Source organism: Coffea eugenioides, chromosome 4 (assembly GCF_003713205.1).
Source record: "Coffea eugenioides isolate CCC68of chromosome 4, Ceug_1.0, whole genome shotgun sequence".
Taxonomy (NCBI): domain Eukaryota; kingdom Viridiplantae; phylum Streptophyta; class Magnoliopsida; order Gentianales; family Rubiaceae; genus Coffea; species Coffea eugenioides.
This window is the reverse complement of record NC_040038.1, coordinates 3,872,999-3,989,938: the sequence shown is the minus strand read 5'-3', so window position 1 is coordinate 3,989,938 and position 116,940 is coordinate 3,872,999. Positions and strand designations below refer to the sequence as shown.

At 35.7% G+C, this 116,940-nt stretch overlaps 15 protein-coding genes across 17 annotated transcripts; 8 read left to right on the top strand and 7 right to left on the bottom strand.

The window, feature by feature from the left end:
* The first annotated feature begins 4,088 nt into the window (after nt 1-4,088).
* Nucleotides 4,089-6,270, top strand: LOC113768031 (chaperone protein dnaJ 8, chloroplastic). Its single transcript, XM_027312253.1, has 3 exons — nt 4,089-4,806; nt 5,187-5,255; nt 5,862-6,270. The coding sequence occupies exons 1-3, from the start codon at nt 4,594-4,596 to the stop codon at nt 6,039-6,041; spliced, it is 462 nt and encodes a 153-aa protein (XP_027168054.1). The 5' UTR covers nt 4,089-4,593; the 3' UTR covers nt 6,042-6,270.
* A 2,596-nt stretch (nt 6,271-8,866) lies between these two features.
* LOC113767619 (magnesium transporter MRS2-1) lies at nt 8,867-12,686 on the top strand. Of its 2 annotated transcripts, XM_027311772.1 has the most exons (7): nt 8,867-9,016; nt 9,115-9,161; nt 10,240-10,833; nt 11,003-11,131; nt 11,228-11,563; nt 11,659-11,706; nt 12,341-12,686. In XM_027311772.1, exons 3-7 carry the CDS (start codon nt 10,249-10,251, stop codon nt 12,569-12,571), a joined length of 1,329 nt encoding a protein of 442 aa, XP_027167573.1. In that variant the 5' UTR covers nt 8,867-9,016; nt 9,115-9,161; nt 10,240-10,248; the 3' UTR covers nt 12,572-12,686. The 2 variants fall into 2 exon arrangements, with proteins under 2 accessions (XP_027167573.1, XP_027167572.1); XM_027311771.1 differs by having other exon boundaries at nt 8,867-9,161.
* Nucleotides 12,687-12,987: 301 nt separating this feature from the next.
* On the bottom strand, nt 12,988-15,575 carry LOC113767621. Its single transcript, XM_027311774.1, has 3 exons — nt 15,557-15,575; nt 14,753-15,031; nt 12,988-13,384 (listed from the first exon to the last, which is right to left on the bottom strand). The coding sequence occupies exons 2-3, from the start codon at nt 14,922-14,924 to the stop codon at nt 13,287-13,289; spliced, it is 270 nt and encodes an 89-aa protein (XP_027167575.1). The 5' UTR covers nt 14,925-15,031; nt 15,557-15,575; the 3' UTR covers nt 12,988-13,286.
* On the top strand, nt 15,370-18,329 carry LOC113767618 (pentatricopeptide repeat-containing protein At1g80880, mitochondrial). Its single transcript, XM_027311770.1, has 2 exons — nt 15,370-16,123; nt 16,731-18,329. The coding sequence occupies exons 1-2, from the start codon at nt 15,510-15,512 to the stop codon at nt 17,809-17,811; spliced, it is 1,695 nt and encodes a 564-aa protein (XP_027167571.1). The 5' UTR covers nt 15,370-15,509; the 3' UTR covers nt 17,812-18,329.
* Nucleotides 18,330-20,003: 1,674 nt separating this feature from the next.
* Nucleotides 20,004-21,010, top strand: LOC113767620 (lamin-like protein). The gene is made up of 2 exons (XM_027311773.1): nt 20,004-20,350; nt 20,469-21,010. Exons 1-2 carry the CDS (start codon nt 20,164-20,166, stop codon nt 20,801-20,803), a joined length of 522 nt encoding a protein of 173 aa, XP_027167574.1. The 5' UTR covers nt 20,004-20,163; the 3' UTR covers nt 20,804-21,010.
* Nucleotides 21,011-25,636: 4,626 nt separating this feature from the next.
* LOC113769548 (putative receptor-like protein kinase At1g80870) lies at nt 25,637-28,173 on the bottom strand. Its single transcript, XM_027314024.1, has one exon. It carries the CDS (start codon nt 28,067-28,069, stop codon nt 25,883-25,885), a length of 2,187 nt encoding a protein of 728 aa, XP_027169825.1. The 5' UTR covers nt 28,070-28,173; the 3' UTR covers nt 25,637-25,882.
* Nucleotides 28,174-47,452: 19,279 nt separating this feature from the next.
* Nucleotides 47,453-54,458, top strand: LOC113768476 (putative cyclic nucleotide-gated ion channel 8). The gene is made up of 8 exons (XM_027312855.1): nt 47,453-47,707; nt 48,231-48,403; nt 49,508-50,093; nt 50,703-50,915; nt 51,262-51,569; nt 52,153-52,264; nt 52,905-53,141; nt 53,544-54,458. The coding sequence occupies exons 2-8, from the start codon at nt 48,348-48,350 to the stop codon at nt 54,216-54,218; spliced, it is 2,187 nt and encodes a 728-aa protein (XP_027168656.1). The 5' UTR covers nt 47,453-47,707; nt 48,231-48,347; the 3' UTR covers nt 54,219-54,458.
* A 152-nt stretch (nt 54,459-54,610) lies between these two features.
* On the bottom strand, nt 54,611-59,946 carry LOC113768410 (protein LOW PSII ACCUMULATION 3, chloroplastic). The gene is made up of 12 exons (XM_027312750.1): nt 59,538-59,946; nt 58,913-58,943; nt 58,641-58,733; nt 58,477-58,539; nt 57,533-57,644; nt 57,140-57,225; nt 56,347-56,405; nt 56,154-56,256; nt 56,011-56,071; nt 55,458-55,540; nt 55,298-55,378; nt 54,611-55,089 (listed from the first exon to the last, which is right to left on the bottom strand). Exons 1-12 carry the CDS (start codon nt 59,873-59,875, stop codon nt 55,030-55,032), a joined length of 1,170 nt encoding a protein of 389 aa, XP_027168551.1. The 5' UTR covers nt 59,876-59,946; the 3' UTR covers nt 54,611-55,029.
* A 1,155-nt stretch (nt 59,947-61,101) lies between these two features.
* On the top strand, nt 61,102-77,763 carry LOC113769534 (ABC transporter C family member 13). 2 transcript variants are annotated; one of them, XM_027314005.1, is made up of 36 exons: nt 61,102-61,304; nt 61,798-61,838; nt 61,945-62,032; nt 62,629-62,784; nt 62,887-63,015; nt 64,061-64,161; nt 64,926-64,995; nt 66,201-66,452; nt 66,748-66,817; nt 67,338-67,398; nt 67,740-67,827; nt 68,182-68,300; nt 68,878-68,975; nt 69,443-69,509; nt 69,821-69,938; nt 70,027-70,143; nt 70,240-70,320; nt 70,409-70,627; nt 71,345-71,446; nt 71,528-71,595; nt 71,798-71,929; nt 72,033-72,180; nt 72,671-72,945; nt 73,134-73,290; nt 73,931-74,013; nt 74,088-74,199; nt 74,318-74,371; nt 74,959-75,081; nt 75,357-75,455; nt 75,677-75,769; nt 75,915-76,025; nt 76,105-76,263; nt 76,523-76,710; nt 76,898-77,087; nt 77,154-77,321; nt 77,407-77,763. In XM_027314005.1, exons 1-36 carry the CDS (start codon nt 61,266-61,268, stop codon nt 77,485-77,487), a joined length of 4,257 nt encoding a protein of 1,418 aa, XP_027169806.1. In that variant the 5' UTR covers nt 61,102-61,265; the 3' UTR covers nt 77,488-77,763. The 2 variants fall into 2 exon arrangements, with proteins under 2 accessions (XP_027169806.1, XP_027169805.1); XM_027314004.1 differs by having other exon boundaries at nt 73,838-74,013.
* A 1,345-nt stretch (nt 77,764-79,108) lies between these two features.
* LOC113767931 (probable N-acetyltransferase HLS1) lies at nt 79,109-81,612 on the bottom strand. The gene is made up of 3 exons (XM_027312135.1): nt 81,391-81,612; nt 80,920-81,068; nt 79,109-79,982 (listed from the first exon to the last, which is right to left on the bottom strand). The coding sequence occupies exons 1-3, from the start codon at nt 81,610-81,612 to the stop codon at nt 79,109-79,111; spliced, it is 1,245 nt and encodes a 414-aa protein (XP_027167936.1).
* Nucleotides 81,613-85,523: 3,911 nt separating this feature from the next.
* Nucleotides 85,524-88,071, top strand: LOC113768387 (phosphatidyl-N-methylethanolamine N-methyltransferase). The gene is made up of 2 exons (XM_027312723.1): nt 85,524-85,907; nt 87,520-88,071. The coding sequence occupies exons 1-2, from the start codon at nt 85,663-85,665 to the stop codon at nt 87,767-87,769; spliced, it is 495 nt and encodes a 164-aa protein (XP_027168524.1). The 5' UTR covers nt 85,524-85,662; the 3' UTR covers nt 87,770-88,071.
* A 1,068-nt stretch (nt 88,072-89,139) lies between these two features.
* Nucleotides 89,140-92,465, bottom strand: LOC113767729. The gene is made up of 4 exons (XM_027311908.1): nt 92,298-92,465; nt 91,350-91,677; nt 90,289-90,534; nt 89,140-89,609 (listed from the first exon to the last, which is right to left on the bottom strand). The coding sequence occupies exons 2-4, from the start codon at nt 91,635-91,637 to the stop codon at nt 89,340-89,342; spliced, it is 804 nt and encodes a 267-aa protein (XP_027167709.1). The 5' UTR covers nt 91,638-91,677; nt 92,298-92,465; the 3' UTR covers nt 89,140-89,339.
* A 495-nt stretch (nt 92,466-92,960) lies between these two features.
* On the bottom strand, nt 92,961-96,048 carry LOC113768191 (photosynthetic NDH subunit of subcomplex B 1, chloroplastic). The gene is made up of 6 exons (XM_027312452.1): nt 95,394-96,048; nt 94,736-94,926; nt 94,307-94,564; nt 94,030-94,135; nt 93,499-93,584; nt 92,961-93,283 (listed from the first exon to the last, which is right to left on the bottom strand). The coding sequence occupies exons 1-6, from the start codon at nt 95,976-95,978 to the stop codon at nt 93,112-93,114; spliced, it is 1,398 nt and encodes a 465-aa protein (XP_027168253.1). The 5' UTR covers nt 95,979-96,048; the 3' UTR covers nt 92,961-93,111.
* Nucleotides 96,049-99,962: 3,914 nt separating this feature from the next.
* LOC113768105 lies at nt 99,963-104,029 on the top strand. The gene is made up of 5 exons (XM_027312347.1): nt 99,963-100,861; nt 101,663-101,720; nt 101,830-101,913; nt 102,214-102,355; nt 103,022-104,029. Exons 1-5 carry the CDS (start codon nt 100,318-100,320, stop codon nt 103,391-103,393), a joined length of 1,200 nt encoding a protein of 399 aa, XP_027168148.1. The 5' UTR covers nt 99,963-100,317; the 3' UTR covers nt 103,394-104,029.
* A 1,375-nt stretch (nt 104,030-105,404) lies between these two features.
* Nucleotides 105,405-107,813, bottom strand: LOC113767517 (probable WRKY transcription factor 40). The gene is made up of 5 exons (XM_027311634.1): nt 107,484-107,813; nt 107,301-107,357; nt 106,742-107,083; nt 106,439-106,555; nt 105,405-105,893 (listed from the first exon to the last, which is right to left on the bottom strand). Exons 1-5 carry the CDS (start codon nt 107,556-107,558, stop codon nt 105,528-105,530), a joined length of 957 nt encoding a protein of 318 aa, XP_027167435.1. The 5' UTR covers nt 107,559-107,813; the 3' UTR covers nt 105,405-105,527.
* Between the last annotated feature and the right edge of the window lie 9,127 nt (nt 107,814-116,940).

The window sequence follows — 116,940 nt, the reverse complement described above, 5'->3', positions numbered from 1 at the left end:
TGGGAGCTAAGCTTTTGCTGCGAAGAAAGTATTATAGATGTGGATGTTTAAAGGGTGAACGGAGAGATGCAGAACCTAAGGGACCAAATCCGCTTCAAGGGCAAGATAAAAGGGAAAAAAGTTGCTGGCTTTTCACGCTTTGGGACAAAAAGAATTCTTGGACATAATCTTGATGAATTACATACATCAAAAACCGAATTTCATAATAAACTATTCAAATAACAGATTAGAATATGGTACAATAGGATGCACAAAGTATTAGTGCACTATACATAAGTATAGCAAGAACGAGATGAAGCTTTTTTCTTTTTCTTTTTTCTAGAATTAAGAATTTTCAATCTTTTACCAGCAGATTAGCTGTAACTAGCCTTTCCCTCTAACTATCGTAACCATCTGTAGTTTATGACGCCAAATTTGGAAAACATATAACCTAATTTTCAACACATTGTAAAATTTCCCCTTGAAATCCTTGACCATTTCTCACACTAAACTACATACAAACCATTGGAGAGCAGAAAAAGACTAAAATCTCGTTTGAAGCATACAAGCTATGAATTTGGAGCACTCACTAATAAAAAAATGTCCTTGCGCACGTTTATAACCAAGAATGGAATCCTGCTTCTAATTCAGAGGTTCTCCATTGCTATACATAGAGAGGAAATGTTAGCAAAACCCAATTCCATCATAAAGCTAAGGTACAAAGACTGAAACACGAGTGCAGAAAACATTATTTAGATTTAACCTGATCATAATCCATGTATTGAAAGCCAATCCGATGGAATTTTGTCGTAGCATCAACTACCAGGAAAAGGAAGAGTCCTCTCTAACATATAAATCCGCTCAAAAGTCAAAAAGCTACCCACCTCACACAATTAAGAACATCTACCATGAATGCACAAAACACTACTACCTACCTCTGCCGACTAGGTGATGGAAGAAATATCTTAGCGTTTTATTGGTAAATTGTACCACTTGCAATTTGCGTTTTGTTCTACTATAAAAGTTCCTTAGTTTCTCTAGTCCTAGGACTTTGTTTTGCATGATATTAACATGGAGTTTGGACCATCATAACTCAGCATAACCAAAATACAGTAGGAAGCAATTGATAGTCTTTTTTTTTTTTTTTGAATTGAATTGAATTGATTGATAGTCAAATTCGACGCATTTTTTAGACCATATTGTACTTTGTTTTGTATGCCATTTTTTTCCTCTCAACTTCCTAACGGTGGTTCCTTGAGATCTAAGTATTTATATTACCTAACTTTCATACTTTTTTTTTTTGGCAGAATATCAATTCCTAAGACCTAATTTTCATACTTGCTGCGTTGAAAATGTAGGTGGATATCTACTTTGAGCACAAATGATTAATTCTAAACTTGATGCTTTCCTAATTCTGTTGCAATAGCTTGTGAGTATGAAAACTTTTCTTCTTTTTCTTGTTTTTGCTTCATTCTTCGAAAGTTCCTTGTAGTTTTGCTTAATTCTTCTTTGTGAGAATGACTTTTTTTTTAATTATATTATTAAAAAAATGATCAATAGTGGTCCCCACTCATTCTCTTGATGAGTTACGTTAAAATGTTTTCAGGACTTCGTAAAATACACGTGAAAATTATTTTTGTTTGGACGAGACAAGGAGACATGCATGGGTTTTTGTGTTCACTTCTGCAGTTCGGACCACGCGGTCTACACAAGAGCTGGCTTTTAGTTTACGGAACGCTTTTGTGGTCCACGCTCCTTTATCGAATTCAATGTGGTCTTACGAAAACGTTGAAATAATAAAAATATGAAATTTGCCCTTATTAAAGGCTAATAACTTAAACAACAAAAAAAAAAAAGGCTAATAACTTATAACAAACTCGAGAAGAGAGATAAAAGTCAATTCGAATTATTGAAGTCATTATGCATAAAGAGACATCCATGGAAAAGTAAGAACCCATGTACAGTATATCCTAAGGGTAGATTCATATTGTAGGCTTGCAGCTACTGTAGTAAAAAAAAATTTCTTCTCATCATATTGAGTAAAAAAAAAAGGTAAAAGTAAAAGATTTTCTCTGATCTCAGATGAAAGCCACAATTTAAGAGAAAGGACCGGATCAAGTAATTGTTACCGATTACTTTTTTTTTTTTTTTTTTTTGTGACAAGGAAACTCAAATTGGTTATCCAAAAATGCACACCGGATAAATCCCATCTCATGCAATAACCTATCAATCACACGGATGGATAAAACGCATTATACAGGTCCTGTGCAATGGACAAATGTTCCAGGAGAGGTTTGAACCTAAGTTGGTAAAAAAGCATGATGCCTGATACGTAAACTTCAGCTTAAAAATGTGAATTTCAAATATTTACCACCTGAATTATGTAAACTTCAGCTTAAAAATGGAAACTTTTGCAAACAACTTAGAGGTTGTTGAATACGCTCTTTGTCTTTGGGAAACAAAATAGAAGAACCCACTTTTTAATATTGTACTACAATTTAACATGTCAATTACAACTTTACTTGATCAGTTTAACTACTATTAATTGATTCGTTTACCTTTCCTTTCGTTTTCTCTTCTGCTGTTGACTATTGCGACTGAGTAATCAAAAAATTGATTTTTCAATTTCAGAACTTCAAAGGGCTGCACAGCTTTTGAAAAAAAGTCGAATTTTCCCGGAAATGGGGCTTCAAGTGTGTGGAATGTGGATCCTAGATCATCAAGGACTGATGCAGCGGTGCATGATAGACACGTGTTCAGAGTACCAGAGAATCCTTATCCACCATCTTCAAATGACAGTTACAGAAAATTAGCTTGATGACGTCAAATCCAGACCGCGCCCACCGGCAGCGGATGAGAAGCCACAGGGTATTTGCCTCGACCTCGAGCTCCTTTGCTTTTTTTTTTTTTTTTTTTTTTTTTTGTAATTAATTCATTTATTGGATAGACACTGTTTGTTTTACTGGATGACAAAACTACACGTCACCAAATTCTTCCACATCAGCACTTTTGTTTCACTCGATTTTGATTTCGCCCTCTGATTTTACGTTTTCTACCTTTAACCCCAATTGTTTTTTAACTGCTGCTCTTCGTCTCGATCATTTCAAATAATTTCTACCCTAGTTGATGGCTTTTTCTTTTTTGTTCTTTCATTGGATTGAATTCATTAAGGTGAAAAATTTTTATGTACAACAATGAAACACTAGCGAGCAATTCTTATGTAATACGTTAAAAATCCAGCAAAAACACTTGGAAAATTACCAAAAAATGGTAGCATTTTACGTTTATTATTTTTTAATGATAATATGATATTTTTACATGCATAATAACTTTTCAGGATATTTGGCGGCATCACAAAACATCCAGTCAGGTCAAATATGTAGAAAAAAAAATACAAAAATCTCACTCTATGTAGTAGTAATCCCTCATGAGAAAAAATAGTTAAATCTAACCATAGAGGTAAATAATATGATATGGTTGGGAGACGTAAATAAGAGATAAAAGGCTTGTCTGTGAAGATTAATTTTTTTTTAAATTTTCTCCTATTATTTTGGATAGAATTCACTTGTAATAATTATAAGTTAACTGATCCAATTTTGCAAAAAAATGTGGTAAAAGAAAGTAAGGGAATATAGCTACATCTAAGTTTGCTATTGAAACGATCGTACACTTTTGTGACCAAGTAATCGAAACCCTGTTATAGAGAGAAAAAAGATTCAACGTACTTCTTTTTATATAAGCGCACAATAAAATAACAGAATTCATATACAATAATGTAAATCCTAGTGGAAATTACTTAGGACATAAGTTTTCTAACTCATCTATTTAAGTGATTTTCAAGATAAATTCATGTAACAACCTAATCTAAATATAGATAAGGAGTAGCATGTTGAAATTCATAGTTTGAGGACAATTTGGAATAGTATAACTTAAAACTAGGCCTCAAGTGAATAACAGGAAAGACGAGGCATATCCTTTGAAAATCTTAAAAGATTCTCTGCGAGAAAAGGCTTGGACAGAGTCACCAACCCAACTCCCAAGGGTCGGATAACTCTCCAAATCTCTCCCTTTCTATTGTCCACACCTCAAAAGGACTTGGCTCCTAGAGAAATCAAAAATTGCCAGGTGACACTTCGCCTCCAAAATTCACCACCATGGATAAGGACTGCATTTCCTACGTCAGCTTGACACATAGATCATTCCCTTTTGCCCTTCCGCTCTCTTCTTGATCTTTATATATGCCCATTTTCTTCTTTCCCAGTTGAACAGATTCATTATATCCTATCCATTTCAACCCATTATTGCATTCAAAGAAAAGTACCCTCCCCATACTATTCTTCATTGGCAATTGACTTGTTCTTTGAATTTTGCCCTTTTAAAATATTCACATAGCTTTCACATTCACCAAACCTTGCCTTCTCTAACCCGTTTCCATATTCATTTACCTGTTCCTTTCAGACCCTTCGATAGATGATCTTATACCCATAATCTATATATATCTTTGAAGCTGGTTTTGCTAAATCGCATCCGGGTTTGCTCATTTCTATTGGAAAAAAAGAAAACAGGATCCAATTTTTATTGATCCAAGAGTAGCTTTTGACTTTTTCAGAAACAATGGCGACTTTTGTAGGCTCTGCCTCTTCATCGTCTTCTTGGATTCAGATGAAGAACTCAGCAAAGAAGGGAAAGAACAATGGCAAGGACAATACCAAGTTCAGGGTATCGTGCGTTTCTTCTTCTATCGCAGATCCATATAAGACCCTAAGGATTCACCCTAGTGCTTCTGAATCTGAGGTCAGGAAGGCTTTCAGACAGCTCGCTCTTCAGGTATTTTTATTTTTAACCTCCAATTTTCCATTTTATTTGTGTTATTGTCACTAAAAATTTGATCTTTACAAACATTTCCATTTGCTAGACGCCAGCTTTGGGATAAAAATCTTTTCTTTAAATTGATTGCTCATTTGGAAAGTTCTTAACTTTTCACTTTTCTGGTTCTGTATTCAATCCGGGCCATGTAATAATGTGAAGGAGAATTTCTTAGTTCTGATCCTTCAAGTTTGATTTTTTTTGGTTGCCAATTGTTGCCTGTTAATGTTTCAAATTGCCCTATTTTTTTTTTTTTTTTTTTATAAAAAAATTGGCGCTAAGATTATATCATAACTAATGCTGGTTTATTGATGTATTATCTATCCGTGATCCAATTTCAGTATCATCCTGATGTCTGCAAAGGGAGCAACTGTGGCGTGCAATTTCACGAAATTAATGAAGCTTATGATGTAAGTCATCATGTTGATCTCTGTTCTCGTTAACAAATTAGGTTCAGCTGATCTTGAGGTTACAGATAACATATATATGATAATGAAGTGATATCTCAGACATCATCCTGTAGCACTCTTTTTTGGGCATGATTACTTTATGGTCTAAGTGGGAGCCTCGGATGTATGGTTGACCTTAAGTTGGAATATAATATCATGTTACAACTGAAAAGGATATGCCAAGCATTTTAGCTATTCCCAATCGTATTCAATTATTATACGCGACAACTTTCCAAAAAATTATTATACGTGACAATAAATAATGGAGAACAAGTCCTTTTCATTGTCAATCAAAGTGATGCCAATTGCATCACGCAATGTTTCTCAACCTGTCCCAAGACGTTGCATCTGTTCCAGCCATGTTAAAAATTAGGATGAAAGCCACATCAGGTGTAGGTTGCTCAAGTTGCTGATCTTATCCGAAAGAAGCAATTCAAGAATTTTGGATAAAACTTCGTTATTAAAGTATCATAGTCATCAGTTCATCGGTTCTTGATTGATGCAAGTTTCTAGTAGAGGTGGGCTGTACTGTTATTGAGCTTTTTCCTTTCCATGGTTTGTTTGCAGATTGTGATGAGTAATCTCAGAGGGGAATCAACTCAATCACAAATGGAGGCTTATGATGACGGTATAGATGATTCATTCAGGGGGATGAATGATCCTGATTGGGACATGTGGGAAGAATGGATGGGATGGGAAGGAGCGGGGATTCGTGACTACACATCCCATATCAATCCATACATTTAATCAAATCTTATTGCTTGGTTGTTTAAACAGTACAGGGCCGTAAAAAAAAACCCACATCTTCAACCTAAGAAACAGATGAAGATGGTTGAGGTTGATGTACAAATTGTCGGATTTATGTAAATATTCTGGGGGTACTTCTAATTAGTTGTATCATGTCGGAACCTTTTCTTGATGTGAATTCAATACACTGCATGTGCTCATCTATCAATGAACTGAAAATTTGCTCAAAGCTTAAAGATTTCACTTTCGCTTCTGTACTGTTCTTATGCTATCTGTCCAACTTGGTTCCTTGGCCCTGAGTACATTTGTTTCCTTCTGCCTCTGGGGCATTATGGAATCATAGGAAAAAATCTACATTGGGCCTGTCAAAGCACTGAGCTCACCCCTCACCACTTTCAAATGCCAGGAACTTGGTTTCTAATTACTCCTTCCTATGATTTCATCGGTAAATTCCAAGCTTAGTACTGAATTAATTCCTCCTGAGCCTAACATCCGGAAGCTTAATATAGATGGAACATCAAAGGGCAATCAGGGGCCTGCAGGTGCAGGGGAGTAATCAAGGAAATTTTTTTTTTTTCAAAACAGGAAATTGGTTTGCCCAGTAATACTAGCTCGAAGCCATGGGATTGACAGAATGGGACTTGGGAGTGATGCTGCTGAATCTAAAAGCTGCTTTAATCTTGAAGCAGATGCTGGTGATGAAATTGAGCCCATCAATCTTGAAGTTACAGATAAAAGGAGTGGTTAATCAGAAGACACTGATTTAAATTGTTCATTAAAAAATAACAGATTGAAGTATCAAGAAGATTCGACCATTAGGATCACAAGATTGCCCTGTTCTTGCTCTCTTTTCACTGTTCACCCGTTCCTGTTTAAAATGTAACTTGGAAAAGAAAATGGATCACGAAAGTCATTAACTTATACTATGAAGTTACTGTAACATCATGAAGGAGAAGAGGATTCCAGGATGGAGAATTGCAAATCAGCTGTCATATAATTGGTGGGGCGGCCACCTCAATAATCAATAATGGGGACGTCACAATCGGAGAGGCAGGTAATCTATGAGGAACGTGATTTTTTTTTTTTTTTTTTTGTCGACACAGGGGTGTTCGGGTCAATTTTTACGGGACCCGACTAATCCCCTGCGGCCCGAGCCCGGCGCCCCAACTCGGCCCGAACACGTTAAGTCGGGAGGAATAGGTACGTGATTTCAAGGACGTCAATGATCAATAATGTGATGCTCCAGCAACCAACAAGCCCCTTGGCCCGGGGTACGCCCCGATTGGGAGAAGTCGTGGTTTCCGGTGAACGCTTTCGAGGTCAATGAACTCGTAGACGGTTGAAGTCGTGTTGTTTTCTGCAGGGCATTGTATATCACGTTCTTGCCCTTTTGGGCAGATTGAACTCTGAATTGTCTACTCCTTGCCATTTGAAGATGACGTAGTAAGGAGTAGTTACTGGGTAATTTGGATTGAAAAGTTTGATTCGTTATCCATGAATCAAAAAGAAAAAGGAAAAAGGAAAAGATGACGAGGAGAAGGAGGAGGAAAAAAGCCATAAATAGTAGTAATAGTAAGAAGAGGATCTAAGGAGGAGCTAAGTCGATAAATGTGATTATTATTTATTAGCAACGAGAAGTTTTATCTCGATCCAGATTAATTACTTGACAAGTTTAGAAATTGATATTTAACCAATCAAAATACTTTAAGTAAGATCGTGATCCCCGTGAATTTTATCATCGACCATTTATTGTGATTTGGCACGTGTGACCCTCGTTTATTCACTTAGAGATAAAAGAATTGATTAAAAACCAACTCTTGAGTTTGCGTGAAGTTAGTCCAGACGGAAGGTTAAGGATATAATAATAATTCGTCTTGTTGTCGTAATACAATAATCAACAAGTGGAAAAGGAAGGAAAAAAGAAATCTAAACCACCAGATTCAATGAAAATCAAAAGCTAAAGCTTAAAAGTAGGAATTGCTTATTTATATTTTTTGGCCTGTATCTACCAATACCATATGATTACATCTATATTTAATCATGCCTCATACGTCATGGATTAAGACATTATTCACTAGGGAAAAAAAATAAACAATGGATTCATGCTCAAAGATTCCTCAATTGGAATTTATACGTGCAATAAAAATCCAAATCCATTCGAAAATTATAGAATCTCATAAAAACACCATAATTCTAACTCCTTCGGCTTAAGATGGTCATTTTTTGTAACTGCTTATTGAAAAGAAAGGAAAGTAATACAGAACGCCTTCCACATTTTGCCAAATGATTTTTTTTCCTTTCATTTTTAAAATATTAACTTTACATCCTATATAAATTTAAATTAATAAAATTTGGTTTTAATCTAAATTTTTGACTACGTTTTAGACTAAAAATCATCACATGACCAATATATACTCATTTTTTTAATGTAAAAAAGGTCAGATTTCACTTTTTTAGTAACAAAAAATTGTATGAATTAGGTCAAATTATTTTTTTTTTTTTGGCTAAAATGAATATAATTTGAGTCATCTCTTACTTTTAAAGGGTCGAAAATGAATATGGACCAAATCATTTGTTTAACTACCAAAGGGATCTAATCGTTTTTCTTTTAAAAAATGATCATATATCAATCACAAAATGAATTTAGGATAAAAAGCGGTAGAAAACAGCGGACGCCAAAACACTTCACTACCAAGAAAATGGGGAAAAAAAATCCATTGTTATACATTAATTACTGCAATAGTCTCCAAAAAAAAAAAATTACTATAATAGTAACAATAACAAGCTTATGATTGCTTCGGTAAGTAGTAGCTGTAGCTCCGGCTTTATGAAAGGCTGACGTCAATCAAAGGGACCAAGTTACGAGGTCGTTTTACTGAGAAGTTCCTTCCTTTCTCTCCGAGGAGGGCAATCAAGATTCTTGTACCTTTCCTGACGAGAATGATGATTCAGATAATATAAGCCCACGAGTCCAGGTGGGATTTTTTTTTTCTGTTCTTTTGTTTCTCGAGTTGCCGATGCAACAGTGTAAAGAATTTTATAATTGTCTTACGTAATATTACGGTGGAGGCAGCTACGGCGGCATTTTGGCCCAAACCCTAGCTTCTTCCTCTTCTGGAGGTATGTTGCAGAGTTCGTAGCTTTCTGTGAATTCAATTGATTGAGCTAAGTTGGCAGAGTTTGTTCGAATTTCTCTTTCGCGGATTTGGGAGGAATTTTTGGATTTGATCGCATTTCTGACAATAATACACTGTTTTTCTAATTTACTTGTCCCCATTTGAGATGGATGTTGTGATTGAATCTATTTGTCTGTGTTGTTTTCATTTTGAACTGTCCATATTATTACGTATAATTGAATTGTGGAAAGAAAAAAGTGAAGGGCTATGGGGGTTGAAGCTGTTTTGTTGGAAAGAGTATGATTGTCAATTGGAAAATAGCATCTATTTCAGTTATCGGTTTTTTCTTTTGATTTCTGGGATTCTGGGAATGTGATTTGGCATTTCCTTTAAACAGTGAAGGGAATGTTATTTTCGTTAATGCCTTTTTGGGGATTGTGGGACCCTTATGGGTGGAAGAGAAATGAGGGCGGGAATGGTGCTTGGATTGTTGCTGGTGTCATGTTGAAAATGTAGCTCTGCTGAATGAATTAGTTTAGCCCTTTGATCATCTTTGCGTTTAGGCATTGGAAAAGTAAAGGGATTAATATTTCCTACACTGACAGTGTGTATACTGTCAGCGTTGGATGAATGACAACTATGCAAAATTTTTAGCCGGAGTTAGGACAATTCAAAGGTCATTGATATCTGCATTCGAGCATTTTGTCCTTACTGTGGAATAAAATGTATATTTTCCTCGTAAGCTGAACAAGAGATATGATGTCATGACTTTTTTTTTCTTTTTTCCTGAAGGAATTTCATCATTCGAGCTCAACCATACAGCATTTTACTTTTAGTGAAAGTACTTAGTTATGTGATGAAGTTTTTCAGTAATAATGCTTCCAATAGAGCATCATGCACTGCCAAATAGATCCAGTGTTCCCTAATTCTTACATGATGCATGGGGTAGATAGTGAATGGATGAGTTTTACTTGAAATCATGAAATATTTGGCATTTTGTACGTTGTGACATTCTTCTGTTCGTTTTTGCATTCATTATGCAAAGTAATGGTTTGATTTCTGTTTCTTCTCTCACATCTCAGAATTAGAAAATGGCTGATCTTAAAGAACGCCTTCTACCCCCAAAACCTGCATCAGCTGCAAATCTTCGAGATGTATCTTATAGGCCCTCTGCATCTGGCCGTCCACCATTTCCAGGTGTTGACGTTCTAGGCCTCAAAAAGCGTGGCCAAGGCCTTCGTTCATGGATTCGTGTCGATTCCTTTGGGAATTCGCAAGTTATTGAGGTTGACAAATTCAGTATGATGCGTCGTTGTGATCTTCCTGCCCGTGATTTGCGCCTGTTAGATCCATTATTTGTTTACCCATCCACAATTCTTGGAAGAGAGAAGGCAATAGTTGTAAACCTGGAGCAGATTCGATGTATTATAACAGCAGATGAGGTGCTGCTTTTGAACTCTCTAGATAACTATGTAGTGCAGTATGTGGTGGAGCTGCAACGGCGGCTGCACGCTGCTGGAGTCAGTGATGTTTGGCAGACAGAAGGTAGTGATTCGAGCAGGAGGGGAAGGAACTTTGACAATATGTTTGGAAATACTTCACCAGATTATTTGCCCTTCGAGTTTCGGGCTCTTGAAGTTGCTCTGGAGGCTGCTTGCACATTTTTGGATTCTCAGGTGCATAAGAGAAACCATGACCAAATAGTTAAACTATATAATAGTAAGACTTTGCTGGAAACGTGAATTGATTGAGCTCTTAATGAAGAGTGCTAGGAAATTTTATCCATGCCTTCTTTAGCAGTATATGGTTATAATTAGCTGTTGGAAAATTGATTATTACATTCAGGCAGCAGAATTGGAGATTGAAGCATACCCACTGCTGGATGAGCTTACATCAAAGATTAGTACCTTAAACTTGGAGCGTGTTCGTCGATTAAAAAGCCGACTTGTTGCTTTGACCCGGAGAGTTCAGAAGGTATCGTGCTTATTATATTTTTGCTATCTTATTGAAACCCATTCTTCCCATTTCTGATGTTTTCTCTGTCTTTCTTTTATACCACCGTTCATCTAGGTTAGGGATGAGATAGAGCAGCTAATGGACGATGATGGAGATATGGCTGAAATGTACCTTACTGAGAAGAAAAGACGAATGGAATCATCCTTTTATGGTGATCAATCTCTTCTTGGATATCGGTCAAGTGATGGTGTACAATCTATTTCTGCTCCAGTCTCGCCTGTTGCGTCACCTCCTGATTCCAGAAAGCTGGAGAAAACTTTAAGTATTGCAAGGAGCAGACATGAGAGTGTCAGGAGTTCAGAAAGTGCAAATGAGAGTATAGAAGAGCTCGAAATGTTGTTGGAAGCTTATTTTGTTGTTATTGACAGCACCTTGAACAAGTTGACATCGGTATATTCTGTTGTCAAAAGTACCTATGCTGGCTTTTTATTGTCTGTTGGTTTAAGGCAAAAGGTTGATGAATAACTTTCTTTGTCTGATTTCAGCTGAAGGAGTACATAGATGACACAGAAGATTTCATCAACATTCAGCTGGTATGCATTCCTTTCTCTGGCTAAGTTGTGAAAAGAGTCTTTTAGCTACAGGTTGCACACTGATATGCATGTATCTTGGATTGATATGGAACCTATACCTCTTCTATGATCTCTAATATTACCCGTACGGTAAAACTATGGACACACTGCTCAAAGGGTCTGTCAACATTAATTTGTTAAGTTTTTAAAGTTGAAGTTGAACATTTTAGTCAATATTGATTATATATTCTTGGAACACACCACAGGTCATCTTTGTTAAAATTATATAGATGGTTTTGTTTGTATACTTTTGATATATCTGACTGTATGCTTATAGTTGACTTATCGATTATTTTCTTTGGATACGCTTGAGATATCTGACTGTAAGCTAATCGTTGCACAGCAAGTCAAACATAGTTTCCGAGGTTTGGTCATAATTGCTTTACCCAGTTTGAATTTTTTGTTTACTTGTATCACGTACGTAGGACATCGAAGTGTCTATCAATGTAAACAATTGCAAGGATTTTTCGTCAACCACACGTCCTGCGTTATAAAGAGTGTATTGTGAATTCACATGACTCGTTATTGTTTCTCAACGTTAGCTCTTAAATAAGCATGACCCAGTTGTGACAACTAATTTTATTTCTTTCTGCAGGATAATGTCCGAAACCAGCTTATACAATTTGAGTTGTTACTTACAACAGCAACATTTGTCGTTGCCATCTTTGGTGTGGTAGCTGGAATATTTGGCATGAATTTTACAGTACCATTGTTCGATAATCCAAATGCGTTCAAGTGGGTCCTCATAATTACAGCAGTATGTGGAATTATCATATTCTGTTCATTTTTGTGGTTTTTCAAATACAAAAGGCTGATGCCGCTGTAAGGAAATTTAGGAGCATTATTGCTAGTCATGCAAACCTTTAGCATCAAATTTTTGTAAGAGTGTCTAATCTATGCCAAGAAATATAGCAAAAGAGCAAGCTGCCTCAATTCTTTTATAGGCCCTGCTCCCTGCTCTGTTTCATACTTTCCCTTTTTTAACTTTTCGATCAATATACTTTGAACCCCCAGCAACGCCATGGTGATAACGAAAAGCACTGGAATGCTCCCAAAAGAAGAAACATAGATCGGGTATGCAGAAAATATACACGTCTGCGAATTTCTAACCATAACAAATTTCGGTTTTCGGGATACATTCAAACTTCAATCCATCCTTTTGCCGGATGCAGAGTATGAGATGGTGATATTCTAAACCAACACCATCCTGGCCGTATTTCTGATGACAATAAGGCACATCAATTGACTCCCCAACCGTCTGATTTTCATTATTAATGCAGAAGTTTCCTGCTTTCCAATTTCTTGAAATAGAAATGCTCTTCTTGAACATGATGGTCAAATCAAATGTAAAAGGGAGCCTACGCCTTAACAATTCACATATAAACAACCGTGCAGCAACATTATAACATCTGAAAAATCCTAATGAAGCTTCCATTACTCTCTGTTGAGCACAAAAAATAGAACGGACTAGGGTGGTATAAAGGAAACAGCAAGTCCGATGAACCATGATCAGACAATCATCGAGCTAGCTTTTCCCCACACTAAGATGTTGAAGCTGCTGATGAACCTTTTGAAAGTCTCTCACTTCGTGCTTTATCAGCTCTTTCCATATAGTCCTGATGAGATTGCTGTTTTGAGCCTGAAAGTGGAAAAATTTTTGTTAAGATCAGGTATAAATAGAAAATTCAGTTTTCCATGCTTGATCAGTAAGTGAAAGAAAGCAACCAATGCAGAGCGTGAGATACAGCTTTCGTGCTAGTTTCTCAACATTAACAGACGACAAATGAGACAGAGATCCACAATTACATGTTTGAAATCTATCATGTTCATTACAATCTTGTTAGACCAGTGGACTATCAGCTCCATTACATCTGGATCACACAAAGAAACGCACAGACATAGAATTCCAACAAGAACTATCCTAGCATATCTGATAAAGGAAGACAAGTGACGAAATGCAGATTTATTTTTTCTTTCCATGCATGGGCAAATAGGGAGAGGATAGAGCAACCTGATACACAATCTAATAAAAGAAAAATCTTATAGCGCTGGTGCAATCAACCTGAAACACAATGCTTGGAACAGCTATACAATTACTCAACGGTTCAGGGTCAACTCAATTTTAATCCACAAGGCTTTCACGCAAGATTCACTGCATTTTAGTACATTCAAACACATAGATTTGCCACATGATAAGACCCTTGAGAAGGCATTCTGTATGCATGTCTCCCAGAGAGAAATCTGACGAACTTGAAAAAGAGCTTGTGGGTAATCCATTCCAGTTAATCCAAACTTCGACTAGGTGAAGCAGAAGTTACTACTACAATCACATTGTTGCCTACTTCGTAATATGTGTAACCACTCTGGAAAAGAACTTCTGCACGAGGGTTGAGGTTGCTCTCGCAACAAGAACGGATATGTCTTCCATATGGTTAAAACTTGTTGAAGTCCAAGAAAGTTCAAGCATTTTTCGCTAGTCATACTTCGAAATCCAATGACCGCTATACTGGCTTTCTCATGTCAAATTATTCAACTGAACCATAAGAACATTCTCCCAGGTCACTGATCATAAGAACATGTTCTATCCTTGAATTGAGTAAAATAATGCCTGATCTTTCAGGCAAAATCTCACCTTTCTAAAGCTAAGGATTTCTACATTTCCACCCAAAAACAATTTGTTTCCCGTAAACCAATAATTGGCAAATACTAAATTAAAAAAAAAAAGCCCGAATTTCAAAACCATCTTAATCACTTGAATTGTCTCCAAAACACGGGACACCCCAAACAAAAAAGGGAAGGAAAAGACGACGACAACAACAGTCCTCTCTAGTAACCAAATAAATTCACAAAAAGGAGTTGGGGACGCGAAAATCTTTACAATTGGATAATAAAAACGTAATCTTTCCAAAACCAACCACAACTTGCACCAAGTAAAATCCTCAAATTTAAAAGGATCAGAGAGAAATTGTTTTGAAAAAAAAAAGGGAAAAATGTGAAAAGATGATACCTTTGTTCATGAGGTACCAAGGAACCCCAAAGAGGACGCCAATTATGGCTATGCCTGCGATGACATGCTTCTTTTCCCCACTATACAGGTAATGATCCAATTTAGCCCTGAAACCACCATTGCCTCCTCCACTCTTCCTGCTTCCACTTGTCTTGTTAGTTTCACTAGCCATCTTTAGCTCGGTCTCTTTCTTTCTCTTCTTATCTGAAAAGCCTTAAACCCTCCCCCTCAATTTTGTTGCTCTTTCGTTTCTTGATTCTGAGCTTAAATCCTTAAACCCTACGAAGAAAGAAAGAAATAGTGAATAGCCTTGACTCTAGAGGCCATCTGGGCCTAGTAGTGGCGGCACGTGTTGGCTCTGGGGGGACACTGTGCTTTGTTTGATCTAGCCACGTGACACTTTTTGGAGATTATTTTTCGTCGCGAAGGGATTGATAATTTGATATCACACTTACCAACTGCTTTATTATTTCCTCCATAAAAGAAAAGCAGAACTTATTTTTTTTGCCGTTTTATTGTTTTCTCCCTTCATAAAAGAAAAGCAGAATTTTTTTTTTTGGGCAAAAGAATTTTTTTTCCTGCTTTGCCAAAAAGAAAAATATGTATTTGTCTCTAAATTTGGTTGGCGAAAGACTCAATGTAATAATCTGCATCTATTTTGCAGGCAAAAAGAGGGCATGTGGGTAGTATCATTTTGTGTGCTCTCCTAAAAAGTGTTCTTAGGTCTCTCGTCCTAAAAAATGCTTCAGTTCTGAAAATGATAGGACTACTTATCCATGTTAGAAGACTCCATAGAGCACATACCTCACTCTTCTTGGCTCAACTCCTGAACCCACTAGCTCATCAAAAACTTTCATCTTGCTATACAGGTGCTTCTCCGTCGCATCATTCCATTGGGGCATTTCAGCAAACGCTTATCAACCCTTGTCACTCCAGTCTACAGAGCCTCCATTTCTCCGCATCCCATAGTTCTGACCAACGACACGTCTATGATGTCATCAACTTCCGTGAGTGTGTAAAAGAAACCCGTGAAAATGCTCAAGTGAGTCTCAGTGAATTGACTGAGTTAATCCAAAAAGCTAAGAACTTTGATTCCGGAGATGAAGCATTGGATTTTCTTGATAAGGGAGGCGTTAAACCCAATAAAGATTTGATTTTTTCCTCTATCTTTGCTTTGAGGAAAGAATGGAAGCTGGCATTCTTGTTATATAAATGGGGTGAAAGATGGGATTGTGTGGATGAAATGGTTCGGTGTTTGATGATATGGGTTCTGGGGAACCATACAAAGTTTGGTACTGCTTGGTCCTTGATTCATGACCTTTATAAAAATTCAGTGGATACCAAAGAAGCATTGCTCATCATGATTGATAGGTAAATGCAGAGTCTTGATGGTTGTATCTCCTTGATTAATGTAGATCGTCCGTAAGAAAGAGCAGGTATTCCAACTAGGAGATGTGATTCACTCACTACCTGTCAAACTTCAAATGATATCTTTCAGCTAATGTTGAATTTGGTAGCATATAAATTCCATTTGCAATATTAATTTGGAGTACAAGTCTGATGTCCCTAATTGTGAAAACCGGTTCCATCGTCCTCCCGTCGCTCCCTGTAGTGCTTGAAGAAATTCATTGCGGAAGAAACTCCCAACATAGATCTTGTTTAGCTACTAGCATGTTCATGCCGATTGCCAGTGGCGCAGTGCATTCCTTTTTGCTTGTGTGATTACAGATTTTACTGACGGATTTTGTCACTCTGTTTCTGTCGCACTTGTTTTGTTCAAAAGATTTAGTAGACATGTTCCTTCTAGAGTTTATTGAGAATCAAAATCCATCTGTTGTACAATAGTAATCCAGTCACTGAAGGCCAAAGCTGCCTGTATCTAACAGTCAAACGACTTCTTTTAGAGTCTTTTACAGTATCAGTATAATTGATTTTAACTTTTTTATTTTGGTGTTGTTCTTGTATTACAATTCACCAGGTATGTAGCAACAAATCAATTTGACAAGGCTGTGAAAACATTTGAAACTATGGAGAAGTTCTGCTTGTTGCCTGATCAGGATGCATTCTTCACATTTCTTAACATTCTCTGCAAGCATGGAAACATCGAGGAGGCTGAAGAATTTATGTTTCTCAACAAAAAGTTCTTTCCTCTGGTGACTGAGGGCTTTAACATAATTCTCAATGGATGGTGCAATATAGCAGTTGATATAGTCGAAGCCAAGAGAGTGTGGAGAGAAATGTCAAAATGCTGTATTTTGCCCAATGGGATGTCCTATGCGCACTTGATTTCCTGTTTTGCGAAAGTTAGAAATCTATTTGACTCACTCAGACTGTGTGACGAGATGAAGAAAAGGGGTTTTCAACCTGGCATTGAGGTGTATAATTCTTTAGCATATGTTCTGGCTTCTGAGAACTGCTTGAAGGAATCTCTCACCATTCTCAATAAAATGAAAGAAGCAGGTCTATGTCCTGATTCTACCACATACAACAACATCATAAGCCCTCTTTGTGGAGATATGAAACTCGAGGAGGCAAGAATGGTACTGGCTATGATGATAGAGGACAATGTCAGTCCAACTATTGATACATGCCATGCATTTCTTACTGGTGCAAGTTTAGAAAGAGCTTTTGAAGTTCTTAATCATATGAGTAAAGCCGGTCTTGGTCCAAACGGGAATACCTTTCTCCAAATTCTGGGAAAATTCTTTGAATTGAAGCAACCTGAAAGTGCCCTGAAGGTATGGCTGGAAATGAGGCACTATGAGATATTGCCTGATTTAGCACATTACAGAGTTCTGGTTGAAGGGTTAGCTAAATGCGGATTATTGGTCAAGGCTAGAGAATTTTACAATGAGATGAGATCTAAAGGATTTGCTAGGGATCCTAAGCTTGAGAAACTTTTCAAAGAACCAAGGAAGGATAGGCATCTTGAAGGAGACCGAAAGAGAACCATAAAACACAATGAGGAAGGCAAATCCTCATTTCATGGGAGAAATATTGCTATGCAAAATAGAAGAGGTACTAAAACTTCAAGCAAGAATAAAATAACTCGAAGTTGAGATTCTTCTGCTCTTTCTTGTGGCTTGGTAAATGCATATTTTTTGGCGATCAATGACTCATTGGGTCAGCCCGTGGATTTTAGCGTGGAAAATTTATATTTGATGTCTGCATTTGGGTGGTCTGCTGAAAGCATATTATTGATTTTGGAGATTGGCTAAACTAGGAAGATTGTTATATTTTTTCTCCTCTTCCTATATTTATGGAGGAGCTGTGCTTGGGCTGGTTCCATGGGCAGCATTGCAAGTCAATCTGTGCCTAGGTGAGCTGTTGCATTTTGCATTCTTTGGAGTCTCTGGTGTGCTTTGTGCTATTCAGTATCATGGAGTCATGGACTATGAATGAAATTCAGGAAAGAGCGGAGCTTCAACTTGAAGCTCAGTTATAACTTGTAAGCCTCTGAGGTCTAGTCCCCTGATGACTGGTATACTCAAAAAAGAAGAAGTGTAAGATGGTAAGGATATACTCATAAAAGTCAGTTTGAGAACATTGGCATCTTGAATGCAAAAGACTTCGCTCATTGGTGATTGCAAGTTTGCAACTTTAACTATCTAAGCCACCATTTTATCAGCAATTCAGAGGTTGGAATGTTCTGCCATTTTCACTCGAAATCATCAGATGTAGGGTCTAGTGTTTTGCAGGGATTTATGTGGTAATATTCTAAACAGGCCATGTGATTTTAGTTCGTTAAATGGTTAAGCTGGGAGAATTTGGATTCAATAGAATAAGCACACACACAAACACACGCATAGAGAGAGAGAGAGGGGGGGGGAACTGTGTGTTTATTTGCGGGATCAAGACTTCATGAAGGCCTGGTTCACTGATTACTCCATGTAATTGTAGATCCGCATTGTTTGGAAAACTCTTGATAGCAATCACTGGAACCGACTCAGCGTTTCGCGCCAAATCAAGATCTCGAGTATGGTGGAATTTGCAGGGCGATTCTTTAACGTAACGTTCCATGCTAAGTCCAGAATGTTGCCTATGGATAATTGGGATTGGGGAAGAGCGATTAGCGAGAATCAATAAACTAAACCAAAAGAAATGAAATGCGCATGAGATTCAAGCGTGACTTTTCAGGCTTTGCTCGCCCGTACCATTGGGGTCCATATCCCCGAATTTGATGTTTGTGCTCCAACATTTCACTAGTGAGTGTTCAAGTGCTTCCACCAAGAAAATATATTGGTCCCATCTCATCGAGGACGACGAGGAGAAGAATTTATCTATTTATTTATTTTTTTTGTTGGGTGGGTATCAAGAGAAAGAGAACGCCCTCTTGCTCTGGCTCGTCTACCAACCTTTTCTTTCCGTCGGCATCTTATCCAACACATCGGAAGCAAACGCCAAAATGGCCCAACCAATAATTGCTAAATTTGCTACATGACATGAATACAGTCACAGCCATATTAATTAACTTGAAACTTAGAATACCGGAAGGTCCACATCACAATTTCTGGCCTGGTACGGTACAGCCAAGTCCAGCCATTTCACAACTTGTATGTACCAGTCTTAAATATCTACAAAGCCATCCTTCAAATCTCGGGCTGGTTAAATGATTGATAAAAAAATCTGACATAACAATTTTTTCTCCAAAACAAATTGTTACGACTATGTATAAGTATAACCACCGCTAAAATGTTCTTTCTTTACACCTTCTACTTTAACTGATCTAATGATATATACATATATATGGCCTTAGCTTCATTAGAATTGCTAAGAACAAAAATAATAATAATAATAATTAATTTTTTCTACATTGACCGTGTCTATACTGTCAATTTTGAATGACTGACAATTATGCAAAATTTAAATTTAAAATCTAACTTTCGTATATGTGTCATAAATCTAACGATGATAGAGTGTATATACCCTCAATATATATAAAATTTACCCTAATAATAATAATGATGATGATGATGCTGATAAAAGGAAGAAAAGGGTACCCTGCAGTCTCGTTCTAGTTTAACTGATCTGATGATATATATGACCTTAACTTCATTAGACTTGCTAAGAACAAAAAAAAAAAAAAAAGAATAATAATAATGATAAAAGAAAGAAAAGGCAGTCTCCAGCATTCTATTTAGTGTTTGCTATCCGTTCAGGATTTTCTTGGATCCGTTAGATAACCGTTGTTTGTTTCCTTATTGGCTCAACTCTGCGGGGGCACCGCACTTTATATGACAGCTAGCTTCTTCCTGACAAACCCAAATTAGTAGCTTAGCAGTCTTGAAAAAGAAAAAGTGTAGTCAGTAGTGGACTGGCAGTAGTCAAGCACAGTCAAAAGAGCTGCAAGTACAGTAATCACCTCCCAAAACAACCATTCCAACCACCATCAACCCCAATCCAATCCAATCATGTCCAACTCAGCAGCTTCAACCCTGCTCCACCTTATCACCACTACCACCCTCCTCCTCCTCCTCCTCCTGACCACCAGAGTCTCCGCCACCGACCACATTGTGGGTGCCAACAAAGGCTGGAATTCTGGCATCAACTACACCCTCTGGTCCAACAACCAAACTTTCTACGTTGGAGACCTCATTTGTACGTACATATACTACTTTCCACCACGTACATTCTTTCTCATACGATCCACTTTGTATTTGTAAACAGCAATGTTATGTTTTCTTTTGGATTAATTTTGGTTATATATATGGGACAGCATTTAGGTATCAGAAGACACAGTACAACGTTTTTGAAGTGAACGAGACAGGTTACGATAACTGTACGATAGAAGGGGCAGTGGGGAACTGGAGCAGCGGCAAGGACTTTATCCCCCTTAACAAAGCTAAAAGGTACTACTTCATCTGTGGGACTGGTGGCTGCTTCAATGGGATGAAGGTTTCTGTCATCGTCCACCCTCTTCCTTCTCCGCCCAAGCCTGCCATTGCGGCCACTCATGCGTCCACTAAATCAGCCGCAGCCGCAGCGGCGCGTGGGATTTACTCCATGCTGGTCTTGATGGGTCTTTTTCCGTTTGTATGGATTGGGCTTTGATTGTGGATCTGGACTTCTTCTAGTTAGGCTGCATTCCTTTTTTTTTTTTTTTGAAAAAAAAAATTTGCTTTTGTGGGTGTGCGAAAAAATCCATTGCCTTTGATTTGTGTTTGTGTGTGGGATCCAAGTGTTGAATTTGGAGAAATTATTTTTTAGCCTGATTTAGTGGGAGATTGGTGAGTCATTAATTCATATTCATCTTGTTCATGTTGTCGTAAAGTTTTTGTTGAATTGTCTTCTTCCATAATTTTTTCGTCCGAATAAGGGCACGCCTAGTATATATGCAATTTAAAAACAATTAAAATGAATTTTGTTTTTCACATAAATACAATTTTAGACAAATTAATGAAAGAACTTCGATTTATAAGGTACAGTAATTTGGTAATTACAGCAGTTAAGGTGGTTATGAATAGTTATACTAGAAAAATATGATTAGGTTTGCATTGCCGCCTCTGATTTTATATATTGTATACCGATGACACTTGAGTTTTACAATGAACGGGCTGAAGGAGATGCCTTTCTCATTCAAAAGCCCAAAAACCTCTGGTGAACCCAATTGTCTAATTATTCTTCTTTTTTTTTCCACTTAAATAGAGAGAGAAAAACTAGACAAGCTTTTCATTCATGAATCAAATCAGCCAACATAATTGTTCATATACAAAGAGGAGTGGATGACCAGAAATTTGGGAAATCAAAGAACTTAGCTAGCTGGGCTAATGCGTGGGCTGCCCTATTACCAGTTCCCCTAACCCATTGTAGTTTTTTTTTTTTTTTTTAAATACTCTCTCTACCTTCTTCATATCCTTTTCACCTTCAATTATCAGAATTCAAACATTAAATCTGATAGCGGAAAAAACTCTAAGAACTCTCTCCTACCCCAAATCGGATAGATCTTCACCTTCTGCTTTCAAATTGTTAGAAGCAGAAGGTGAAGATCTATCCGACCTATTCAAGTTTGATCAATATCAACCGAAAATTACCATTCATTAAATTTAAAGCTTAGAACTTCGACGCAATTATGAATAAGTAAATTCAAATATTTATTTTCATTCTTTCGTTAAAGCCACACACCCGAGAGTTTAAATTTTGAGTTTTGACATTCTTCGCCATTACTAGCCCTTGACTGAAACCTCAATGCAGCAATTAAAAGCAGTTAATTTCATATTATTTGATTAGGCAAGCCACTTGACGAAATCTCTAAACATTTTTATACAGTGAGGGATGAGTGTGTTAATTGCCTGGTCTTATAGTAACTGAATTGATAAGACAATTCAACTAAATTGTACAGATTCTGTACACTAAAAGGATGGGTTGAATCCATTTACAGTACTGACGAACAAAGCCCAACATCCTACATTCCTACTTGACTGATGGGCCTCGACGGGACGCTTTGTTCTAATTTTGTAGTATTACTTCTTTATTATGACGCATGTTTTGAGGTACCGTATCTTTTTTTTTTTTTTAAGACCTACATTTATTCTATATTTTGAAGAAGAGACTTGAAGAGATCAAGAAAAAATTGGAGGAGATGAAACCACCTACCAGTCCAAACGAGTGCACTGTGCACTCGTTTGGAAGCCACTTAAAATGGCTTGCCACATTTTTGTGACCAATAATGAGAGGTAAGATTTGATTCCTGACCTCCCACCCCAGCAACTTTGGTGGTGGCATCATATCATATGGAGAGAAACAAAATGACAATAATGGCCCAAAGAGGGGGAAAAGAAAGGCTAAAGGATAAGAGCCAAATGAAATATCGATGATACGAACAGGACAAAACTTAATATACTTGTTGGCTTGTTGCTGCCAACTGATCATCTAAGTGATGTCTTGTTGATTGATCCCCAAATTTGTTGTCTAATCCAGAAGATTATATTGTCTTGACAAAGAAAAAACAAAAGGGATTGTTTCAGAATCTAGAATGGAATAAGAAAAAACAAAAGGGATTGTTTTAGAATCTAGAATGGAATTGTTTTACCAAGTTTATACTCCAACATTCTTTACTTGAAAGGAAGAGGGCAAAAAAAAAATTTAGTTTTTGGGTCAAATGACACATGGCATAACATTCCATAGCTGCGAGAAGTGCTGGTTCGAATTTTCAAAGGCATTGGATAAAAGAGATCAATGATATCTTGGAAAGAAAAATATTCGTATCACACAAAGAGTTGTTGAAGAGATTTTCCGCAATTAATTTCTGGATTTTTCTTTGCATAATTTTTTACAGAATTATTAAGATAGTCAGAATGAAGTCATTCAAAATGTCAATGCATTTCAATCTCAAAGCCCAAAAAAAAAAATCTATTATAGTGGGAAATCAATTTGCATTCAACGAATCTACGTTGGCATGATTATATATTGCTTCTTGAAGTTCTTCCACTCAACTCTTATAGATAGTTTGGGAGTTGAGGATAGAAAAGAAAAGAAGAGAATGGTTAAGTTATGAGAGAAAAGAAAGGATAAGAAAAGAAGAGAAGAGATTTTAATGTTGTTTGAGAGTTTATGAAAGAAAGGAAATGATTTTGGACATATTGGTCAATAAAAATTTTATTCAATAACTTTTCAAGGATAGAATGAGCAATTTCAAAATTTTTTGCAAGCTCTCCGCGGCTTTCCTTTGCTTTCTTTCGTATGGAAATTTTTTTTTTCTTCCAAATCAGTTGCTTTCTTTTCTTTCTATTTCACTAAATCTCTCAAACATTGGAAACATCTATCTTTCTCTTCCCTTTTTTCTTTTCTGCTCAAATCTTATCTCCCAAACTAGCCATGAATTGTTTATACTTATACATGCCTCTAGTGGACAAATAATATTGTAGCACAATGATTTAACCCAAAAAAAAAAAGAGAGAGAGAATCGCATACTTCCTTATCCTAAAAAAAATAGACAGAAATCAACTCTCAAAGTAGATTTCCATCTCTAAGGTGAGTGAGGTTGTCGGGATTGATCCTTATTAGCAATTTTCTTTTTTCTTTTTTTTACTTGCGTTATATACAAGTTTATTAATTGTATTTTTATCTTTTCAATAATTTTCTTATTTCATGTATATCACATCACATAAATAACAACGGTATTATTCTATTCAAAAAACAAGTTGAAAGAAATATAGTAATTTTCTATGCAAACGGACTCGTGACATTTTTGCCATGCAGCTAGGCATGGCCATGGTTCCATTTGGAACCGGGAACCGGACCGTTTGGAACCGGATCAGAACCGGAACCAAAACCATGGAACCAGAACCGTGGTAGAACCTTGGATAAAGGTTCCGGTTCTGGTTCTCTAAAAAATAGAACCAGAACCAGAACCGCCGGTTCCAGAACCGTTAAAAATAATTAATATAAGTAGTGAGATAATTCAAAAAAAATTAGTTGTGTTTAATAGGTTTTAAGAAAGTTTAAATTTTATGGACTTTCTATATATTTTATTAATTATTTAATTCTTTCTATTCATCTAATATCTATCATTATAATTTGTAAGTATTAAATTATTACTTACAATTTTTTTTTTGCTTATTTGCTATCAAATGACAAGTTTTGATGGTAGTAGCTCATCTTCAAAATCAAGCAAGCAAAAAAATATTTTTTGCAATATTTCTTCAAATGGAATCTTCAACATTGATGATTGTCCAACTCAAGAAAGTCAACACATGACAACCATTTGATAGTGTAATGTATTTTTTTAATTTGACAATGTAATGTACTTTTCATAAAATTTATATTATCTATTTATTACTTCTTACTTTGTAGAATAATAATAAAATTAAAATATGATCTTTATTTTGTATTTATTTTTTTACATTTTATTTGAAATTTTAAATATATTGTTATATTCGTATTAAAATTGGTAAGGATAAGAAATTAAATAAAATTGTATACAACCATTCCAAAATCAGGTTCTGGTTCTACCTCTTTGAAGAATCAGAACTGGCGGTTCTGGAACGTGCCATGCCAACATGCAGCTACGAGCATATATATATATATATATATATATATATATATTTCAATTGTTGGTTGTGTTGTGTGTGTTTAAAGGTACTGGTGGTTGGTGCAGACCGTGATGGTGACTCGTGTGGTATTGAATTTGACCACTCTTTTGAAGTTCAGGAAAACTTATTCCCTTTCCTCCTAAGGCTAATATTGAAGCAATCTGCTTTCCATTGGCATATAGCGTCTGTTAGGGCTTTAGGAAGTTACACAGTAAACAACAAAAACTGCCAGAGCGTGTGATGGCATTCATGAAGTGGACCAACTGCAGTCAAGTATAGCAGCGCAAAGTGGGTAGTGCCATGACACTAGTAGTAATAGTATCCTATGAAGTATGAACACCAGCTGCTAAAAATAGGGTCCTTGGATTCGAATATACAGAGGGGGAAAAAGTTAATGGAAAGTTTGTAGAAATTTTGTATATTTTCTCCCATCATCAGAAGAAGCGAGGAAAGTGGAAATTCTTGCTCACCAAATGAACAAGGAAGGATGGTCCAAGGAAGAGGAGAGGGAGGAGCCAAAACTGCTAATACCTACTGATACTGGCAGCAGTTTAACGCTCTAATGCATACTTTTTTCCTCTTAGTTAAAAACTTTTTGATTTCAATTCTCTGCTGGTGCTTCACCTACTCCATCCCCTTCTCCAGTAAAAGCAGGCCAAGTCGATTTCCACAAGGAGAAGTTAGGCATTATTTGTTTTACTCTCCAGTCCCCACCCTTTGTTCTTTCACTTTTCATGCCAACGGACCATGGCGTGAAAAAAAGGGAGAAGGGACGAGATGGGTTGACAATCATAACAAATGTTCGTCTTTGAAGTATGAGGTATACAAGCTCAGTGCTGCATTGTTTGGTTCAGATGTCAACAGTGCGATTTGATATTATTGTTTAGTAAAACATGAATCTAAGGACAAAAAAAGAGCAGCAGCATCAAGGGCCGCTGCAAGTGAATTCAATTCAGAAAAGCTTTCGTTCATCTATTTACATACAATAGAATAAAACTTGGCAATCAGCATCTACAATCTTGCATCAAAATAAACTAGCCTTTCTGGAAGAACATGATCATCAGAACCTTCCTCTCCTTTATGTTAACAAACTAAAAACCTATTCAGGATTGCTCTTCTGTCTCCTTCTTGACCTGCTGAATAATTTTGAAGGTGGAGAGGGAGAAAACTCGAATGGGAGTGGTGGGAGTTCCATTTCCCCTTTCAAGATCTTAAGAATGTCCCCAACATCTGGCCGTAGCTCAGGAACTTTTTGCAAGCAAGCAAGTGCCAAGTGAATACACAAGCTTGCTTGTTCCTTGCTGTAATCATCCTTTAGTTTCTCATCTATTATTTCTAATACATTTCCAGCATGAGCTAAATGCCTACACCAGCTTATCAGGTTTGCCTTTTCAAGCTTCATAGGTGAAGATAGCACATGTAATGGCCTTCTACCAGAGACAATCACAAGGATCAGAACGCCCAAGCTGTAAATATCAGCCTTCTCCATTAGATATCCACAACCACCATATTCAGGTGCCACATAGCAAAGAGTGCCTCTCATGCTAGTTGTGCTGCTCAATTGTCCACTAAAGAGATCTCCGCTCCACATATCGCTGTTTACAGAACGTGCATTCTTCTTCTTCCAACCCTTTCTAAAGCTAAATTCCCCATCCTGATTGTCTAAATCTTGGCTCTGTCGCCTTACACTTCTCCTCTTTAAGCAAAAACGTTTACCCAAACTGAAATGTGGCATTTTAAAGCGCTTCTTCATCCTAACGTCCAGTTCATTTACCTTAGTATTCTTTCTGCTAAGTTCATCAAGATGCTCTTCTTTCCACCATTCTTGCATCTTCCTGTGCTTCTTATTACGCGTTCTCCTCCACCGATTAGAACCCTCCCTCTCAACCCCATTATTAGGACAATCCAATCTGGATTCTTGTAATTGGTTTTCGAATTTATCTTCCACCTTATTTAGCTGCATTGAATTATCCACCAAGTCATTGTCTTGAGGAGAGGACTTCTTTTCATCATCCCAATCTGGCGTTGGGGATGGACAGATCTGGCTCCCAATCCACTCCATCACATAATCTTTACTACATAATTCACCACTTCCATCCTGTCTCCACCACCAATCTTTCCCCCATTGTTTGGTCCTGGTACCATGTTCATCCCCAACCAAAGCGGCATTCAGATTCAACTCTTTACCAAGTTCAACACCACTGAGCTCATTATCAGGATTCAGAAACTTGTTCGAATCTTCTCCACCACCATTTTCAACAACTGAAACCTCCTTCCCCTTAGCATTGCGACTCTTAGTATCGTCATCAATGAAAAAATTACCATTAAAGTTCAAAGAACCCCAGCTTAAACTTTTCAAACTGTGGAATGCTGTAGTATTTTTCGTGGAAGAGGAAGCTTGCAAAGCCAAAGCAAAATCAACCTCATCATGACTATCTACTGGAGTCCCAATTACAGGAGTCCCAGTTCCAGTTCCAGTTCCAGTTCCGGTTCCGGTTCCTCCGCCCCCAGTACCTAAATTCCCAGAAAGTTCCTGACTTTTCCACAACTCCTGACTCTTCCCCAGCTCCTGACTAAACATATCAACCCCGAATTCAGCCTCAAGCTTCAATCTGGACAAGCCGAAATCTGAAAGTTTAGCCCTGTACTCTGAGTCAAGCAGCACGTTACTAGGCTTCACATCCCCATGAATCACAGGTGGATCACATTCAAGATGCAGAAAGGACAATGCTTTAGCAATATCAAGAATGATATCAAACCTTCTACCCCAATTCAAACTCAAATTAGACTCAGAAAACAAGCTCTCTTGTAAGCTACGATTAGGCATGTATTCATAAACCACAAGCCTCCTACTCTTCTCTACGCAATATCCCAAAAGATTGACAATAAAAGATGATCTCAACCCACCAAGAACCTGCAGCTCATTCTGGAACTCCCTTTCACTCTGCAAAGAAGCTGAATCAAGAAGTTTGACAGCAACCAACTTTCCATCTTTGAGAATTCCCCTGTAGACTGTGCCAGACCCTCCCTTACCAATAGAATTGGATTCACCGAACCCATTGGTGGCTGACTTAAGCTCTTTGAAGGTGAATCTTTGAAGCTTGACAAGGGGGGTGGTGGAATCAAATGGGCTTGTTCTTGAACGATGGACTAACGAGTACCATAAATAATAAAGAAAATAAACAACTGCAAAGAGGATAATCAGAGAAGAACAGATGGTTACTGTTAGAAAGACTACGCTTGCTTTAGGCCTTGAGGTTGCTGAAAATGGCTGTCTTGAAGGCATTTTTCGACTCAGCTTCAATCTTCTAGTTCATGGGGTTTTTGAGGACGTATTGTTCGGGGTCTGTGGTGGGGAATGGCAGGGCTGGGCAGGGGGGAGTTGTCTGGGGAAGAAGGGAGTAGTATTTGTTTATGTTATGGGTTGCCTTTACAGTTGGGTAATCAAGTAGTATTGATTAGATTATGATGCATGGACTCTGTAAAAGAATCAGACTGGTATGAGTTTTGTAACGAGACGAGACATGGCACAGTACAATGAAAGTCGTACGTATTTCTGGGGTTGTTTAGTCGTTTTAGTGTAAGTTAGGAGGCCAAGGAGGAGATTAATGAAAGCAGAGGGAATTGTGGGGTGGGGGACCCAATCGGCTTTTGGGTTTTTTGACCAAAGAGAAAGTTTCTGCAGGTGATGGATTGGGGAAGAAAATTGGAGGGAAATTTTTTTTTTTTAATCTACGGTAGCCTTTTTTGTGTCATAAAGTACTCGTATCATACAAAGGTAATTTCCCTTGAAAAAATAAAAATGATAATAATAAAACTTGTTAAGAGAATTTCAAAATATTTTTCTTTCATATAACTTGTTTGGTTTCCAAAGTCCAAACACGGTACTGGCACTGCCAATGCTTATGTTTTGGCCAAATTCCCCCTTCCTCCGGGCGTAGAACCGCGGACTGAGAGTCAAGACTCAAGACTGTCCTGAGGTATTAGAACCATGAAATTTTGGTCCCACTATGCTGAGTTTTTACAAGTAAATCATAGAGCATAAAACTGCTGCTCTATTCTTATCAATTGAATCCAGACCTTAAATAGCTTCAGTTCTGACTCGACCTAGGCTTGTTTCCAGTTTAACACGACAAGAGGCTTTGTGGCTGAGAATTTTTTTTTTTTTTTTTTTTTAAAGAAAAGCCTTCTACATTTTTCAGCTAAAGCTACATTTAGGCATGCTTCATAAAGGAAAGGGAAAAAAAAATCAAAGAAAGAAAGAAAGAAAAGGATATGCTTTGTTTCATCATTTTTTTTGACTTTTGAGGTACTTGTAAATTGAACGACAACAGATTATGCACTCGTTTTACTAATAAATTCTTCACTTTTATTTGGCAACAAAAAGTCGTGTGCTAATCCGCAAGCTTAGGCAAAGATGTTGGCCTTTTGCAATTGCAATGTGGACCGGATCGGATCGGCAGCGTTTGGGTCTTTACGCAATTAATTAATGCTACCACAGAGTTTTCCACTTTCCATTAGCTCACCATCCCAAATGCATAATATTTGCTTAAATTTACCTTTTTATGAATAGGGAAAGGTTGGTGGTACTCCCTCAATAACTCAATTGTCTTCTCTCGAGGCATTTTTTTTTACTCGCATAGAAAAAGAACAAAATGGTCTATACATTTCATTTTGATTACAAATTTATGATGTAAATTCAATGCAAAATAGGGTCTAAATCATATGGTCAAAAAGTTAAAAAGAGTGCCAGTAACATTTCCCTTATGAAATCATATTTATTGTTGCCATTATCCTTTCAAAAAAAAAAATGTTGCCTAAAATACAGAGTTGCATTTTGCATAATAATTGTATGTTACCTATTCTATTCCTCCTAATTTCTAATTCTCAAATCTCAACAAAAAAGTGTAATATTGGTCCGTAGCTATGAGCAAAAATCATGATAAAAAGTACCACGTCTTTTTCTTTTTCTTTTTTGGGTTTTGGGGGGAGGGGGTTATATAAGTAACAATCTTTTTTTTTTTAATTTAATAAAACAGAATCTAAAAAAAGTTTGTAATTGTGTTCCTCTCCAAATATTTGAATTGAATTGTGGGAGATAATATGACTGAAAAGGAACATATTAGTAGTGCTCCTCTTCATGATTGCATGCGTGTGAATTTGACTGCTAGTGCTTTTAACCCCCGTGTCAAGTAGTATAGTATCAATGCTGAAGTGCTTTTTACGGTTAAAACTTAAAATTGGTATTGAGAATGATGTTCTTATGATGCAACTCATTTCTTGAAAATTAAAACCCTTCACAATTAGCAAGTTAATCCCCCCATGTAAGCCCTAGACTTAGATAGAGTGTTTTTTTTTTTGTTTCATATATGGATTAATCTTTTTTACGCTAGCTAACTGTGTATAAACTGTTAGCATTTGAGAAGTGATAATTATATAAAATTTAAATTTAAAATTTAATTTTTACATATATATCATGAATTTAATGATAATAATAATGTACACACTGTCAATTTGTATCAAATTTACTATTTTATAAATTTGAACAGGTTCCCATTTGTCTAGCTATCGTGGTTAGTTTTTGGTTTTTGAAGCATGCATGATTGAGCCATGCAATTAATAATTTAAGTTTGTGACATTTATAGTTAGGGGCTGGGGCACCATTAATAAGTGATCCTCATCTTCGTTTGATGTTGACATTAATTGCAGCAAGCACTAGTCTCACCTCCACCGCACTGTGCTTGTAACCAAAAGCAGAATTTGGACGTGTGGAAAGTTGTTCTTGTCACTTTGCTGCACTTGTTCTTAATAAGAAAGGCTTATCCTAATTAAACAGGTCACGGATCGCAGTATATCTTTCTCGTGCTTAGCCGGTTGCTGGCAGGCAAAAACAAACGTGGCTGCTGTTGCTGGTGGTGTTGGTGGCGGAAAATGTAGGACCATTCCACCAAGAAGAGGGTAAGAGATCACCAGAATTAATAAGGCTTTTGTGGTGGTTGGATTTCCTTCCTCTCCTTTGTGCTTCCTCGGTTTATCTTTGCTTGGGTACAGGGCTTGAAGCATATAGGCTTGGGCACCTTGGATAGTGAAAGGTATATAACATTATTGTGAGAGGTACATAGCTTAGGGAAACGGGTCTCACAAGTTGTGGATTTCTCCGGTTGAAATCTGTTGATGCAATTCTTTTAATTTTTGGTGCAAATTCATACACTTTGAGCATACATTTAAATTTATCAACTCATAAAATTAAATAAATGGAAAACTACAAATACAACAAAATTGTTAGGGATGGCAGCCGATCGGACACTCTCAAAAAATCCAATTTACCAAATTCTAATCCGCATATTTAAATCTTTCACCAAATTCAATTAGGTGACCTTACGCGTTTTAACTCTCATCACCAAGTCTTCTGGCTCTCGAGTTTGGATAATCCATCAAGTATCCTCTACTCACTAATTTGAATAGTTAAAAAAAAAGGAATTAACTATTATCAAATTAAAATTAATGCATGCATCATATTAAATTAACCCACTACGTTAAATCTTAAATTTGGATAGAGTCGTAGAACCTGCATAAGAGAAATTCAACATTTGTTTTGTGAAGGGCTCTACAAAAAGTTGGGTTAAAATTATATTTTATTAGACTATAAAATTAAGGCACGTGCATGCATCACATGTATCTGTATTTAGAGTTTGCTTATCAAACCTTATCGGATTATCTGTCAGCAATCTCTCGTCAATATCAAACCCTAACGGATTACTCATTGATCATCTAATCAGATTAACCATCGGATTGACTACTCACGTGCATTAGATTTTACCTTACCCATTAATATTCCTAAAAACTATATGAGCTTACATCAAGTGTAGTAGAAATTGCATGGCTTGGTTTGAATCAAACAAAACTCAACTTATGAGATTCCTGATCCATAATGGAGACATGCCCCTGATCCATAACAGAGAATGTAGGGTTTTTATTAGACTTAAGTTTTCAAGGATTACGGAAATTAGATTTATATGGCTGTAATATAAGCACATTTTTCGCGTAAGCCTTTTGTATGGTTATGAATTTTGGGAAGAATAGGTTATTGTGTCTTTCCCAAAAAAAAAAAGCAAGGTTATTCTTGGTTTTTATCTAGCGAAAATGTCTTTCCCTGGTATAAATAAATTGCACCCCAAAAAATTAATTTATCCACAGCCGGTTTAATTTTGTCCACTTTCCAAACTATAATTCCTGATTTCAAAATTTGCGTTACATTGTCATGAAAAATTTTCCAATGACCTGCATCCACTTAGCAACAAATACGACGAACATAAGAATATTAGGTTTTGGCGAGAAACAGGAAAGGAATGTGAAAAGACAGGACAACGTTTCCACCCTCAACTACGGACAATTTGCTTAGGCCCATATATTATCTTGTTTGTCTCTAAACTTTACCCATTTTAAGCATCAGGAGAAAGTTTTCCTTTTCGTTTTACTTTTAGGTCCTAAATCCTTGTCAATTGTCGAGTTGCAATATGTTTCTGTTGAAAAGGATGCGCACTAGAAAAAGTTATTTTTATCAAAAGAAGTACAACATCATTGCCTTTCAGCTTTTATTAGTCTTTGAGAGACGTTGTACTCCTCCATGCATGAATGTAAATTTAACTGTAAACATTTGTCTAATTGAACCGCCTTAGTATCGTTTATCTTTGCAGCTGGATCACACATACATTCTTGTACTTTTTTTTTTGCCCAAAAAAAATTGGTTATAGACTTGAACTGCTCTCTGATGGCTATCTTCTTGATTTCCACCATAGGAGCTCGATTCGAGAATTAATCAAGTTTGTTACCAACTCAACTAATTAGATTCTTCCAAGTTCGGAAGAGGAAAAATTGTTCGGAATGTCTATCATATTTTGTCAAATAAATTTTTTTTTATCTTTTACTTTTAAAAAGTTACGTTTCTTACAAATTCAAATTAGTAAAATTTGATTTCAATGTAAGTTTTTGATCATTTTTTAGTTTGAAATCATCATGTGATCCACACACATTCATTTTTTATTGTATAAAAAATGTCAGATCGTATTTTTTCAATGGCAAAAATGAGTATAAATGGGGTCCAATCTCACCCTTTAAAGAAATAGATAAATATGATTCGGATCGGATCCTATTTTTATAGGGATAAAAATGAATATAAATCGAATTATTTATTTAATTATAAATGAGATTAAATGTTTTTGCGCATAAAAAATGATCATGTGTCGGATGACTTAATTTTATAAGAGGCGTGAAGTTACCATTTTAAAAATAAAAGATGAAAAAATTCGTTTCACAAGATGTAAAGGTTTTTTGACTGGTTCTCTCTCGAAAGAACAAGCCAACCAACTTAGGCGAAACTTTTCATGAATTGTCTTCTTGCAAGCTTATTTCTTTGGTAACAAACCGAAGGGATCAAAGTAAAGGATTTAGATTAGTTTGCTGTAACCAATATTTTTAACTAAAAGTTATTGGCAATAGTTTTTTTTGGGGTGGCCTATTGCGTATTGGACCAATTTACCTTCATATGCATGAAAGTTGCTTTGGTAGGATGTAATCCAGCCAGTGACGGAGCCAGGATTTTTTTTTTGGGGGGGCCAAAATTTTTTCCTAATCAAATTATCTTAATATATTATGTTCAAAATAATTTTCTTCTATTTAAATATATGACATCTAAAAATATCAAATATTAAATTAAATTATAAAGGTATGTCTATTCATAAATATGCGGTACAGTCATAACAAAAATTAACAAAAAAGATAACCTTTGATTAAATATCTTATAACATCACAAACCATCCAATTTGCACATTATGAGAAGATGCTCTCCAACATGTCACCTATGCAATATATATATATATATATATATATATAACCATGTAATATAAATGTAACTATTTTCAATTGAAAAAAGATAAAAGTTATGTTAACATACTTTGAAATTTCAACATCTTTTTTTTGAAGTAAATTGAGCTCTACGCTCTTTCATAGAACTAAATTCATTTATGATTGAATCACTGCTAAAATTTTCAGCAACTTCCTTTTCTATATACACAGTTAGACAAATCATTCAAGAAATTATCTTCCATCTTGTTTTGGAGCTTTGTCTTGATTATTTTCATAATTGAAAATACCCACTCTGTAGTTGCAGTTAATACAGGAAGAGTAAGAACAAATCTAATCAATCTATCAATAAGAGAATATATCACTAGGGATGGCAATGGGGCGGGTGACCGGCGGGCACCCGCCCCGCGGGGGACTATTGGGGCGGTGGTCGGGGCGGGGGCGGGGGGAATTTTTTCCCCCCCGTTTAGAAACGGGGCGGGGGACGGGGGTATATTCCCCCGCCCCGTCACTCGTTTGAAACAAAAAAAATATATATTTATATACATAATTATATATATAATGATATTATCTTTTTTTTTACTTCAACGTTTTTAGATATACTTTGCTCAACTCTCTCTGATCAACTTTGCTTGAGTCCAGCTTTGAACAACAAAATGGGTCAAAGATGTGGCTAATTAATTAAGGAACCTGTAAACACGAGAGCCGTCCTCTACTCAAGTCAGAACAGCTCTCTTTTTTATTAGACAATACATAATAAAACACATCTTCAAAATATTTAAGCACAAAGCGCCCGTTGTATACTAAAGCACTAGTTTTAGGCTGAAAGCTCAAACTTCAGAATAATAAGCTACATCCAAAGGAATTTATTAGAGAGCCTTGAGGATTTCATCAGCACCAGAGACGGTGAAATCAGCACCAAATATGTTTATTAATATATTTATATTAAATTCGTAACTATATATAGGGGGTTTTCCGGCGGCTTGGGGGGGGGCTTAAGCCCCCACCAGCCCCCCCTTAAATCCGTGGCTGAATCCAGCTCCTCAACTGATACAACCCAACATCACAAGCAACAAGCGGGTTCAAACTGAGAAATTGACCGTATAATTTCTGAAACCTTGTAATATATATTAGATATTCTAAAACAGGTAAATTCTGTAGTGTGTTCACCTAATCGAATATAGGTGTGGAAAGTAAAGAATATGGCACAGAGGCCACCACGTTGCAACCTGACAAGTAGGGATCATGAAGGGAATGTTTGTAAAAAAGGAAGTGATGACTTATAACCGCGGTTTGGAAATGTAGGGTACTATAGAAGCTGGAAATGTATTGGAGTGTCACGGAATTAACATAAATATAATGGGCCTAGAAATAAAACACCGAAGATGAAGCGTAAGCAGTACTAAACACAGTCATGCTTGGCTTTGAAGCAACATATGATCATTATTAAATAACGAGCTGAGAGCCTTTAAGAAATGAAACTTAAGAAAATAAATATTTAAAATATTAATTTTTTTAATTATCTAATCTATTTTGATTATAGACGTTCTAATATATAGTCATTTGGAGAACTTCTAAAGCTGAAGTACTGAATCCTTTTTGGACTTTTAATAAATTTGAGTTATTTTTCTTTTGGTTTCTCACTTTTCTAACAACTTTTATCTAACCTACTAAATTTAAATTATTAAAATTGATTTTAATTGTTATATTAGTAAAATATTAACATTTGTGAAAATTGGATTCGTGGGAAGACAGATTGTTGTCTGTTTCACATTTAATTGAATACAAATATCTCTACTTTACATAAAGCGTACAAGGCTGAGGAACAGTGAATTCCAATTGATTCTCCCGATTATGGGTATTACATCAACAAAATACTATCTATTTATGGATATTTTATTCTGAATCATTACATTTATGTAAAATACATAAATATTTGTAACTAAAATTGAAAAACTGTCACACTAATGTTTTTACGAAAGGGAAATTAGTTGTCTTGTATTTAACATAAACTGATTTTTGTGAAAGTAGAAAGCATATTGCCCATAACATACCAGCTCTTTATGAGTTTTTTGCATTACATCAACCAAATACTAACTATTTATGGGTATTTTGCTCTGAATCATTAGATTTATGTAAAATACATAAATGTTTGTAACTAAAATTAAAAAAGTTTTACACTAATATTTTTACGAAAGGGAAACTAGTAAATTTTGTATTTAACAAATTTAAAATATGTGAAAGTAAAAAAGTTTTTACCCATAACATACCAGCTCTTTATGAGTTTTTTGCATTACGTCAACAAAATACTAACTATTTATGGGTATTTTACTCTAAATCATTATATTTATGTAAAATACATAAATGTTTGTAACTAAAATTGAAAAAGTATTATACTTATATTTTTACAAAAAGGAAACTGGTAGATTTTGCATTTAACAAATTTTAAATATGTGAAAGTAAAAAAAATTTTGCCCATAACATACCAGTTCTTTATGAGTTTTTTGCATTACATCAACAAAATACTAACTATTTATAGGTATTTTACTCTGAATCATTATATTTATGTAAAATACATAAATGTTTGTAACTAAAATTGAAAAAGTATTATACTTATATTTTTACGAAAGGGAAACTGATAGATTTTGCATTTAACAAATTTTAAATATGTGAAAGCAAAAAAGATTGCGCCCATAACATACCAACTCTTTATGAACTTTTTGCATTACATCAACAAAATACTAGCTATTTATGGGCATTTTATTCTGAATCACTACATTTATGTAAAATACATAAATGTTTGTAACTAAAATTGAAAAAGTGTTACACTGATATTTTTACGAAAGAGAAACTGGTAAAATTTGTATTTAACATAAATTAAATATGTTAAAGCAACATTACGGGTGATTTTATTAGTTACTTAATTTGTTGGTAAGAAACAATATTTTTTTTGCAAAATTTGTTCATTAGATTTTTTTAAATAATTAGGATATAAAGGTAAATTTTCACAATCTTTTATTAGCAATAGACCCCAATTTCCTCCTAAGCAGTGACGAAGCCAAGATTTTTTCCTTGGAGGAGGGGCCAAAATGATTGACAAATAAAATTATTTTAATATGTTATATTCAAAATAATTTTCATCTATTTAAATATATGGCATTCTAAAATATCAAATATTAACTTTAATTATAAAGGTATGTCTATTTAATAAATATGTAGTACAGTCATAACTAAAATTAAGACAAGAAATAATATTTGATTAAATATCTTATAGGAAAAAATGCACTTTTCATCTTCAAAGTTTGGGTAGTTGGCCAATTTCAACCTCAAAATTTCACCCCAAACATATTGCATCCTCAAAGTTTCGTAATTTTAGCCAATTAAGGACAATTGTCGGGAAATGAAAAATTGATCGTTAGAACCAACAATTTTACCTATAAATGGTACTTTGTTCTTATAATGGAGGAAAGCCATAAAGAACTGGTATTTTATTGGAGAACGGGTTTATTTTTATTTTATTCGATAAATAAATTTGTTTATAGAAAAATGGGTACTATCTTCTTTTGATGAAGGAAAGTCATAAAGAGTTGGTGTTTTATTGAAAAACGATTTTATTTTTATTTTATCCGAAAAATAAATTTGTTTATGGGAAAATGGGTACTCTGTTCTTAAAATGGAGAAAAGTCATAAAGAGCTGGTGTTTTATTGAAAAACGAATTTATTTTTATTTTATCCGATAAATAAATTTATTTATGGAAAAATGGGTACTCTGTTCTTATAATGGAGCAAAGCCATAAAGAGCTGATCTTTTATTAGAAAATGAATTTATTTTAATTTTATCCGATAAATAAATTTATTTATGAAAAAATTGGTACTCTGTTCTTATAATGGAGGAAAGTCATAAAGAGTTGGTCTTTTATGGAAAAGTGATACTTTACAGAAATTGACCGCAATTTGGTTTATAAAATAATCCCAAATAAAAATTTAGAATAAATTTATTTATTTTGAAAGTTGTATAACGGTCGTTAAAACTCCAGAAATTGGCAAAAAAATTTTGGGTTGGAGAAATGCAGAGAGAATAATGAGAAGAATTGAACTTTTTGTCCGTTGCAATTGTTTCGTTAAAAATGACTCCATTCGATTTTATCCATTTTTGTTAGGTAAAACCATTGGTTCTAACGATCAATTCTTCATTTCCCGTCAATTGTCCCTAATTGGCAAAAATTACGAAACCTTGAGGATGCAATAAAACACCAACTTTTTATGACTTTCCTCCATTTTAAGAACAGAGTACCCATTTTTTCATAAACATATTTATTTAAAAAAAATTCATTTTTTTAATAAAACACCAGTTCTTTATGACTTTTCTCCATTATAAGAACAGAGTACCCATTGTGAAAGCAAAAAGAAATTTGTTTATTGGATAAAATAAAAATAAACTCATTTTTCAATAAAACACCAACTCTTTATGACTTTTCTCCATTATAAAAAAAGAGTGCCCATTTTATCATAAACAAGTAACTTCTTTAATTAGAAACCATCGACCCCTTACCAAAGACGATCAAATGCAACTAAATGATTTTCTTGCAAGAAAGTTGCCAAAAGTAGCTTTGTGACTGTAGTTGCTACTTTTCTTTTTCAATCATTTTTTTAGCAAGAGGCATCATTAATGTCAATATTGAGATATAGCAAAAATTTTATACGAAATAACAAACCAATTTGTCATTACAAATACAAAACGAGCAACAATATATTACAACCAATACTATCAACAGTACAAAGCACAAAGATACTCAAATCAAATCCTAATTAGGCTTTAATATATACAATCAAAATTGTCAGGGATAACAAATGCTAAGATAAACCCTGTGCCGATATACAATGAGTATCATGTTTGCATTAATTGGCGAAGTTCATAATCGAAGTAGCTTGTAAGAGTTTCATAGCCAGGTTTACTACAATCCACCATCAACCTACAGAGTCCAATGGAAAAAAAAATTATTAAACTGAAATTTACATTGGTAGTTAGATAAATTAAACCTGCATTAGCCTACATATATCAACTAAGACATTGATCCTCATATTGTTGCATGAAAAGAAATGAAAATGAGGGACTTCAAAAGAAATGCTAAGGATCACTTTTATTAACCACAAGTACAAAATGTGAACTGAATTTCAAACTACAAGTTGGTAGCATGTACTTAAGATGAAGAAATCATTATGACCCCAATTGACATGAAACCAATTGTAAAGTAACGCCAAGGCTGTTTCCTTTAACACAAAAATAGTTAATGCATTCACCCATTGCAGCTCGTTCAAAATTGAGAAGTAGCTAAGCAAGTGTAACATTCATTCGGACTTGGAAAGCATGAAATGAACTTGAAAAAAGGAATTAGCTTTTACTGCCAACAAGGCTTCCAAGGTGCAAATAGCCAATGAGATCCTTTTTTTCTAATCCTTATTATTTTTGTCCAGTATGTTCACTTAAAAGAAAACTATATTCTATTTACTAGATCTTTAGTTAAGAAATAAACAACAAAATTAAATCATCAAAAAGGCAAAAGACCAAATGCATTAAAACTTGCACAAACATTCAGGAGGAAAAGAAGGTATCACCTAAGAGAATCACATGCAGCGCAATGAAAGCATTAGAATTAGCCCAAAGGAAGGGAAAAAATATGCTTCACGAATGGTCCTACAACACCGAAACACAAAACAATAGATAATGATGAACCACCACAAACCAGTCCAAAGACAAGCAAAATCACCTACACTATCAATCCTAATCACCAATCGGAGTAGAAAATCATCCAAAATTTCAGTTAAGTCACCGAAAAAATAAGGCTTAAATCTTAGAACATGTCATAATCAGTGTTTAGCATTCAAAAATTGTGTAAGATATAGGGGGTTTGGGACAACAAAAGGGGACAATTAGGGCTGGGCAATGAGAGGTATGGAGGAATGGAAGTGAGAGTGGTAAAGAGAGGAGATTGAACAATACGACAAAGCAGGGGAAAATCAAATCGTGGAAGGAAGAATTCTAGGATGAAAATATGTTGGAGACTACCTGAAATCTTAGATCTGAAATTTCGACGGGCCATTTTCACTTTGCCTTCCAGTAAGACCCCTTTCTCTACTCCAACTGAGATGCCCATTCACTCTAATCCACTAAAGTAGAAGCCTACAATTTTAAAAATTTTATCTTGCGATTATTAAATTGACCAAAAATGCAAGAAAAAGGCAATTGACAAAACAGAGATGAAAATAACATATCTGCTTAAAAAACCTACACCATCGCTTTTCCTTGAAGTCTGCCATTGCATCAGAAGGGTCTTTAAAGTGTGTCCATGATTGTATAAATTCAGATCTGGATGCTAGAGAGGAAGAGGGGAACCATATGTCTACGGGAAACTGAAAATTGATAGAGAGGGAAAGAGAGATAGAAGGAGAAAGGTGCAGGGGAGGTTGCGATTGAACTTTTGAGGGCTCTGATTGAGAATAATATATTTGGGAAAGTAGCCTTGCAAGTATGGAAGGCTTGGAATTCATGTGGTGCTGCACTTAACAAGTGCTGTGCCGGGAATGGTTAAAAAATTTTCAATGCGCGGCTCTGCTAAAAATTGGAAGGGAGCAAAATTTTGAAATTTTCACAAAAAAGCACCCATAATTTCTCACCAATAACATAAACTTTGGCCCACTAGAATCAGTATTTGGAGGGAAGCTTTCCCGCACTCATTTTGGTGGGAATTTTAAGCGAGAAAAGTTTTTGCCCTCGCAGAGTATGTGATGGCGCCAATTTTTGGTGAGACATTGTCCTTTTCCTTGCTATAAGCCTCTTAATAGCGTCAAGTTTTCTACTTCTTGCTAAAGTTGTTGTCGCTAATACTCTTTTTTGTTGTAGTAAATGGAGGAAAGTCATAAAAAATTGATGTTTTATTAAAAAATATTTTTTTCCATTCGATAAATAAATTTATTTATGAAAAAATGGGTACTCTATTCTTATAATAGAGGAAAACTATAAAGAGTTGATATTTTATTGAAAAACGGGTTCATTTTTATTTTATTCGATAAATAATATTTTTTTTAGAAAAATGGGTACTATATTCTTATAATGGAAGAAAGTCATAAAGAACTGGTTTTTTATTGAAAAAAAAGTTTATTTTTATTTTATCCGATAAATAAATTTATTTATGGTAAAATGGATACTCTTTTCTTATAAGGGAGTAAAGCCATAAAGAGCTGATTTTTATTGAGAAACGGGTTCATTTTTATATTTTCGATAAATAATTTTTTTATCCGATAAATAAATTTATTTATGACAAAATGGGTACACGGTTCTTATAATAGAGGAAATGCATAAAGAGTTAGGATTTTATTGAAAAATGGGTTTATTTTTATTTTATCCGATAGGATTTTAGGAATAGAGTACTCATTTTCCTAAAAAAAATTATTTATCGGATAAAATAAAAATAAACCCATTTTTCAATAAAATCCTAACTCTTTATGCATTTCCTCTATTATAAGAACCGTGTACCCATTTTGTCATAAATAAATTTATTTATCGGATAAAAAAATTATTTATCGAAAATATAAAAATGAACCCGTTTCTCAATAAAAATCAGCTCTTTATGGCTTTACTCCCTTATAAGAAAAGAGTATCCATTTTACCATAAATAAATTTATTTATCGGATAAAATAAAAATAAACTTTTTTTTCAATAAAAAACCAGTTCTTTATGACTTTCTTCCATTATAAGAATATAGTACCCATTTTTCTAAAAAAAATATTATTTATCGAATAAAATAAAAATGAACCCGTTTTTCAATAAAATATCAACTCTTTATAGTTTTCCTCTATTATAAGAATAGAGTACCCATTTTTTCATAAATAAATTTATTTATCGAATGGAAAAAAATATTTTTTAATAAAACATCAATTTTTTATGACTTTCCTCCATTTACTACAACAAAAAAGAGTATTAGCGACAACAACTTTAGCAAGAAGTAGAAAACTTGACGCTATTAAGAGGCTTATAGCAAGGAAAAGGACAATGTCTCACCAAAAATTGGCGCCATCACATACTCTGCGAGGGCAAAAACTTTTCTCGCTTAAAATTCCCACCAAAATGAGTGCGGGAAAGCTTCCCTCCAAATACTGATTCTAGTGGGCCAAAGTTTATGTTATTGGTGAGAAATTATGGGTGCTTTTTTGTGAAAATTTCAAAATTTTGCTCCCTTCCAATTTTTAGCAGAGCCGCGCATTGAAAATTTTTTAACCATTCCCGGCACAGCACTTGTTAAGTGCAGCACCACATGAATTCCAAGCCTTCCATACTTGCAAGGCTACTTTCCCAAATATATTATTCTCAATCAGAGCCCTCAAAAGTTCAATCGCAACCTCCCCTGCACCTTTCTCCTTCTATCTCTCTTTCCCTCTCTATCAATTTTCAGTTTCCCGTAGACATATGGTTCCCCTCTTCCTCTCTAGCATCCAGATCTGAATTTATACAATCATGGACACACTTTAAAGACCCTTCTGATGCAATGGCAGACTTCAAGGAAAAGCGATGGTGTAGGTTTTTTAAGCAGATATGTTATTTTCATCTCTGTTTTGTCAATTGCCTTTTTCTTGCATTTTTGGTCAATTTAATAATCGCAAGATAAAATTTTTAAAATTGTAGGCTTCTACTTTAGTGGATTAGAGTGAATGGGCATCTCAGTTGGAGTAGAGAAAGGGGTCTTACTGGAAGGCAAAGTGAAAATGGCCCGTCGAAATTTCAGATCTAAGATTTCAGGTAGTCTCCAACATATTTTCATCCTAGAATTCTTCCTTCCACGATTTGATTTTCCCCTGCTTTGTCGTATTGTTCAATCTCCTCTCTTTACCACTCTCACTTCCATTCCTCCATACCTCTCATTGCCCAGCCCTAATTGTCCCCTTTTGTTGTCCCAAACCCCCTATATCTTACACAATTTTTGAATGCTAAACACTGATTATGACATGTTCTAAGATTTAAGCCTTATTTTTTCGGTGACTTAACTGAAATTTTGGATGATTTTCTACTCCGATTGGTGATTAGGATTGATAGTGTAGGTGATTTTGCTTGTCTTTGGACTGGTTTGTGGTGGTTCATCATTATCTATTGTTTTGTGTTTCGGTGTTGTAGGACCATTCGTGAAGCATATTTTTTCCCTTCCTTTGGGCTAATTCTAATGCTTTCATTGCGCTGCATGTGATTCTCTTAGGTGATACCTTCTTTTCCTCCTGAATGTTTGTGCAAGTTTTGCATTTGGTCTTTTGCCTTTTTGATGATTTAATTTTGTTGTTTATTTCTTAACTAAAGATCTAGTAAATAGAATATAGTTTTCTTTTAAGTGAACATACTGGACAAAAATAATAAGGATTAGAAAAAAAGGATCTCATTGGCTATTTGCACCTTGGAAGCCTTGTTGGCAGTAAAAGCTAATTCCTTTTTTCAAGTTCATTTCATGCTTTCCAAGTCCGAATGTTACACTTGCTTAGCTACTTCTCAATTTTGAACGAGCTGCAATGGGTGAATGCATTAACTATTTTTGTGTTAAAGGAAACAGCCTTGGCGTTACTTTACAATTGGTTTCATGTCAATTGGGGTCATAATGATTTCTTCATCTTAAGTACATGCTACCAACTTGTAGTTTGAAATTCAGTTCACATTTTGTACTTGTGGTTAATAAAAGTGATCCTTAGCATTTCTTTTGAAGTCCCTCATTTTCATTTCTTTTCATGCAACAATATGAGGATCAATGTCTTAGTTGATATATGTAGGCTAATGCAGGTTTAATTTATCTAACTACCAATGTAAATTTCAGTTTAATAATTTTTTTTTCCATTGGACTCTGTAGGTTGATGGTGGATTGTAGTAAACCTGGCTATGAAACTCTTACAAGCTACTTCGATTATGAACTTCGCCAATTAATGCAAACATGATACTCATTGTATATCGGCACAGGGTTTATCTTAGCATTTGTTATCCCTGACAATTTTGATTGTATATATTAAAGCCTAATTAGGATTTGATTTGAGTATCTTTGTGCTTTGTACTGTTGATAGTATTGGTTGTAATATATTGTTGCTCGTTTTGTATTTGTAATGACAAATTGGTTTGTTATTTCGTATAAAATTTTTGCTATATCTCAATATTGACATTAATGATGCCTCTTGCTAAAAAAATGATTGAAAAAGAAAAGTAGCAACTACAGTCACAAAGCTACTTTTGGCAACTTTCTTGCAAGAAAATCATTTAGTTGCATTTGATCGTCTTTGGTAAGGGGTCGATGGTTTCTAATTAAAGAAGTTACTTGTTTATGATAAAATGGGCACTCTTTTTTTATAATGGAGAAAAGTCATAAAGAGTTGGTGTTTTATTGAAAAATGAGTTTATTTTTATTTTATCCAATAAACAAATTTCTTTTTGCTTTCACAATGGGTACTCTGTTCTTATAATGGAGAAAAGTCATAAAGAACTGGTGTTTTATTAAAAAAATGAATTTTTTTTAAATAAATATGTTTATGAAAAAATGGGTACTCTGTTCTTAAAATGGAGGAAAGTCATAAAAAGTTGGTGTTTTATTGCATCCTCAAGGTTTCGTAATTTTTGCCAATTAGGGACAATTGACGGGAAATGAAGAATTGATCGTTAGAACCAATGGTTTTACCTAACAAAAATGGATAAAATCGAATGGAGTCATTTTTAACGAAACAATTGCAACGGACAAAAAGTTCAATTCTTCTCATTATTCTCTCTGCATTTCTCCAACCCAAAATTTTTTTGCCAATTTCTGGAGTTTTAACGACCGTTATACAACTTTCAAAATAAATAAATTTATTCTAAATTTTTATTTGGGATTATTTTATAAACCAAATTGCGGTCAATTTCTGTAAAGTATCACTTTTCCATAAAAGACCAACTCTTTATGACTTTCCTCCATTATAAGAACAGAGTACCAATTTTTTCATAAATAAATTTATTTATCGGATAAAATTAAAATAAATTCATTTTCTAATAAAAGATCAGCTCTTTATGGCTTTGCTCCATTATAAGAACAGAGTACCCATTTTTCCATAAATAAATTTATTTATCGGATAAAATAAAAATAAATTCGTTTTTCAATAAAACACCAGCTCTTTATGACTTTTCTCCATTTTAAGAACAGAGTACCCATTTTCCCATAAACAAATTTATTTTTCGGATAAAATAAAAATAAAATCGTTTTTCAATAAAACACCAACTCTTTATGACTTTCCTTCATCAAAAGAAGATAGTACCCATTTTTCTATAAACAAATTTATTTATCGAATAAAATAAAAATAAACCCGTTCTCCAATAAAATACCAGTTCTTTATGGCTTTCCTCCATTATAAGAACAAAGTACCATTTATAGGTAAAATTGTTGGTTCTAACGATCAATTTTTCATTTCCCGACAATTGTCCTTAATTGGCTAAAATTACGAAACTTTGAGGATGCAATATGTTTGGGGTGAAATTTTGAGGTTGAAATTGGCCAACTACCCAAACTTTGAAGATGAAAAGTGCATTTTTTCCTATAAGATATTTAATCAAATATTATTTCTTGTCTTAATTTTAGTTATGACTGTACTACATATTTATTAAATAGACATACCTTTATAATTAAAGTTAATATTTGATATTTTAGAATGCCATATATTTAAATAGATGAAAATTATTTTGAATATAACATATTAAAATAATTTTATTTGTCAATCATTTTGGCCCCTCCTCCAAGGAAAAAATCTTGGCTTCGTCACTGCTTAGGAGGAAATTGGGGTCTATTGCTAATAAAAGATTGTGAAAATTTACCTTTATATCCTAATTATTTAAAAAAATCTAATGAACAAATTTTGCAAAAAAAATATTGTTTCTTACCAACAAATTAAGTAACTAATAAAATCACCCGTAATGTTGCTTTAACATATTTAATTTATGTTAAATACAAATTTTACCAGTTTCTCTTTCGTAAAAATATCAGTGTAACACTTTTTCAATTTTAGTTACAAACATTTATGTATTTTACATAAATGTAGTGATTCAGAATAAAATGCCCATAAATAGCTAGTATTTTGTTGATGTAATGCAAAAAGTTCATAAAGAGTTGGTATGTTATGGGCGCAATCTTTTTTGCTTTCACATATTTAAAATTTGTTAAATGCAAAATCTATCAGTTTCCCTTTCGTAAAAATATAAGTATAATACTTTTTCAATTTTAGTTACAAACATTTATGTATTTTACATAAATATAATGATTCAGAGTAAAATACCTATAAATAGTTAGTATTTTGTTGATGTAATGCAAAAAACTCATAAAGAACTGGTATGTTATGGGCAAAATTTTTTTTACTTTCACATATTTAAAATTTGTTAAATGCAAAATCTACCAGTTTCCTTTTTGTAAAAATATAAGTATAATACTTTTTCAATTTTAGTTACAAACATTTATGTATTTTACATAAATATAATGATTTAGAGTAAAATACCCATAAATAGTTAGTATTTTGTTGACGTAATGCAAAAAACTCATAAAGAGCTGGTATGTTATGGGTAAAAACTTTTTTACTTTCACATATTTTAAATTTGTTAAATACAAAATTTACTAGTTTCCCTTTCGTAAAAATATTAGTGTAAAACTTTTTTAATTTTAGTTACAAACATTTATGTATTTTACATAAATCTAATGATTCAGAGCAAAATACCCATAAATAGTTAGTATTTGGTTGATGTAATGCAAAAAACTCATAAAGAGCTGGTATGTTATGGGCAATATGCTTTCTACTTTCACAAAAATCAGTTTATGTTAAATACAAGACAACTAATTTCCCTTTCGTAAAAACATTAGTGTGACAGTTTTTCAATTTTAGTTACAAATATTTATGTATTTTACATAAATGTAATGATTCAGAATAAAATATCCATAAATAGATAGTATTTTGTTGATGTAATACCCATAATCGGGAGAATCAATTGGAATTCACTGTTCCTCAGCCTTGTACGCTTTATGTAAAGTAGAGATATTTGTATTCAATTAAATGTGAAACAGACAACAATCTGTCTTCCCACGAATCCAATTTTCACAAATGTTAATATTTTACTAATATAACAATTAAAATCAATTTTAATAATTTAAATTTAGTAGGTTAGATAAAAGTTGTTAGAAAAGTGAGAAACCAAAAGAAAAATAACTCAAATTTATTAAAAGTCCAAAAAGGATTCAGTACTTCAGCTTTAGAAGTTCTCCAAATGACTATATATTAGAACGTCTATAATCAAAATAGATTAGATAATTAAAAAAATTAATATTTTAAATATTTATTTTCTTAAGTTTCATTTCTTAAAGGCTCTCAGCTCGTTATTTAATAATGATCATATGTTGCTTCAAAGCCAAGCATGACTGTGTTTAGTACTGCTTAAGCTTCATCTTCGGTGTTTTATTTCTAGGCCCATTATATTTATGTTAATTCCGTGACACCCCAATACATTTCCAGCTTCTATAGTACCCTACATTTCCAAACCGCGGTTATAAGTCATCACTTCCTTTTTTACAAACATTCCCTTCATGATCCCTACTTGTCAGGTTGCAACGTGGTGGCCTCTGTGCCATATTCTTTACTTTCCACACCTATATTCGATTAGGTGAACACACTACAGAATTTACCAAACATACTATTTGTGCAAGACTCAAACTTTAGTTTATTTACATAATTTCTCCAATTCTTGAATCATGCAAAACACAGTCGAGTTTATTGATTTGTTTTCTTAAAAAAGGGACAGAGTCTGACGATTCTTTAACCGCTTTAATCGGTTAGTATTTTTTTCCAAATCCGTTTGCTCAATCTGAATGGGCAGGATATCCACTTCGCGCGCATTTCCGTCCAAACGAAAAACCATCATTCTTTCTCTGGGAAAATTACTAAATTTCCAGAAATTCCTTTTCCGTTTTTCATTGGATTGGATACAAACATCCCATTTGAGAAGAGCATTTTGGGGAACCAAAACTGGACGCATGTTCCTGTAAGTCAATCATTCGTTTTAAGGATTCTTTTTATGCAATTCTGTCATCTGTTTGAAATATTCCTGTTCACATTCATAAAAAGGCAATGTAGTTAGACTAAGGATTTTTTTTTTTATTCATTTGTATGATCAACGGGATGAAAGACTTCCGACCAATTAAAGCAGGGGATTTGACATTTTTTAAGATGGGGCATTTACGAAATGTTGATATCACCAGAAAAATATGAAAAGTTGTAAAACGTTGTTGTCTTGGTTTCTACGTTCCCTGCTTGCTGCATTTTCGGTGATTCAATAATTTCCTTTTTATGATCCCTTTGAAAAATAAAAAGTTTTTTTCCCCCTTGTTAGTCTGAAAATTTGCACTCTGGACAAGAGACTTGATATTTCCTCAGCTTAAGTTACTTCTGATGTTTCCAATTAATTGATCATCTGAGACAATGTGGCTGCCTAAGCTACCTTGCGAGGTATGTCATTTGCTTCGTTAGATGTGAATTCACATGCTGTATCATATATCATTGTGCAGCAAAGGAATTGCATTACCGTGATGCCCGACCTATGGTACACCAGTACAGCATTCTTCACAAGAAATTGATATTTGGATTAAGCGAACCTTCATTCTCTATGTTGTCAGTGTTACAAAATGTTCAGTAACTACAAGGCTCAGTTTATGGGCGGCAAGAAAGAGAAGTTTGTCAGGTAAGATAATGCACCAGCCTTGCAGGGATATGGTAATTTTATTAAGAATTTGTGGTTATGTCAATTATAATATATGGACTTTTTTGGTTCTTTGACTTTAGCTGCTTTATGGGCCTACTTTTTTGCTTTATATGGTGCCACTGATGGTGTTATAATCATCCTAAAGAGTCTCACAATCATATTAACTACCTTATGCATGTATGGTCGAAGGTCATTTGATTTTGCCTTTGTTTTGCTTCCTCTTCCATGGCGATTGTAAGTTCCTGGTAGGGTGGTAATTGATGTTCTAGCATTAAAACCATTCAGGACGTCATGTTGTTGGGTGAATGAACAAATTATCAGCAAGTTAAAATATGTCTTTACAGTTTCCTTTAGCTAGAGTGAAAGGCTTTTCAGCATTTTAGGTTTTCAATATTACTCTTAAGTGGTTTCCTGTTAGTCCTCCCTTCTCCCCCTCTTTTGGAATGCTTAAGACTGTGCGTGTATTTCTGCAGACTGCAAGGAATCCTGAAATTTTGCATGTATATATTTGTTTCATTTCTGGGAGAGATCCTGAAAATTTGATGTGAGGCATATTCTTTCATTGATATGATACAACTGATAGTTCCAGAACCACTAATTCCTGTTTCTTACTAACTTGATTTTAAGCCTGTACATGTCTCTCTCATGCATTCACAATCAATTAAGGGCTTAAAGGAGATTGATGTTATCTCATATGCGATCACTCAGAATGGGATCTAGTAAATTGATGTGTTGCCCCTAGACAAGATGGCAAGTATAGATATCCAGAACGAAAACAAATTAAGTTACTTAATTATGCTCATCCTTAATGAAAACAAATTAAGTTGCATTCCTCGTTATACTTAATATATGCTCATCCTTTTAATACTCGAGTACTGGAGGTATAGTTGGTAAGAACCTTTGAAATATTGTCTTGTAAATACTGTGGCATGATAGATGGTTATAATGATGCTGGAGTACTGGTTATTCTTTTGTATACATTGCTTGAAGCCTCTGTTGGATGACTTAATCTGCATTTGCTTGGCTCTATGAAATGTTTATTAATGTTTGTAGATGATAATTTGACACTTGTTTGTGTTGTAGGTTAGATGATTTGGACTCTAATTTATCATTTAAAGCTGATATGCCTGGAAAAACAAGAATTGGGTTTAGCTTAGAGGGACTGACTGGTGCCAATCGTTCTTCCAACAAACCATCAAAATCATTTAGGGTAGGGATGAAAAGAGGATCCGAGGGTATTATTACCTTGGGCAGATCACTAAAATCTGGAGTCAGCCGTGCTGTGTTCCCAGAAGATCTTAAAGTTTCTGGGAGAAAAGTTTTTGATCCTCAAGACAAGTCTCTCTTATTCTGGAACAAACTTTTGGTTTGTTCCTGCACCCTTGCAGTATCAATAGATCCTCTGTTTCTGTATCTTCCAGTTTTCCGGAGTAAAGAGATGTGCCTTCACATAGATAACAGTTTAGCTCACACAACTACAACTCTTCGGACATTAGTAGATGCATTTTACCTTATTCGCATGGTTCTGCAGTTCCGGACAGCTTACATTGCACCATCATCCCGAGTGTTTGGCCGTGGTGAACTTGTGATAGATCCTAAACAAATTGCAAAAAGATACACACATCGTTATTTTATAGTAGATCTTCTCTCTGTGCTACCTCTACCACAGGTTTGGTTCGTGCTTTTCTTTCTTTTTGAACAGCTAATGGAAGTTAAAGTGGTTTACATAATGATTTCTGCATGAGTGACATTTGACATCCCAAAGCATGGTAAAGAAATTTCAAATTTAATTGCCCACATTGTCAATTAGATCTTCCCATCCTTCATAAATATATGTTAAAGTTTTTACTTCATCAGCTGACAATTGCACTATACCCAAACAACTTAGTTGTAAAGGGCACTTTTACTAACCTATGCCATTGCAGTTATCTAAGACAAATAGTTTGATATTCGAAATAGTTAAAACACAGCTCCAAGCGGGAGCTGATATCAAATCTGCTTCTGAGTGAGAGTTATGTTACCACCACTTAAACGAAGTTCTTACTTTAGAGACATCGGAAGTGATTGTTGCCCTTTTTGACTCTTTAATAGGATCCTATATTTAGATGATTACACCAAGCAACATTTAACAAGTAATGGCATCTGTTTTTTGTAGCATCTCCCTTTTATAGGAGGAAATGACTACCAGAATGAGTGCACATTTGTTTTGCTATATCATAATATTAGACTACAGGAAATCCTTGATCTGATTTGCCATTACATCATTTTTTATCCGCAGATTGTTGTGTGGAGATTTCTTCATAGGGCAAAAGGTTCAGATGTCTTGGCAACAAAACAAGCATTAGTATTCATTGTGTTTCTCCAATATATCCCCAGGTTTTTGCGGTTTTTACCATTGATGTCAGAGTTGAAAAAAACAGCTGGAGTTTTTGCAGAAAGTGCTTGGGCTGGTGCCGTATACTATCTGCTGTGGTTTTTGCTTTCTAGCCATGTAAGTTGCTCTGAAGATACTAATGAACAAATAAAGAGAATCAGCTACTTATAAGGCGAAACTCTACTCTGGCATTCTTTGCAATTTTACTGCTATCTTTGATCATTGAATGGAGACTCTACTGAGGTGAATCATCCTAAGAAAGATCATGGTCTTTCATATGATACAATTTAACTAATTGACTTTCAAACGGTGTCCTTTTGCTGCAATAAGATTTTCTGAATCACCAACTCAGAAACAGAAAATAAAAAACCTGAGCTACTTGAAGGAACTGCTTTACTTGCTCACGTTGCTCTAGTTTCTCTCTACAAAAATGTTGAGCTCATATGTTACTCTGACACTACAGATTGTTGGGGCCTTTTGGTACCTATTAGCTGTGGAACGCAGAGATGCATGCTGGGAGGAAGCCTGTCAAGACAGTGACATGTGCAAAGCTAATGCTAATCTTCTCTATTGTGCAAGTGAGAGACCAAGTAATTCAAATTGGGAAAACGTCACCCAGACAGTTCTCGGTTCTCGCTGTGCTATTAATGATACATATTCAGCATTCGATTATGGGATTTATGCAAATGCTTTAACATCTGGAGTTGTTGAATCCGAATATTTTATCTCTAAATACTTTTACTGTTTATGGTGGGGCCTCCAGAATTTGAGGTAAGCTGCTAAAATGTTTAAAAATTGGATACTATCTACACTGCCATTCTGTCAATGATAATTCAGGATTCCACTGAAATTTAGAGTCCCCTCCACTTCTGACGGACTTCGAGAGAAAGTGGGGAGGGGAAAAGCAGCACCGTGCAATGCTTATCAGCTAAAATATTGTTTTGGAGTCTTTTGCATTTCTGTGATAAATTATACGCATTCACTTTCCTTATCATGTTTAACTGAAAAGATGCAGGAGCTAATTTTGGAATATCTTAGACAAGCTCTGAAATGTCACTTTTACCAGTGAGATTTTCCCTCCTCAATTAACTTGTCAAAAAACTGAATCCGAGGGAGGGCTATGCAGAAAAGAAAATCAAAATCCTGTACATGTTAGTGCATGTGCATGTCTTTTGTATAAGCTGCGCATGAGAAAGCATATAATATTTGATTGACTGGGTTGCAAATAGTTTGGTAACAAAAGCCATAAATGAACTATTTACTAAATTCATTACTTCTCCAATATGCTTAGAGAATTTAACTGTTGAGTAGCGTGCAGTATTCAGAGCTCATTTTGATGTTTCATTTTTTCCAGTACACTTGGTCAGGGGCTTGAAACCAGTACTTATCCTGGAGAGGTTATATTCTCCATAGCGATTGCAATTTTTGGTCTCATTTTGTTTGCTCTTCTCATCGGTAACATGCAGGTGCGTAAGAAATCAATTGCAGATGTTTTCTTTAGTTTACCAGCACACTGTGGCAATGGAACTAATCTGTTCATTTCTGCTGATTAACAAAGAAAACGTCTATAAAGATATTACATGATAAATTGCAAAATTATTCTTACTATACAATGTCTTTACATTTTAAACAGAATCTGCACTTATACAGATCACTACACTAGCTAAATCACCTATTTTGGGTCAACGATTTATTGCTAGCACTGTGTCACAACCTGCTTAGCAGATGAAATTGCAGAAGCATCGGCTTGGTAGCCCAGAATCCCATACGTTGGATAAGAATTGAATACTGTTATTAGGTTTATGATCAGAACAGCTTTACAGGGATTTAACTTGCACATTTTTGTTGCATTTACAGTTCCTTTTCATTATAAGGATTTCTTTGTTGGGTACCAAGGCTTTTTTCAAATTCTTACTCAAAGCCATATGTATCAATAAGAATACCGAATTCATAAGTTTTTCTTTTTTCTGCAGTTTTCTAAATGAGTATAAAGAGCCATTGTACAAAGTTTATGCAGTACATCCGTACAGTATTTTATCTTTAAGACACCAATTATTTTCTACAATGAAAGCAAGACTTTCTTGACTCTTGCGGTTTCTCCGACAGACTTATCTTCAATCTATGACTGTTCGGCTTGAGGAGATGAGAATTAAAAGACGTGACTCTGAGCAGTGGATGCATCATAGAGTGCTTCCCCCTGAACTAAGAGAAAGAGTTCGGCGCTATGATCAGTACAAATGGATGGAAACAAGAGGAGTAGATGAAGAGAGCTTGGTCCAGAGTCTGCCAAAAGATCTCAGGAGGGATATCAAGCGGCATCTCTGTTTGAATTTGGTCAGAAGAGTAAGTGTTATATAACTTTTATCCCCTGTTATTGTAGTTGTTTACTGCCACGTGAGCTTTTCTTTTAGATGTGCATTGGGACTATGAGATAATAGGTAAAAGCATTTGATGGTTGCTTTTCTCCCGAGCCCTCAAATTTAGATAAATATTCCGTTGTTGGGGAGTAGAATTATCTGATACATGTCTGTGAAGCTACTTTCTATCTTGTGTCGTTGTCAACAAGAATATGAAGACAAAGGGTATTTCTGTGTATGATAACTTTGGGGTGACATTTTTTAAGATTTCTTTTTCTGGTTGTAAAGGCGCCAGATGAAATATGGCATGGTATATGATCATGTATGAGCATTGAACGATTATAAACATTTATATGTTGCTATTGATTTTAGTAATGGGAGCTTGCAGGTTCCTTTATTTGCCAATATGGATGAGAGGTTGCTTGATGCAATCTGTGAGAGACTTAAACCAAGTTTATGCACAGAAAATACATACATTGTCCGAGAAGGGGATCCAGTAGACGAGATGTTGTTTATAATCCGTGGTCGCCTGGAGAGCGTAACAACAGATGGTGGGAGAAGTGGATTTTTCAATCGAGGTCTTTTGAAACAAGGTGACTTTTGTGGGGAGGAGCTCCTCACTTGGGCATTGGATCCTAAAGCTGGTTCCAACTTACCACCATCTACTCGTACTGTCAAGGCTTTAACAGAAGTGGAGGCGTTTGCCTTGATAGCAGATGAAGTGAAATACATTACCAGTCAGTTCAGGCGCATTCATAGTCGACAAGTGCAGCATACCTTCCGTTTTTACTCACAGCAGTGGAGAACTTGGGCCGCCACCTTCATCCAGGCTGCATGGAGGCGCTATTCAAGGAGGAAGCACATGGAAATTCGTCGCCTTGAAGATGAAGCCGCAGAAGATGAAGAATATGAATCCAACTCAGTCCCATCATCCAGCTTTGGAGCTGCGATGTACGCCTCAAGATTTGCCGCCAACGCTTTGCGTGGTGTTCACAGGATTCGTAGCTCCAGGTTGATAAAGCCGCAAAAGCCCCCCGAACCTGACTTTGAAGCTGGTTTATAACTGCTGGATGAAGCTGCGCCAAGCTCTCCTGATTCCAACACTGATGTTGTGGATTGAGAAGTTGATTAAACTGTAGATTAACTTGTCAGGTGAAATAGAAATCCGGATCTGCTGTACTAAGTGAAATTTCTTCTGTATCCAAGCAGCATCTCTAGCAGTAATCTGTGCTGTAGACCAAATGTCCTCTTAGTAGTTGAAAAGCATTTATGTTAATCCGCTTCAAATGAGGATAGTTTTCAATTGATCTGTGGTATTATCTGGCTTCGAGAACAAATGAGGAAAAGTTAAATATAGAAACTAACCAGCGTGCGTCAAAATATTTAGAACTACTTGTATCAGGTAGAAAAGGATCATGTACGGGATGAAGAGAAACAAATACCCACTCTCAAGTCTCAAGTCTCAATTGCAATTTTCTTTTTGAATATTGCCAGAAAACAAAATCAAGAACAGAAATAAAGCATAAAATCAGTCTTGACAATCTGATCTCTCATCGCTAGGGCTCCTTGGAGATTATAAACTTTGGAAGCCTCTACGAATGAACTTAATAATCCACTACTTTAAAAAAAAAAGACTTTCCATTTCTGCAGTTTCAAAGCAACTGCGATACATTTGTAAAGCAAGCAGACAATTTCTGCTGAGTTGTAGGAAGGGGAACGGTATGAAGGTGAATGTGTAACTTAATCTATTAACTGAGTTTCCTTTATACATATTGGTTCCCACTACAAACACCCAACCCATGTAGTGAACTCGTTTCTCTCATTCTTCAATTTCCTCTCCCCTGTGAAAGTTGTCTCATTGCCATTGCTACTGTTCAGCTCCGCCAAGCAGCAGACTGTTCCAGATCAATATTTTCTTCCCACCAAGTGATAGTCTGAAATTATGTACTTCAAATGAGAATTTTTCAATTCAAGTATGTGAGCAAGGACCAGGAGTAATGGAAAAGGTGCAGTTATGCAAGGACAACAGATGCATATCCAGAGGAAGCCAGAAGGGGTGTTGTTGGGGGTTTTGGTTTTGTTGGGGGTTGGGGGGGAGTTGAGGGAGGGGAGAGATCTCAGGAAACTACTCTGAAATACAACCTTGTAGCCTCTTCGAAGAAATTCAAGTGAGCTTCCTTCTTCCTCCTGCAGTCCAAGGACCCTCAACAGTTCTTCCTTGGCCTGGCAGGCCAAGAAAATCTTAAGTTAACAAATAATAATAACGCCTTAGAATTTGTTAAGGATTAGTGAGGATTCTTACTTCACCAAGGGCGAAGCGAGTTGTACTCTCAGCAACACAAGCAAAAGAACCATCTGTTTGTTTCAACATAACCTGCCAAGGCCCTGCAAATTTTGAGGGAATGTAAGAGCATGACTGTATTTTGTTAGCTAATCATGAGTCTTGTGTCTTGCTATATGCTACATATTAAGATTGTATAGCTAATGGCACACTGTGAAGTAGAAGTACCAATGTGTAAGCTACAGGGATGAAAGCAGAACCAATCTTTGTGCTTTTAAGGTGTTACAGAAAAATGCAAAACAATAACATCAAAAGATGGATTTTCTTCCAAAATTTTGCTCCAAATTCTCCTCAATGAATATCATACCATTGAGAACTTATGATTGAGGTAAGACTTAAGAGCCATATATTTCTAGTAATCATTATTGGAGAATTTATACGAAATCTCCTGATTAAAATAAAGCAAATCTGCATCAGCAGTAGAAGCAAAAGATAGGAACATTATAAGATGCAGAGAGAAAAGAAAATGATAAGGAGTTGTATTATAAGAATGCGTGACAGCTATATATCTCACCAGGGTATTGACGAAACAATGCTCCACTATAATTCACTACATAAGGTGCCACTGCAATTGTCTTCCAAATCAGAAAACAAAGATCTGTAAAATGTACTATGAGAAATCAAGCAGGAAGTTAAACCTACGACAGCAATTATTACCTTTGAGTATTCTCTTGTTCGAATGTAAAAAACTGGAGTAAACTGAGAGAGGAATCTGTAATGTAAATCTTTCGTTGGAAAGCCAAGAAGACCAAGGTCAGCACTGCAATTGTGATTGGTTCTTGGTCAGAGGGAACAAATCAAAGATGAGACTACCACTAATCCAACTAAAAGTCGGGTCATCATAAAGTACCGCAATGTGTCAAGCTCCAGATTGAAAAGAAGGGTAGGAGTGGAGGTGGCAAATTTTTCCTGCATCATTGCAAAAGAAATAAAAGCCTCATCAGTGACCTGAATATGAGCACCACATATAAATTTCTTTTTTATACTTAGAAAAGTACAGGCTGCAAGAAGTACAACTAGTGTTCATGATTGGCAATCAGTAACACAACCTCTAAATTTGTCAATTATAATAAGTTTCAGACTCAGAGTCCGGAGCTTGGGAATGTAAACTGCAAAACCTGCAAATGCCTCAGGTTAATTCAGTATTTATGTTTTAATTGGTTATTTTTTAATAGGTGATGTTAAAGGAGGAAATGGGAGTCAAGGTAATAGCCTTACATCACTCGGCTTCTTCTGATTCTTCTCATATGTTTTTTCAAAAAAATCACACTTGCCTTGCAAAGTTACATATCTAAGAAGGATTTCATTCTTTCAAAGAAACACTACACTCTTGTATTAGAAATTAAACACAAACATGCATGAAAAAAAGGAGAAATCTGTTGATGTGGTTATTTGTTATCTTGCGGACAAAAGCCCTACCATCATGGCAGGAAGGTTAGGTGCATACAGCCTTATCCATACAAATGGTTCATACCCCTACAAAAACCTTTTGAGAGCCTTATATATGCATGATGCCAATAATAACCTTGACAAATTGCCGATGCTCAACTATTGGACATGAAACATCATCTATGCAGTCACATTTGCACGTGAAGTTTATAGACATCAAGTACTAGGAAATTATAGTTGCAAGGATAGCATACCACATACTTCTCTATCACTGAGAGATCACGTGTGCTAGAACTAATAAATATATAGATTGATGGTGGCTTGTCAGACTTCCAACGACCTGCATTTGGAAGGAATGGTTGGTATAGTGATTATTTTTCTATTAATTCCAGAAAGAATATTGCACTCAGCCAAAATCCAAAGGAGAAGAAACAGACTATTAAATCAGACCTCCTTATTTCTCATCCATTGGCATGTCAATAGTTCCTTCATGTTTCATGATGATATTTCCATTACTTTGACTATAGGAACTTTTTATGTCATGAAATACTAGAGATTTAATTTTACCAATTATGAGCTTGTAGGGATACGCTAAGTCTAGTCTAAATTCCAGAAAGCAATGCGACACTTATATTCGTTCAACCAACCTTCATTCTCATCCTCAAAATCGAAATCCAAGGTGTTCCGTACAGATCTAAGAAATGTGGTAATAGGACCAGCAGGAATATCATCCAAGGATCCAATGGTTAATCCTTCAATCTGAACACGTAAACAAACAAATAAACACTCGAGATCATATGACTTTACAAATTGTTAAAGCTCCGGCAATTTTTCCCAGAAGCAGCATCAAGCAATTTCATGTATCTAAGTATCATAAGACATTGGCTAAGAGGTTTCTATCATACAAGATAATGAGTAATGTAACTATTGATTCAGTCAAGTAATATTCTAGTTTTAATTGGATGTCAATCCTTCAATGCATGTATCTTTTCTCCTTTCCTCACAACAATTAATTTCTGGACCATCACATCATGTGGAAGATTTTTGTGATTTGCCTTGCGCCGTCTCAACATAAAAGCACATGCAGCACAAAACCATGCAACTGCTCTTTATACCATTAAAAACATTGAACAAAAGAGGTCAATACTGAGCCTCAATACCTAAATAACACTTGTGAAATTTTGGTATGTGAAATTCACTGACTTTATTAGAAACACATGAGGTATAATATTGATTCAAACTATTTGAAAACCTGTTTTTAGACACTGAAAAAAATCTTGAAAACTTGTCCTAACAACACTAGGTATTATAAAATTTCCTTTCTTCTCCCTCAGTTGATCTTAAAGCAACCATTGGAGTTGATAAGATGAAGTCATTTCAGCACTTCCAGCAAGAGAAGATAAAGAGCCCATAAACTTCACGTGATACAATGTACATCCCATTAATATTCCTTCTCAAAAAAAAATCTGCATTAAAGCAACTCCACTGGTAGTTCACAGTCAATGTGACTCCTGAGGCGCTTCTACATATGAATTAGCTACCTCGGACTGAAGAGAACAGTATGTGATGTACAAATGAGACACTCTCTTACTGAGTCAAAGGCAGCTTTGAAGAGTTCTGTGGCCCTTCGCTTTTCTGGCTTATCTGGGAACACCTAGAATTCCAATAGGAGTTATAAGAGTTCATACCCTTTTTAGCGTGTTTCTATCTGTATATGTGTGTGTGTGTGTGTGAACGAAACAAGTCTAGCCTTACAATGCAAGCTCTTGTTTCAGTTCTCTCCTGAAGTTTCTTTACAACTGCCAAAGCCAGTTGAATATTGGCATCACTGAACTCATCTGATGATCCCTTCACATATGCAGCAATTTGACAATATCATGTAACATCTTTTGTTAAAGGCCAATACCTTTCCAATTTCCAAATTGCATCAGAAAAAGGATAAGTACGACACACTCAAATTATGGAAAATAAAGGACATGCGATCCATGTAAAACAAACTCTGTAAATAAAGGCCGGCTACGAATTACCTTATAAGAAGACATGTTGCTAGGCAAGGGACTTTTTGATGCAAACCAGTGAAAAGTAAAACACAAAGACGAAAATGGTGTCAGCATAAGCAAGAGAGAAATCGAGGCGGTAACGACAGATACTGAAGTAGATTAAGAAACACGATTACGCCAATGTTAATAAGCAATTACACTACCAGAATTTAGGCACCCTACAATGCAATGTTAACTCGGGGAATTGAGATGCATCTTAGATTAATTCTACATGATAAAGTCCCTGATTTGTTATCTACATCATAAATGTTATTTTTGTTACTTCGATGAAATAATTGCCTCAGTTAAACTGCACTTAAAATTTTTTTTCTTTCGCAAGAGTGCGCATTTATTCATCAATTATAAGCTAAAACAAAAAAAAACCCACGGCTGAAATTCGTAAGACGAAATGTAGGATCATAAATTAAAGAACTCTACAGGACTTCATTTGACCCTGCTGCAAAAAAATTAATAGTGGTATAGCAAGAGCAAAATAATTCCAACATGAACAACAAAAATCCATGCCTAAAATTGGACAAATAAACTAAAAATAACCGTAATATTCAATCAAAAAGTGAGAACTTTAAGTAGGTACATTGGGATGAAAAATTACGGGAATTCGATTTCGAGGCGGGTCTTGCCATCATTAAGAGCACAGAACAGAGAATTGGCAGCATCAGTGACGAGCACTTCGTAAGATTTAGGCTTGTAAAGTGAGACACCGAGCTTGGGATCCGATTCGTTAGCTGCAGTTGTTCTTGCTGCTTTGATGGTAGTGCGGTACTGCGATGAGCTGGCGGGCGATAAAGATAGTCTTTTTGGCGGGCAAGAAAATGTGGGAAAGAGAGAGAAAGAAGAAGTGAGAGCAAGTGGTTGATGAATCTTAAAGAGGGAAGTCGAGGACAGTGGACGCGGCTGTGCTGGCGGTGAAAGGGGCACGGGAACGGCCATGATAAGGTCTGCTTGGTGGTGGTTGGAGGGAGGCAGCGGGGGAGTGGAGGGAAGATAGCACAAGGTTCAGAAGCTGAAGTGGATATAAATATAATGGATTTGATAATTGGCAGTATTTTCTCACTTGGTAGTATCGGTCTCTTTTTACTGATTTTCCTTTTATTAACGGAAAAGGAATTGAAGGGATTATTTTGGAGGGGGGGGGAAGAAGGAATGGAAAGCAGGAAGATGAGAAGACTTTTGGAAATTGAAAAAGACGAAGGTGTAATTTGTGATTGTTGTTTTGACTATAAGGGAAAAATGCAAAATGCAGTCCAAAAGATGCAACGGGGTTCAAATCAATGGTAAGAAAATATATACAGTTAGTGTTTTTTTTTCCTTAAAGAAAAAATTCTAACTTATATATATATATATATATATATATATATATGAATGTTTTTTTTATCATTTGACAACATATACTTGAAAGCGTTAGAATATAATAATGTCAATCGAAAAGCATAACAAAACCATTTTATTTGTAAGCAAGTATAACAACACATTAGGAACGGAGAAAAGAATTTCTGTTAGCTGCCTTTGTTCGTATCAGTGTTATGGATTTAGCATCGGGTCATTTGACTGCACCCCATAAATCAATGGATAAATTTCTTCAGATACATCCTCTCTGCAGAAAGATAAGCAATCAATATGCTTTTCTTCTAAATCTACAATCAACTTCTCCCCTTCAAAAATGCATGGTGACAGTCCAAGTTGCCTCAGGCATACGCTAGATTAGCAAGAGCTTTGGTGCACTATGTTCAAGAGAGTGGGCTCTGATGAGTTTCCTGCAAAATCAGGATCAGATAAGATAAGAGAAACAAAGTTAAAGGGGAAAAATAGCGTAAAAGTAAACAAAGGAAAACAAAAGGCAAATTTAAAGGGCACAAAAGCAAAAGAGAAAGGGCAGAATAAAAAAGACAAAGAAGATTCTGTAGAATAAGAGGGCGAAAGCCTTGTAGTCTTTTCAGTGCCACTCAGATTCCACGTGTAGGGCATAAAAACAAACATGCATGCGGATCTTTGACATATTCTCTTAATCTGGATTCTCTCTGTCATCCCACATATGCTACCAGTACCAGAGTATCTTTCGCTTTTGCCCATAAAACCGATGGAAAAGTCTCAACAAAACACATCCCAGATTGCAATATTACACCTAGAACCCAAAAAGCTAATCATTAAACCCCACACTCCTCTGTCACAATTTTAATCAGGCGATACTTATGAACATAAGATAGTGGGCTAGTTGTTCCTCTGCCGCCTTACCTTGTCATGTTAACACGAGTCCATTCCTCAACCATTAGAATTTTAGCCCCGAAAGAAATTTGCTGTTCAAGAGTGAAGCCTTGCTCTGATGGACTTGTTGAAGCACATTTGCCCCGACTCACCATATGTATGCAAATTCTTTCCTCTTTTTTAATATTGAGAAAGGATCATGATTGCTGAAGATATCATGCTAAGAATTCCAAGAATTCTGTTTCTATGGGACAATCTTATTCTCTTTTACTCTGTGTTTCTAGAATTCTTGATCAATTTTAACTAGCACGGAGTATTTGATTTATTGTATATGAGAATAATCTGTTTGACACCGGAATGCTTAATTCGTCAGACGTACAAAGATGATTATGACATCTTCTTTACTTTGTGTTACCTTCTGCCATTTCAATGAAGAAACGATACAGTAGCAAAGTTTGACTTCTGAAGGAAATGTCAAGGCATTGAAGGAAGGGTTATCTCTTATTTGGCATCAAAAAATGTGGATGCAAATATTTGCTCTTTGCCGTGGCGTCCAGGACATAAAACATTGGTTATTAATTCCGAATTTTTGTTGGCTGGTTTCCAGCTGATGCTAATTGGATGTCTCTGGCTTTGTTATTCTTGGTCAGGTATGGGATGGCAAAGGTGTCTCGGAGTGTTTTAGTGACATATATCCTTCACTTGTCCTGGCTTCTATTTTGCTTAGCACATACATAAAAAATCGCTATGCTGGTTTTGAATTTTTTTTCTCATCTTGTTTCCTTAAGAGCAGTTACAGTGCTGGTTTTCGGAGCAAATGTGGCAACTTTGGTTGTGATTGCGGTGGTTGGAGTTACAAAGAGAAGGGTCAAGGAAAATATAAAGGTAGGTTCCAATTCACTGCCCTAGACTGCAGAGCTTGCTTAATTTCTGACTTCTTAGAGACAGGTGAAAGAAACAATCTTGCAGAATTGGCATGAAGTTCTTAACTGCAGGTGTTATAAGGAATGAAGACATAAGCCACTAAGTCACAGCAGTTGCAATTCTAACTGCCTTAATTGTGTGTATTTATTAAGCGCATAAGTTCATTTGCTTGGAATATATATGGGCCATATAGATACTAATTGCTCACATTGCCCTTGTACCTAGAAAATGCCAATGTCAGAACTTTTATGGCACCTCGCAAATACTTAATCTGTAGTTTTAGTAAAAGTTTTCTTGCAGTGCAACACTGGTTTCCATATAATTTCTTTGCGCTTCAGAGTCTTGTTAAACTATCCTGTGTTTGCCTTCCATTTTCTGCAAATCCCAGCAGATTTCTGTACCCTCTGGAGATTGACTAGTATTGCCTGGCTACACTGCCCACTATATTAACATTTCAGTTAGTAGTGTTACAAGAAATGGCAATGCTTTTGATAAATAGTCTCTTGTAGCCTTGTTATAGTGCACTGATTTTTTTTAAAAAAATTTAATCTGAACAGATAAATCTTCCATTCAAGGTTTTGTTGTACGTTTTACCTGTTATTGGAGCATGTACAGCATTCTTCGACATGGTTTTGCTTCTGAGAAGTCTCCGACAGGGTCATGCTGTTGTGTTTCACAGATGGCTCTTTAGTTGTTCCCAGATTGCAGTCTGGGTAAGCTTATAGATGTTTCTGAGTTGGTTAATAGAAGCCTGTGATAGTAGCCATTTGTATCATGGGATTACACCATTCTCTCATTTGTGCTACAACCTTTAGGTTACAGTTTTACTTTTTTCAACACGTGGCTACTGGTTCGTCTTCTGCAACCAAGTCTTGAGTCTTTGGTGGATTGTTAAACCATTTCTCTTGATTCCTCATCTGCAAACAGTTTTCTCTTCACAAGGGGTATGATTTCTTAATTAATTTTGATCATGTGTGACCAACGTCTAATTTTCTATATTGGATTCTCTAGAAACAACCTGTATGCACCTGTTCTAGTTGTTTGATGTTTGAGATGATAGCACTTCAAAGGTAATTGCACCTGCATGCAGTTTTTTTCTGTAAAAGATCTTATGTGTTTTTGAATTCATTGCCTGTAGACATGTTATAAGTTATATCTTCAATATTCATTTTCTTGTCAATCATCATTCTTGGAGTTGCTTTTGTCTCTTGATTATCTGCATATCTGAAATATCCAACTCTGGGTTATTTTTCCTGTACAAAAGCATACCTCTGCTAAGCATGAAGTGTATTATGAGCAATTTCTTTGATAACTTGAAACATCTTTCTACAAGTCTATCTATACACACTGTTTGACAATGTTAATTCACATTAACATTCAAATACACAAATGTATGATAGATGTACAGCATTATGGAGGAATATAGGTAGTCAAAATTAGTTTTTTTTTAAGCTGCAATCTGCAAATGAAGATTATTTTAGTTTATTTTTTATATCTATGTTTGTCTAATTGTTCAGAGTTAAAAGTAGTCTTATGTAAGCCCAAATAGTCTTCTCAATGGCATTTGATGTGCTAGGTACATATTTGGGTACGTTCTTATGGAGAACATTTGAAGTATAATAATTCCAACTGTGAGAAAATTGAATGGGTTGCTTGTGTGGCTAAAGAGATGTGTCAATGCTTTACAAGTTCACTAGAAGACAAAGCTTAGCTGATGAGAATCCTGATTTTCCATTTCCTTCTAATTTTTGAAATAAATTCAAATTTTCTTGGACCTGAGGTAGTCATTTACCATCTTCTTGTATGTGCGATTAAAGTATCTTCTTGTTGGATCCACTATGTTACCATGAACAAATATGTACAATTAACGTTGTTTACTATTGTTGCAATACTGTAGTGTACCAAGACAAATGCTTTATATGTTGCTTATGACTCATGTTTATCATAAAGTACTTATTTATGAAATTTGGTCTCACTTGATGGTGACAGGCTTTCAGATGTCTTAGGGAGAGCTCTCTTGCTTTACTGGATATCATGTTTGGGATCTTGATTAACATCATGAGGATAAAATGGGCATCTTACAGAGGCAGGTAATTTCACTTGCGTATATGTTGTGAATTTTCTAGCCATCTGGATAAGTCTTTCAGAAAGTATATGTTCCTTCTCCAGTTGGAACTGATTATTGTTTTTTGTCTCTTTATGATCTTATCTGTCATAACTGTATTGAGTAATGAGCTGGAAGTTTAGATGAATGAAAAGGTACATGTTAACTGTGCCTTCAGGAGTCGAGGACTTTGGCATGTTATGCTTTAGGTTGACTTCAATTCACTGTTAAATGACTCATTCGATTCAGCAACATGGAATAAAACCTGAAAGAGTAGGACACACTGCCTATATAATTATGATGGCTTGGAGGGTTTGGCAAAAGTACCCTGCTTGATATTCTCTATTTATGGAATAAAAATGAGCGCTGAGCCCTGCCTGATTCTCAATATTTTGTGTTTTAGTATGTCTAAGCTCTAGTTTTGGAGAATAAGGAAGCATAATATTTTATGTGAACACTGACTTCTGAAACTCAGAGTCCAAGAGAAAGTAGTAGCAACGGAAACCTTTGTAGGTTTCCAGAAATGTTACATCTTCCCAAACAAGATAAGCATTTAATTCCATTTATGTCTCATCTTCATCTTATTCCATTCATCCTACTTTGTTTGCACAGAATGATTAATATCTGTTGCATTATGTTATCAAGAAACTTTCAGTATCCAGAGTTGCTACTTTCTGATTTAGTGTGTCTTCAGATAGTATTTATCATGTCATTTGTGTTTTCCTTATATCAAGTGTTTGCTTCGTGAAGGAGTAATTCCATGGAAGAACCACTTCTTCCTTGCAAGATTGATGTCAAAGAAGGTCACCCGAAATTCCCAGTATGTACTATTTTTACCTTTCATATTCTTTAAAATGTTAATGTGACGATCTCCTCCCTATTTAGTCACGCAAATAAAAGACAACTTGATATCATTTTCATCCATTGGACCTCAGAGTACTTGTCGTTACTCTTTAACTTGTCTCTTTGAATTTGTGTTTCCGAGGACAAACTCTCTGAGTTTGAAAGAATGTAATTACTGCAATCTAGAATCCATCCTTTAGCAGAGCTTGTTATATTGGGCTGCTTCTGGTAATTGGATAATGCTAATTATTGCTCTCAATTGTGCACCAGTATGCTTGGAAGGAAAACTATGATTTTTAGGCAAAGTTTAGATTGCTCGCTAGACGTATGACATCTGTAGAAGCTTTTAATCAAGTTATTGGTGTCTTGTACTGTATGCTTGGAAGGAAAACTTAACTATGATTTGTAGGCAAAGTTTAGATTGCTTGCTAGATGGATGACATCTGTAGAAGCTTTTAATCAAGTTAATTGTGTCATAGACAGAATGTTCTGTGTGACATTGTGATGGTTTTATCTCTTAGAACTTCTGATAAGCTTTGTAAGTTACTTGCATTGTTTTTTCCTCGTAAAGTTCGTTTGAGTTTGACCAAATCTTTTCCATGATTTCGCTAGTAATATGTGAGTCTAATCGTTCCTATTATTTAGCGGAAGCATCAAACAGAATGAGAAATTAATTTAGGCAATGCATGCAGATTATAGCATAGTATCAATTCATATTTGATTTAGGCATCCCCAAAAGGATTTAAATGGTGGAACAAGATCTTATCCACCAAAACTGTGTGGAATCTCATCAATTGATAGTATTAGTTGATCATACAATACAACCTATCTCATGTCCTCAAATTCAGATAGCACTGTCTTCTACTATATCTAAAAGCATTCAAACCAAGCTTTTCTTACATTTAACAGTTGATCATTTTGTTCTGATTCATATTCTCTAAATTAATCTCTCTCTTTCTCTTTGATCTTTAAGATGTCATAAGGTCTAATTCTTGTAAATTTGTCATCCTTCTATGCCCAGATTGGCAGGATTCTGTGAGTAACTATTGTCTATGTACGGCTATAAAATTATTTGTTCCCAACACAATTATCCCTTTGCTACTCTTTTCTAGTTCATTTCATCAGCCCCTTTTAATTGTCACGATGTTGTAGACTGATCTAAAAATTACATTGTTCTTGTAGGGACTTATGTGCAACTTTTGGCACCTTATAACTTTCAAAACCATTGACACTTTAATGGCATGTGGTGTAGAGAGACAGCTTGACTCAAATGATTTGCTCAGTTTGCCAGAAGATTTGAATCCTTCTTCTTGCCATCACATATTACAGCAATGCTGGGAAGCTCAACAAAGAAAAAATTCTTCTCACCTTTCTTTACTCAAAGCAATTTGTTGTGCATATGGGTGGCCATACTTTCATCTAGGTTTTCTAAAGGTACTTCTTTTAGTGATATACTAAGAGCATTGGTAAGAAAACAGGATGTTTCATTCTTATTTTTGTAATTTGTATATGAATGCTATTGTTACACTGAATAAGCAGATGAGGAATTAATTTCTAAGGAATTCAACTGGTTCAATATAGTATTTCTTTGTACTGTAGGATTTGGGGGTTTATTCAATTATCTCACAATGTTTGTTTATCGAATATGGAGTAAATTGGATTAAATAAAAGGCTCATTTATGGGTTCATCAACTTCAAAGTACCATCACAAAGTATTATACCTTTGCAGGTGATTAATGATTGTCTAGGTTTTGTGGGACCAGTGCTTCTCAATAAGTTGATTCGGTTTCTTCAGCAAGGTTTGCACTTCAATTGGTTCATTATCATGCTATGAACATGGTATTCCAGAAGACAGAAATGAACATGAATTATTGTATTGATTTTATTTCTGATTCGTCAGTATGTTGAACAAACACCCTTGTAACTGTTAATCTACATAGAAGCCATTTGGCAAGATAAGTCTAATTGATTTGCATTCCAATCCCTCATGAAGTAAAAATTAAAGGTGTCGGAGATTAAATTGGAAGATTGATTGGTTACATAAGAAAGGCATTGAGGGTTGCTTATGTCTTAAGCTTCAAGCAAGTTATGCCATATAGGGATGAAACCAATGAGGACTATTTGAAGTGAATTACATGTGGAGTCCTGGATTGGATGGAGCAATAATTTGGTACATAAGTATGAGAGCAAAATTTCAATTTTCATATAGAGTCTGTGATAGGAATTTGTCCAAATTTTGCTTAGTTACATGCTTACCTATACAGGAGACTTGTCCTGCCATAATTATGCATTCACGGAGAGGAAATTTTTGGTTTACAGGTTCTGACCACTATGATGGCTACATTTTTGCTATATCCTTGGGCCTAGCCTCTATTTTGAAGTAATTCTCACTCTCTAAATTTGGTAATGTTTGTTAAGTCATTTTTATTTTCTTCTTGAGCTACATATATTTATTATATCCGTTATTTGGGTAGGTATTTAAATTGGAAAAATATGTGTAAATGCTTCATGATTCAAATTAACATCCCTCCTGATTGAAGTTTGCCTTTACTCTTCTTCTTCTACTTCTTCTTCTTTATTTTTTTATTTTTTGTTTTGTTTTTTTAATAAATGCATACGTTAACCAAATCTGCTGGAGCTTTGTGGTGCTCTTCATCCAATCTGTTCCACTGACAACTAACTACCCGTGGATGATATTTATGATTATCTTGTGTGGTGCAGATCCTTCCTTGATACACAATATACTTTTCATCTTTCCAAACTTAAGCTGAAGCTGCGCTCTAGCATTATGACTATTATTTACCATAAGGTAATATCTTAGTTTATCTTAGTAATCAACTTGTACTAGCTAGGTAGTCTGTATGTTGATTATTCTCTCTTATCTGTCTGGATATGATGTTTATTAATTAGCACAAGCTCTGTCCATTGACACATATTCTTGATTCATTAACTTTACTAAGAAAAGAAATGGTGTCTCAACTTATGTCTAATGAAGATACAGGAGACCTCTCCCTGAACCAAAAAAAAAAAGGCTTTTTGTTTGTAAGATATTTCCACCCATATAATTTACGTGTTTCTTGCTTCATTTAACATTTTTTCTCCAAAGTTAATATATATATATATTTATAGAATGTTAATATTGACATCTCTTGCAACTTTCCAGTGTCTTCATGTTAGACTTGCAGAGAGGTCAAAATTTTCTGAAGGGGAGATTCAAACATTCATGTCTGTTGATGCTGATAGAACTGTCAACCTTTGCAACAGTTTCCATGATATATGGAGGTCCTATTTCTATGCTTTTGTCTATATCGGGTGATATGTTTCAGTTATATACTCGTGTTACCATAAACATTGTACAGCTGTTGCTTGTTTACACTTTTGGTGAAGTTGTATCATTTGTCAAACGTTTCTTCAAGGAAACTGGAAAAGTTTTGCCCATATTAAAACTTTCATAGAACCCTTTTTTTTAATGGTCTTTTTGAACAGATTCAATCAGTTCTGATCAAATGAGAAAATTCTAAAGAATTTTTTGTTACTAAGTGCGGCATAAATGTTTTTATTTTCTTTTAATAATAGACATCGGCAGATAACAAGCAGTATATTAAACCGTTTTAAACATTCTGACAAGCAATCTGTTAGATGCTCAACTTAGTACGTTCTGAACTCTTCATTTCATTTAAACATTCAGATATTCAAGTCCTTCATAAGTTTTTAAATATTATTAGAATTGAGTCGGTTGAGCATTAATGTCTTTCGTTAATTAGAGGGATTAACAACAGTTAATAGCTTTTTTATGTTTATAAGCACCATTGCTTTCTTCTTAATCTTTAAATGGTTTGACTGTCATGTGATTTGTCAGCTTGCCGCTGCAAATTGGAATAGCTCTATATCTACTCTACGTACAAGTCAAGTTTGCATTTCTTTCTGGAATAGCAATAACCATTCTGCTAATACCGGGTGAGAATATTTTGGACTGGTATCTGATTAAAATTTTTTTTGGTTGGGTAAATTTGCTATGATGTGGGCATATTTTGTGTCCAATTCGATACTTTTCTGTACTCACACATATTTGTACATATTGAGAATTTTGTTACTTCTTCAGTGAAATTGCTTGACAGAGTAAGCAGCATGCTTTGGAGTATGTTATACAACTAAGAAATTACACTAAGAGAATAATGCTGAAGAATATGTAATACTAATGTCTGTTAATAAATCAATGTAGTTGAACGCTTAAAAATAGTTGACCTTGTTGATAGGTGTAATAGTTGAGTAAAATAATATTCTAAGAATCCAAGAGAATTTCTTTTATCTCCATGTTTGAAAAGCATATATTCAGCAGGATTTTGTAGTGTATGACAAGTCCACCAAGAAGTCATTCTGAATTCTGCAGACGATAAAACTTGGTTATATTGACTTATATGCAGTCAATAAATGGATTGCTCAACTAATTGCAAAGGCTACAAGAAGCATGATGGAACAGAAGGATGAAAGGTATGTGTACAATTTTTTATTCTTCTAATTCATTGCGATTTGTTTAAAAGTTTGTAAAAGTGAAATTGGTTTTCTTGTTTCCCACCAAGTGTTGCACCCTGACCCTCTCTTTGATGTTTGATGTGGATGCAGACATATGCCAAGGTTTAACTATATTGGTTTTTGTTTGGGGGGGGGGGGGTGATATAAGAAGATATTTGTTTTCCTCATTGCTTTCCAGAATTTCTGCTTGTCTAAGTCATTAACAACATCTTTGAAGTGCACTCTTATATATATATATATATATGCATATATATATATTTGTTTTGCAGAATTAGGAGGACGGCTGAACTCTTCACATACATTCGGACTTTGAAAATGTACAGCTGGGAGCTTATATTTGCTAGCTGGTTGATGAAGACAAGAGCATTGGAAGTGAAATACTTATCAGTAAGGAACCTGAATATTCTAATTGTACAGTAATTTGGAACTTGGGCTTTCTTCTTTGCACCTCAAAGCCTGTTGTCTTTTTTGCTAGACCAGGAAATACTTGGACGCGTGGTGTGTATTTTTTTGGGCAACTACACCAACCCTTTTCTCTTTGTTCACCTTTGGACTTTATACTTTGATGGGACATCAGCTTGATGCGGCAACGGTAGTATCCCTGTTTGCTAAATTCATGGTGTATACGGGGTGAACTTATATCTTGTTAGCAATTTGATCGTTCTCATATTTCAGCATTACTTTTCAGGTTTTCACTTGCCTTGCATTATTTAACAATTTAATCTCCCCACTAAACTCATTTCCTTGGGTCATTAATGGGCTAATTGATGTGAGTACTGCCTTCTGTCTTGACTGCAATTGTCATCTTTGTATTTTGTAGACCTTCAGATTAGTCACTTTCTCATGTTATAATCCAGGCTTTTATATCTTCTCGGAGGTTGAGCAAATATTTGTCCAGTTCTGAGTGTGAACTGGGGATGGAGAAGAAAGGATATCCTTCTCCTGAAAACATGGCTGTCATCATTTGTGATGCATGTTCAACATGGTCAAGCAGTGATGAAAAAGATTTGAGTTTGATTTTGGACAATGTTACTCTTCAAATACCAAAAGGTTACCTGGTTGCTGTTATTGGAGAGGTCAGATTTGTTGCCACAAATAAATTTACTTTCTATTTCTTACTCTCCACTTCGGCTTTACTCATAATCTTCCTTTTAGAGAGTAATATCATGAAGCATTGCTTCATGTAGATGAGCTGTTCAGCATCTATTCATGTTTTCTTATGAATTGCACACACCTTGGTAGATCCTTGGAAAAATATGGCAAGGGTTGGAATCAGTGTAATTTGAAACAAGCCATAGTGCAGGTTGGCATTGCTGTTGCCACCATCGTTCAAAGTCGCGGTCGCGGTCATGGCCCGGACCATTCCACATCAGTCTCGGCATGTCGGTCGCGGTCTCGACGTGACGCGAATTTTTGAAATATTTAATATTCTAAAAATTGTAAAAAATATGATAAACAAAAATAATTAAAAAATTAGTAAAAATAATAAAAATTCGAGTTGACTCGGGATGACTCGGAGTGATTCGGTGTGACTCAGCCGTTTCAACCCTTCACGGTGACGTCTTGACGAGTCAAGCATCTCGGAATCGTATCTTTCCGGTATCGTATTGGGAGGGCCCGAGACGGTGACGACTCGGCCGAGTCTTGGAACCATGGTTGGAATACGTCAACAAACTTTTTTGCTTCAATTTTACATCTAAAATGAAACACATGATACAGTGATTATACTTTCCTTTTATGTTCCAATGTCGATAGTATTTAATATTCTCAAAGAGAATATGTGCTTGTTGCAGGTTGGATCAGGTAAATCATCCGTGCTAAATTTGATTTTAGGAGAAATGAGACTTGTTATTGGATCAATACATCTGAATGGATCCACAACTTATGTACCGCAGGTTGACAAAGTTGTCCCTCTATTGGCATGTTGTAACTACAATGATTAAGAAAACTTCTTATCCTATCTTCTTTTGCAACAGATACCTTGGATTCTCTCTGGAACCATCCGTGATAATATTTTGTTTGGGAGGAATTACAACTCAACAAGGTAACCTCGTAACTTTCGATGGAAAAAGCTGAATTCTTTTTCAGTTTCTTTTTGGTAACATTGTGTTTACCGCATGTTTAACTTAGTCTTCTGCTTTATAGAAGTCTGACTGCCTGTGCTCCTGTGTGACTAAATTGTATTTTAATTTCTTTCATGGAGGGCTTCTTATATTATTTAACTTTTGCATCATTTCTTGGATCAGGTACTCAGATGTATTACACGCTTGTACACTTGATGTTGATATCTCCTTGATGATTGGAGGTGATATGGCGTGTATCGGAGAGAAAGGAATTAACCTGTCAGGTGGCCAGAGAGCACGTCTTGCACTTGCCAGGTAGACAAGTATCTTGAATCTGTTGTAATCAGCATGTCCTATGGAAATATTTGAAGCAATCATGGTACTGGGTCTGATCTCTGGTACTCCTTTTGACCAACAGGGCTCTCTATTGTGCCTCTGATATATACATGCTTGATGATGTTCTGAGTGCAGTAGATGCTCATGTTGCCTGCTCAATTTTGCATAATGCCATTCTTGGCCCTCTTATGAACCAGCAGACACGTATTCTATGCACACATAACATTCAGGTTTTATTACCCTCTCTTTCTCACATCTATCTATCTCTGTCTATTTTCTATCTATCTAAGTTGGTGTATGTGTTTTTTCCTATTATTGTAACAAACCAATGGGTCTGCCCAGAAATTTTCTCTGTTCTAGCTACAACATTATAGGACGAGTAATTGTAGCATCCACAGGGAAGAGGGTCGCCAGTGCCAGGCCCTTCAGAAAAATATAAAGTGCGTAAATTTTGGTAGGATTTTTTTGTTATGCGTGTGCTATTCTAGAAGGAAATCATGATCCCTTTATTGGTTGTGCTCGTAAACTGTTTAAAGTGTATTCAATTTTTCTGAAAATTCTGCTGATCATCATGATGAGGTAAAAGTTGTATTGATGAATTAAGTGAATTTCCTTAAAATATTCTCTGTCTTGGCATCTCTATTTGCATGTATCATCAATTAGAAGCACTTAAGCTCTTAAGGGTGAATAATATTTGGCATCTTCTATTTTGAATTACAGGCAATATATGCTGCTGATATGGTGGTTGAAATGGACAAGGGAAGAGTGAAGTGGGTGGGAACTCCATCTGACTTAAAGGTTTCTTCCTATTTGGCATTTCCCTCTATAGAGAACTGTAGTATTTCCTCCGAAGTTCAAGTAGAGGAAAGGTCATCTATCTCTGTAGAAGCCGAAGGAGGAGTAGAGGTGGACAATTCCTACAATTTGGAAGGAGGTCAAGGGACTACTGATGCTGAGACGAGGAAAGAAGGGAGAGTTGAACTTCTTGTATACAAGTGCGTGACTATTTCCATGATTGTACACTGCAATGAAGAAATTGAGTACTGCAAGTTGATGAGTTCAATGGTTTATTTCTCCTGTCTTTTACTGAAGTTATGCAGAATTTTCCGTTGGGTCTTATTACAATATTACCTTTTTTTTTGTCTGTGAGCAACTTGACAATCTATTAATTCTGTCTTCACAGAAATTATGCAGAATTTGCTGGTTGGTTCATTACGATATTAACATGCTTGTCAGCCCTTTTGATGCAATTTTCTCGTAATGGAAATGACTTGTGGCTATCATATTGGGTTGATACAACTGGAAGCAGTCAGAAAGACTACTCGACAACATTTTATCTGGTGATTTTTTAATTCCTTAGTATCATTATTAGTCTAGCAGAAGTGACTTCAACCAGAGCGTTATAACCTACATAAGAACTATCTCTATATTCCACTTATGAGAATAGTAGTGCAACTGTTTTCATTTGAAGAATTTCAAAAGGAATAACTTTTTCATCTGATCATAAAGAATTTGCCCTTCTTCTCTGGAACATGAGCTTTGCTTTCAAAGCAAAGTTCATTCTTGGGAAGGCTCAGATCAGTGGTTAGAAAAATTAATAACCAAGTTGTACTTGGACACTGTGTGATAGTATGAATCTGTTCTCACCTACTTCATCATTATAGAAGAAAGCATCCTTCAGCCAATGCCAATTCTAATACAGAGAAATAAGAGTGCTAATACATAAAGTGACAAACACGGAAATAGGAAGAGTTTGGATTTAAGCCTTTCCCTTTTCCATGGTTTTGGTATGCTAAACCTTTGTGGTAATGTTTCACAGAAGTTTAAAGTGAAACTATGTTGAATCTGAGATTTGACCATACTTGAACACTTTTACTGGTATTGCAGGGTATGCTCTGCATGTTCTGTTTGGTGAATTCTACACTAACTTTGGTGAGGGCATTTTCATTTGCATTTGGTGGCATACATGCTGCCATCCAGGTCCATGATCGCTTGTTGAATAAGCTTATCAATGCAAGTATTAGCTTCTTTGATCAGACACCTAGTGGGAGAATACTTAACAGGTAGCATGACTTAATCAATTAAAATAACACATTCCAGACTGCTATTGTTTGACAAAACTAATTTGTTTGCACAGATTTTCTTCGGATCTTTATACTATTGATGATTCTCTCCCATTTATTTTCAACATTCTCCTGGCCAATTTTGTTGGCCTGTTGGGAATTGCTATAATCTTGTCATATGTGCAGGTACAGAAATAGTTTCTTATAGATCCTTTTTACTTTATTTTGTTACTGTTACATGGATTTGATTTACTTAAAATGTTAAGTGGGAATATTTGTTTTACTAGGCTCAGTTCATTTTCAGGTCATTTTTTTGCTAGTATTGTTGCCTTTCTGGTACATATACAGCAAATTACAGGTAATTGTCCTATCTTCTGTACTATTATTTTGGAGAGCCATAATTCAGCTAACTAGTTATGCTTACAATTTGCTGTGACTGAGAGGAAGATCTGGAAATCAGATTAGCTCAATGTTTACTAGCTGAACTAGAGGAACGTATTCAAGTAGATAGTTTCAAATGCTCATAATTTTCTGCAAAAGTAGTTGGCATAATAATGGAACCATCATAGAGTTACTGTTTAAAAATGCAGTTAACAATTGGAAATTTAAGAAGTAAAAAATTGGTATTTTCCATCACGGGAGCAGGATTAAGTATTTCAGCTCATCTGAAAAAATTTGAATGCTTGCAGCATATATAGTTTCACTTCAAGCACTTTCTCAACTATGCTTGCTAATTTTGTACTTAATGTGATCACATTGAATGTCATCGCAGTCTTAATATGAATGTGATGAACCTTTTAGTAATTTTAACTAAATGATCTACTTTATGAACATCTAAAAATATTATTCATGAGGATGGGGATTGGACTACAATTAAGTGTTACCCAAAAAATATTTCTAATTGAAGATAATTCAATTTTAACGTAATTAAACATAAGTCTGCAGTTCTACTACAGATCAACATCACGTGAGCTGCGAAGGCTGGATAGTGTTTCTCGCTCACCAATTTATGCATCATTCACGGAGACACTGGATGGAGCATCAACTATTAGGGCATTCAGCTCTGAGGTAATGCGTATTAGCAAGTTCCAAATCTCGGTACTAACTGCTGTCAGTGTTGCATGATCTAAGTCCATTGTTCTATTAGATCCTTCACGTAATGTTTAGACCTGATTATCAAATCTCCTGTACTTGGCAAGGCCTCGAAGAATGGGATTGAATGGCTTTTGATGCATTAATTACTCAAGAATTTGCTTTTAGTTTCTAGATTCTATATGAGTACACGTTTTTTTTTTGTTATTCAATGACAGATCTAAAAGTCATTTGTTTGTTTTTGTGGCCAGGACTTTTTCTTCCTCAGATTCATTGAGCATATAACAGTATATCAAAGAACTTCTTACTCTGAGGTGACAGCAAGTCTGTGGCTTTCCCTGCGCCTTCAGGTATATACATGAAATTCTTATTAGACAATTACTTGTACAAGGTCTTATTATATTTTTTTTTTATATAGTTCGGAAAGGAGAATCCAATGCTTGATTGTAATTTATGTTTTGAATATATGCTTGTATTCATCAGAACTTTGCAGCTCAACATTTTAATACTTTTACGACTCTTGCAATCACTCCAACCTGCTAAAGTCAATTTAATCCATGACTTATTTCAGTTGTTGGCAGCTTTTATTGTCTCATTTGTTGCTGTGATGTCTGTTGTTGGATCTCAGAGACTTCTCCCCATCACTTTAGGCACTCCAGGGCTGGTGAGTGTTAGAGCTTTGGCTTGCCTTCTTTTCCTAAAAGTTATGCATCCAATGTTAATTTTTCTGCTTATTCACGAAAATGTCAAGCATGATGTTTGGAGGAAAATCTGCAAACACTAATTTACAATGTCTCTCTTGACATCAGGTTGGCTTGGCTCTCTCATATGCAGCTCCGATCGTATCTTTACTTGGAAGCTTTTTGACAAGTTTCACGGAAACAGAGAAGGAGATGGTTTCTGTGGAGAGGGTTCTTCAGGTAAATTAGTTTGAAACAGAGGAAGCATACATATACGTATCTCCATACTTGAATTTATCATTCTGTCTTTTCATTTCAGTATATGGACATTCCTCAAGAAGTAGTTAGAGACGAACAATTGTATCTGAATTGGCCATCTCAAGGGGAGATCCAGTTCCAGAATGTGACACTCCGATATATGCCTTCTCTGCCTCCTGCATTACGTGGTGTGTCTTTTATTATTACAGGCGGAACTCAGGTTAGTCCACCTTTGTAGTTTTTCTTTCCCTTCAAGAAAAACTACATTTAATTCAATTTGGTTTACATTTGAAACAATCCTTTGTAGTAATAAAAATTCAAGCTTTTAGTTTTAAACTAACGTTCTATATAAACCTACAAATTTTATATTTTAGGACAACCTCTACGTATTCTTTTATTTTACAATTCGCCACCTCTCCCCCTCCCCTCTCCTAATGCTAAATCTTGGTTCTGCCACTGATTGATATTATATTATTCAGGTTGGAGTCATTGGAAGAACAGGTGCGGGAAAATCAAGCATTTTGAATGCCCTATTTCGCTTAAATCCAATCAGCGGAGGTTGTATTTTAGTGGATGGAATTAACATAGCTGAGATTTCCCTAAGAGACCTTCGTTCTCATTTGGCTGTCGTTCCCCAGAGTCCATTCTTATTTGAAGGATCATTAAGGTACACTAAGTTAATTATCATACGTAGATGTTCCTTCAATACCTTTTTTTTTTTTTTTGGCAAACGAGAGGTTTTGAAACCAAAACTTCTTACTTACAATTCCTCCCATCTTAACACTCAACTCAACCCTCCCCAAAATACTTACATGTTATTCAGCAATACTGTTGCAATTATTATTAATTTTCAGGGACAATCTAGACCCATTGCACATAAGCGATGATAGAATGATTTGGAACATCCTCGAGAAATGTCACGTAAAGCAAGAAGTAGAAGCAGGGGGAGGGCTGGACATGCATGTAAAGGAGTCCGGAATATCATTCTCTGTGGGGCAACGGCAGCTCCTTTGCCTTGCACGTGCACTTCTCAAATCTTCTCAGGTAGAACAATGAGAGTGTGTGTGCTAGAAGGAACTTGTATGCGTACTGATGATACTGAACTTTCAGGTGTTATGTTTGGATGAGTGCACTGCCAATATAGACACTCAAACATCTGCAAAACTACAGAACGCTATAGCTAGTGAGTGCCGAGGATTAACAGTAATTACGATTGCACATCGTATCTCAACAGTTATGAACATGGACAATATCCTGATTTTAGATCAAGGAATCCTGGTATGCTCAGGTTCTTTCTGTAAATCTAATTTTCCTGATAGGAAACTCAGAAATATGAATCTAATCTTTCTTCATCCTTCTTTAGGTTGAGCAAGGGAATCCAAATAGTCTTCTAAATGATGACTTATCCAGATTCTCAAGTTTTGCAAAAGCATCGAAAATGTGACGGCCTGCATTGCCTGTGTTGTATTCAAAACCAGCACTGCTAGAACGAACTATTTAACAGTTAGGGTTTTCTGTTTGTGCACGTTTCTTTGTATCAGTGATATTTGTGGTTCATGACAAAGAGCCGACTTCGGTATGAATAATAACAGTATTGCTGTATGAGACTCAAATGAACGATGTATTATTAGATTCCTAGTCAAATGTAAGCCCGTCCAATTACTTTATGCTGGCTAGAGAGAAATTATCCGTTGACACAGACTAGTTTGATTTTCCCAAATGCTGATTTCCGCCTCTTTATGTTTGTTGTGTTACATCAGTTTTGCATCCAAATGTCCCGTGAAATTGTCAGTTCTGGAGAAGGTTGGTGAATATGAAACCATAGAGAAAATAAGTACTTCCCACATCCCTTCAGTTACCTGTCTTCTCACTTGCGGGTGTATAGGCACCTCCGTCTGATGTTGTTGATGATGTCTTTGAAATGGCCTAAAACTTTTGTCATAGCAAACATGAAAAAGCTGATAATCTTGCAAGTAAATGTCTCGGTAGGCAGAGTTACTTTCCTTTCATTCTCATCTTTCTTTTTGTCTAATTTCTTGTTGTGGCACAAATTAATTTGGACATAAAAATAGTTCTGGGTGTATCTTTATGTGCAAAAGACTGATATTCGTTTCAATTGAATATTGAAATGATCCTTGGATATGGTGCTGAAAGCCACGTTTGGTCATTCTGTGCCATGCATCTCGTGCCCTTTTCCCCTTACTTTATACCGTATGTTTGCCTAGCTATAAATTTGTGAATGTAATTTCTTTTGAGCATGCTTTCCCGCATGGTGCCAAAAGAAAAGCTCATCCGGACTTTCAGAAGGTAGCTAACCAGTTAAGTTATAATACTAATATAACTGCCTTTTATACACAGGGTTACTTAAATCATAGCGTTATTGGAAATGTGGTCCTAATTCTTGGTGAAATGAAACCGAGGTCTCCCAAACCTTATATCCGTCTTAAAGCTCTAAAGCTGCCTGGATTCTTTGGGGGTCATCTGCGTGCTGATTTACTTACAGTTTTATTAGCTCCATTATTGTTGCTGGACGAGTTCTTTAGCCGAAAGGATTGAATTAAGACATCTGTACGAGAATTTGCCCAAACATGCGGAAGCGGTCGACTCTGATTGTGACGTGTTGAGTTCTGAAAAGCATAGAACTTTCATAATGATGAACCCAAATTCATGTTTTGTCTGTGTATAGACAACTTGAGATTGTCTCCACGAAACATTGTCCGCTTCCCCGTTTTGTTTCCCGTTTTCTTGTTTTGGTGTCTTGCGATGGAGAATGAAAGCAGTTGCTCTCACTAGTACAATGGCTTTATGTGTTTTTCACTTTATCAAAATCTGAACTTTGTAGTCTTATTAGCTGTCAAGGGCCCAAGGCTTATTGTTTTTTGTGTTCATAACAATTTCTTAATTTTTCTTTTTTCTTTTTTTTTGGTTTTGTTTATTGTTTGAGCTTATCGGATCCCTCAGAAAGATCAATGAAACTTATCTTAGATAGAAAACAATTCTAGATAATTTCGATTTAAACACTGTACAGTTTGGAAGGGGTCGTTCCAGGCAAAAATGCATCGCCATTAAATGTCTCGTGGATCAACAAATGTAACTGAGGAAGAACAAGCTCGAGATTTAATCCAATCCTGAGGTTCAAAGCTCCCGCTTTCTTGTCCCTCTTCCTTTGCCACTGCGAGTTTCTTTATGCACCAAAGATCATCCCATGAAAACCTTTTCCAGTGCGGAATAGCCTCTTTAACAGGATCATTTTGGTTTACCTCGGCTACCAAGATGCCGCAACCCCTATCATGCTTTGCCATATTATGGGCGAATGAACAAAGTGACCTCATCAGATAAGAGCCATGAGGACCTTCCATGTGAAGGCCATACAAAAAATAGAGTCCAAACTGTCTGAATATATTAGGTATTGAAGGTAACCTCAGCCACGGAAGAAAAGCGTCTACCGCCCTACTAGCCACGCTGCACGCGTATTTTAGGGAGGAAACACCCTTTACCTTCAGCTTGAACACTTCTTTGGTGTTCCATATGCTGAGTATGGCAAAGCTAGGTGGAAAAGTGTCAGATTTAGGGTCCCAATTGGAGAGGTATCCTTTTGGCAAGGCCACGAAGGTGCCAAGACTAAGTTTGTTATTCAGTATCATATCTACATCCTCAGGAAAGAATTCTGAACTTGCAAAAATCCGTCTATACACTAATGTTGCTAGCTCTGGAGAGACTCGAATCAGTGCTATGCTCGAGCTTAGTGACTTGTCATGAGCATGAATAGGTTGAACGAGAACTGTAGGGCTCCTGAATTTGATGTAGTTAAACTTTATGGTAAACAAATTTAGGGAAGGCTGATTGCTGCATTCGGTGGCCATGTATGCGTAATCCGCACCATTCTTTCTACACCATTCTTCTAGTTGTTGAACTAGTTTTGTACCAATACCGAGCCGCCTGCATAAGAAGAATTATTTTATTTGAACAGTAGATGGTCTGACAAAGAATTCTCCACTAATAAAAAAAATTACAAGGTTTGCAATAAAGAAGTGTGGATAATTATTCTAGTCTCCCCACTTGTACTATTTCGTTTTGGAAAGTCATCGATGATGTGATTTCATTATGTAAAGCAGGTGACATTTTCTAAAATTATCACTAATGGGGTTGATCCATAGCTGCTTTTGGGGGAGATGTTGTACGGAATATGTTCCAAAAAAAGTTTTGTCAGAATAAAATAATGCGAAGCACATTCAGGAGTCCAATGGACGACTTCTCGAGAATGGAATCAGGAGAATTATGGTAAGTTGCAAGAATGATTTGGTGCAGTAGTGCAGAGACATTTTGTATCAGATGATGATTTAGATGGGACTAGACAACTAAACAGTGGGCTTTATTATTCTTGCCACGCAGTATTATCATTCAAGGGAGATAATTATTATGATGATGATATTTCTTTAGTGTGGAATCTAATTGTCACTTGGAAGAAATTAATCAGTTGGGAGCTTCGTGGCCCATGCACCAAGAAACTAGTAAAGAGGTTTCGTTATCCTTTTCTTTTCTGCATACAATTCATGCACATATATAGGGACACGGGATGATCGATCGGCCATAATAATATATATGGAGAGAAAAGTTTTAGAACAGTGAATGTTAATTAAAATATCCCATCATTTCATAGGCGAATGTTCACAATGTAGAATGGTAACATATATATGCGAGTTCTGTGTAGAGCATTAATCGAGAAGTTATGATAATTAACCTGTGTGATTTTTGCAGCATGAAATACGTACAAGTGAGTAGTATTATCCCTAGCTTCTTTACTTGAGAAAAAGATGTCTTTCAAAAAGAGAGAGAGAGAGAGAGAGAGAGAAGAAGAAGAAGAAGAAAGAAATACCTGTGTGCAGTGGAAACCCTTAATCCAAGAATACAAGCCAGTTTGACATAGGCAGGAAACCGGCCGGAGGGTTTCTTTCCTTTAGTAACAGATTTTAAGCAACCCCTAATAACACCAACAATCCGTCTTTCAAATCCATATTCAGCTACCTGTTGTGTTGTCACAGCATGAAAATATTGACAATAGCCAAGTTAATTACACAAAATCCAGATATATATATATCACGCCATGCATGAAGAAGCCATGCACCACTATATTATCATCATCTATGTCCACTTGTTAATCATTTCATTAATGGTCAGCGTGGAATAGTAATAAAGTTTGAAATCAAAAGGATGCAATTCCGTCAATGAGTAAAAGCATGCATGCGTAATTACTAATAACAAGTACTCCACTATATAATGAGTAAAATCCAGATATATCTGGTGGACTCACTCAAGAGAGTTAGGAAATTGATGAGTTGAGCGTTACCAGCATGATGTGGGAGGTGAAGTTGCGGATGCGAGCAGTAGGATCGCCCATGAGGTCTGTGACAACCGACGGCTTCCCGGGTTTTCCGACCTCGTACTGCCTCTCCAACTCCTCCACCGCCGCCTTATCTCTTTCTCCATCGTAGACTCTCACCACCACCAGTACTGGCTTTTCTCCTGGTGTTGGATTTGGAAAACTCTCAGCTGCTATTTTAGTTGACATTTGTATAATTAGGAGCTGAAAGGGTAGAAGTAAATCAATGCAAACAAGCTTATGGATTGTGGCTTATTTATATATAACCATCTGGATAGATAGCAAGAAGGCAGCTTTGGAAGTTCGACCGTAGGTCTTTAATTAGTCCTAAACATGACATGGGAATGTGGAGTGTCTATCCACAAGTCTATATATTTTCGCATGTGCTTTTTGGGGAATGGTGAGTGTTTTTATCTAGGCAGTGTGTATCCAATAATTGGTCCAATTTTGATCTCGGCACTGGGGTCTAACTATATATATATATATATGTGGAAGTGTGTGGCCATTTATTTGTAAACATATTCTTCTCCCTACTTGATTAACTTTTGGCTTTTGTAAATGTGAAGTTGTTAAAGTTCTTCCTTTTCACTACACGGATTGTGCAGCTTGACATATTTCATTTTATGTTGGGCGCACTACTCATCCACCAACTAGTATTTGAATCACTGGCTCTTGGCAAATGTGCTTTAATTTTATCATTCACATCACTAAGATTTGGTTAGAAATGTTTTTTTTTTTTTTTGGGCAAATTCCACTTTATCCCTCGTGATTTAATATTTTTTTACATAATCCCCCTATGGTTTCAAAAACTATACATAACCTCCTCATGGCTTGAATTAAAGTATCAAAGTGACGGAAATGATTACTCGTAACGGAGTCAGTTAAAATTTCAAAAATGCCCTTTTATAAAGTTAAAAATTATTTATTAACCAAGGGGGTTATATGTATGCTTTAAAAATCATAAGGAGGTTATATGGTAAAACATAAAAATCATACAGGATTAGTGTGTCATGTATTTATAAGGATAATTTCGATATTTTTAAAAGTTCCGTCACGAATGACTATTTCCGTCACTTTGACACTTTAATCCAAATCATGATAAGGTTATGTATAGTTTTTGAAATCATAAGGGAATTATGTAAAAAAAAAAAAATACTAAACCACAGGAGGAGGGTAAAATGTAATTTGCTCCTTTTTTTTTCATGAATTATCTAGTTATGTGTACATATACCCGGCCCATATGGTACCTTATAAGCTGAAGTCCTCGTTGTCGCCTTGAGCATTATCAGATTGATCATGGCAAATTAAAAAATGCAGCTTAATTATTACAGCATTTCTGGATCTTTTACAATAATCCCTTTTAATGCACTTCTTAGTTTTTTCATTTCTCTGGAGCAGCGGATTGAGAGAAATCAGATACTCGTGTATAATTTTAAGAAACATTATTGAGAATGAGTATGCTTTTTCTTTACCCTCCCTCTGAAAAAATCACAAATTTCTGTTTCCCTTTTCTGCTGCTGCCTGTGATATTTCATAATTAAGCCTTTTTATACAAAATTAAAATTAATATATATATATACAAATAAAAAAAAAAAAAGAAACCCCAAGAACTTGTTTTTATCATTGCATCACTTTGGTAGGGTCAATTATTGGGTTCGAGTTGAGTCTGTAGAATAATGGCCAAGAAAGGGTTTATTGGTGGACATGTGGATGGCTCTCGGGAGCATTCCCTGATGATCGCATTATCTTATATTATTTAAAAAACATGAGAAACGCTTAAAATTCTTCCAATCATCAAGCGAAACGCGTACCTTAAAAAGAATGGTGAGGCGCACAAAGGGGACAGATGTTGGATGGCTGAGATTATATAGAGAATTCTTGCGCTGTTAGTTGCAAAGTAGTAAGAATTCCTCTGTCGAATAAAATTGTTTTGGTCCTCGAACGGCTTTATCTTCCTAAGCCAAAGCCAGGGGCGACGCAAGCACAACGAATTCTCCACTCACAACAAAGACTGAAGCCACCAATTTTAGGAAGTTTCCTGTGGATAACGTACTACTATTAACTGTTCATACGCACGATTCTCTTTGTTCTTTCCCTTTCCTGTTTGTGTAATCAACATACTAATACTGCATGCATATTTTTTGATGCAAGAATGCATGCAGGAAACAATCAATTTATGGTTCTCAAGTCAATCAATCTTTCTTGATACAAGCATTTGTAGGTTGGTGGATAAAACATTTGTAGGTTGCTTCATGGAAATACACCTTTCTATTTCATGACATGAAGAATGTATTGGCAATAACTTTTCCAGCATCATTTGTATGTCTATATTTACGAATGCTTTATGGGAGATATGGAAATTGATTGACCACAATAAATTGACAGAATATTTCAACTTGTAAATTCCCCACTCATAAATCATAAAGTTAAATCTTGAAAAAGTATGATAGGGAAGTATGAAGGGATACGTTTCGCAGCCAGATGAAAAGGGAGGAAGAGGATCTACAGCACAAATTTCTACCATCTAACAATCTACTCTCTACAGTATATTCTTTCTTTGTTCAACGTCATTTTCTACAGTACCTAGTGAGCTAGGAGCCCTTTTAAAGGTTCCCTCTGATTAATTTTGTTCTCTCATCATGAACTGCTGCAAATAATGCCGCCCAGAATTCTCTCGTGGAATCGTGGCAAACAAGGTTGACAAAGTGGAAGAAGATGATGAAACTTAAGCTTGATATGAATGATCTCTAAAGAGGCGATCGAGATTTTATTCGGCCATACACAGTTGAGTTTAAATTGTTCCATCCAACAAACTGGTTGGTTTATGTCATTTTCTGTATTATCATAGGTGTTTTCCATGATCATATTATGGCAAGCAGACGTGACACAGTAGCATTTTAGTTGATGTAAGAAACAATGCAGGAAGATGATATAGTTCTTGAAGATACTACTGAATGAAGCTGGAAAATGCGTTCACTTCCACTCACAAAAATATCACCACATTGTTGGTAATTAAGAAAAAGAAAAAGGAATCAATGAAGAGTTCAAACAGCAAAACAAAGTCCTTCTTCTCTGATAATAGTTGTATTGTAATAGAAATGCACATCCCAAAAAAAGCGAAAAGGGTCCGACATCCTACCAGTTTTCATATGCAAACATTTTCATTCCATGGTCATAAAATAAAATGAAACAATCCCTCACATTTGCATATTATTCTTTCTTTATCCTTTCTCCATTAAGAGATCAATATGGGTTCATTTAGATCATATTTTCATGAAAATTTTTATAATATTTTTCATGATATGATGTGTGTAAAAATAAAAGATGATTGAGAAGTATATAAGAAATATCTCAATTTTTTCCCAATAATGTCCAAAAATTGCTTATCCATACAAACTAATTATGACTAAGATCATGAGGCAAAAAAGTGGCCACAAATGAGATTAATGACTAAAGATCTTACTTCACTTTAATGGCTAGATTGGGAGTTTAGGGTAGAAAAGTAAAGAAAAGAAACCTTAAGTTATAAAAGAAAAGAAAATAAGAGATTTTGATGTTGTTTGGGAATTTAAAGAAAAAGGTGGAAAGATTTTGAATATATATGTCATTAAAAATTTATTCAATAACCATTTAAGAACACAATTGGCATTTTGAAGAAAAAAAAATTATAGGCACTCTTCCACTTTTCATCCAAATCAGCCCAAAATGGGCATAAAACTTTTCTCTACTGTAGTGTTAAAACAGATCTAGTTAAATCAGTTCATTTCCTTTAACAGATCTAGCTTTCTTTTCTGACATCAAGAATCTCCTCAAAGATGGAAAATTGATTTCCCGTATCACTTTCTTTTCTTTTCTAGCCAAATTTCTCTCCTCTCAAACGCACTGTAAATGTTTTAGGAACCAAGAAATGTAGAAGACTAGAGAAGGATAGTTTTGCAAATATGAGGGACCATTTATGCAATTTATTCTCAAACGGAAATATGATTTAATGGGCCAGGAAAGCTTTTCTATTATAACTAAATCTGATTGAATGGGCCAACAAGTCAAATCGTTCGAGACACAACATCTAGCCCACCGGTAGGAAGCATCCAAAACTCCCAGCCCATGGCAACCCCAGGACAACAACGTCTCAAAATCAGTTTCTTCGCCCAGATTGATGAAACAGTCGAACGAATTGAGCTCAGAAATTAAGGAAGGAATCCTGGTGGATAGTAACAGTACTTCGATAAAGGAAAAATTATGGGTTTGCTGGCTTGCTTAGGGGTGATATCACCATTCCCATTTTACTATTGGCTGTGGACTCAGCCTCAGACATGGGTAAATCTATGCGGGAAAGGGAGTGACCCCTGCAAAGTTATGGCAATGGTGTCTCATTTTCTGAAGTTGGTTCAGTTTGCATCTCTGCTTTCCGTTTCAACGCTTTCTTGGCCGCCTCCTTTCTACTTCTGGCCCCTCTTCATATTCGGCCAGTTCCTAAATTTCAGGTTCTTCGGCTTTGTCCATTTGCCTCATATTATGTAGCTTTGTAAATGTGCAGTCATTTAAGTCTTTGATATTGGAAATGCTGTTGAAGTTTGAGATTTTGAGGAATTGATTGAGATCCCAGATGGAAACTTTTAATCTAATATGGATTTTCATATGCGTTTTTTTATCTAGAAATGCTGTGAATGTTTGAATGATGGAGAATCATTTGATGCCCAGATTGAAGATTTTTCTTTATCTTTTCTGAGAAATGTTCATTCTTTATTTTCTTTGAAAATAATTGTTCTTTCTACGTCAATAGGAGGAAGGTAGAATAAGAGTTTTTGGATTTTGTAAAGGGGTTGGTGGTGTTTGGCCTATTGCTGCGATGATCTGTTTTAACACTTTGATGTTCGTTTGATGGCTTGAAGTCATATAGAAGTTTAGCGTGGCTTTAGTTTTTGGAGAAAATAGAAGTTAGTTATAGCCTTACCGTGCTTCAGGTGCCCCCAATTTTACCTGTATGCATGCTTAGAAATAGTATGAGTACAAATGTGTCTCTACATAAACTGTGATTTTGTGTCATTAATAGATAACCAAATTATCATGTCTCAAGTTTTACATTTGGAATCAGCCTTCTAGTAAAATTTGATGAACAAGTACATGCCAAGGTTTGGCGCTGAAAAGGCGAGGTATTAGAAGTTTAATTTTATTCCTGAGAAGAAAAGAGAAGAAAGATAAGTGCTGGCTTTTAACTAGAATTTGTTCCTTATGCCATCAAGCAAGATGTTTTCTTGAGTCTCTAGATGGAATAGTATAGCTACAAGCTGGAGGAATAGGTTCATAGATTAGTCCCCTTTTACATACTTCACCTACATGTTCTAGGAAAAACCCTTGAACTTTCAACAAATTAATCAAGTCACACTAGGGGAATGATCTTTCTATACTGCATATGTAGAATAGAGATTGTGATCAACTTAAGTTACGCTCTGTTCATCTGTCATTTGATTAAATACCTGAATTGCAGGATTTGATAGCTATAGGGATTTTGGTGCTGGATTTAGCCTAAGGAGGAATGCTATTTTGAAAAGAGGAAGAGATGCTACTAAACAATGACTTCAACAACTTTTCCGGATATCTGAGATAGAGGCAGAAAATGTAAATGAACAGGAAAACACAGACGTAAAAGAGACAACTAAGGTAGAAGAGTAATACTGCAGTTTATCAGATGCTGTCACTTCTCTTGTGGTGTCATAAATTAGTATTCAGAGCAATGGACTTAAAAGAATATGGCCTCTTGGCTGTTGGAATCCAAAAACTTGTTCTCAGTGATAATTGGGAAGTTGGAAAATCAAAGACCTATTTAAACAAAGTTGATTCTATATGTGGATTCAGAACACATTCTACAAGTTAAGCTTCAGAAATTTGTTCTATAGGATAACTTTCCTGTGTGTGAACTGTGAAGGACAGGAACTTGGAGGTTGATTAAGATCATCAATGGAGCCAAGTATTGTTAGTATTTGATCCAAAATGCATGGATGATATCTATTTCATTTGCTGTTAATTAATTTGGCGTTGTATGTTTGATTACTAATATTTTTGCCACAATCTGTTAAAACACACAATTGAATGCAGGGTATATCAACTGCTGGGAGAATCAGGAACTTACTATGGGGTTCGATTTGGAAAGACCATCCCATGGGTGACAGACTTTCCTTTTGGAGTTATCAAAGATCCACAGTATGTTGGTAGTGTTATGAGTCTTCTTGCTTGTCTGTCTTGGGTTCCATACCTATATATCCTTTTATGGGTCCTGGGTTATGCGTTCATGATACATCGGGAATCTAAGGAAGACCCAAGTACTCGTGCAGAGGCTATTTCTTAATCGCTAATCTGCTGATTGAAGAAATAAGTGCTGAAGAAATTTTGACCCGTATTGCACAATACTTGTATGGTCCCTAGGGACCCCTAACCATGAGTTTTGTTTTTCATTTACTTCTTGATAGGGCCGAATGCGAACATAGTAATTGAACATTAGAATGCCTTTTCAAGTCATCATTTCCCTTTTTCTTTTTCTTTTTCTTTTTTTTTTTGTATTGGGGTGCCAATACTATTGCATTTTAGTGGTTCCAATTTGATGCATGTCTTAGACTGAATAATGAACTGCTACTAGTTTTTACAGCTTGAGTTTCTGACCAGCTAATAGATAAAAAAATTTATCTATTCAAGCCTTTAAATCTTCTTCTTCTTCCTTCTGAAGGCTTGAACAAGGATGTGTTTAACAGTGATATGCTTGTTTTTCAGGCCATTTCCAAATTCTCTATCCAGGTTTTTGCAGTTCACAAGTTCATCAACCTGCTGTACAATAATAATAAGAAAACAGAATATGAAAAAAGAAACCTTGCAGCATAAGAAATGCCGTACATAAATACTTCTCTTTCCTTATACCTGCTGTGAAAGTAATCAACCCTCGCAACGCAACGCCCTTCTCGTTGATCACACTAGTATTTTCTTAGCGTCACCTTCGTCATGTTTGGACTGCATCCAGGACCATGAGTGTGAACTCTCTTATAGAACTTTTGATTTTGATGCTTAGAAGCTTGATCGTTCGGGGAAAAAACTGCATTTGGTGAAAGATTTGGGTGATCAGACTTTGTTTCTGGAAATTAATCAACACTCTGCCGTCTCTGCTAAGCAAGTCCCAGGAGTTGAAGGAAATTCTATCTACTTCGGTGATCATTACATGTTAAATCACGCACATTTCCGTGGTAACAAGAATTGTGCTTTTGGAGGCCATGATTTCGGGATATTCAACATGGAAGAGGAGCTTTAGTGCTTGTTATCCGACTGAAACCATGAATTTTAAGCACCCACCGGCTTGGATTGCTCCCACATCTCATCTAGCTAGAGATCAGACATAACAGAGATGAACCACTTCACTGCGTGCTATATATAGTGTTCGACTTGAAACCTAGCTAGACACTAATCATTTTGTCTGGTAGTTGAATTATAGTCAGTTCATAAGAAAGCTGCGAAACTAACCATAACAGCACCAACTCAGCCAACCCCCAACTTCGTGTCCATGTTTTCTCAGGATTCAGAGGCTTCCTGGCAAATGCTTTTATTTGCCACTGTACCATGGGAGATTGATCAATCCAAGACTAATGGAAACAGTTTTTATTACCCCAGAAAAACAAAAAAAAAAATTTACGCCACAATACAAGTGCAAAAAACTGCGTGTAGCACACATCAGGGTAACTTGAAACTATATCTAAAGATAAAAATATAAAATATAAAATTAAAAAATCCAAAGTAAGGCCTCTACATCTGAATGTCAACAGCAAGGTTTTGCTTGACACATAAAACAAAGCCAAAAAACATAAGATTCTCCTTTCCCTGATCCAGAAATAAAACGCAGGCAAAAGAAAGCAAAAAAACTCGAGATTCTACTTTCACTAATAAGATCTTGAATAAGATCTGGAGGACGTATATCGCCTAAACATGCGCTTATACTTTGTTGGGCTGTCATACCATGTCGGGGTAGCAAGAATTGCACGCTCCAACCAGTATGGATCCTCATCTTTAGTTGCTGAAAGACTTCGGAAGTACCTCACCCAGTCATCTATCAAACGTCTCAGACGAATACTCTTTCGGCCAGTAAAGAGAAATCTGATGATGTCTTTTGCAAAGGTAGTGATCTCCTCACCTTCAATAATCAACATATACTGAAAAAGAGGCAATATTCACCAGATCATTGATCCATGATGAAGCACGAAACTTAAAGTAACTCTTTCACGAGTCTGAAGAGCATAATATTCACATATGCAACTGAATTTAATATTAAAAGAGTAAAAATTCTACGTTCATACCGAACATAAGCTGGGTCTTTTTTCAAATAGTGCCCCTATCAAAATTATCAAGCTGAAAATCAACAACTTACGTTGTACATTAGATTTTTCATGCTCAGCTAACGCAAAATATTATAATTATAAACAAGTAGCAACGGTCATCTTTTCTTTTACATTGTTTTTGGTTGCAAAAGATGTAAACAGACATATCAATTATTACTAGTATTTTTCAATATTTTACAAAAGAGGTAGGATTATTACAGCTTTCCTGCGACAAACACTTGGAAAATATTTAGGAGCTTGACTGGATGAGGTAAATTGAGTACCCACAGTACTATCAGAAATAACAATATCCTCCTTCACTATGTCTACCCTTTGTAATTCTTACTCCACCTAGCTCCAACATGTTCGTCTTTAAATTTGAGAGGTATCTTTTTGTGACTGGGCTTCTTGGGTGTCTGTGTTGGGGTGTGTGTGGGTGTGTGTATGTGCGCGCGCGTGCGCGTGTGTGTGTGTGAGAGAGAGAGAGAGAGAGAGAGAGTGTGTGTGTGTGTACCAGAAATACAAAGCCAATGGCTGCGAAGATCACTTGGAGTAATTCATCCAATATTCCTGAAAGACTTTCATCCTCTGATTCACCATTGCCCCCACTGCCACCACTACCACCACCAGGACCACTTCCGCCACTGCCTCCATCATCAATATATTCTTGCTTCTGCATCTGCTGACGTAGTACATCCTCAGCAGACTGTTCCTTCCCAAAATTTCTCATGGCTTTCTCTAAAGCTTTCCATGCAGAACCCTGCTTCCAATTGGTAGCTATTGGGTTTAAACATGCTTCAAATGTTTCTTCTTAAATGCTATTTTCAATCCAGAAGAAAGCAAAGCATATAAGAGCAGAAAATGTATGGGCAGGTCAGTTAACAATTCATCATAGACAAGTGGGCATGGGCACCGGCACAGAGAGAGAGAGAGAGAGAGAGCCAAAATGCTTACTGTTTGGAAAGCTTGAAAAATAAGTCAAGAAAACACAACCAGCTAGAGACACCATTACAAGAATCTGTCAACTCTTCACATGCAGGTTGTGGAAAGTCCACGTAAAAGCATTAGGCTCCATTTTGAGCATTCACTTGGTCATGCCAAATTAAACTTTGTTGTTAACCCATTAGCATACTGAACATGCAACAATTTAGTAAATCCAACAGTTTTGTTTGCGAATATTGCTCATAGTAGCAGGCATAAGAAGGAAAATGGAATTTAATACCCCATGTGAATTCAATGAACTAATTGTTTACAACCAAGTTGTGCAGTTTATTAGATTATGTAATAAAAACATTCTGCTCAAGTTTTCAATTTGGTTACAAATGAAGAAGGCACAAGTAGGGCAGATGCTCAGTAAACTTGTAGGAACAAGGAAGTTGTAAGCCACTCAGACTGCACAGCTATTGGGCCCAAGATAAGTAGATTAACAACAGGCAAAGTATTAGCCTAAGCACATAATAGCCACAAAGAGATTCCTAATTCCCTTTCTTTCTTTATCAAACAAGTTATTTCTCTAAGTCACAGAAACCTACTAAATTCACAAACCAAATATCAGAAGTTTAAGAAAACCTTTACCTCATCAGCATTCTCAGATTTCCCTTTGCCACCAAATAAGCAGACAGGTGTAGATATTTGAACGCCAGAAGCACCAATACTTAGCTTTTTGGCAATCTTAGGAAGCCTTGCACCAAGGTAACTTGAAGAGTTTGAGTTGAAAGTTGTCGAAGTCTTATGAGGTTGGACACTCTGTAATGCTGGTGTCGCACACTGCACTGAGGATGCAGAACGTAGATGACATACACTAGTGAAGTTGCAGCAGTGCTGGTGCACAGTGATCTGAAGGCAGCTCATTATAGACTGCATGAAGCTCAAAAAGCTTTGAGATTCTCCATATCCAATACAACTGCAAATTAAACAACCATGAGGAAAATAGTCATTAATCTATACAACATTATACAAGAGAGATTAGTCCCAAGATTGAAAATTTGGGGAGTTTGGCCAAAGGGCAGACACAAGAATATTTGAGAACAAAAACAAGGCATAACTTTTTTTAATCCTTTCAACACCGTCAGCTTAAGGTTTTACACTAACAGATGTGGATGCCTGACACATATTTTCTTTTGCAATTTGGCATGCATTCCAAACCTGCTCGTGTAAAAGAAAAGATTAATCAAACATTTGATAGAACACCTTCCGAGTCTGCTCCATATGAACCACACAAAGTGAAGTAAAATCTCTACCATATAAGGATGATATGCATCTCAATTGTGTCAAGGTCAAGATTTCCAGTATATTGTTCATAATGCCGACGAAATCAAGCAGTATATTTTCAAAATCCAGTGAAAATGCAACACGATAACCTAGTAGTAGACAAAATTATAATTCAACATAATGATTTTCCGATTGCAGAGCTCAATAACAAGTATATCGACTTAAAGCTTGCAAAAAGAATTAATATTTCGAAGCACCGGTGACATATATATACAGGCATATTAAAGAAAACGGAAAAAATTTAAGCTTTACCTCAAGTGGAGTCCTATTGATGATTTCAGAGAGGCCGATTACGTTTTCTTGAGGTGGAGCTGTCCGAAGGGAGGTGCAGGGAGAAACGGTGGTGGAAGCTTAGACAAAAGTGACGACCACGGTGGGTTCAGTGATAGCGAAGGGCTTTACTCTAGTCTCTAAGGCGCCTGTTTCTGAAAATGGATAATTTCATTTTCCTCCTCTGATGCATATATAATATCAATTGTATCCCTAATATCTTTTATTTATTTATTTTTTTTTTTTTTTGGCAAAGAGTATCCCTAATATCTTGAATCATAATCAAATTGACCCTCAATTCCGTCATCCTCTTTCTTATGTTTGCGTCGTGCGAAGGCGTGGTTTTACTGACTGCATGATTGTTTTCTTACATTTTTTTTTTCTTTTTCTGTCTTTTTTGGGGTTCAGGCTTGGGTCATGACTCATGAACCCGTTGTAAGCTTTGGTGCAGCATACCTCAGTCTTTTGCACGCTCGCTCGCTCGCTCCCATGGCCAATTTAAGTTATTCAAGTGGTTGAACATAGGATTTGCCTACACTTGCTGGTAATTCTGTGATCGATGCAAGATTTAGCACCTCTATGATTTCTGCATTCATTTATTAGTTTGTATTCTTCCTTTGTTGGCATAGATAATATACAAGAAAGGACTCTTCAATGCTGCTTTGTTGCCATTTAGACACGGGAATTTTGGATGATGAGTTGAATTCACTAGATATACGTCGTCAGTGAACTTTGGATTTTAAAATCCAAGAGGACATAATACTCTGTATTTAACTGTAATCTGGAGGATAATCTGCTATACAGAAGCCAGGGCAAGGGGAACTGTGAAAATCTCAACTGCACTCTTGACTGCTTCAACATCAATATCTATTAGTCTTCCAGTTTTAGATGAAATAATCGAACATTTCTTGGCTTCTGCATTTGGAACAAACAGCCTGCCCTTATCTTCAGAAGAGAACAACCCAATGCTGCAAAACAAGACAAGAAAACAGATGACATGAGCCTGTATCGATTGTAAAGCTTGCTTGCCTAACATAGCACGAAGGTTTTTGCAATTCTAGATCTCGGAGATAGATTAAAATGCTTCGTTTATAGTTCAATAGATAATTCACATGTTTTCTCAAACTTCATTTGCTGAATTGTGTAATAATTGGGGTGCAGTTGAACAAAAGAAGCATTTTACCTGGGCTTTTCTCGCGCATTTGCAAGTTGAATTGCTGCTGTATTTGTTGCTATTACCCCAGCAGAGTCATTGATAAGAGCAGCCAGCTATAACAAGGGTAACAAAACCATGTTAGGGTAAAGATGCTTCATTTACATTGGCCCCTCCCTACAGTAGTTCCAAGTTGTAAGGTCACTTATATGGTCTGGAAGACTAGAACTAATGATCAGTTAAGCTGTCGAGCTTATTGCTGACCATCTAAAGTTGTAAGGTCACTTTTTGGTCTAGAACTACTGATGAGATAAAGCTGTCGAGCTTACTGATGAGTGATGACTATCACAACTCGAGTTTAGAAACTTCAAATTGTTGTCCAGAGAAGAACAATTTATGACTCACTCTTGAGATCATGGTGTTTTTTTGTGGATATGATATAGAGACGATTCCAATTTTGTAGTCCTAGAGCTCGTTCCAACTGTGTCCTTACTTTGTATTTCTACTATTACGCAACATGCACTGTATTTAAGAACATAATTTTAGGGGATAAAAGCAAACCTGCCCAGGAGTAGTAATGAACACCATACTTGCATCATATCCAACAACATCCTCTACATTCTCCCTTTCCCTCTCATGTGGGATGACAAAAACAGGCCTGAGTCCACTGGTAAACAATTTTTAAGAAAAGATAAAGATTTGATCTCAGTATTTGAGAAGAAACCAAGTCAGTTTAGATCGACATAAAATATCATAACTTTGATCATGAGAAAGGAATTGCTTCTGTGAGTAAAAATCAGTCAAGTATACCACAGATAGGAATGGCAAAGTATCATACTTAATCGCGTTGGTTATCTGAGACCATACTTCAATTGGAAGCAAACTGTCAGCGTCTCCCCTGGACTGCATATTAGCTTTTGAATCTGCTTTAATCCCATGGATGACTATATATTTCCCTTTCTGCACACCTGCCTTCTGATACTTAGCCTCTACAACCTCCTTAAGTTTCCTTGAGATCAATACTTTTAGGGGAGGTACAGGGTGCCTTGGTACCTTACGACCTGGTCTCCCCAACCAATCCACCATTTGATGGTACCTGCATGCACGAGATAAACACAAACAGCATCACAGCATATACATGTCTTTCTTTGAGAAACAAAACATGACATTGCCAATTCTAATGCACTGGCATTAGCTAGGGATATTTTTCAACAGAGAAAGCCGATGATTGTCTGCAAGTTTCTGCCTTTCCTTTTGTCCAACTTACATGTGATATCCACCCTCAGAGAGATTCGTACTGTCTGGTTTAAATGTTTCTGAAAGAAACAATCCTGCTCCTGCAGCATTTACATTTGGGTATATGTAACTAACCCTGTCTCGGGCTGTTGACATAAACAAGAATGCTGCATGTCCAATCCCTGCTAGTTTTGTTGACAGGATCATGTCATAGTATCTATTCTGCAAGCAAGAGAAGAGGAAACATGTATAGAAGCACCGTGTAAAACAGACAAGCCATGCGCTCATGTTCTACATGGAAATATTGATATGTAGCATAGTGATTCTTAATCAGTGCGAAGAAGAAGAATCTATTCACATTGAACTAGAAACATATTCAATCAGAGTTTTGGAAGCTGATGGCTAGGGCCAAATTCCTCATTTCAATGGCAGATATATGGGGTCGTGGGAGGTGAAACTACCTCCAGCGTGTTGTTAAAATTGTTCGTATATTGCCTTTTTAACTACTTTAGATTTTGTTCCCCCAAAACTCCCCAATTCACATCTCTGGGCAGTTTGCTTCAAACTTTCTTCATTCCCGCATGTGACGTTGTCTATACAATCTATTAGCTATGGATCAAATCAGATTCCATTCAACTGATATAAAATTTGGTTGCTTGCCTTGACACAAATAAGAATTGTTCACCAACCTTAAGAACTCCTAATGTATCAGTATACTCTGCAGGCTCAGGGAAGTCATCATCTGGATCATAAACATTAGCCCATCTGACGTTCTTGTTCAACTCGTAAGTCTGTTTCCCTCTGTCAGATGCCACAACGTCTATCTGAACACCAGGATATCTATCCTTCAACAACTGAATTGCTGGAAAGAACAACAAATTCTCATAAACTCCACCAGAAATAACACAACAACATCTTCTAACGTCGCCTCGAATTTTCAATCCCAATGAAGCAATTTCGACATTATATCCCATTGGGAATTTCAAGAACCCGTAAGGATTATCAGGATTATCAGGTGGCCTTGGATCTTCATCTTGCTTTCCCTCGGAAAACAGCGAGCCATACTCCATTTCGGGGTCGACACCGTCGTCAAAAGGGTCAAGCCAAGGATTTTTCTTGGCATTGGTCACAATCTTGCATGAATTTTTGGTGCATAAAATTAAGTCTGCTGAATTGTTTACAAAGGTGACATTGATTAAGCTTGTTGAGGGAATTGAAGGCGGATTGATGAGAAATTGTGAAATTGACTTTGGCAGTAGAGAAGTTGCAGCCATTTTAGTATATCCGCTTCCAGTGTTCTTGAATTAACAGCCTCAAGCCATCGCTGCTTGCTACTAGTGGTAGTATTTGCTAGCACTTTTATCATAGTGGACGACTGGACGTTGGATTTGAATGTGTGAAGAAGATTGGATAAGTAGGCCCCACCCAAAGAAAGTTATCCCCAAAAAAAAAAGGAAAAACGAAAAGGAAGAAAAGTTACAGATGCAACTTAATGATTTATTTAAATATTAATATTTATGTAAGTTGTCTGTGCGGATAATCCAGCTGTTATAGAATTGTTAATGCTTATAGCCGTCTAAACCAACTGCTAATTTAACTAAACTCTCAAGTCGCAAAGGCGGAAGTCAAAGTCCAATTCATGAAGAATTTTCTTTAAAAAACTTCTGCTAACGTCCGCAGACACTCTTCTATTTTTTTTCTCTACTTTAAGTCATATTCTAAAAATTATGAATAAACTTGCCAGCAAGTTCTCTACTAGCTTTCTTAGTACTTTTGGGGGCATAACTTCCATCTCAAGTTTGAGATTTTGTTTAAATTTTCTTTGCAATTTTTTAATTTGTTGACTAAGTTTAACTCCATGATTTTATTGACATACTTCATGCATACAACGAAGTATCCTTTTCTATAATCTATTTTCAACGCTTTTTTTTTTTTAGTTAATCTAGCTAGTACCCATTGAATACTTGTTAATATACCTAAAATTCATCTAATCTACCATATATATATATATATATGTACAAACTAACAATTATTACCCTCCTTTGCATATATATACTTTCCCTATCTAATCTTACCTACCCTCCCTTGTATTTGTTTACTTTTTCTAATTAATCTTACATTTTCAAAAATATGACCTCTGAAATATATATCAATGTGTGCTAAATGTGCACTTGTTAGATAAGTAATTTTTCTTTTGGGACATTTTTATAAATCTTCGCTAGGGTTTCTGACTATTTCGTTGGCTTCTCTCCAAATATCGAAAATTACACTAACCTCCGTTGAAGTTAATTATTTTGTAACATTTAGACCCAACTAGTAATTAAAAAGTGATATTACAAGAGAGAATATAACGTGATTCCACCATTACCCCTCATCTATTACATTATTTAGTTTATATAATACTAACCTACACATTAAAGAAAAACATTAAAATTTGCTATTTATCATTAGGAATTAAATCATATATAGCATCCAAAAATAATACATCAATCTATATTTTCACTTAATGCATTATGCTAATTACTTTTTCTAGTTACATATCTATTGTTAAACATGATCAACAAAAAATAATCAAAAAAAAATTGCAACCAAAATATTACAGAGAGCAAACATAAAGATCATAAATATCCTTGTCAATATATTAAGGTTAGTTGCTGAGATTTTTAATGTATTTAAGTTCGCTCTTTGTAATATTTTGGTTGCCGATTTTTTTTTGATTATTTGTTATTGTTATGTTTGACAATGGATCTGCAACTAAAAAGAGTAATTTGGATCTTATATATATAATGATATATTATTTTTTGATTCTATATATGATTTGATTCCTGATGGTAAACATCAAATTCTAGTGTTTTTCTTTAATATGTCAGATGGTACTGGATTACCTAAATAATATAGTAGATGAAGGTCAATGATGAAATCATGTTATCTTCTATCTTTTAATATCACTTTTTAATGGTTGGTTGAATTTAAATGTTATACAAGATAATAAATCTCAAGAGAAGTTAAAATAATTTTTGAAATCTAAAGCGAGACCAGTGAAATGGTCATAAACCTCAAGGGAGGCTTTTGAAATTATCCCTGTCTTTATGCCCTTTTAGGTTCAAATTTAATAGTATTTTTTTTGCAGCAATTAATCAATTTCAAACTAGAATAACTTTTGTTTTCACCAATTTAGCAATATACACCTAAACAAGACAAAGGAAACAAGAACCCTATGCATGTGACACGAGTTTATTTATCCAGCATCTACACCAACCACCAAAATTACAAAAAAAAGGAATGGAAAGGAAAGGAAAGGAAAAAAAGAAAGAAGAGAAGAGAAAATATGGTACTAATACTAATAGATTTATGGGAGAACTGCACCAATCGTCCCTCACATATTACAGATGTGAAAATTTAGTCCCTCAAAACAAAAATGATCAGATTTAGTGCCTAACAAATAAAAAATGATTACCTTTAATCCTTTTTCACTTTTCCGAACAAATTTTGGCCGGAATTCATTGGGTCCACTTGCAATGCCCAATTTTTAAAGGGTAAATTTGACAAATCACCGTTGACCAATTATGCGAAGGACCAACTTTGCAAAACTTTAGTTAAACATTCATTAAAAAAAACATAAAAATTAACCCACCATTATTTGCAATTCATCTCAACCCAAAATCTTAATACCAAGCAATTCAAACAGTATAGCATTGGCCTTAATAAATCTCACCATTGTGCTCAAGTAAATAAGTAATTTACTAAAATCAATCTCTGATAAAAAAGCATGTACTGATACTAGCACTAGTATAAAGTCCTTGCCGTTCAAATTTATCCACCGCTTTCATTTCTTAATGGCCGCCTGAGCTTCTTCCCAGAAGCCATTATCACAAATGCAAAGCCCTTGTTTTTATCATCTTTTTGCTTTATAATTTGCCACATCCAAGAAAAACAAAAACCACCCCTCAAAATCACTTCTTCAACAAATTCATCCAAGAAAAAAAAATAGAAAACATGATTCAAAATGACTCCTTTAACAAATTCATCGAGATAAACAAGACCCACCATTTAAAAATCACTTCATTAACAAATTATGTAGGACAAACAAAACCCACGATTTAATGTCACTTCAATAACAAATTCAGACCCAAAAGAAAAAAGAACAACCAACTCAAATCATTTCTTCAACTTCAACAAAAGTATCCAAAGTAAATTCTTTAATAGAAATACCAAACTCATGGAAGTACCTCAACATCAGTAACAGTGCCGCATTCAGCAAAGAGGTTCTTGATATTAGCAACGGTAAAAGACCATGGCAAATTTAGCACAAAAAGCTTTCTTTTCTGATTGGTTTGTGGGATTGACTCTATTTTTCCTTCGGTTGGCTCTATTTTTTCTTCTACTGTAACAACTTCTTCAACTGTAGAGGTTGAGTATATTTGGAATCTTGGTTTTATCGTGAGTGCAGTGGAGGGAGGGGAAATAGTGAACGTTTTAAGAAAAAAGAAAAGGCACAGGTGAAAATAGGAAGTTTAAGGAAGTGTAAAGAGCATTTAGGGGAAGTTGACGGGAAGGAAGAGGAAGAAGAAAGTATGAAAAATGCTGCTGCTTCAATTACAACCATTGCTGCAAATTCTTTGGTTTAGGATTAAAAAATACATATCGTAATCTGGAATTCTGGTGTTGTCTTCTTCATTCATTAGCTTGGTTAGCCTTTCTCTTACAAGTCTTCAATCATCAATTTCCTTCAGATGAATTTCAATCAGTTGGGAGTTTGCAATTCGGGTTTGTTTTGGGTTGAGATGAATTGCAAATAATGGTGGGTTAGTTTTTATGTTTTTTATTTTAATGAATGTTTAACTAAAGGTTTGCAAAATTGGTCCTTCGCATAATTGGTCAGTGATTTGTCATTTTTACCCTTTAAAAATTGGGCATTGCATGTGGACCCAATGAGTTCCGGCCAAAATTTGTTCGGAAAAGTGAAAAAGGATTAAAGATGATCATTTTTTATTTGTTAGGCACTAAATCTGATCATTTTTGTTCTGAGGGACTAAATTTTCACATCTATAATATGTGAGGGACGATTGATGCAGTTCTCCCTAGATTTATTGTCACCATTAACAAAAATTTGAAAATCCCCCAACAAGAGAAAAAAAAAGTGAAATAAGAAAAATAAAAGGACTAGGTTCCCCGAGTCCAGGCTGCCATAGCTGATGTGGCAAACTTTTACTGGTGACCTTTTCTGTCTTTTTGCTTTCAAATTTCATTTTCAGCAATCATCATCATTCATCACCAACTCCGATTCAGTGGTTTCCATCTAGAAACATCCATCTTCCCTGAAGCAGCTGCCGGCTGGTTTCTACCTGATCATCCAACTGCCACAGAATTTCTCCTCCTACAGTATTCGCCTTCATCATAACTAATGCATCCACTTCTACCATAACCCCTGTCTCCTCTGGGTTTTATTTCACTAGTCTCCTCCCCACCCTACTACAATGCGCCTTTCACTTTCTCACTCTTCATACTACCCAAACCCTAGCTACTCAGCAAATTCAGCAATTGGGATAGTTTTTCTCACTGATCAGTGAATTTTAACTAAAATTTTCGGCAAATTTGGGTGAATTAGAGGAAATGTCTGGGCCGCCGCGAGTGAGATCGATGAACCATGCCGAGTCGGAGGTCCGCCCGGTGCTCGGACCGGCGGGTAACAAGACGAGATCGGCATTGGAGCTAAGGAAGCCCGTGAGTAAGCCTAAGATTAGTAGTGTGAACAAAATGCAGGAAGGAGAGGAGAAGAAATCTCCGGCCACTGTCACGATGGAGAAGGATTTGTCCCCGTCTCCGAAGAAGAAGTTTGGGGGAGCTTCAGCTGCGATTATGAGGCAGCAGCAGCAGCGGCAGGAGGTGAAGTCGTTTTTGATGAGGTCGAATTTGTCCATGAATGCTTCTTGTTCGTCGGACGCTTCGACGGATTCTTCCCAAAGCCGGGCGTCGACGGGGAAAATTAGCAGGAGAAGCTTGACGCCCACTCCGATTAGACGGAAGCAACAACACTGTGGGCCAAAAGTTGAGAAATTGGAGAAAGTTGGTTCTGAGGTTGACAGTGTAGCTGTTGTAGGACTAGCTGATGATTCTGTGGCTAAGAAAAGGTGTGCCTGGGTCACTCCAAATACTGGTAGGATTATTGGGCTTTTATTCTTTTCTTTTTTTCCCCCATATATAGAAGTTTGAGCTTTATTAGGTGTAGCATCCTTCCGTGTAGCTTGTTCAAAGAGTCGAGCAAAAAGTTTGAATTTTTCATACAAAGTTATGTTTTTAGTGTTCACTGGATGTTTTGTTTGATAAGGTTACTTGTTTGAGCTGATATAATGCGAGTATACATGTTTGGGATGTGACCATGGGAGTGCTGCATATGAAGGACAGAAAATGTGTAATTTGTCTTTGTAAAGGGGTATGTATTGGCCTCCATTTTGCTGTTTTAGAATTCACGCGATTGAAAGTGTCGTCAAAGCGAGTTTGCTTCCGTATAATGCTCACAACTGGCAGTGAGATACACATGGAAATGAGTTTTAGTAATTTTGTTATGAATGAACTTTCTAATTTCATGTGATTCTAAATGTAATTTCTAGTCCTGTTTTTCCGCTGACTTAGTTATTTTTTAGGACATCTCAGGGAATTGTGAAGCATCATTTTAGGGCAGTTCTTTTTGGTATATTAAGAGTCATCTTAGTGCTTCATTTATGCCTGGGTTTCTCAATATGATGTTACTTGTGGATATGTGCACTATGTCAATGAATAGGAACAGGTTTTACTAGGAAGGCAATGCATGATGGTACTATTTTAACTGCTTTGATGTACATTTATTCTCCATCTTTTCGTTCCACTGTCAGTGTGTTGCAATCTGACGTAGTCCTCTTATGTGCATATACCATCCTTTGATTTACTTTTTTGCTAATTAGTTTCTTATTGTGACAAGATCCATCCTATGCTGCCTTCCACGATGAAGAATGGGGAGTGCCAGCTCATGAAGATAAGTAAGAAAACTCAAAAGACCCTGTTGTTTATCTTGTCGATTTCAAAGTTTCATGAACTTGAGTTGACGGGCTTTCAAGTTTGAGTTTGATTGTTTTTGCCAATTTGCAGGAAGCTTTTTGAATTTCTCAGCCTATCCACTGCATTGGCTGAACTTCCATGGCCCACCATTCTCAATAAAAGGCATACATTCAGGTAGGTTCTAAGTCTATGATGTTTGGGCAGATGCTCAAAATTTTTTGTATGCTTGTACGAGGGTCCTGTTTTTTTTTGCTTTAGCTTGTCCAAAATTTGTACTAAAACTTGACGAATTGTTGAAGTTTTCGTAGGCATTTTTTTCCCATAAATGTTGAAAAGCATATATTGGTGTGGCAAAAGAAAATGCATTGAGAAGTAGCTGAGAAAAAGCTAAATCAGTTTCTTTAAAGTAAACAATAGCAGGTTCAAAGTTTTCACATCTAAGTGATTGATGCAATTGAATGTGCTTGGATGCAGAGAGGTCTTTCAGGACTTTGATCCAGTTGCTGTCTCCAAATTAAATGAGAAGAAGATAGCAACTCCAGGAAGCCCTGCTAGTTCGCTTCTATCTGAGTTAAAGCTGCGTGCAATTGTAGAAAATGCACGCCAAGCTTGTAAAGTAAGTACTAATATATTTGTGTAGCTCTATCATTTTATGACTGTTTTTGAAGAGTGATATCTTTCTTTTCACTAGCTGTTATAATTATTAGTGTTCAGTTCGAAGATGAGTGTATTTGAGGTCTTAATGTTTATAGTAGATGCTAAAAGCAGGATGATTTAATGAAATCTTTGTGAAAGATGACCCAAATTAGAACCTAATGGGAGCCTTAAATCTGTCTTATCATATTGAGCATGAAAGAATCTGCTAATAATAGTTTTCCTTTTTTAAAGTGACTGTTGGTGGTGTAAACTCTTGAAGTTTAGTTGTAGCCTAAAGAATGGAAGAATTGGCATTCCACGTTCAACTTTCAGGCAGTTCTTGCAAACATGATTTTACGTTCTTCTTATACAAATGAACATATTTAGCATCTCATACTAATCATTCCTTGCCATTTCTTTTTTTTTTTTTTAAGGAAAAGAGATAGTAGACAGAAGAATAATTCCCAAATTAGAACTTGTTACCATATTGAAAAACAAAGAGATACAGCACTGCTTAATAGTAGTGTTTAATAGCCTTATTTATACAATCAATCTGGAAAACAAAGGGAGCACTTATGGGTTGTATGCGAGTCAGTGATAATATGGTAATCCATCTAATGAGTTCGTTGTTTTGCTCATGTTGCAGATCATTGAGGAATTTGGGTCTTTTGAGAAATATATATGGGGTTTTGTCAATTACAAGCCTATAGTTGGTCATTTTCGCTATCCAAGGCAGGTTCCAATTAAGACGTCAAAAGCTGATGCAATCAGCAAAGATCTTGTGAGGAGAGGATTTCGAGGAATTGGACCTACGGTTGTCTACTCATTCATGCAAGTGGCTGGAATCACAAATGACCATCTCATAAGTTGCTTCAGATTTAGGGATTGTGTAGATGTGGGTGATGGCAGAAATAAAGATGATGACCTCATAGCCACCATCGAAGGAAAACAAGCAGAGGATTCAGCTGAAAGTGGATTTGAGGAAAGACTAGATGCATTGAGCTTATCAACATTGTGACATGTCAAGTTGATAAATGATGTTGTGCAGTGTATCCCGTGCTTGTGTGCTGTTGTGGGCTAATGCAACAATTTGTTTATGTATAAATGATAATGAATCATTTTTGTTCATTGCATTGTAAAGTGCCAATTAGAATTTGGCTGCACACGACGATGATGTTCAAGTTATCTGGGGTATTCCTGTGAATTGCGGCCGCCTTCTGTATAGGCTTCATGCTACGTGCTTGGCATCAACTGTCAATTGGCGACTTCCAGGACTGACCCTCTTCTTCAATTTTGACGCCACTTTAGTAGCAAGTGCTTTCTTCCAACAGGAATTTGCTGCTGTAGCATTAGAAAGCAGTCCTGCCCGAGGATGAGGCTGCGAAGGTCTATAGGCTACCTCATGTTTTTCTTTTCTTCCATACTGATGGATTTCCAGGCGTGTCCGGTTTCACAGATTCATGGCATGTTTACTGAGACAGCGTTTGCCATGCAGTTTCCCTACCCATTACGCTCCATGGATATTTGTTGGCAGTCTTGCCAAAGGACTGAAAAACTGGATGTTAGTCGGCAGTTGCAAGTAGAAGGAACCCAGCATAAATTAACAGAACTACCTTTTTTGAATGCCAAACAAAAATTCTGGCATTGCTCAGTATATGCCATTCAAATCTGTGAACATCAATGATCATTTCAGAAAAATTAGCTGCGGCTTTGAGAAATAATTTCGTGTTTTACTTCTCGAGCTCCTCTCGAATTTAACTCTCAATACGACGTTGTTTTCACATGGGAATCCCCATCAGGATCTATGAAAAAACATTTGATCTTCTATGGTTGTATGCTCTGATTTAGCCCCTCAAAGCTGTCGTTTCAAGAAGGGATAATTTCAGAAACCTCTCCTGAGGTTTTTGATAATTTCATGTGGCTCCCTTAAGGTTTTTAAAATTACACCTACCTCCCTTATCCATTTGAAATAACAATGCTAACCTTAATATTGTAATAAAACTCTCTTGCTACCATGTTTATACAAACGATGGATTTTATAATTTTTTTTTCCTTCTTATTCATTTCTCTTCTATTTCATTAAAAGCATAGAAAAATTATCAATGTTGTCCCTAATATCTATACAGATCAAAAGTTAAACTAGTAATTTTTTTAATGATTTTTTATATCATCCAATTTTTTTGTAGCTCTTTTTTTGTATCAAAATCAATAATAATTAAAAACAAATGGCCTAAAATCACTACCAAACTATGGTAGTTCCATCACTAAACTAGTCCATATAAACTTTAATTAAAAAAAATAATCCATAAACTTAAAAAACACAAGGTAACACTTTCTTCTCAATCTTAAAAAAAAACCTATATTCCCAATAAAGCACTATAAAAAATAGCTTATCATAACAAAAGATTTATTGTTATAGTTGATTATTAAATAATAAATAGTAGCATGAAAAACTTGAGACTCCTTTTTTTTTATATATAATTGTGTCAAATTACTTTACAATTGTTTAGAAGAATGAATTAAACTTTATAAGATAAGGGCATTTTAAGGTATTCATTAAATTTTTGACCTTATTTTAAGGTTTGATTACCAAAGTGTCAAATTAATGAAGGTAAGTGTAATTTTAAAAACTTCAAGGGAACTAAGTGACATAGCCAGAAACCTCCCCTCAGGTTTCTGAAATTATCCCTTTCAAGAAATGTAGAATCCAGTTGACGGAACAACGATAGACTTTAGCTTGACGTTTAGAGCACAAAAGTCGTGCCACCGCCTCTGGCCAAAAAGTCCTTTGGACAGATAAAAGAATCAAATGCAACCCCATTTGTTGACAAATCCATAGAAATATTAAGGGAGAGTTGGTGAGAAAATTTCTTTCAGAATCTTCAACTAAACAAGTAGCGTATGTTTAGGTGGCTGAATCAGCTGCCTTTTGGGCTTTAGTTGAGGCAGCCCATATTACAACTTGAATTAATCCCTCCCCTTTAACCCATCATATTTTTTTTTGTCCGAAGGATGAAGCTCGCCTACCATACTATCAACTTCAAATTTTCTAATGTGGTATATACATCAAATTGGTCCCATCGATCTTCGACTAGTCAAATACAAGCAAATTGACAACAACCCTTGACTAGATTCCACTACTGTTTCCTTCTTTACCACTTCTCTGTCTGATTATGCTGGAGAAATTTTCCCGATATGGCGGCTGCAAGGGCTGCTTTGAAACTCGGATCTTTGGTCAAGGAAGAAGCCATTTGTTCTATGATATACTGTTGAATTTCTGGTGAATTAACCTTGCGAGTACTTGAATTTCTTGTTTCTTCATGGGATTTAGGCTTGGTAAGGTCCAGGGTAATTGTTGGTCCAGATGAGCTGAGAGATGTTGAGCATGGGACTGAACCAAGTGTTACACATCGGGTAGAGTTCGAGGGTGTTTGATCCATTTTTGATGGATGTGGGTGATTGTGCTCCCCCTCATAAGTTGCTACAAGAATAGATTGATCTTCCACACTTCTTTGGACCTGTGTTTGATCAAATGCAACGAAAATAGTTTAGTAATGCCACTCCAATACTACAAAAAAACTGTAGTAGATTTTGTCAGAAACACTACTAAAACACGGCATGATAGAAAAACATTCTTTCATCTTGGGCCAGAGATTACTTTAGTAATGCCTCTCTGGTACCATAGATAACTTCAGAAACACACATAAAACACGGCATGACAGAGCAGCTACCTCTTATCTTGGGCAAAATTAATGGAATGAATGCTTTCTCTTCAATGTTTATTGCAAGAAGATGATATCGTAGGAATGACTGTAGACAATTTGTCTTTGGTTAATTTAGATTTAGTTCCATGTTAAGCGTATTTTTTTTTTTTTTTAATTATCATTCTTCGGACTTGTTCGAACTTTTATAAATAGACATAAAAATTGCATGCCTCGCATTTTTCTCCAACAAAAACTGATATTTCTACTAGTTTGATCTGTAAGCTGAATTAATAGTATCGCATAATGAGCTGTTAATTTGCAGTTTCCTGTGCAACGCGCAGGCTAGTAGTTTAGCATACCTTCTTCTTAACGGGGCAGCTAGGAGCAAATGAGCATTTGAAATAAGCTCTCGGAGAGGGGTTATCTCTGGTGACTTTCTGTCCATATTTCCTCCACTGGTATCCGTCCTTTACAATCTGTAATAAAGAAATTTTGCCACTCAGATTCGCAGTATAAAAGGGACAGATCATATTTCAACCTCATACGATCAACTATTTGAAATCATTTCAGATTCACATTGGCTTATTAATTAATTAGTACTTTTTTCCCACATGAAATATGGAAGTTTGTTTTGAAGTCTACGCTAGGGATTATGAACTTACCAGGCTTGTATCAGATGGCTCGGTTCGGGCATAAACTCTTGAAACCTTGGCCTTAATATGCTCTTCCCTTGGTTTCTTGCATGAAGCTTCATCACTCGAGCTACTTTCTGAGGGCCCATTAGTTGCAGCATCAATGATGGTATCGTTGTTGTTATTGGTAGTGGTGCTTTCGGATTTTCTTTTTCTTGATCCATTGTTGTTGTCAGTTCCAGGATTCTTGCTCATATAATCCATTAAGTGGTTTCTCAAAGCATTATAGTTCTCACAAAGTACTGTCAACATCTCCGTCAACTTCTTGTTTTCAGCGCTTACTCGGTTCAGTTCCTCTACCAAAGCACCGGCCTGAAAGCAAATAATGGGAGGACCGCGCTAAAATTTAGATCTTTCCTAATCACACTACTCGGTTTGGTAACATAAAATATCAAGAAATCGTACGGTTCGTGCTCCAAAAAACTTAAAAGAGTAGAACTAAGAATCTTTTTTGTTGAATTGAAGAAAACGGGGCTAGGGAAATTAAATCTCGGATTACAAGAGTAGAAGGAGAAGAGAGAGAGCCAACCTCTTCGTTGACGGGAACTGTTGTTCCCCCAATTAAATTGCTTTGCACTTCTTGTTTCTGAAATCGAAGTAGTAAATCACATCAAGAATCAGCAAGCAGATAAGGAAAATTCATAACCAAAAATAACAGAAGATGCTCCAATATATCCTATCTTGTTTGATGATTGCATTGACTTTGACGTACCAGACCATCATCCAAGAGCCGGAGAGGTTTAATATTGAGATCCAGTGAAGTATCAACCAAACTAGTATAATCCATAGGTCCAGCGATTAAAAATAGCTTGCCAAATCCACACGAACTGTAGAAGAAGCTACTTCTCCTTTAAAGAAGCTTTTGAGATCAGAGTCGAAACTTAGCAAGGGATGGCTAAAGAGATGATTGATAATATTTGCTGAGAAGTTTACTTCCGCTGTGTGTGTGTGTTGATAATCAAGAAAGGATACAGTGGGGATATATACAACCGAAGAGAGGAAGCCGACGACTTGTAGGAAGGAAGGTCGGAAGGAAGATGGCCGGAAGGAATGAAAGAAAATATAAGACTAACAATTCGGATGCATTCGGTGATATTGTAGTATATATTTATAAAAAAGGCTGGCGTTGGAGACTGCCAAGAAAAGAAAAGTAAGGTTTGGTGTCGGTCATGAAGTTGAAAAGCAAATGGGGAGATCTTGAAATTCTTTGTAATAGTCAAAGTCAAGCCCACCTTAGCAAAGGAAGAGAGAAGAAAGGAAGAAAGAGACAAGAGACAAAGTAGTACCAATCCATACCCACATTTATTTGTTTATTGATTGTTGAAGTCCTGTTTGACCCGATCCTCAGCGTCCATCTGTCCATCTATCCATCTAACATCACAAATTGATACTACTACTAAATTCGTAATAAATCGACCACTGGTTAATAATACTTTGTTGTTCTACTTCTACCGGGGAAGGTTGTGGTTGCGGACTTGGACCTTGCTTTCTTGTCACGTTTTCAAAGCATTTTCCACGTTACACATTATTTATATTTATATGCACCGAATGAAATGCTAGTTTATTTCATATACTAGTAGACAAAAAGGGCATAAATTAAGGGTTCAAGAAGATCATACACCTATTAATTATATATATTGCAGATTTTGTAAGAGTAGTTAGGATAAGTTTTGATTTCTTAAGTGAAATTTAGCATTTTTTTTCTCTAAACAGTTCCAGTAATTCGTTAATGAAATTTTGCTTTTTATTAAATAAATAAATAATAAAAAAAAGAAGAAAGGTTGTGTTTGGATTGCATTTTCCGTCTTTTTTCATGGAAAAATTACTGTAGCGATTTGATATATGTGAGGGAAAAAGGTGATAGGAAAATGTGATCACGAAAAACGACAATATTTTCCGACGGAAACAAGCAATCCAAGCATGGCCAAAATATACACAAAATTGGGCCTTAGTGCTGGCAAGTGCAGTAAAATAAATATATAGCCAGATATACAGCTAGGAAGCAAGAAAATTAAGCTGTCCTCCTCCACGCGGTTTGTCCTCTGTTTCAACGCAAGGAACATGATAGATAGATAGATAGTTCTTTAATCTTGGGTTTTGAATTACAAAAAAAAAAAGTTGTAAATAAAGTTCAAACAGGTTTGAATGTTTTGAGTGCAGTTAACAGCTGAAGAACTTGCTGACCAGAATGAAAGACTAATCAATTGTTTTCTACGGCAGTTCTTCTATACATACTACTGGTCCAGGATTTGATTTTCTGCCGCGCATCAAAGGGTAATATTTGAATGTACATGTAATTAGTGTCTTATTCGGCTATTGCTTATGTTTACAAACAAAAGTCTCGTATCAGTACGTACTTCTCGTACATGCAACCTTTTCATGTCTGAATAACCAAAAGGTTGACCTCAATTTGAAGGTCAACAACGCCTTATGTCCACCATTTAAAAAAATATATATATAAATATGTTTTATTCATTGATAAATTGGTCTAAATTTCAAGAATTGCCTTATAATGATTGTGGCGCAGTAATTTTTTATTGGAAAAAAAATATATCATGGGCCGATCGTATGACTTTTTTTAAAAAAAAAAGGAAAAAGAAAAAAATCAGATCATGACCGGATGTTGACTTTTGTAATTCATTCATTATGTTTGAGTATTCAAGATGGTAAACAAATTCCAAATTAATTAAATTTTCAAAAAACGTTTGGAAGCTAGAGATGTTAACAATAGTACTGTTTGGATTAAAGAAATTTTTTGTGTCTCCGTCGTTTCAGATACATTAGAAACCAAGAAAAGAGAAGGAAGGATTACAACAACCGCACGTCCGAGTTGTTGACAAATTCTCTGTATTAAAAATACAAAAATAAATTTTACCCGTCACCCTCCATTCCTCAACTTTTAGAGATAGTCATCTAGTGCTGCCTGCCTTTCCTTTTTATGTTCATTTTAAAAGAAACACTCAAAAGGAGTAAAAGAACTAATTACTGCATAATTAGGATACGATACTTGGAACACCTTTTTTTTTTTTTTTATAACCTTCCATTTTTCTTTATACCCTTTCCGAGTCTAACGGTTAGATTCGAGATTCGAACCCTAAATTTAACAACAGCAGCGAGTAGTAGAATACTCGGAACACTTGAATATCATCCTTGGAAGAATATCAAACCATTCCAATTTCCGGCTTTCACCAAACTTTTGCATCATGCAATGCGTCATTGCTACCTGATGAACCTACATGTATAAACTATAATCAGCTTTCCCCACATGTTTGAAGTTTGGGAACTTTAACATATTCACGTACATTTGGTTCTCTCTCTTTTTGGTGCATAAGTTTAGAGGATGCATCATGCATGTGGGTGTGGAAAAGAGGAAATGAAAATCATCAGATAGTGTAGTAACGTAAGAGAGACAAAAAAGTAACGAATCAGAAGCCAAGCAAATGCAATGAACTGTAAATACGTGTCAAAGTTGGCCGGCATGGCAACTTGAGGGGGCATCTCAAGTAAGTATTACCAATTCGACTTTCATACGTGCTGGCAACCTTCAATTAAAATCAACCATATCCACTCCTCCTCTATAGGTATTAACTACAGCTAGACAGGAATATTATATTGTTGTTTTATTCCATGGTAGTTATGTTTTCAGTTCTCCTCAAAATGTTTTACAAGACATATCCATTGCTGTTGCTGGTCAGCCCTGTCTAATTTAACAGTTGTGCAATCTGGGCAGCCCCAGAAAAGACGTAATAATGGCAAACCTGACATGGGAGGTTTTTCCATGACTTCCACCAGTTTAGCCAGCCATAATTAAGATTCCCGGCCACCAATTTCTTGGCTCTGGCAGCTGTCTTCCTCAGTCCTCTCTGTTTCTAATTGCTGGTTGCGAAGGGCGCCACATAAAAGTAAAACCACCTACTCTTTGACTCTTGCGGAGAAACCCCACAAAAGAAGAGCAGAAAGAAAGATGAAATCGACGCAGTTTACACGCTCGGAGGCAAGGCAACCTTATTATGTTAGCAGCTAGCAACCGACACGGTCTTTACACTCTGGGTGGATGGATTGCACACGGAAAAATAAAATCTGAAACTGAAAAGTGTCACTACTACCAGAAACTATTAATTGTTTGGAAAGGAATTTTCTAATAAAAAATCTCTATCTTTTTAACATATTTTTCAATTATCTTTTTACATCTCATATATCAAATCGTTGCAGTGTATTTTCTACAAAAATTTCAGAAAATTCCAATCCAAACACAACCTAAAGCACTACTGATTAAGCAAAATAGTGAACGAGGAAAAACAATATTGAATTGTGAATTATTAGAGATATTTTTACTGTAGCACTTTTTTTGATGTGATGTATGTGAGATAAAAAGGTAATTGGGAAGGTAAAAAGGTGTATTGAAAATTGTAATGATGATGTAAGCAAATAAATTTGAGGAAATAAAGCCCAATCCAAACAATAACTGCTGCTTAAGCTTTCCTTTTTGCAAATTTTGGCTTCGGTGCATGCGAACCTTACCCAATTAAATAGGGTATAATCTGTGGTAGGAAATTAATGACATTATTGTGTATTATGAAAATGGGATTTCTAATATGCAGTCTAAAAATTAGAATTTCCCCAAGAACCTTGGAAATTTGTTTTCTTTCAAAGGAATGAGAATGACCAAAGCAAAAAAGGAGGGATGGAGAGATGACAATCGAAGTATTAATCTTTTTTTTTTTTTTTTTTTGGGTTCACAAGAGCAGATTGGGATGCATGCAAACTTATTAATAGTAGTATAAATGAAATTTTACACTGACAGTTAAAGAAAGATTAAACCGTAATTGAAATCATCATTCTAAGGCAATAAATCAAGAAGCTAAGATAGAACTTTAAGTCAGTGATTTTTTTTACCTAAAAACTTCAACAAAATAGAATCTTACAAAGAGGGGGAAAAAAGAAGCCTCGATTATATTAGTGGTTCATATATTTTTTCTTTCATTTTTAAAGTCAACTTTTAAGAAATGGTACAGGAAACTTGTAGAGAGAGAGAGATATATTAGTATAAACCAACCAACTTAAAGACTAATCGAAGGGGGGTGCCGACCGGAAGTTAACCTTGGACGGCATTGGAGTGGTACGTCATAGTCCTGAGGTCAGGGCCGACAAAGGACCAATTAAGCAGAAGCCAAGTTTACAGTTTAGCCAAATAGACAGAATTGCAAATTAAAACTAAAGTGAATGTTACAAAGTCAAAAAGTCAGCCAACCTCAAGACTTCACCATGGACCATGACCACACACTTCTACGTGCGTGTATTTTGTGCGTTCATTGAACCTTTCAAATCGAAACCCAACAAAAAATTTTCTGCGTCTGTCCACATTCATGAACTGGATAAAGTGGTGGGCAGTAATGTCCATATCCAGTTAATTGCAGGACTACAGCAAAAAGAACTAGTAAATACAGTAGTAGCATTTAGAAAAAGAAGAAGAAATTGCATTGAATTCAAAAAAGTGGGGATTAGCACGTGTTTAGGACTCTTAACATTCGTTTTTTGTTTTGTACTGAGTAATAGGGAGATTAAAATGGTCGCTAGTGAGTGCAAATTGCAGCACCTGAATTTAGACCCTTTGAGTGCGAGTGGAATATTCAATCTGCGGGCCAGATTTACATGGCGGCCTACATCTATATGGCAGAGTAGAAGAACATTCCTCCTTCCTGCATGGAATTAAATTCATCTCTTCCGTCCGCATCTAAAAAATATAATTCCGTTCTCCTTTCACTCAAGTAATTCATGATGGTCATCGTACCGTGAAAAAATGGCAATCGCTTCTTTTTGTTTTCGAGAACCAAAAACCTTATCCATCTCAAAATCTGGCAACTAATGTGGACTATAGCTAGGCTTCATTTTGTTCCTTTCCAGATCATTACTAACTCTTCATTGTGTATTGTATTCCTCTCATAAGTATTAAGCCCTTAATAAGAGTGTACATATATATATATATGCACTGAGGAAGCTTATAACGTTGAGATTTCAAGAAAAGTTGGTTCAAATTTAAGTTTTCTTACCCTCACCTTGCTTAGAAAGAAAAATTATAAAAAGGGATGTACGTAAATCCTATGTACATAAAAAGGGATGTATTTTACTCCGTATGTAACTGACCTTTGCAAGATTGAACTTTTTCTCTTTTTCCTATTTTCTTGAACAATAGTACTACTGTTATCTAACTGTGATTGGTACTGGTGAATTTAAAAGGGGGTATTTATGAAATCTGCTTCCGCAAATATTTACTTGTATATTTTTGTGTCCTTGACTCTTTCGTGTGCATAACAGTAGTAGGTTTTTAGCCTCATTTTCTTGCTCCTCCAACTTTTCTTTTCATTTACATGCTCGGCTGCTTCCACTGGTCTGCGGCATGGCGTTGACCGTGAGAGACAGAGGGCTTGAATTGGAAGTTGGAAATGAAGCCAGAATTTTCCTAATCAAGGGGCTAATAAGATGTTTCATCAGACTAGAATACATTCTACATGTATATATATACACGTGTGTGTACGTACACATACTTCACAGAGACAAAACATTGGAAATGCTTGTATATCTTTAGCAGACATGAAGCAACACCAAGTAGTCCATAAACCAATTCCCTTTCTCCATAAATTATAAGAATCCTACCCAAGGCTCTATTTGTTTGACTAGAAAGTAGCGTAAGAAAGTGCGTCATGGGAAAAATGAGGTGAAGTGAGATAAAGGAAAAGGAAACTAATTTTCTCACACGTGTATAGTTAACAAGGAAATGATGCAAGAAAATATAAATAAATTCTTGTGTTTGTTCAAAACTCGTAGGAAAGTTATTCCTATTCACTTTCTAGCTAACGTTTCCTCCTCGTTCACCCTAAGTAACAGCTAGCCCAATTGCATCTGAATCTTCATTCTAGCTCTCAAGAGGGAATTTACTTAATCTGGGTATCAAGTTCTTCTCTTTTTCCTCTTGAAATGCGTGACTGTTTAAGTAATAAGTAACTGTTTAGGAACAATCTTCGTTGAAGGAAAGTCACAAATAATCTCGACGAATCACCGATCAAGCCCGTAGTTTACCGAATCTACACGAACGTAAAAGAAACCCTCCTGAATCTTGAAAAAGCTACATGTGCCTCTTCAAATCAAAGTTCACTCTAATTCCACAAAAATTAAAAAAAAAAGGATAAAGCAGAGAGAAAAGCAATCATGGCCTAATTTTTTTTTTTTTTTTTCTGTCAAGAGAGGAAACTCACACACCCGATTTGATTAGAAACACTGAGGAGGTCAGCGACTAAACGTAATCTTAGGGGGATCCAATTAAGAGTAATCATGGCCTAATTGCATCTCTACCTTTTAACCATGGATGCCCCAAAATTCAAAACAGGAGTGATTTATGATAGTGAAAGCCCATAATATACAGTGCTAGCATTCTAGAATTAGGCAGAATCCAGCTTTCAGGATTCCCACGGAGTGAGCCACTTGGGAAGAAAAACGAAGGGCGTCCAGAATTTCCATCGAGCATTAATTGGTAAACTCTCCAGGGTCTTTGGCTCTTCCATGTCTTCATCCGGATAAGACATGAAAAATGGCCACCGGTGAATTTGAAGAACACAAAACGACAAATTGCCTCCCCCCGCCCCAAGTCTTTGTGGACTCAAATCAAATTGGCTGCTAAGTGGTACCAGTCAATCGGGGCAAACAAATTCAGTAGTGTAATCTCATTTGTGGTCTTGAATTCACAAGTTATAAAATTCCCACTGCATTAACTTTAATGCTGAGAAACTCAAATTTGACACGCTTTCCCCGCGTTGCAACTCCAGCCGCTCATGTCATTTCTGCGACGGTCCAAGTCTTTCTTTATTTGCTGGTAACTCTCTCCACGTACATATGTTGTTGCATGATTGCATCCCAACAAAATCACCTACTCCTTCCTCGCATTTCATTTTTATGCCAGGAATTTTTCTTTCTGATCCAAAAAGAAAACCGACTAATTTTCTTCTTGTCTTCTTCTGCTCCTCTCCCTGTGCAAGTGGATTTGAATGCCCTGACCAAATCCTGAAAGAATCACTTCTTGACAAGATTTTGTGATTTTCAACTTAGAGCCGCAGTTTATTGTAATAGACTAATAGGCTGCCAAATCAAGACTGGCCAAATATTTGATCACTTGTTCCTGCACAGGCTTTAGGAATAACCGCATCTCTCTGGCTTACGGTATCATCATGTTTTTAACCGTCTAATCGTACGGATAATACTCGAGGCAATTTCTTATAACTAAACCGGACAACTTTAAAAGTAGTCTACTGCATGCACAGTCAAACTATACCATGCAACGAACATAGAACAAATATGGTACTAGAATACAAACGTACGAGTTTGAATCCGTAACATGGAACGCCTCAAAGAGCTTATCCAAATGTACTTTTTTACCATTTCTAGAGCTTCCCTCCTTCGTTTGTCGCTTCCTATTGTCGATCCCACGGTGGTTTTAAGAAATTGGAAAACAAGTCTGATCAAAATTCTTTCGCTTTCTATAGAAGCTTCTGCGGGCCAAACGGGAGTTGCCATTTCCACACACATGGAGTAAACAGAAACTGGGGCCATGCTAGCTTAAGATAAGACCCCTTAAACCCACATGCGGAGAACGTTGCCTTATGATAGCATGCCTGATCTCATCAACGCCCTTAATATGAATGATGATGTTCCTACAATTTGGTCAATGGTCACACAAGATTACAATAAGTCCCAATCAGATTTAATTAGGACAGACTCCCTTCGTCCCGTCAAATTTGTTTCCTTACACAATCAAGAAAAGTAATAAGTGCATTTGGATAGTCATTATTATTTGCCTCCAAATTTTTTATTAAACACAATTTTCAATACAATTTTTTATCTTTTCAATCACGTATTTATTTCATATGCATCACATCATAAAAAAGTGCTACAATAATTATTCCAAATAATCTCTTATCCAAACAAAAATATTTCAAATATTTTTTTTTTGGTAAAACACTTATAGTAACATCAATAATTGGGATCATATTAGAAACCTCCCCTAATGTTTCTCCTAATATCACTTAGCGCCTCTGAAATTTTAAAAAATCACTTACCTTCGTTCGTAACTGCACAATGACTATATTAAGCGTAACCGGATACATAATTCATATATCAAATAATGGTCTCAAAAAATTAAAGGAAAAAAAAACAAAATTCACCTTCTTCTTTTTCACCTTTCTCCAACATTTTCTCTTACTCATTTTTTTTGGATGACTAAGCAATTTTTTGTTTGTAAATACTAATACAAATTGAATTTTGTTTATCTTTTTCGTTTTATGATGACAGAGTCGGGTATGATTTTTTGTTTATTTTGAATAAATATTTATAATGATTTAGTACAACTTAAAGGTTTATACCATGGTCAGAAGAGGTTGGGGAAAAAAAATAAGGTTCACAAGAAATTTATTTTGGATATATAGAACTTAATTAGTGCTAGTGTATTTTTTTATAAATATCCTTTTTGTTTTGCAAATTTTTATTTTTATGGATTATAGCTTTACACTACAGTGGTACCACTAGATATTGTTTTTTATGTTGTGATTTTTTTTTTTGGAGTAAACAAAATGGTTTAGTTTAGGAGTATTTTATTTAGTAAGATGAGCAAAAGGGTAGTTTAGGATTTTTAAAAATTTTGTTACACAAATAACAAAAGTGAGGGAGGTAAGTGATTATTTTTAAAACCTTAGGCATACTAAGTGATATTAAGAGAAACCTCATGGGAGGTTTCTGATATTATCCCTCAATGATACTTCCAGCGACAGAAACTAACTCAAATTATTGTGCAATAGGACTTTTATTTTGAGCAAAGAAAGGCAAAATGCCATCCCACAGGCATCTTCCACAATTCCATGTCATGCTAGCGAAAAATTAATACACATTCACTTAGCCTGTAGACGAGTTATAATGAAACGTCTAAATGGAAATTATAAATTTTCTCGTTAATAACTTGAAATTATATAAGTAATGAACCATCGGGAGGATTGGATTAAACGATAAATAAAAGAGATTATAAGTAGGAGGTCTTTCATTTAAGACCTCCCACTTAATTAAAAAAAAAAAGAAGAAGTGATAGAACGTACTCATGTTATCTTGTTTCATTCTTAGTCCAACAATTA

Excerpts from the sequence above, each read along its gene's own strand:
- LOC113768410 (XM_027312750.1), bottom strand. The coding sequence starts at position 59,875 with ATGGCCGTTCCCGTGCCCCTTTCACCGCCAGCACAGCCGCGTCCACTG. Across the intron at positions 58,944-59,537 it reads CGCCTCGAAATCGAATTCCC|TCCCTTGCCTAGCAACATGT; the intron begins GTAATTTTTCAT and ends TGCATCAAAAAG. Across the intron at positions 57,645-58,476 it reads TCAAAGCTGCCTTTGACTCA|ATTGAAGGATTAACCATTGG; the intron begins GTAAGAGAGTGT and ends TTACGTGTTCAG.
- LOC113767621 (XM_027311774.1), bottom strand. The coding sequence starts at position 14,924 with ATGGCTAGTGAAACTAACAAGACAAGTGGAAGCAGGAAGAGTGGAGGA. Across the intron at positions 13,385-14,752 it reads TTGGTACCTCATGAACAAAG|GCTCAAAACAGCAATCTCAT; the intron begins GTATCATCTTTT and ends TTCCACTTTCAG.
- LOC113767729 (XM_027311908.1), bottom strand. The coding sequence starts at position 91,637 with ATGCAGTCTATAATGAGCTGCCTTCAGATCACTGTGCACCAGCACTGC. Across the intron at positions 90,535-91,349 it reads AATCTGAGAATGCTGATGAG|GGTTCTGCATGGAAAGCTTT; the intron begins GTAAAGGTTTTC and ends AATTGGAAGCAG. Across the intron at positions 89,610-90,288 it reads CCATTGGCTTTGTATTTCTG|TATATGTTGATTATTGAAGG; the intron begins GTACACACACAC and ends CCTCTTTTTCAG.
- LOC113767619 (XM_027311772.1), top strand. The coding sequence starts at position 10,249 with ATGGCTGATCTTAAAGAACGCCTTCTACCCCCAAAACCTGCATCAGCT. Across the intron at positions 10,834-11,002 it reads GCACATTTTTGGATTCTCAG|GCAGCAGAATTGGAGATTGA; the intron begins GTGCATAAGAGA and ends TATTACATTCAG. Across the intron at positions 11,132-11,227 it reads TGACCCGGAGAGTTCAGAAG|GTTAGGGATGAGATAGAGCA; the intron begins GTATCGTGCTTA and ends CCGTTCATCTAG.
- LOC113767931 (XM_027312135.1), bottom strand. The coding sequence starts at position 81,612 with ATGTCAACTAAAATAGCAGCTGAGAGTTTTCCAAATCCAACACCAGGA. Across the intron at positions 81,069-81,390 it reads TCACCTCCCACATCATGCTG|GTAGCTGAATATGGATTTGA; the intron begins GTAACGCTCAAC and ends ACAACACAACAG. Across the intron at positions 79,983-80,919 it reads AGGGTTTCCACTGCACACAG|GCGGCTCGGTATTGGTACAA; the intron begins GTATTTCTTTCT and ends CTTCTTATGCAG.
- LOC113767618 (XM_027311770.1), top strand. The coding sequence starts at position 15,510 with ATGATAGGACTACTTATCCATGTTAGAAGACTCCATAGAGCACATACC. Across the intron at positions 16,124-16,730 it reads TTGCTCATCATGATTGATAG|GTATGTAGCAACAAATCAAT; the intron begins GTAAATGCAGAG and ends ACAATTCACCAG.
- LOC113768105 (XM_027312347.1), top strand. The coding sequence starts at position 100,318 with ATGTCTGGGCCGCCGCGAGTGAGATCGATGAACCATGCCGAGTCGGAG. Across the intron at positions 101,721-101,829 it reads GTGCCAGCTCATGAAGATAA|GAAGCTTTTTGAATTTCTCA; the intron begins GTAAGAAAACTC and ends GCCAATTTGCAG. Across the intron at positions 102,356-103,021 it reads ATGCACGCCAAGCTTGTAAA|ATCATTGAGGAATTTGGGTC; the intron begins GTAAGTACTAAT and ends CTCATGTTGCAG.
- LOC113768031 (XM_027312253.1), top strand. The coding sequence starts at position 4,594 with ATGGCGACTTTTGTAGGCTCTGCCTCTTCATCGTCTTCTTGGATTCAG. Across the intron at positions 4,807-5,186 it reads TCAGACAGCTCGCTCTTCAG|TATCATCCTGATGTCTGCAA; the intron begins GTATTTTTATTT and ends ATCCAATTTCAG. Across the intron at positions 5,256-5,861 it reads AAATTAATGAAGCTTATGAT|ATTGTGATGAGTAATCTCAG; the intron begins GTAAGTCATCAT and ends GTTTGTTTGCAG.
- LOC113768191 (XM_027312452.1), bottom strand. The coding sequence starts at position 95,978 with ATGGCTGCAACTTCTCTACTGCCAAAGTCAATTTCACAATTTCTCATC. Across the intron at positions 94,136-94,306 it reads CAGATAACCAACGCGATTAA|TGGACTCAGGCCTGTTTTTG; the intron begins GTATGATACTTT and ends ATTGTTTACCAG. Across the intron at positions 93,284-93,498 it reads AATGCGCGAGAAAAGCCCAG|CATTGGGTTGTTCTCTTCTG; the intron begins GTAAAATGCTTC and ends CTTGTTTTGCAG.
- LOC113769548 (XM_027314024.1), bottom strand. The coding sequence starts at position 28,069 with ATGCCTTCAAGACAGCCATTTTCAGCAACCTCAAGGCCTAAAGCAAGC.
- LOC113768476 (XM_027312855.1), top strand. The coding sequence starts at position 48,348 with ATGTTCAGTAACTACAAGGCTCAGTTTATGGGCGGCAAGAAAGAGAAG. Across the intron at positions 48,404-49,507 it reads AAGAAAGAGAAGTTTGTCAG|GTTAGATGATTTGGACTCTA; the intron begins GTAAGATAATGC and ends TTTGTGTTGTAG. Across the intron at positions 50,916-51,261 it reads GGTTTTTGCTTTCTAGCCAT|ATTGTTGGGGCCTTTTGGTA; the intron begins GTAAGTTGCTCT and ends CTGACACTACAG.
- LOC113769534 (XM_027314004.1), top strand. The coding sequence starts at position 61,266 with ATGGACTTGTTGAAGCACATTTGCCCCGACTCACCATAT. Across the intron at positions 70,628-71,344 it reads TGGTTGCTGTTATTGGAGAG|GTTGGATCAGGTAAATCATC; the intron begins GTCAGATTTGTT and ends TGCTTGTTGCAG. Across the intron at positions 74,372-74,958 it reads ACATATACAGCAAATTACAG|TTCTACTACAGATCAACATC; the intron begins GTAATTGTCCTA and ends ATAAGTCTGCAG.
- LOC113767517 (XM_027311634.1), bottom strand. The coding sequence starts at position 107,558 with ATGGATTATACTAGTTTGGTTGATACTTCACTGGATCTCAATATTAAA. Across the intron at positions 107,358-107,483 it reads GGCTCTTGGATGATGGTCTG|AAACAAGAAGTGCAAAGCAA; the intron begins GTACGTCAAAGT and ends CTTCGATTTCAG. Across the intron at positions 107,084-107,300 it reads CAGTTCCCGTCAACGAAGAG|GCCGGTGCTTTGGTAGAGGA; the intron begins GTTGGCTCTCTC and ends ATTTGCTTTCAG.
- LOC113768387 (XM_027312723.1), top strand. The coding sequence starts at position 85,663 with ATGGGTTTGCTGGCTTGCTTAGGGGTGATATCACCATTCCCATTTTAC. Across the intron at positions 85,908-87,519 it reads GGCCAGTTCCTAAATTTCAG|GGTATATCAACTGCTGGGAG; the intron begins GTTCTTCGGCTT and ends AATTGAATGCAG.
- LOC113767620 (XM_027311773.1), top strand. The coding sequence starts at position 20,164 with ATGTCCAACTCAGCAGCTTCAACCCTGCTCCACCTTATCACCACTACC. Across the intron at positions 20,351-20,468 it reads CTACGTTGGAGACCTCATTT|CATTTAGGTATCAGAAGACA; the intron begins GTACGTACATAT and ends TATATGGGACAG.